General features: G+C 40.0%; 5 protein-coding genes across 7 annotated transcripts; 2 read left to right on the top strand and 3 right to left on the bottom strand.

Annotated features, from left to right (window-relative positions):
* Positions 1 to 11675: 11675 nt before the first annotated feature.
* Positions 11676 to 31422, bottom strand: LOC124138800 (WD repeat domain-containing protein 83-like). Of its 2 annotated transcripts, none has more exons than XM_046505672.2 (7): positions 31316 to 31422; positions 22420 to 22644; positions 20223 to 20335; positions 19911 to 20043; positions 14421 to 14529; positions 13292 to 13406; positions 11676 to 12603 (listed from the first exon to the last, which is right to left on the bottom strand). In XM_046505672.2, exons 1-7 carry the CDS (start codon positions 31380 to 31382, stop codon positions 12460 to 12462), a joined length of 906 nt encoding a protein of 301 aa, XP_046361628.1. In that variant the 5' UTR covers positions 31383 to 31422; the 3' UTR covers positions 11676 to 12459. The 2 variants fall into 2 exon arrangements, with proteins under 2 accessions (XP_046361628.1, XP_046361626.1); XM_046505670.2 differs by lacking the exon at positions 31316 to 31422 and adding an exon at positions 24491 to 24640.
* LOC124138801 (protein mago nashi homolog) lies at positions 24833 to 29948 on the top strand. The gene is made up of 5 exons (XM_046505673.1): positions 24833 to 24957; positions 26525 to 26583; positions 27970 to 28080; positions 28941 to 29023; positions 29759 to 29948. The coding sequence occupies exons 1-5, from the start codon at positions 24861 to 24863 to the stop codon at positions 29856 to 29858; spliced, it is 450 nt and encodes a 149-aa protein (XP_046361629.1). The 5' UTR covers positions 24833 to 24860; the 3' UTR covers positions 29859 to 29948.
* A 24848-nt stretch (positions 31423 to 56270) lies between the features above and the next one.
* Positions 56271 to 76732, top strand: LOC124138798. The gene is made up of 5 exons (XM_048399214.1): positions 56271 to 56774; positions 68282 to 68378; positions 69083 to 69213; positions 69629 to 70112; positions 76151 to 76732. Exons 1-5 carry the CDS (start codon positions 56271 to 56273, stop codon positions 76555 to 76557), a joined length of 1623 nt encoding a protein of 540 aa, XP_048255171.1. The 3' UTR covers positions 76558 to 76732.
* A 2483-nt stretch (positions 76733 to 79215) lies between these two features.
* On the bottom strand, positions 79216 to 120139 carry LOC124138797 (choline transporter-like protein 1). Of its 2 annotated transcripts, none has more exons than XM_048399729.1 (21): positions 120007 to 120139; positions 105044 to 105142; positions 99706 to 99807; positions 97949 to 98091; positions 97451 to 97690; positions 97191 to 97299; positions 96158 to 96221; positions 95342 to 95450; positions 94659 to 94725; positions 90225 to 90272; positions 89609 to 89680; positions 88589 to 88655; positions 88014 to 88072; positions 87349 to 87455; positions 85499 to 85552; positions 84347 to 84433; positions 83657 to 83772; positions 82555 to 82721; positions 82310 to 82402; positions 81756 to 81848; positions 79216 to 80840 (listed from the first exon to the last, which is right to left on the bottom strand). In XM_048399729.1, exons 2-21 carry the CDS (start codon positions 105089 to 105091, stop codon positions 80778 to 80780), a joined length of 1908 nt encoding a protein of 635 aa, XP_048255686.1. In that variant the 5' UTR covers positions 105092 to 105142; positions 120007 to 120139; the 3' UTR covers positions 79216 to 80777. The 2 variants fall into 2 exon arrangements, with proteins under 2 accessions (XP_048255686.1, XP_046361623.1); XM_046505667.2 differs by lacking the exon at positions 120007 to 120139 and adding an exon at positions 111660 to 111811.
* A 5332-nt stretch (positions 120140 to 125471) lies between these two features.
* On the bottom strand, positions 125472 to 132690 carry LOC124138796. Its single transcript, XM_046505666.2, has 2 exons — positions 131389 to 132690; positions 125472 to 126945 (listed from the first exon to the last, which is right to left on the bottom strand). The coding sequence occupies exons 1-2, from the start codon at positions 132456 to 132458 to the stop codon at positions 126063 to 126065; spliced, it is 1953 nt and encodes a 650-aa protein (XP_046361622.2). The 5' UTR covers positions 132459 to 132690; the 3' UTR covers positions 125472 to 126062.
* Between the last annotated feature and the right edge of the window lie 11489 nt (positions 132691 to 144179).

The following is a 144179-nucleotide window of genomic DNA, read 5'->3' as shown; positions in this document are numbered from 1 at the left end:
AGATTGGGGGAAATGTTGACTTCCTTAAACAACACTTAAACACACGGGTGATTTCACACTCTGCACACCGAATTGCGGCGCCTTACACGACTGGGACACCCGTGTCCCCTTCACAAACCTGAAAAGTTCATTTTGACTATTGGGAAACATGCATGTCGAACGTTTGAACTACTCCCTCGGTGATAATCGCTGTTACAATTACCACCCTAGACTGGAACCATTCCCTGCTACTGACCCCTGTATGGTCCAAGGTACTTTTTGACAATTGTGTTTTGACAATTGTGTTCTGAAATAATAATGTTGATAGTGTGTACACATTACAACCCATGGGTGGTTAAGTGGTTATGACGAAACCTGAGTTCGATTCCCCTCATGAGTTGGTAAAATGCATATTATGTGTGTAAAGTTAAAATTATTAAAAGGATCTGTACATATAATAACTATGTTAATGAGCTTGAGCTTCATGTACAAATTATTAACAAACATCAGAAAATGAACCATGTAATGAAAGAGCGAAAATGACAAGATCTGCCCAAGTAATGTCTATTAAAGCCTGCACATACTACGACCCGTTTGACCAGCCACGTGGTTCTGTGAAAAACAAAATATATCATCAAAATTAAAATAAAACAAAATAGTAAAAAAACAGTTCCGCACGGTGGGACGAAAGCCCGATGTGACGAAGATCTTGGACGTTCATAACGTTGGCGACAACCTTGGTGCTAAGACTCTGAAACATTCTTGGATTCCAAACCACGATCAGATATAGGATTCTGGCACGCCTAAGGGACGCAACTTTGCACCGCGAATTGGGGCACCTTTGACGACAGGGCAACCCGTCCCATCTCGCTTGTTATGAATCGCTCATATTCAGAGCGAACCTTACAACGTCACCAGGCTTGATGTCTCGGGTTTGACACCTTGCCTGTACCTTTGATGTGGAGATCAAAGGGGGCGCCGTCATTAACGCAGCAGGAACAGGGGACTCGTGTTACTGGGGATAAGACATGAGATTGATACACATACTGATATCTTTATCAGTTAAGTTTCTCGTGGACATTGTCATATTATGTTATGTTTTATAATATGAAACATAATCTCACGCTGTTTAAATGCGAGTATTTCTTTTTGAAGTTTTGACTATATTATCGGGTGAGAAATTACATATGTATATGCACGCGGACGCACCTAAGTTTACGATAAAGTATGCGCAAATGGAGTATTACTCCGTGGCGGTGATGCCTCTTCCTCCAGAACACAGCGGGCTGGCTCGCGGGGTCGAACCTCAAGCTGGCACATCGTTGGTGGGTGGTATGTGGTGGGATTGACGTCAAGCGATCTCATAGCGAACGATGATTTCCACAGACTGGACCTCGTTTTAAAGCGATCACGACACGATTGTCGTCACTCCCATTCTAAGAAACAGACTTCTTTTATCACAGACTTACAACAGTGGTCGTAGCTCCCCTACTTCATTAACATAGGACCGAGTCCGTGGTCTAGTGGTAGAGCGTCCGCCCGGAGTGCGGAAGGTCCGGGGTTCGATTCCCAGCCGCGTCATACCAAAAGATGTTAAAAGATGGTACTAGTTGTTACCCTGTCTGGCGCTCGGCATTAAGGGGCTAAATGTCGGTATACAGTGGCTGAGTAGGGTATTTGTGTGAAACTGCGGCATGGTATCTCAGTCAGCTAGCACTATAAATCGGCATCAGTCCGGACTAGTACAAGCAGCCACACAGACGCACACGTACATGCACGTCGCTATATAAGTGCAATAATCTTGGACGCGACGTTAAACCCCATTTCACCTCACCTCATTTAAGATAGACTCACAACAGTTGTAGCTGCCGTACCCTTTGTAACAAGAACTTGTAGTCGTGGGTCCCGCACTTTAATACGTTTGTTTAAATGATCGAATCGCAAACCTGTGGTTGATCCAATGAACATCACCCACACCAGCAAGGTACGATGACACGCAATCGAACAAGTCACCGGGCTGGACTCCTAATCCATTTAATAAGGCCCATTGTACGACCAGCCTTTGTTACTGGTGTACTCTTCTAACCCGGATCTTCACGAATGCGTGAGGACGTTAGGTTTAACGCAGAGTTGGGCAATGTTCCGGCAGTATTGCGGAGACCAGGAATGGACTTCACACATGTGGAGAGTCGAACCCCGATCAAACCACCAAGAAGCCTTTGATCATTGGGACGGTGGTTATTGAGGGAACAAAGGTGACCGATCTCAACTCATCCCTGCCATATATAGTCACCTCAAACGATACACAGAGAACTGAGGTGCCATTCTGTTAAGGACTGCCCCTTTCTTTCTTAAATTATTACGATACTCTCGTGAGTGATACGGGGCATAATGTGCACGCAATTCCCTATACTTATATAATTAGGATCGAATGATGACCTGGCTGGTTGTGTGTCCTCGTACCCCGGTGGTATGTGTGTTTGTTCATGGTGTAAAAGTGCCTATATGAACACAAGGAAGACCAGTCAGAACAGACAGTTCATCAATGCCAAATCTTCATGTTATTTCTCATCTTGACAGTGTAATTCTCTCCTTCTCGGCCTTCTAAGACACCTGATTGTCCACTCCAAAAAATGCAAAATTCTGCTGCCAGGCTCATGAGAACTATAGGAAATCAGATCATACACTCCACTGGCTTAAAGTTGAGGACAGAATCAAGCAGTCCTGCACCCAAGCACCTGCATATCTCACGGAGTTAAAATTGTCTAGGAATACTAAACTACGACTGCCTTGCGGTCCGTGATCCCTCATCACTCGCATCACTTGGTTATAGATGCTTGGAAAAGCAGACCCAGTGCCATTGAACTTACTCCCAATTGAAATCCGAAGTTACAGAGCTAAGAAACCTTTCAGATCTCTTCTGAAAACTCGCCTATTCAAGTCTGTTTGTACTGACGTGCAGACAAACATGTCCAAGTTCTTGCAAAACTGAAGACCCACCTCTTCATTGTGTCTTACATTACATTTCTTCTTAGTCCTACTCAGGACAGGCCATTGCTCCAAAGTGCTTCTGAGCAGTTGTGATTAACTAGAAATAAGCGCTTTATAAATATATATTTATTATTAATTATTAATAATGACTGGTTTGTCTTGTCCAGACTCGATTATTCACCGGCCGCTGTTATATACCTGGAAATTTCTGACTGTCTTACGTCCCAATTCACTCATTCGCCCTCGTGACTGTTCTACAGATAGATGTGTATATCCAATGTGTAAAACAGTATTATGGGTGAAAAACTGTAGTTCGTTTTGACCCCAGCGCAGAAAATATTCCGAAACAAGAGACGAGCGTTGATGGTAAAATATATTTGTCTATACTTTCCGTTTTTCCACGGCCATACGAAGTAACCGAGGAAAGGCCAAAGGCATCTGTCTCGTATGAATAATGTATTGGTGATATACAGATTTGTCAGTATGTTGAAACAATTACGCCTTTCCCCCGAATTCCTTGTTGGTCGGGTCACTTGACCGTGTGATCCACTCTCTGTTTATCTTCCACTGAAACGCTGCCCAATCTGCGACTTGTCATTCGCAGTTTCACAAATCAGGTTTGTTTTACGCCAACGAAAATGTAATTTGGCTCTTTTTAGGCTTTAAAAGCATGAAAGATCGCCACGATAAAACCCGGGTGTAAACCTCGCTGTCACATTTGACACGACCTCCGTGGTAATCTGGCTCTTGGAATCGTCAAATACAGTAACAAATAGTTGTAAGTGTTAGGAAAATGTTATTGGTGAAAACACTTTGTGTTAAGTCATTGTCACTTCATTCGCGATAATGGATGCTAAAGCGAATAATGTTCTTGCCGTCTTTACCATTTTCTTTATTTTCCTCTGTCTAGCCTTCATGCTAAACGAGATGCCATTTCCACAAAGCAATCTTAGCGCCAAGACAAGAGCCTCCCTTTGTTTGACATACTCTTTCGTTTGTCCTGGCGCTGCAATGAGTTTGTGTAAGTAGGTCTTGGTTGCGATTAACCATGAGTTTGCTAAAACAGAACCTACCATGTGCCAAGACCTATGAAAACTTTTACTTTGTTGGGTAGGTTCATCTTTACTTTAATGTCGATTTGTGTGTTTGTCAACAAGTTAAAATTAAACAGGTTGCGCAAACTTGATTAAATTTGTATTTTTCCACTGTCACTCAGTCTGCAAGTTTGTTTCCATGAAAATAATGAACAATGTAATGTCTTAAAAAACAACAATGGAAATCTGATTAATATTTATTCAGTATATCGAAAGCAGTAAAGTAAACAAAAAGATAAAACTGTCTTTGAAAACATGCAATTTATCATGACATAAGTATTGTGGAACTAAAGACACATAGTCAAAAGTAACCTAACAACTAACCGATTATATAATCGATGATTAATCAGTTGGAATCTGGGATTCTGTCACTCCTAAGGGACGCAACTGTGCAAGGCAAATTGCGGCGCCTCAGACGACTGGGTCATCCGTACCCTCCAATTATCCATGAAAAAATAACTCACTGGAGAGAGATATGTCTGTTGTACCTGAACAGGACTACAATGAAATTCTTATTTTTGTAAGAGTGGTGCCTTTTGCTGTTGTAGGGGCCGGGGGATTTGTCATCTTCTGATGACTCTTGTTTGTACTTTAATATATAATATGTCAGATGGAAAGGGTGTATCGGAACCATGATTTGGAGAATACAATTTAATTAGAGAGCTGGAATGATTTGGATGGATTGTCAGGATAACACCCATTGATGTCGACGCACACACAAACACACACACACACACACACACGCTCACATACGCACGCACACACGCACGCACACGCGCACGCATACGCACACACACACACACACACACATACAAACACTTACTCTTACAATAACCATAGGAATACATAGCTGTATGGAAGCCTCGTCGGATGCATGGGTCAATAAAAAAAAAATCGCGCAGCTACGTATTCCTGTGCCGAAACCAGGGCATAAAGGTATATTATCTAAGTGTACAATTGAGTTGAAGGCCAAGTATGCAGCCAGCTGTTGCATCAAGGACCTGCATAACTGCACCTGACTTACACGCACGCTACAGGAAACAACACACGAGCCAACAGTGTACCTTTCTCCAAAGAATGTCAGAAGGAAATATGGACCCAACCACTAATGCCTTCTGATGTACGTATTCAATTCTCGTCTTCACATTCAAGGAAGTTCTCGCGAGTCACCGAATGTGTGAATGGGAGAGACGAAGCTCCGCGCTTCCATTCGTCCACAGCACCCAGTCCATTGGGAGTGGGTGGGTCGGAGCATTGTAAATATTAATCAAAGTTCAAAGATACTCGCTATCTTCAGCCATCGGTTGTAGACGATGCGTTAGGAAGTATCCCCTCCACAGCTGTTTCCGTGATAGGGACGGGGGCATGATATGTGAAAGGCGCCTGGAGGTCATCATATAAATTCTAATAACTTGTCACATCAGAGCAAAGTATTTCTGCCTTGGCTGCCAGAAGGTTATAGCATACATATATATGAATGGCTTCCGTCAGTTTTCAACAAAGTTAGAAACTCATTATGTCAATGGTCCTCATGTATATAGGAATTTTGTGATTGCCATAGCACAAAAGACGATGGAAATGGTTTTGGTGCTATTATTTCCAGAAGCGCCAACATCTCAGGCACCCGTAGGGATTCGGGGTTAGATTACCCCAGCAACCTTTGCTGGTCGTAAGAGGCGACCAAATGGATCCGGTGGTCAGTCTCAGTGTAATCGCGTGTAACCGTACCCTAGCGACATGGAATACTTATCACAATATCAGTCACTAGTTTGTCTCGGGGCTATTTTTCTGTCTGTCAGTTATTATTGGTTGTAATATCTGAGGTCAATCCTTTTGTTTCTACCATTTTCGGGAACAAATTATTTAACAACAACAGGAAGAATATCAAATGGCCGGCACCTAAGTTAAATCGTAAGACAAATAAATCATTCATTCGAAAATCATAGAATCGTTCAGTTGTAAGAAAACAAAACGTTCACTGGTAAGGCAAACAGATCGTTAAGTCTTGCTGTACCATCCTTGAACGCGCGAAAATGTCAGGTAAATTCACAGACAAAGCTAAAGTGCATCGTGAAAGGGTTATCTCGTCATACCGAAGACGATGGTTATGGGTGAAGCCCATTTCTGGTGTACCCGCCGTGATATGGCTGGAATATTGCTGAACGCGGCGTACAATCCTACTCACTGTGCAGTGGGTCTTGCGAGTATACGTTGAGCGTTGGTTCCATTCCTATGTTTTATCCTTATTTTATCATCGTCATAACGTCAGTGATAAACGTCTTCAGCATGCGTCATATAACTGAAATAAGATTGTTTGTTTGTTGTTTAACGCCGCACTCAGCAATATTCCAGCTATATGACAGCGGTCCGTAAATAATCGAGTCTGGACCAGGAACTCCGGTGATTGACATCATGAGCATCGATCCACGCAACTTGGATCGATGACATACATCAGCCACGTCAGCGAACCTGACCACCCTATCCCGTTAGTCGCCTTTGACGGCAAGTATGGGTTGCTGAAAACCGGATCTTCAAGTGTCCTGAAATAATAATAAGTCGGTGTTTCACATGTCTGAACGTTACGGTTTTTAGAATCATTTTCAAGTAATTTAGGAGGGCACGGGTGGCCCAGTCGTCTAAGGCGCCGCGATTCGCTGTGCAGAGTTGCGTCCCCTGGACACGCCAGAAACCTATGATTGTGGGTTCGAATCCCGGCTCACCCTGATTATGTTTCTACATTTGTCAGCACCATACCCGTGCTCGTGGGTTTCACCGAAGTGGTAAACGTCCGAGACCTGCATCACTTCGGGCTTTCCTCCCACATTAAGCTGAAACGCCGTGATATAACTGGAATAATGTGAAAAGCGGCGTTAAACCCAACTCACTCACTCAAGTAATTTAAACACAAGTCTCCTCAGCTTTCTGCCATGGACAGCACGGGACTAAAGATTTGTTCCCTTTCATCACAAACATATATAACCTGTCGGGGGCCATCACGGAAACTGAAAACACAAGCTATAACAGTAAATCTGTCATCACCACAAGTGTATGCTCCCATATGTTGCCTCAAGGATGATAACTGAAGGGGCGGTCTCAACACTTCTTTCCTTCATTCTTTCCATTTAGGGTGATGGAGTAGTCCGGTGATTAAACCGTTCGGACGTTGCGTCGATGGCCCGGGTTCGATTCCTCAAAAGGGTATTGTGTGTGACGTCATTTCCTGGTATCCCCCGCCTGGAATATTCCTAAGTGGGGCGCAAAACCATACTCACTCACTCCTTTCATTTTCAGTTCTAAACATTGCAATGAAACGTCTTAGTTGCCCAATGGTCTACTGGTCACAACGTTGACCAACGTTGATGAAAATGGTTCAACATACGGAATTCCTAACAGTCCTCGTCTGGTTTTGGACACTCACAGCCAGTTTTAGATATAAAGAAAGAATAAAAACGTCCATGTTTACAATATGGTTTCTTTGCATTTACATTTTATAAAATATTTATTTTTAAACGTCAACTATTTTTCTTCAACCCGACGACGTCATTCCTGAACAAGCCATTATGCTGGACACAGCGGAAAGCGGAGATGAATGGAAAATATATTTTACATCCGAGGCTGGCTTACGACGAGTTAGGATAAAGCCCCAAATTATAAAGTTAGGAGAACTGAAAAATTGTAATGACAATTATCAGACATATTCAAATGGCTGACAACAAGCAGTTTTTCTTTCTCACACCTTCGTGGGCGTTTTGGACTTCAGACATGATCTAATACGTAAACATGGCTAAAATGAAAGAAAAGGACTGTGTTTTTTTCGAATTACAAAAGAAGATCTGATTAGCATTTTACCCATGTTTTTAACTGATGTTACCTATATCTGAAAATTCAGCTTGGGTGCAAAGACTTGCTCATGTTCCAATATTAGAAGTAGGCTTCCCGAAATCCTCTGAAATCAGTCTTGTTGACACATTGTAGCTTTACCTACACATCTAGTGTAGTGATAAGTCTTGAAATGAATCATATCTAATTTTCACTTATTTGAACACATCTCATATAACTTTCTTAACAAAATCTAAAGGTTTGGTCATTTCTTAAATTCTGCAGGCAAGGGCTCTCATCATACCGTGTCCGTTAGTTCATTGTGATCTTGTATGGCTACATCCTTATATACAGGGGGCGCGGTAGCTCAGTCGTCCAAGGCTACGCCATACGCCGTGCAGAGTTGCTTCCCTTAGGGATGCGAGGATCCTGTGATCCCGAGTTCGAATCCCAGATTCGCCCTGATTATGATCCGTGATTTGTCTGCATCACACTTGCTCTTGGGTGGTCGAAAACCTGCATCACATCGGTCTTTCCTCCCACAATAAATTGACACGCCTAGTGACAGAAACCGGGGAGTCAGTATATGAGGTGAGGTGAAATGGGGTTTACGTCGCGTTCAAGATAGTTGCACTAACGTAAGTTTTGTTTGTTTGTTGTTTAACGCCGCGCTCAGCAATATTTCAGCTATATGACGGCGGTTTGTAAAATAATCGAGTATGGACCAGACAATCCAGTGATTGACATCATGAGCATCGATCCACGCAATTGGGATCGATGACATGTATCAACCAAGTCACCAAGCCTGACCACCCGATCCCGTTAGTCGCCTTTTACGACAAGCATAGTCGCCTTTTACTTACATAGATACATGCATGCACGTATGAGTGTGTGCGTATGCGTGTCTGCTTGTACTAGCCCGGACAAAAGTCGGTTTTACAGTGCTAGACCACTGAGATACCATGCAGCATACCTCACTCAGACACAGTATACTGACTCCGAACCGACCAGTCCTTGTTCTATCGCACAATGCCGAACGCTAGGCATGGTAACAAGAAGTACCATCTTTTAACGGCTTAAGAATGACGCAGCCGTTTATCGAACCACCGACCATCCGCTCTCCGGATAGACGCCCTATCCACTAGACCATAGAGGCGGTTCATGCGATACAAAATCTTACAAATCAAAGACTGTTCAATGCGGCGTTAGTAACCCAAACCACACAAACCTTAACTTAATTTTGTTTTGCCTGTTTCATAACACTATGACATGCAGTCTGAACGCGGGCGGTTCACAATCCACCAAATCCAATCCACACCACAAGTCACAGAGAGGGAGTATATAAATGAGATGAGAGATTCTGTGTCTCGCGTTATACTCACATCAATAAAATAAAAATGTTGTACAGACAGACAAGAGTGTTATAGCGCCTGGCTTGTGGGACACATATATACAAACTACGTATCTAACATGGAATATGTATGTATGTATGTAATTACTATGTATGTATGTGAGTGAGTTGGGTTTAACGCCGCTTTTAACAGTATTCTAGTTATATCGCGGCGTGTCAGCTTAATGTGGGAGGAAAGCCCGAAGTGATGCAGGTCTCAGACGTTTACCACTTCGGTGAAACCCACGAGCACGGGGCGAACCGGGATTCGAACCCACAATCATAGGTTTCTGGCGTGCCCAAGGGACGCAACTCTGCACAGCGAATCGCGGCGCCTTAGACGACTGGGCCACCCGTGCCCCCCGTATGTATGTGTGTGTGTGTGTGTGTGTGTGTGTGTGTGTGTGTGTGTGTGTGTGTGTCGTAATTTATTTACACATTATATAAAACGTCTGTTATGAGAATGATCGTTTGCCAAATAAATGCCTCACCACTGTTTCTTTTACTTCTTCAGTAAATACTCTCTCAATGTTACATGCATGTTTATGTCAATTGATTATGTGTATGTCTACAAAATTGCCTCTGTTCCGTAATGGAATGTTTCTTGCAATAAATATATAAAACACGTTTGAACTTAAGGTAGATAAAGTTGGATGGAGACTTAATACTATTTACAAGCCTCCTTAAATACATTTTAAGTCAAGTAAAAGATAAGTGTGGTAATAAAGCATTAAAAGATAAAATTGATACCAGCTTTGCAGGACTGACCAATGAATACAAAATGTGGTTTTCTAGGGGTGCAGTTAAAAAGTTTGAAACGAAGATCTGAACAGAAGCAGTCAATTAAGCAGTAGGCTTCGTTTTCAATCACAGTTACATAGACCCTGAAGCACATCATTGTAAAGTGCAGCATCCCTCCTGCAAGACTTCAACGACTACACTCCATTTATTATTTACACTAGTCAAACGCTTCATCAAACACGTACTCATGTACCTTTGATTCAGTGCTAAATCCGAATATAATCCGATTAAAGTTTATCAGATAAACTATTCACCGCACGCCTCGTCGCGCATCTCGTAATTTATTTACATCACATTATATAAAACGCCTGTTACGAGAACTGTCGCTCGCCAAATGAATGCCTTAGCACTCATTGCCGTGAAAGTTTACGCTCAGTGGAGCGTAATTTGAGACGGGAGGGTGGTATTTATTGATGATATTGTGCAAGATGTATGAATTATTAACACACGAGACGAATGCATTAGTTTCGAATAACCCAGGGTAATAGGAAATGGTGACTTCAGAACAATGCATGTTGACATTCCGAGATAACAAAGAAAGCGTGGCAGCTGTCTTGCAAATGACGAAAGACATTTGAAGCATGGAGAAAAAGAAGGAAACTTGAGAAAAGTTTTAGTTTTTAGTCTGGTTTAAATTTCTGGGCAAACAGATGATAGATCAAGTACACACTTTTGTAAATGTCATGCTTTTGGGGTGATCCGTATTTCCCAACCAGAAGAAAGGTTATATATGCGTTCTGACTGCCAGGTATGGCTATGGTCTAAGTGATGTATTACATACGCTAAGGTTCATCAGATAACACATCACACGGCCATGTTTGTTGTAACGTTAGTGGAGTAGGGGAGGTAACTCTATATACTATAATTATTGTCGCACATACTACCCTTTCAGTTTCAAGACCAATCTGCCTGGAAGTGGATATAAAATGACCATACACGATACGATAAACTAATATTTCTGCTGTTTTTGAAAGCAACTCACGCAGGGTCTCCTGAACACAACAGTTTCTCAAGGCCATGCTTGTTGGGAGAGCCTACTCTTTGAGGAGACGGGTAGTAACAATGTCCTGATCTGCCTGGATGTCTTGGCAAGGCAACCAGTGCCTGGATAGTTGCTCAGGCCCAATGCTGTGGGTAAGACTTCTGCCATTATCCCCCCTCCAAAACATATAAAAATTACAGTTTGATACTACTTACAGTTTGTAAGAAAAAGTCTATTGTGACACACAGCACAAATCAGTGACAAAGAAATACAAGAATAGAGTCATTTATTCACTTTCAAAGTTGGTAGGACTTACATACATTTCATCCCCTACTCATGTGCCTTTCTCAGTGATCAGCTCTAAAAGGTATCATTCACTGTGAGATGGTGAGTTTGGTTTAACCCTACTTTGAACAGTATTTCAGTCATATCATCCAGTGTCAGCTTGATGTGGGGAGAAAACCTATAGCCATGCAGTTTACCACTTCAGTGAAACCCATGAGGATGGTAATGTTTGTTGTTTAACACTACACTCAGCAATATTCCAGCTATAAGACTGTGGTTTGTAAATAATTGAGTCTGGGCCAGACAATCCAGTGATTGACATCATGCGCATCATTCTACACAATTGGGATACAATGACATGCATCAACCAAGTCAGCAAGCCTGACCATCCAATCCTGTTAGTCACCTCTTACGACAAGCATGGGTTGCTGAGGACCAATTCTATCCAGATCTTCACAGGAAAAGGAAGGTTATGGTGCAGGCAAACCTAGAAACATAATCAGGGCAATTCTGGGATTCAAACCCATGATCATATAATTCTGGCACTCCTAGGAGACAAAACTCTGCGTAGAGTTTAACGGCACATTAGAAAGGACTACCCATGCACCCAACTCTGTGAACTGCCCTATGGAGTGTCATGTTTGGTCTTCAATACATACAGTGTGAACATCCCTAGGTGGATACATGTTTGGTCTTCCATACATAGTGCATCAGTCTCTGTGAACAGCCCTAGGAAGATACATGTTTGATCTTCCACACATAGTGTATCAGTCTCTGTGAACAGCCCTAGGAAGATACATGTTTGGTCTTCCATACATAGTGCATCAGTCTCTGTGAACATCCCTAGGAAGATACATGTTTGGTCTTCCATACATAGTGCATCAGTCTCTGTGAACATCCCTAGGTGGATACATGTTTGGTCTTCCATACATAGTGCATCAGTCTCTGTGAACAGCCCGAGGAAGATACATGTTTGATATTCCATACATTCAGTGTATCAGTCTCTGGGAGAAGGCATAAGTGGCCTTCCACAAGTCATCTCTTGACAGTCATGTTTCAATGTACAACTGGTCTTCCATATAAGTCATCACTTGAAGGAGCTGCATTTGTTTGTGAGATCAGCTTTGAGAGGCGGCATATCTGTTCTTCCATACAAATAGTTTATCCCCAGATGCTGAGATAAGACAAGCCTCTGTGGGGTGGAAGGAGAGAGAATGGACGGCACGGGTTGTGCTGTGGTCCAACTTATGCAATAACTTGGCCTGTAAGAGAAGGGAGAATTCAAAGTCAGAAATAATGTCATTGTCATTTCAGAAAGTGATTGTTACAAATACTGTTTTTGTCTCAACCTCTATACCACCTTTAAAAACAATCTACTCTTGAAATAAATATGAACCTTGAATAAGCCTTGCGTGTTAATGGATAACTTGCAAGTGGAACAAAGGGCAGACAGTAAACATCTATCAACCAAATCTACCCTGCATCCATAATTTGGTACCACTCAAAATTAATTTATGTACATAATCATTTACAATACATGGGTAAAAGCTTCACAATCCTCTAGCACTAGCACATGTAGATTTGTTTCAGTTGTATCGATTTGTAACAAACTGCTTCTGTGCACGCACAGTCTTACAGCACTGTATTCAACTTTCAACATTTCTCTGGAACCTCAGCTTGCAGCTTGGGACCCCCATTTTTAACCTGCTACCAGAGAACTAGAGTAAACATAGTTAAACTGGTCGTCAGTTTGTAGCTAGTCCTGCTTGAACAAGACAAAAATATTCACCATGTTTAATCTTCTGTCTGCTTATGTCTGCGTTATAGCCCTCAAATGCTACTTGTCAATGAGGACCACCATCATTGGGTTTTTACATGTCCTCAGCATAATTTAGTAGTCTCGGCCAGCAGAACAGAGTGAAGTTTAAAGACCATATGTTGTCGTCTTACATCAATGAGATCCCAGACGTAGATGAAGCTGTCCTCTGAGCCGCTGACGATGTGGGTATCCTTCCAGTTGAGACAGCTGTCTATCTTGTACTCCTTGTTCTTGTGGCCTTCATATCTGTAAGGTGCAACACAGACACATCATTATATCACATCTTCTTGTGTCTAACATGCCCTTGACAAAAATCTGCACTAGGCTTACCTAGTGATAAGCCTACCCATCTATCGATTCATGTCATAATTCTGCATGTATTTGAAAAAAAAGTACACTGGTAATTCATATTCACTACATTTTGCAAAAACTTAAACCTGGAAGTCCAGAGTTACATTTTGGCTGGACTACCGAATCTGTGCAGTCCAATCGAAATAGCGTAACATAAACAAGATGGACTTCAACATGCAGAGTTCAGTCGACTGTAGGATTTGTAAAACATGTGTACTATCAACTGGACATGAACAGGCATTTTCCAATGTTTTCATGTTTTTAATGAAGGTGATTTGCTGCACTTCGTAAAGTAAGACCTGTTTTATTACAATATCAATATCGATCAAATTGTCTTGACTGGGTGTCACCATTTTGTATGCAGCACATGCAAGTGACGTGAGGGGTGGAATCTGATTGGTCAATAGGAAGGACTAGCCACTGGTGGCACTATGATCGAGCCACAAAATTCCAGCCAAGTTCTGCAAGGGTGGAAACTGGGCTTTTTAAGTCAGTTAGTGCCATTGCCTTGGGAAGGTGTCATGGGGAGGTTCTCATAATCAACTACCAAAGAAGGCCAACTCAGCTGATTCGCTTTATGGCCGAGATATTGCCTTTGCAATGTTAACTCACTGACTCTTATCTCAGTTCACATTTTCCAGGCATACACTGAACATTTTATGAATGCTTCATACAGTTATATGACCATCTTTTCTCCCTCCTACGAGGTGTTTTCTCAAAGAAAAGACTTAAAATGCTGGGTAACTACCGTTGTCAATAATGCACTAATAGCAAGAGATTTTGAAAGAGTTTTGCACATAATTCCTGAATAATAATTAACACACTTTGGTATTATAACTTATTGAAGGCGAAAACTATCCCATTTATAAAACCACACTTAACACCCCCGACAAATCATGGGACACCTACTCATTTAGGAGCTCCCCTGTATCCTTGTCCAGTAGACGGAGCTTGTTGTCCAGGGTGCTGGTCAGTGTGCATTGACTGTCTCGGGTGAACGTCACACTCGTAACAGAGGCTGAAGTGTACACAATACATCAACATATGACATTCATTAGTTTTGTTTGTTTGTTGATTGTTGTGATATTCAAGTTATATCAGGACATTTTTGGGCCAGAAAAACAAGTGGCTGATATTATGAGCTACATCCCTTGTTTTGCTGGTGATTCAACTCTGCACTCAGCAATATCCCAGCTATGTGACGACAACCTGTAAATATTCAAGTCTGGACCACACAATCAAGTGATTGATATTACAAGCCATATTGTTGGTTGGTTTGTTGTTTAACGCCGTACTCAGCAATATTCCAGCTATATGACGGCGGTCTGTAAATAATCAAGTCTAGACCAGACAATCCAGTGATTAATATCATGAGCATCGATCCACGCAATTGGGACCGATGACATGTATCAACCAAGTCAGCGAGCCTGACCACCCGATCCCGTTAGTCGCCTTTTACGACAAGCATAGTCGCCTTTTACGGCAAGCATGGGTTGCTGAAGACCTATTCAACCCCGGATTATTCACGGGTCACAAGCCATATTGACACCGTCAGGATACAAAGACATGCTATCAACCAGGTCACCAAGTCTGACCACCTGATCCATGAAGTCGCCTCTTTCAACCAGCATAAGTTCCTTAGGAACAATTCTCTCTAGCTGGCAGAACCCCTGATGGGCTGCACATTTGAGTAAAATAGTATACCGTATTTGACATAATAAGCACCCAGGGTACTCTCAAAATTAGACATAGGGGGCTCTTATTAGAATACATGTATAATTTTGCTGAGAAAAAAAAGATTGTAAATTTCGTGGTTTATGTTGACAGCCTGAAATAATACAATAGAAAAGTTGGTGCGTATTATACACGACAGATATATTTTCCAGCATTTAATTGCCCATAAATAAGTGTGCATTTAACACACAAGTGCATATCATACACCAATAAATAAGTCTTGTGTACATTGATTAATCGGAAGGGGTGATAATTGGGATTGTTCACTTGCCAATATTTTAGCAAATATCGTCGTGGGCGCTTATTAAAGATGGGTTCTTATTACGTTGAATACGGTAATAATAAATCACCCCAATCCTACTAATTATGATTTCCTTGCAGAAAAATATGCATGAAAACATTTTAAAATGAAAAAATAAATAGCACAAAGCGCTGTGTGCAATTACTCAATGTAGCTGTTTCAGATCTTCATTAACTGATCAAATACGAATGATCACACACATGAACTCTTCTACCGTGAATAAGGAAAAAAATAAAATAAAACAAATAGTTCTCAGGCAATGACTTTTGAAAATATAGTGCGGGTGGGCGGTGGGTTTTTTTGGTTGCTTGTTCAAACTAGTATGAAACCAAATATGCAGTTATGTACCATCAAATTGGGAAAGGGCCTCCCTACATAAAAAAACTCCTATTGCCGCCATGACCATAACACCAGATGGGTAGTCAAGCAGTGCGCATGTAAAGGGAAGTAACTGCGTGCTATATTGGATCACATTTTGATAAAGCATTTAATAGCATTTCAATTATTTTTTTGGTAAATGGAAATAAAAACAAAATGTGCGGCAGACTTTATGATGAGGCGGGCGGTGCCTGAGAACCAAGACTATTATTTTTGTTAGCCTAGGCAAAAACGTGCTCCTTCTTAAAACTAAGACATGTATCTCTGTTGTGACCTTATGCAAGATGTGACCAACTCAGGGCATCCATCGCAAGGACAGATGCAGTTAGAAGTAAACAGAATGGTTTTAGCAGAATTGAAAATTTAATAATAAATTGTATATTTATATATTTATCCAATCTCACACTATGCATTTCTTCTTTCTTCTTTGATCCTATGTAGAAATGTGCTTGACAGCCTCTAAAATATTCACCTGAATATGTCCTAGCATCACCATGGTCAACATCTAAACAAATGGGTTACACACTGTAATCCCTGCATAGCAACCACCACAACCTGATCATGTGACTACCCCTGTCACATCATCCTCTTTCCTCAGAACCTACAGGCTAGAGGAGTTGTGATGCAGAGATTGTCGGAGGACATATTACATGTGAGATAGGATAAGTATTAAAATATACAAGTTATTGTAAACATTTCAAATTCTTAAGCTTATCCTATCTAACCATGCATTTATCTGCTGGTTGGATGGTTGGGTGCAGAGCCCTTAGAGACTATGACTGTGCAACTTACACGAGATAGTTGGTGCTAAACAGTGAAATAAATGAAGAATCTAAATCACTGCCTAGTGTAGCAAAAAACAATAACTCGTGAGCAGGAAAACACACAACTGTAACTGGTGTTACTTTCATGATACGTTTATCGGATGTAACCGCATGAAATCAGGTATAACATGCAGAAGGTGTTTTCACATATGACATAGTTACATGAACGACCTTGTATCTGTAAAGAACAAGCGATACAGCATATGACTTATAATCGATCTGGAAGGAGTCTCCAGTCAATCGATTCTACAAGACAGAACACAACACTATCTCCCATGGACAATTGAGTAGGGCTGCTCGGCATCTCTTTTAACGCTTCGTCAAAACTATCACTCACACTCACACCTGAGGGGTTGAAACATGCCAAGACAACGAGAGTACAATAACAACAATATCAAAAAGAGGATTTTTGAGCCAGTACCCAACAACACATGCTCAAGGCAGAGGTGAGCAGGATGAATGGTGGAGACACGTCGAAGACCTAAGTCTCTACAGACCAGCGAAACCACCCTCCAATTAGGTACTCAATTTGGGAGCCCGAATAACAAAAAAACCCAATAAACACAGAATCTAAAGTTACAAGATTTATCTTGTATATACACGAAGTGTAGTATGAAGAGCAAGACTGGGTACATGCATCGGTAGACGCAGGAGATCGACTGACACCTGAAGATGGGTATCCTGCTGATATCCTGCATGTAGTCCTCAAAGAAACTCTGAGAAGGGGAGCTGGTACAAACGGGCTTTGAAAGGATCATCCCAATGGCAATGTTGAGGAACGTCCCTGCATCGCAAGGCTGTGACAGAATCTGCGTGATGTGAGATGAGGGCCAGATAGCCGTGATCTTATCCTGAATCAAAAGAACCAATCCACAAATAAAGGCCTCATGTGATTTAGCAGGAGAAATCAAAGTCGTAATAGCCTCCATTGCCGAAAAGGTGATGGATGCCAGTAGAGTCGAGATGAGCCAGGTCACGATCCTCTCCAGTTGATGGTCAACAAATGCTTCGGGCAAAGGGTCGAGGTGTCGACATCAAGTTCTGGAGCTGAAATCTGCCCTGTCAAGATTATTGGTCAAAACAGGCCTGGGAGGGAGCCTGATGTTCGTAGAGCTGGCAGAGGGAACAACGAAGCACGACAACCGATCATTCGACGATGTACTGCTTTGAAGTCGAAGCTAGTCCGTGTTCCAATGAAGGACCAGCGCAGGGTCTGCAGGTTCAAAACTCTTTGAAGACGATGCAGGGGAGGGTTGATGATCCATATCTTTGTCAGCCTGTGCATGATCCACAATCGGAGGAACAGCTGTGCCAGGAGGAGAGGACTATGTGGGAGTCGGAGCAGGAAGTTCGCGCTATCCAGACCAACGATACTGGGGGGCAGTGGTCCTCACTCGCAGAAACGATTCGGTTCAGTGACAGATTGTGAGCCTGGTCTTTATGGTCCTATGAGGCAGGGAGCGACTGCGTGATCGGAGGGAGTGTCACAAAAGCCGATACCAATGAGGTAGAAAGAACACGAACTGAAAGCAGAGAAGCAGATAGGGAGCAACTCGGAGAACGGTGATCCTTATGAGTGGTTGATGGTGATGAACATCTATGAGAAGGCGAGGAATGACGAGGTTCTTCATGTTGAATGCAATCGAAAGGTGGATCCCGATGAGGAGAGCCGTAATATCCAGTGCAGGAGCATAGGTCAAGATAGGACGAGGTAATAGGATGAGGGTACGCGTGATTGTGGTTACGAGTCTAAGTGTGGGGGTAGCTCTCCCATCCATGTGGAATGGATAGCATCGGTGCCATCTCAAGAGGAATCCCAAGCTTGAAATTCCTGTCACTGATGCCGATAATCATAGGAGTGGGAACGATGATGGTGATCCTCATAACTGGAGGACAAGCAGCAACCAAAAGTTGAAGAGCATTCAACCGAGCCAGACGATCCTGACGAGTGCTGATCCTGAGAACGTCAAGCTTTATACCGCCGATCCTAAGAGTGACCAGTCGAACCCTATCATGAGAATGTCGATCCTAAGAGTGCCTATCTCTTGAGTGCTGATGCCGAGAGCAGGTATTCGTACCCGTCATCGATCCTGAGAATGAGTGGTTCCCTAGGCGAGTGGTTCTTCAAGCATCGATCATACAATTGACTATCCTTAAAAATTAAATAATTGGGAGAGGCACGGGACCCATCTTTACTCCCCTGACGACCAGTAGCAACAATCTTTGTTCGACACCGTCAATGGAGGAGCACAATCGTCTGTAGGCGAAGAGGAGTGACCGTCAACAACTGGAACAACACAGGAAGGAGCGGAGACGCAAGGAGGCTGGTATCAAGCATTCTAAGAGTGGTAGAAGGATCGACCAAAATTGAAGACGATGCAGATTGTTGATGAGGTAAAGTAACAACGTCTTCTGTCAAGAAGCTGACAGGGAAGATTCCAGAGGCGCTGCAACTGTAACCTCTTCGACTTCTTTGTAGACAACTTCTCCTTCGATTTCTTGACCGAGTCCGTGGACTTTGAACGGCAATCCACCTCACGTTGATGACACTTGTGAAGATATACGCTGAATGTTTCGTCTGTAAGAGGATTACATATTACACTCATTACACTGAGTGGCGACGAGAAAGAGAATGATGTGGCAGGGGTAATCACGTGATCAGGCCGTGAAGGTTGCTATGCATAGGATTACAGTGTGTGACCAATTTGTCTGGGTGGTGACCATGGTGATGCTGAGATGTGTTCTGGTGAATCTTTTTTTAAAGGCTGGAAACTCTGTTCTGATCGGAAACATAGGATCGAAGAAGAAAGAAGAAATGCATACTGTGAGATAGGATAAGTTCAATAATTTATGTGTTATGATGAAACCAATGGAATAAACAGTATGTAATGAATACCCCCAAAAAAATATGCACACCCAAAGTGAATGCTAATATGTGTGTAAATACAGGGATGGGGAATGGATATTTTCCTTTTCAGCTGAAACTTCTTTGCAATGGAGCATGGTCCATTATTTGGGGGTGTTTAGGGGGAAGCCATGAGATTATAACAAATTTGTGGTCACTAAAATTCACGGCAATTCGCCGATCCGCAGAAGATTCTCACCCCTGTAAATACTCAAGGGCTCAAAACATTATCTGGAGCCCTGAACTAAGACACTTACTCCCAATGTAATCAGAGAAGAGTTTTCCGTTCCTGAGATCGTATCTTCTAATACGTCCATCAGCTGAGCCAGTGAGTATCTCGTGGTCCGAGACCTGGATGGACGTCACACTGTCCTTTGCCTCATCCATCACCTAGGACAAGACAAGCAACTACTATTCACATGCCAACATAGTTTACTATTGTAGGGAACTGCAGCAGCATAGATGACTGGATGTGGTCGAGGATGCAAATGATGCAGCAGAGGAGGAACCCTGCTGCTGTTAGTGATAAGCACATGCACAAACAGGGTTTCTAGTCTGGGCTGACGTACCTGAATTGGTGTGTTTTTCCTTGTACGACAATCCCAGGCTTTTACAGTGCTGTCCAAAGATCCAGACAATACAACTGTTGATTCCTCATTGAACTTCACACAGTTGACTGTTCCTGGAAACAGAATCAATAACAAATGATATATTTTTAATTGACAGTGTGTTAAATGTCTTTCCTCAGTGTTAATATATTAATTCTGCCACAATAAAGTAATTATTTGATGTTCATCCAAATCTATTAAATTTGACTGGCAGGCATTTTATTATATATATATATATATATATATATATATATATATATATATATATATATATATATATATATATTGCAATATATATTATATATTCATTACTCCACTATATCATATATACTACTCAAAAGAAGTTAAAGAACACCCGATTCTTTCATATTACTATATTTAATCTGTCTTGGCATGTGAGATTAACTATAGTAATATGAAAGAATTGGGTGTTCTTTAACTTCTTTTGAGTAGTACAGTATATTCATCACTCCACAGGTTTCTAAGTGCGGTGACAAACGTTGCCTTATTTGCAGCAATATAATTGAAGGCTGTTCAGTCCAAATTACAAAGGACACTTAATTTACTGTAAAACAAAAATATGACTTGTGATACTAGAAATGTTATTTACTTGATTGTTTGTAGTGGATGCAATGAAAAGTATATCGGAAAGACAGAACTTAAATTAAATAGAAGAATGAATCTTCACCGTTCACAAATAAAGTAGCCACACAACCGCATGATTCCACTCAGTGAACATTTAGATACATGTGGAAGCGGCAACCTTTTAGTTTTCCCGCTATATAAGCTAAATTTTTATCATGAACCTACACTGTTTCAAAAAGAGCAACATTTCATTCATAAATACGCGCCTAAGTTAAATGTAAAGGCGTAAGTTATTTGTCCATTGTCACCTTGGTATTGTGACGTCATAGTTCTCCTAAATGTTATGACCTGTTACTCCACTTATTTAATCATAACTATATTGTGCCTGAGATTTAGAACTTTACCGTGCTTTTTATTTATATATACCTATATAGGTAGGTCTCGGTATACAGTCACTCAAATCCACACGTAGCCACTAGCCAGAGACTACAAAATTCTCCTGAGGACAAAGAAACATCATAGATGGTAGTTCTCTCATTGACTTGAGCATTTGAGGACCATAATTCTGAACCATGTATATCATGTATACATCCTCTACTGCAGTGAATAATGCACAGGTGTGCAACATCTAGCAAATTGCGACTTAAACATGTATCGCTCTTGTTATGCAAGATGTGGCAAAATTGGGACAGCACACTAACATATGCTGATAGACAGGATCCAAGAGAGTACATATATACCGAATACCCCAGGAACACTATCAATATCCATGTGAATGGTAGCATGTGAGTAAATACTCCATGTCTAAAATAGTTTATCTGCAAAATAGCTGCAGTGATGATGATAAGTGTAAACAAACAATTCGTTTCCAAACGTGAACTATGGATTTCTTTTATGTATGTTTCCAGCTGTGATAAAACCATTTGGGTCACAAAGGATTGGTCGGGTTACCTGAAACACAATTGTTTTCTTTTTTTTTGCCTTACCATATGACCGAAATGTTTCTTCACTCCCTGCTTCAGTATGCATGTATGTAAATGTTAATATCATTCAAGGGATAGTACGACTACACAACCTCACAGCCGGTTGAAAAGCGACCAAACAACTCATGAAATCTGGTGAATATTAATTATGGATCAGTAAACAGGGTCAAGTAAACTCTTTGAGAAGTTTTAACCCCCTAAGACTATAATGCTCTTATTTGTGAATCACAGATTTTTCTGCCAAAGTTGCATGGGAGGGGGGATTTTATTTGGAAAAAGCGAAACAAACTAGGGATGTTGCAAGTTACGAGACATGTGGGGCTGCTCAATTACATGAGGCTCAACCTAGGCTCCTTTGATTTCCAAACTCCATAAGTGTGTGAAATGTCAGCCTTTCTTGGAAGAAAGATTTCGGCAAACTCAGCGAATTAAGAACAAAGACACAGAACAGGTGTATTAAGCACAGAATGTATCAATAATTGATTTGGCGAAATATGAACATCAGGTTGAGCATCTACTTGTGGAATTATTGCTTTCCTTCCCGATGAAGTACCTCTGTGATCAAACAACTAAAGACTGACAAGGTGTACCTGCATGACCTCGGTACTTCCTCACTGCATGGCCAGTGGAAACATCAAAGACCACTACAGTCTTGTCCATTCCACCAGAGCAGATTTGGCTGTTGTCTGAAGAACTTTGAGCATCTAACACCTCATAGCCGTGTCCAATGTAGGTTTTCAAGACAACCCCTGTGTGAGGGTTCCACAACTTGACTGTCTTGTTGCTGCCACACGTTAGGCAATAATTGCCATCAGCTGTCAACACAAACAAATAGAGACACTACAAGGATATTATTGATGTCAAGGCAAAGAATTTGTGTTCTTGAAAGACCCTCAAGGGGGGGGGGCTATTCTACTAATGCACCAAAACATGAACATGACCAAAATACACATAGCCAAATTTATGAAGCTTCTGAACCCAGACCAGCTTCTAGACCAGTTTGTAGTTAATCTCTATAAGTGCCCCGTACTAAACCTAAAGTTAACTTGAGAATTTAATAGAGAAAACACAGCTGTTTAGAAGGAGGTGCATATTAAACACACTCAGACTCTTCCCCCCCCCCCCCCCCCCCCCCCAAGGCAAATACATTTTAACTGAAATTTCATGCATAAACTCTTTGGTCGATTTCGAACGAGGACTCCTGAAGGTGTTCCATACATGCAAACCCTACCCAGTGATATATCAGACTGTGTATTTGTTTGTTGTTTTTCATATATTTCGCCAAGCTACTGCCTTGTAAAAGTATTGCAGTTATATCATGGTGTGTCAGTTTGATGTGAGGTAAAATGTCATGTGAGGCAGTGTGGTATAAACAGATACCAAATGCAAACGTTAATCAACAGATCGTTTAGAGCTTGGATAAATACCGAAATAATATCTAAATAATTGATTCAGGTTTCTTGGGTTGATTCTAATTTGCCATTTATCATGTGAATCAGCTCAGTGTTAAATTCTCTTAAGATAATCTCCTTTTTAATAATTACAAACTATGTGCACAATGTTTCACTGAGAGAACAATCAGTCCTTGACCACATGTATCAGTTTTGCAGCCTTCTGAACACCTACCCTGATCTACAAGTGCTGCACTTTGTCACACCCATTTCAGTACTTCAGATTATTTTTTCCTCATAAAAGTCAAAACTCAATATCTGTGTGAATACCATAATATGAACCCCCTTCTATATAACTTTTCTTGTGTTACATAAATGCAAGGTAATGTGGGCTCAAGAACCCACACATCCTTCATTTAGACCAGGTGGTCAAGCTTTGTTCAGGGTTCAGGTGACGCAATCTCCTACACAATTACGAGCTATATTTACTTTCAGAGTCAAGCCTATATATTTAGAACAATTATCATGGTTATGTACATCTAAAACATTATTTCATTTCATTATTTCACTCTTTGGGGGAAATACCCAATAAAGTGATGAAGAGATGAGTGAAAAAATATTGGTTACCCAATGAAAAATGTAATGACCCAATTAAAATAGAAACCCCAGAGTAAAAACTCAATTGCTCAAAAAGTTATCTGGAGCTCTGGAAGTAGATCATATAATGATGAGAGTGATCACAACTCACAGCTAAACCCTAAGATCATGAAGGGGTCTTTGATCGGAAAGGCCTGCTTTAACATGATAAAACTTGTGAAGGGTGCTTGATAAGAAAGGGGATCCAAGGGCTTGTGTGTGATGTGTGTGTATGTGTGCTTGCTTGTACTAGCCTGTGGCTCTCGTTTCATGGGTTGCGGTTATTTCGTAACCCAAACAAATTTGTACCAACAGAAATTTTGTACGCCAAGAAATTTTGTAACCCTAAACAATAAGAAACCTTGTAACCCTATTTCGTATTTCTAAATATTCGTTTATAAGATAATATGCATTTACATCATATACTGTTTAGATCTAAATCTCAGTTAATATTTTATATAGTGTATTCATTGCTTAAGGTTACGAAATTACTTACGACCTGGGGTACATTTCTCATTCTTGTACGAATTCGTTTGGGTTACGTTACTAGTTACATGATCCTGTGCTTCGAGTAAGCTATCATGAATATGTTTCCTTTTACTTTATTAATAGAAAGGAGTGATGTGTGTTGTACCGTTAAAACGAACGGCTCTCACTGCGCCTTGTTTACAGTCAACAGAAGTTATAAGTTTTTCTGGTATATCTTCGGACATAGTGTCAGAGTTGCAGTCATTCAGACATGCACAACGTTTTCTAGGCGTTTGGCTCCAAAGTAATATGGGGAGTTACTTGCCCCTGAATACTTTAAGCAAAGCAGTCCGAAATTAATATGTTTTCGTAATATAACATTCCATCTGATATACATTTTACATCGCAAAAAAATGAAAAAGATATCCCCTTTACGTTATCAATAAATAATTCTATAAAAAGAATTGTTTTTATTTAATCTCTTGGAACCTCTTAAAAATACGGATACGAAAGGGCGGTTTGATACTATTTCAAAAATGGCGACGGGAAGCACCGACTTTTACCTCCGATATTATGTTGGACACAAAGGAAAATTTGGACATGAATTCCTTGAATTTGAGTTTAGACCAGACGGTATGCAATATTTAAGTTATGTTGGTTTATTATAAAGAATGTAGATGTTGTTTACAGCCTTCGTTGCAAGAAAATATCGGGATACGTGAAGCCACACGTGCGACTCATACGAAAAGTGTATCCGCGATTTGCCTTTTTTTCAATTGAATATTGATTTAGGATTATCGTGAATTGTACGCCTCCATTTAAACGCGGACAACAAACTAGAATATCATCCGTTACAGATGGAAGCTTTCACTTTCATTTTTCACCTTATCCCATTAACATGATAAACATATCAGTAAACACTACGATTTCTATCTGTGACGCCTGACTGTGAACATTTCTGTCAGAAGGCCTGAAAGGGTACTAATATTACAGAAATAAGTACTGCACTTTACCAGGTTTCAGTTGGCGCTGCCTGGAGGAGTGAATCTAATGTGGGGAAATGTCTTGACCCACACTTTACCACGGGCTCCACAAATGATTAGTGCTTAATTTACCAGGTGATCAGCAATCATTTGTTTACCTTTATTGCGAATGGGCAAAAGCCATTTCCCCCTCGAAACGTGATTTAAAAAATCAAGGATTTTCCTCAAATTACATTGAATTAATTGTTCAGCATGTTAAAAGTGATAGCTTACCTATATAATTCACAACTATCAGAAGGGGGAATCTAACTAACTCTCATAAAGGGGTGCTCGGTCGGACATCCAAGGGCTAAGGATAGTTAGAAGTACCTTGCAACAACAAGATCTGTGATGTGAGAGCCAGCAGCCTGAGCCAATGAACATGATTAACACTATACATGCTATAAGGTTCAGGGTTCTTAATGCAGTATATTCCAAATCAGAAATCTTTTAGGAAAGCTCAATCTACTATGGAACAGCTCATAGCTCTGTGTAGCGAAAGATCAAACTCATTTATAAGGAGCAGCACAGAGATGTATGGTGACCACAGCTGGTATTTTTATGTATACAGAAACCTATCTGGTTCTAATTCTATGTCAGTGTACCTGGTGTACCTGGTGTACATGAATCTGAACCCTATCCAATGGTGCCAACAATGAGCTATTGCAATCCAACCCACTTCAGCATAACCAAACATTTAAGATGTATCTTAATAATAATAGTGACGCTGACAGTACAAATACCAGTAGACGCACAGTGTACATTCTGATGAACAAAAGTTTCATTGTTTGGCACCTTTTTTATATATGCCTGAACATGCTGAAGAAAGAAATGGTATTGGTAAACAGTTTTGCTATAACCATGATAACAAAACTGACTTGCCGAAAGTAATAACTGTAAGGTAGTGAAGATTACTGTACACTGACCTGGAACATGTGGAACCAAGTAGGTTTCTGTGGACAGAAAAGACAGTGGTCAAGCACCTCAGCCACATTTCTGTGATAGTCAATGCTCAACATGCTCAGTATGACAAGCCATTCACTGATTCAGCCTCAATAAAGGGCCAAACATTGTTTGAGTGTTGTTGCAAGCTCTGATGTCCAGTGACCTTACACAAAGTGAAAGTCAATTCTTAATTGAAGTGAATTCTCCTTAAAGTGTGAAATGTTGTGTTGCAGGTAAACTACGATATGCCAACAACTCAAACTACAAAAATGACACAATGATCAGAAAAGAGGTAGGTAAATATTTAACTCTTTCAGCAGTGCTCAATGAACTATTTAAGCATTGTATAAATTAACAATGAATAGATGTGTTTCTGATCATGCTTTTTGCAGTTGCTTGTTTTATGTTGTCATTCTATCTGTACATCATGTACATGATAAATATATATGTTGATTGAAAATATCATTGTGATTCAGCATTTTATTTCATGATTTGAGAGGGGCGGTCCGGTTGCCTAGTGGTTAAAGCGTTCTCTCGTCACGCTGAAGACCCGGGTTCGATTCCCGACATGGGTACAATGTGTGAAGCCCATTTCTGGTGTCCACTGCCATGACATTGCTGGAATATTGCTAAAAGTGGCATAAACCTTACTCACTTCATCATGTTCATGATTTGAGAAGAAGCCTAAATGAAAAAAAGCAATTAATGGTCAAATCTGTAATCTGAATCCATTTCCTTGACTTATCATCCTTGTTCTTAGCAAATAAGATGATAACGGATTAAATTAAAGCAGTGGTCAATGGCCAGTACTGAACCTACTTTTCATACTGGTTGCCATGGTAACAGGCATATGATTTTGATTCATGGTTCATCATTAGTTTCCACTAGCAGGCCTCAAATTTGTGACTAAAATGGTCGCCAATGCGACCTAAATTTCAATTTGTCTACTGTCTAAAATTCAGGGGTAACCAAATGACTACCTTGAAAAATATCTTGTGGTGACTAAATTCTATTGCTACACATATTTAGACACCAAAATAAACATGTCTGCTACTAATTGTACTCACAAATAATTCATCCTAAAGTCAACAATGAACCGAAATATATAAATATTAATGTAATTAGTTATTTATTTTAGTTGATAGTTTATTGGATAAGCAAGGATATACCTATATGATCTACTAACATAATTTTTTTTGCATCATTGTTCGAGTCACAAATATTAACAAAACTCAAGTAAAGTTTCTACTAATATGCAATAATAGTTATTTGATCAAAGATAATTTAAAATGCTTTTGGCTACCTGCACTATTGGCTTGACTTCTTAATTTTACCACTGGCTAGCTGGAAAAAAATACTTGTAGCCATATGGCTACTTAGTAAAACTTTAAACTTTGAGGCCTGACTAGAGGGGATTCCAGGTAGGCATGGTAAGGATAGACATGATATAGGTCCCCAGCAACCTATGCTGTCGTAAGAGGTGACTAAATGGCCACACTCAGTGACTTAGTGGCCACACTCAGTTACATCCCCAAATCAATTGTGTGGCTCGATGGACATGTCAATCTCTGGATTGTCAGCTCCAGTCTCAATTTTGTACACACTGCCATCATATAGCAGGAATAGTACTGTGATGTTAAACAACATACAAACAAAAGTCATTTTTATGTGGTTGCAGGCTTATGTCCACAAGTCAGTCATGGAGGAGCTGAAACGAATCATCGAGGACTCCGAGATTATGCAAGAAGACGACAACTTGTGGCCAGCACCAGACAGAGTGGGCAGACAAGTGAGTACCGGTATTGTTGAACACTGTGTTCACACGACATTAAACCCTATTTCACCTCACTAGGAATTTGCACTAGTTCTTTAGTCCTTGCCAAACTGCCCAAAAGTTAAGGTATCTGCACTATCATAAGGACTAGTAGCTATTAATTCTTTTTGAGGGTTTCACTATATGTTATCCTTATAAGGACTAGAGGACTACAACTGCTTACATGTAGTCCAGTGTTCACAGAAGAACTGGGTATCATGTTATTCACAGTCTATTTCAGTTATGATGCAAGAAATATGTCATGTGTGCCAGTTGAGTACATGGTTCCCAACATTTGTCTATTCAAAAGATTCTCATATCGTAAGCATCACAGGGGCGGTCGGGTAGCCTAGTGGTTAAAGCGTTCGCTCATCACGCCGAAGACCCAGGTTTGATTCCCGACATGGGTACAATGTGTAAAGCCCAATTTATGGGCTCACTCACGTAAGCATCACATGCCCTATGTCATCAACATTGTCCATTCTTATATGATAAATACCCTGGACCCATTTGCTACCATAGAGCTTCATTTGGAGCCCAATTCAAAGGAAGCAAGGCTGAAAACAACCGACATATCAATTTATGCTCATGGGCACGATGAGAAATTCTGTGAAAAAGAGATGAAAAATAATGACATCAGTTCGAAGATATGGTGGCAAATAGGTCCAGGGTGGTTAGCACAATAGAGTTGAGATATGATACACTGGACCGTCATGGATGCTCATGATGGCCACACCCTTACTTTAAATACAGAATTACGGCCAAAATGTTTCTCGTACAACATGCCTTTTCCACCATTTGAACTCAGATCCCTTAATAGTTTGTTTTTGTTTCAGGAGCTGGAGATTGTGATTGGAGATGAACATATTTCTTTCACGACATCAAAGATTGGCTCCCTTGTTGATGTCAACCAGAGCAAGTGAGTCATCTCCTGAGGCAGGGATTTGAAAAAACAAACTATATGCAATTACAGGTCATATGCAGTCAATACCTGTTTTTGTGGAAGGAAGTTCAAAGACAAAAGTCATAGATGAGATGTCTACCTCTTTGGTTGAACACACCTTCACTAGTGTAGTCCTGACAGGCCATTATTAGAGCCAATATTCTGACCATGATAAGCGAATCCTGACATGACTTTGGGATGCATTACTGACTGCAGTGTGAAACAACAAGCAAATATATCTTAAATATGGACATCATTCAATAATTGTACATTGTTGTAAGCAGCAAAAGAACAACACCTATGGAATTCTTTTTCTGGTAATAAGTAAACATCAAGTGTTTCATTCAAAGCGATTGGAGATCATTCTGATCTTAATGCAGGGGAGGTAACTCTTTCATGCTTGTTAAGTGCCGTAGCTAATGCTGATTTTTGCACCTTAGTGTAAGAGATACTATTTACTGTGCAGTGTTGCATTCCTTAGCCATGCCAGGACCCTTTGATCTTGGGTTTGAATCCAGATACGCCATGTTTTATTTTTGGTTTGTTAGCATTGTTGGTGTTAAGTCAGCGGAAGGCAACAAAAAAGCTCAGAATTTAGGTTTTTTTTACCACTTTGCATTTTTACAGGGTCCGTGGATCAATCATGTTATTTTTTATATAGCCTTGCTCACTGTTGTTATTTTTTGTTAATGATCCTGTTTCTTCTTCCAGAGATCCCGAGGGATTGAGAACCTTCTACTACTTGGTACAAGATCTGAAGTGTCTTGTCTTCTCTCTCATCGGTCTACACTTCAAAATTAAGCCCATCTAAGCCCATCCGGACACCTTTCATTCACATTACTGTCGTTTTATGTCATTTTAGTCTCATCATTTTACATGTAAATAAACAGATTGAACAAAAGTTAAAGTGCTTTGTTTTTGTATTCTTTCTTGTCTTCAGTTGAATCTTAGAGGGGCACTGGTCTAAAGCAATTCCCCGGGACTGGTTGTTGCCTTTGGTATTGTTTTTCTCTGTGAGTACCCGGATGATATATGCAGAAATCTGGACTTGTTCGCGACCTGTGCTGCGCCATGCCATTCTTAGGGCATTTGTCACTTTTATTGATAGTATAAGGGCGTAAGGTCACATTGATAATCAAAATGAAATACAGTTTTGGAAATAATAAGGAAATGCAGGTATCTTTGTAGGTAGCATCGGTAATGGTGACAAAGTTTTGATAAGTCACTTGCTTGGTAATTGTTCGATTTGTTAACACTATTTTGACTTGCAACACAAAGTATTTCACCTGAGCATTGCTTATTTTTTCGTGTTTATATTTTCAGTTAATATTGGCAAAATTTTCACTAAGGAAATTTATTAAACGCCTAAATATTCAGTTTTACAAATTGACTGGAAAATATGTCCAACTGTATTGTTATGACAACGAATTCCAAACATTTTTATGTTTAATATCATCACTAAGGGACTGAAAATGTTACGATGAAAAGTACATTCCTATATTGTTTGGCTTCTAATCCTACATAATAATCTATTGTGATGTTTATAGGCCCTTTTGGTCGTCTTAATCAGTTTTAGTCAATCTGTTAAAGAAATGGACAGATTTTTCAGTCAAAATGACTGAAATATTTACACATTTTATAAATTGCCTGAGAGAATCACATTTTACAAATTGACAGTAATATATACACGCTTACAAAGGAAAAGAATCGTGAAAACAACGTCTATCGCGCATCGAAGAATTTCCCAACCAAGACGTAGAGGAACAGGAATGAATCTGTCCAATGCTACAGCAAATGAAGGAAAACAAAATGAAATATCATAATTACAACCTATCAAATTTATTTGTATAATTTTAGGCAGCTTCCTTGTTCGAGGAATGTATCCGTGAATATCAACACAAAGGAACAATATCCCACACGTCTGCAGCTGTACAAAGAAACTTATTCGATGTCACGTGTCTCTGTAACAATCAAATATATTTAAGAATATATATTGTTTCGGGATATTATAACCCGTGTTCGTGGGTCCTACTATTAAACGTCCGAGGACGTCAGGAAACGTCCGGGACGTTTCATCAGACGTCCGGGAGTTAAAAAATACAGTGCAGTCAATAAAACATGTCTTGCTCAGTTTGGTAAGCTAGTGAGAATATCAACTGGCGTACGTGTTTGCCATGTGCAGCTGCCAGAAACTTCTGGTTACTGGTACTTCCTTTTAAAAAAATCTATTGCATAACTCTCTTAAAATTGTATTCAACAAATACTTACTTTTTGTGTTTCCTTTCTTTATTGTAATGGGTATCCAACGGTATGAAAACAGCCGACAGAGTCGCATTGAGGTCGCTTGCGTAAAGCGTGCAGCAGCTTATGTTATGTAACTTAATCGAGTCTCCCGTATTACCCCAGTGTGCTGCGCTTAAGGCATACAAATATAGTTATCGTAAATTATTGGCCACCTGTTTCTCTTAAACTGTACATGTACTGGTACCTCAACCAAATGACCTAGTAAAATAAACCATGCGGTGATTGAATCAAGTCGCAGCTAATCACATATTAAATAACTCAAAAAGTAAATACTCTATAATTATGGTTCAAATTACCCTCCCAATCCAGTAAGTTTTAGAATTCAATGTCAAAACACTGATGTGGTCCACTTTGCTTGCATATGATATGATTGCTGACTTATTAAAACCCCGGCTGACCACTCATTCCGATACAGCGCCATATATTTCCCTCAATCAAACATTTTTAAAATATCTATTGCATCACTCTCTTAAAATTGTATTCAACAAATACTTACTTTTTGGGTTTTCTTTCTTTATTGTAATAGGTATCCAACGGCATTAAAACCACTTGCGTAAAGCGTGCAGCCAACTTATGTTATGTAACCTAATCGTGTTTCTCGCCCTACCCCAGTATACAGCGCTAACCTGCAACTATAATTACCGTATGACATTGGCCATCATTCTCCTTGAGTATGACACTTGCATTATGTCCAATAGCTGTAATTCTCTGTTGTATTGATATTAAGACATGCATTATCCCTGATTGTTTTTATCGGATATTTTGTTTCTCGAACCGAGAAAACTATGTTTGTGTTGTTCATTCACTTTTTCATCTCTGTTTTTGATAAATTTTTCGTACTTGTTTGTTGTCCAAGAAAAGAAAACCAAAATAGTGCTTATTTTTGTATCTTGTACCGAGCCATATCTGTAGCTTGTGTGTGTCTGTGCGTTTGTCCATTTCTTTTGCGACCCACTGTGCCTTTGTTTATCATACTAACATTCGATGTCGGTTGACATATCACAATATAGACAAGCAGTGGGTACATTTGCAGTTACACTTCATGTTAAATACTCATTTAAGTTTCTGATTTTTGTACACATTTCTAAATTTCTATGTTTGTATAATCTGCGACTATCAATTTTCTTCATTTTTCTACTCCTCTGCTGTGGAGATGTTCACCCTCATCCTGGACCTAAATACTTAAAAGACTTAAATATTATACACCTAAATGTTCGTGGTCTCAGGGATAAATTGAATATTTTAAGCGCAGAATTTTGCTCATACGATGTAATATGTTTGACTGAAACATGGTTAAGTGAAGATATTCGAAACAATGACATACAGATTCCCGGTTTTCAATCTCCATTTAGAAAAGACAGATCCAAACGTGGTGGTGGGGTTGCGGCTTATGTTAAAAATAATCTAAACGCTAAAATAATGAGAAATTTAGAACTTGCCGAGCTTGAGGCGATATGGATACAGGTTAAATGTAAAACTCGAAATTACTTAATTGGTACATTTTATCGTGCCGATAAATGTGTTCATTATTGGAATTTAATTGATGGATGAATAGGCAATGCTGTTAATCTTGATATGTTTACTATTGTTACTGGCGACTTCAATCTAGATATTCTATGCGAAACCACTAAGAACATTGAACATTTACAATCTATGTACGGTTTAAAACAAATAATTACAGATCCTACAAGAATAACCTCTAATTCTAAAACTTTGATCGATTTAATATTCGTATCCTGTGTAAACAATGTGAGGTCTTCTGGTGTACTTGATCCAATCTGTAGCCATCACTGCCCTATCTTTGTTCATATAAAAGAAACTATACCCATAAACTATGCGTTTAAGAGAAAAATATATTACTATCCCTTCGCAGATGCAGATGGTATAAATCAAGGTATTAATGAGATTGACCTGGATAGCCTATTCTCGTCTGATAATATTAACATTATCACTGAAGATCTTAGACTGTAGACTTAAAGACATATTTGATAAATACATTCCAACTAAAACTGTCACAATACGAACAAAGGATCCTCTATGGATAAATAACGAGATACGCTCTCTTATTAGGAAACGTAATCGTATTCACAAAATTGCTAAAAACAGAAATCGACCGTCAGATTGGGTAAAATTTAGGCTTTGCAGGAATAAAGTAATATCATCAGTCAGAATAGCCAAAAGAGCTCATGAACTAAAAATAGATAACATCATAAATACTTCATATGGTACTAAGATCTGGTGGAGACTAGTTAAAAAATATGTCAAAACGCACACCGAAAATTCGTCGTTTCCGTCAATAGTATCAAATAATGTTTTATATGATGATATTGAAGATATTACAAATGTCCTAAATGAATTATTCACTGACCAAGCAAGAGTAAGAAACCCCGATTCTGACCTTGCATCTATTGGACCATAATTATACAATCGACGATCCATTACTATCTGTGAATTTAAATCAAGAAGAAGTTCAAGATATTCTTCTTTCTGTAGATACAACTTCTGTAGATACAACTAAGGCAACAGGGCCAGATGGTATAGGTAACAAGTTACTTAAATTAACAGCGACTCGTCTAGTTCCGATCCTGATAAAATTATTTAACTTCACTTGTCGCTCAAAAACAAAACCTTCCCGTTAGTTTGGAAACAAGCATCGGTAACACCAATTCACAAAAAAGGCGATGTACATGAATGCTCAAACTATAGACCTGTAGCGCTTACATGTTGCTTAGCCAAAACATTTGAAAAGGGTATACTCTAATATGTGTTTAACTTTTTCAGAGAAAACGAATTGTTGATAAATTTACAGTCGGGATTCGTGCCTGGCGATTCCACATCTTATCAACTCACTTACCTATATAATTTTATTGCTAGGGCATTAGACGAAGGTAAAGAAATCAGAGCTGTTTTTTGTGATGTCAGCAAAGCCTTTGATAGAGTATGGCACGAAGGAATTATTCATAAACTCAATGCTTACGGTATCCAAGGTGATCTTTTGAAATGGTCTGAAAGCTACTTAGAACATAGAGTCCAAAAAGTAGTCATTAATGGTTATACCTCAGAATCAAAATTTGTACAAGCTGGGGTCCCCCAAGGTCAGTCCTTGGACCACTGCTTTTTATTGTTTATATAAATGACATTGTCGAAGGTATCGAGAGTAATATACGCCTGTTCGCAGACGATACATCTATATATGTCATCATTGATGATCAAATCTCTGCAGCAAATTGTATCAACACTGATTTGGCAAAAATCTCAAACTGGGCCCAAAAATGGCAAGTAGGTTTCCATCCCAATAAGACCAAAACTATAACATTCAGTCGCAAAGTCAATTCTGGTTTTAGACTAAACTTATACATGGAGAGTACTGTTATTGAAGAAGTACAAAGTCATAAACATTTAGGAATTACACTTCAATCTGATTGTTCATGGAAAATACACATTAACGAAATTATTAGAAAAATCAGTCCAATGATCAACTGCCTAAGGAGCTTTAAATACAGACTAACAAGAAATACGCTTGAAACTATGTACACATCTTTTATCCTACCAAACTTCGACTACTGCTGTCATATTTGGGACAACTGTACAAACGAACGATCATTGTTACTCGAGAATTTACATTTGGACGCATTGAGAACTATTTGAGGGGCGGTTTCTATACCTGTCAAAAATACCATAATATCAGAAACACTATGTACTTCTACACACATGGGTATGATTTAAAAACGGTATTACTTGGCAATAGTTCAGTTAGCAGTTCTACAAACATGATTATTCACGTGTTTGCAATGTTCAGCAGTCACGAACTTCCGGTTACTGGTACTTCCTTTTTCTGGCAGCTGCACATGGCAAACACGTACGCCAGTTGATATTCTCACGATCTTACCAAACTGAGAAAGACATGTTTTATTGACTGCACTGTATTTTTAAACTCCCGGACGTCTGATGAAACCTCCCGGACGTTTCCGGACGTCTGATGAAACGCTCCCACCAGATGCTCCCCGACGTTGCCCGAACGCTATAGTACCGGACGTTTTACACTCAGTGAACCATTCTGGGGCCACGCATGAACTTTTGAAAACGTCTGTGTTTCAGTATTAGTTATGGAATAGTATACAGAATATGACACTATAAAAGAACATTATTTTTGTTCAATAAGCAATTTTACATTGTATCCTTCAAAACCTACGGTACGAATACCTCGTCAGTTCGAATAAAATAAAATCGTATTTGCTTCGCAGATTCACCATTTAAAAAGAATAGGGGTGTATGTAATTTTTTTCCAGCTATATGTTATTTTGTATAATTAATACAAGAACTTAATTATATACAATACACTTTATTATTTAGTATCATTCTCCCGGATGTTCCCTGGCATTGCCCGGACGCTCACGGAATTTCCGGACGCCCCCGGGCGTTATTTAGTAGGACCGGTGTTCGTTTCTCAACTGATCACTTAGATTGTTTCAGGTGTTTCACATAGGTGTCATGTCTCAAAGGTCGGCTGAGAAAGCCCACGTGACAACTATTTTCATAACGTCAACGGTTCCAAAAAAATCCATTGAGTTAGATAACAATGAGCAATCAATCAATATATTATCGGTTAACCCTTTGAACAAAGTATGTTGTTTTTACATCGGCACTTCACGCCATGAAATGATTGTATTCCCTTTGTTTTAGGAAACCTAGACATGTAAACAATCACTTTTGACATATCCACTGTGCAAGATAACAGTGATTAATCAATCAATGTATTTTCTGTTAATCCTTTGATGACTAGGAACGATCCGTTGATTTACAATAAAGTAAATCAACTGATCATTCATCTCTTGCTGGGCTGCCACGTGCATATTACATAACACACATTTCACCTCACTTGAAACCTGGATTTAGATTGAATAATTACCCCAGACACAATAAATGCCCAATTGGAACCTTTGTCAGGTATTCTGAGCGGTGCTCCCACTAATTATACCTGTAATAAATTCATTAACTGAGCATCAAGCGAATGACGACAAATACACACAAGTGTAGGGTTAGGTAACCCTCAGTCTGCCTACATCTCAATCTGCCTACACTTTTTTTGTAGGCAGACTGAGTATAAATTAGTAATTAGTGTAGGCAGACTGAGAGTAGTGAAATGCTTTCTTACCTGGGGAAAAATGGAATGGTCCACAATGTAACAGCGAGAGAAAAGGAAGATGTTGCTTTACATACATGTGGTATCAACAGTAGATTAAAAAACAACATCAGACACAAAATAATTTAAAGGTTAATGTGAGACATGCCAATGTTTCTTTGTTTGTTTTGGTTAGTTACCAAAATACTTTATTGAGTTTCAATGCCTTCTCATTTAGAAGGATTAACCAATTAACTCAGAGATCAAACACTTACTTATCTACTTTGTTTGTTTTTATTAGTTAATCCTATTCACTTTTACTCCCATTGTTAACCTATCACTTTATTTCAAAGAGTATTTTATTCAAAAATCCCTGAAATAGTATAAAAAGAGTGTGTAAAACTTTGGTGACACTGTTAAGATGGCGGCGTTACAGGGAGTTGAGTTCATCATTTCTCAGGCTGGAGGTCAGCAAGTCTTGTTTGGAGGCTTCAGGTATCGCCTGAACAACCGCCGACAGACTGCAACTCACTGGAAGTGTGTCTTGGCTAACTGTCTTGGCAAATTTAGCACAGTTGGTGAATTTCTTCGAAATTCATCCCCTCACAACCACGAAGTTTTTGAAGACGACTCAACCTTACGCCCCATGAGTAATCTACGGTGCCGAGTCAAAGAAGATATCAATATTGTTACACAGAAACAAACTTGAAATAGTTTTATTTACAAACAAAGCTAAAATACAATTATTTACACCTGCTACATATCATAATTACAACCTACCAAATTTATATGCTTAATTTTAGGCAGCTTCCTTGTTCGAAGAATGTATCCGTGAATATATCCATATAAAGGAACAATATCCCACGCGTCTGCAACTGTAAAAAGTAACTTATTCGATGTCACGTGTCTCTGTAACAATCAAATATTTTAAAATATAAAATGACGTCCAAAAGAAACTTTACCAACTGAAAATATAAATTTCAGACAAAGTATATTTTTTTTTTCGATGAAGTCTATCTAAAACACATAACCTAAATACAACAATAGTGTATGCAGAAAATGTTAATCCTCTGTAACATGTTTGCGAGATAACACGCGAAAAAGTGAAAAACACGTGCACCACGGACAACTGCAAATGCACGTGCGGGTTAGGGAAAAAACGATTGCTACGGCAAGTCAGACATCCACAGTGATAACAAAAACCACAAAAGAAATGCCACGACTCACAGTCGAACAACGTGAACGAGCCTTGGGTATGGTACAGATGGGAGCCACCCACGCCCATATTGCACGAACCTTCGGTTGCTCCCGTGTTGCCGTTACCAACTTGATGCAACGTTACAGACAGGGCGGACCGCTGACAGGCAGACCCAGGGTGACCACGCCCCATGATGACCGGTACATGAGTACCTTGCACCTCCGAAATCGCTTCCTGACAGTGACGTCATCGGCGACAAATGCCTTAGGTCACAGGGTTAGTCGACAGACAGTGGCCAGGAGACTCAGGGCTCATTGAATCAGGGCTTTTAGACCATACAGAGGACAGCTATTGACAGCGCAACATCGTCGTCTGCGATTGAGATAGGCCCGGACTGTACGACGTTGGCAACGACGTGACTGGCAGAGGGTTGTCTTCACTGACGAAAGTCGATTCTGTATGTTTAGAGCTGATGGAAGACAACGTGTTTACCGCCGAAGGGGTGAACGAACGGCGGCGTGTTGCGTGCAGGAGGTCGTACCATATGGTGGAGGGAGTGTCATGGTGTGGGGAGGGATCTGTGGGCAGGAGAGGACACCGCTGGTCATCGTTGACGAAAACCTGACAGCTCAGCGTTACATGGATAACATTCTTCGTCCAGTTTTCCTACCATTTCTCCAACAGCAGCCACGTGGTGTCATTTATCAGCATGACAAAGCTAGAGCCCATACAGCCAGAATTGTCACTAACTTCCTCGCAGCCAACAACGTCAACGTCCTGCCTGGCCTGCACGCTCACCCGACATGTCCCCCATAGAACACCTCTCGGACTTGATGGATCGTCGTGTTCGACAACGACCACACTCTCCAGCCAACCGGCAAGAACTGATCTTGGCCCTCCAAGAAGAATGGCGTCGAATCCCACGTGACCTCATCAGACGACTGACTTTTTCTGTGCGTCGAAGAGTTTTTGCGTGTATTGAGGCATTTGGTGGTCACACACGCTGCTAATGACTTGTTATTGAACGTGAGCAATTGTTTATGTACTCTGCCTATTGTCCATGATTCTGAAAGCTCGAGTTTTGTACCACACCCAACTTTGGGGGGCTCTGACATCATTCTCGGTCGCGGTATGATTGTCATTTTCAGTGTTTATTATGTTGATATAATTATCTTCTCAATACACATTACTTCATGCATGTATGTTTTGTTGTTTTTGAGCAAGAGTGATTTCAAACTCTGGTAAAGTTTCTTTTGGACGTCAGTTTATATATCGTTTTGGGATATTATAACCCGTGTTCGTTTCTCAACTGATCACATAGTTCGTTTCAGGTGTTTCAAAGAGGTGTCAAGTCTCAAAGGTCAGCTGAGAAAGCCCACGTGACAACTATTTTCTTTAAAAAATCCATTGAGTTAGATAACAATGATCAATCAACGTATATATCTGTAAACCTTTGAACAAAGTATGTTGTTTGTACATCGGCACTTCACGCCATGGTATGAGTGTATTCCCTTTGCTTTAGTAAACCTAAACATGTAAACACTCACTTTTGACATATCCACTGTGCCAGATAACAGTGATTAATCCTTTGATGGCTAGACACGGTCCGTTGATTTACCAAAAAGTAAATCCGTTGATTTACCAAAAAGTAAATCCGTTGATTTACCAAAAAGTAAATCAACTGATCATTCATCCCTTGCTGGGCTGCCAAGTGCATATTGCATAACACACATTTCATCTCACTTGAAACCTGGATTTAGATTGAATAATTACCCCCAGACACAATAAATGCCAAATGCGAACCTTTATCAGATAATCTGAGTGGTGCTACCACTAATTATACCTGTAATGAATTAATTAACTGAGCATCAAGTGATTGACGACAAATACACAAGTGTAGGGTTATACCAGGGAACGTGGATGACAACAAGGGAGTAGTAATCGTATTATCAACGCAATCCGAAATCCGAAAATGCTTAAATATCGATCTGGATTTTCACACATTTACCAAATTAACAGTAACTCATTTATTGTTTTTTTTCCTCATTTGCTAAGCTGGTCACAGATCAATAGAATTAAACAATGGCCCTGCATCCATCATTCATCTAGAATTAAACAATGGCCCTGCATCCATCATTCATCTAGAATTAAACAATGGCCCTGCATCCATCATTCATCTGGAATTAAACAATGGCCCTGCATCCATCATTCATCTAGAATTAAATAATGGCCCTGCATCCATTATTCATCTAGAATTAAATAATGGCCCTGCGTCCATCTTTCATCTAGAATTAAATAATGGCCCTGCATCCATTATTCATCTAGAATTAAACAATGGCCCTGCATCCATCATTCGTCTGGAATTAAATAATGGCCCTGCATTCATCTTTCATCTAGAATTAAATAATGGCCCTGCATCCATCATTCATCTAGAATTAAACAATGGCCCTGCATCCATCATTCATCTTCCGACCTGTTGGCCTATTTACCATCTATGAGGCGACCATGGCCATATCTATATTAGCTTCTTAGAAACTATTAATCATTGAAACATATAGAAAGATAAGGCCATTTATATTGTGTTATATTTCCAAACCACACAGGGTATGCTGAAAGTATTGCACCATTACTACCCCGGTAATGAGTCACTCTGCGCTCAATTTCATTCTCAAATCCTTGGTCAAACCCTTTAGTTTTTCACAGGGCAGTTTATTGTCATGATTATGTTGTTAGTTTGTTTGTTGTTGAACGCCGCACTCAGGAATATGTCAGCTAAATGACGGTGGTCTGTAAATAATCAAGTCTGGACAAGACAATCCAGTGATTGACATCATGAGCATCGATCCACGCAACTGGGATAGAATGGTATGCGTCAACCATGTCAGCGGGCCTGACCAGCCGATCCTGTAAATCTTCTCTTATGACAAGCATAGTCGCGTAGGTTTCTGAAAGATTTTCTACCCTGGATCTTCAGGGGTCGCATGATTATGTAATGAGCCTTCAACTGTGTTTCGATTCTGGGTCAGGTTTGGTCCAAGTACCTTTTGTTTGGAGAATGTAGTCGAAGCTCATTGAGTATAATCCTGCCCGATGGCCATCAGCAAGAAATGTTGACCATATTATTGACCACAGGTTTGTGTGACCGGCTTCGATTATGTAACAACGTTATTTCTTACCAACGGGGGCAGTCGGGTAGCACAGTGGTTAAAGCGTTCGCTCGTCACGCTGAAGATTCCTGACATGGGTACAATGTGTGAAGCTCATTTCTGGTGTCCCCCACCGTAATATTGGTGGAATATTGCTAAAAGTGGCGCAAAACCATACTCACTCATTCTTACCAAGCTATACTGATGCACCAATTCAAACAAACTAACAAACCAACTAAACACGTTCATAACTCCATAAACGCAACAAAAAAACATTGAAGTCAATTCTTATGAATAAATATGTCAACAATAACTTAACAGACTACTTATGTAAAAACTAACATTCAAGAAAAACCTGTAGACATCAATACGAAATCGGTCACATGTCGTTCAGCGCAATAATGCAACACAAACCCCACCCACTCTGTTAAATGGTCCGTTAGGTGGCGTGGCCTTGTATTTTGGTTAGACAATCAAATGCCACAGAGTACCTTGCCATATCACCAAGGGTCATTTATATACCAAGCATAAAAAATGGGACACTGTCTCTTTCGCAAATACATATGTTGGCTGAAATTGGCCACATTTAATGTTGATACACAGGCCAAAGTATAAATTAACAAAATTTTCAACCAGTTGATATATAGTGAGGCAATACATGAATAACTGAAAATGATGTTCGTTGGTAGTGACCTCCTTATCGTTCCTAAATCATGGTAAATATTGTACAGTCCGTCATTGTAAAATCATTACTGAAATACTGTTTATAGCGACATTAAAATCACAACTGACTGACCCACTTTAACATATTGACTATGATATTGTCAAATAAGATGCGTGTTACTGCACAGCTAGATAAGAACACGCGGACTCTCTTTGTTGCATGAATTCTTCTTTCGGATCTTCTGGACTGAACAGAAAAGATATTGACAGTCATGGGAGCGAGTGAATTTTATTGGTTTAACGCCGCTTTCAACAGTATGACGTTCACTTACGCGGTCATAAATCCATAAGTTGGAATAAAGAGAAGTCGAACGAAGGAATGAGTGTGGTATTATGCCGCTTTTAGCAATATTCTAGCAATGTCACAGCGGGGCACACCAGAAATGAATGGGCTTCATCCATTGAAACCAGGAAACGTATTCACACGCCGTAAATAGTCCACGAGATTTCCGGGATTCGAATTCCATTTAACAACATGTTTCAGCCAATCAGATTTCAGCATACACCCCCCCATTCGTTGACATTATTTTAGGAGATAAACACAGTAAGTTTTCAATTTTGAGGTTTCGAACGCAAACTCGATACCTGTAAAATTCATTCGAATTGGAAACATTTACAGGTGTCAAATCTAAGTACGTGATAGCCACACATGTAAAGCTGTGTTGATGTTACTGAATTTTACAAGACACACTCTAAGTGTCTGTTCGTTAATTTTTCCGCCTCACACATATTTCCACACATACAGAACATTCTTTACATTCGATAATTAATGGGGTAGTGGGGGGGGGGGGGGGGGGGGGGGGGGGTGTAAAAGCACTGATAGGTGTAAGAATGGGCATAGCAAGGGGCAAATTGAAGCCAGCTAGGCAATAAGCCCCGACAAAGATCAAAGCAATAAGTCCCAAGCACAAGGCAGATAGGTTGGTTCCCCGGTCACGGTTCATGGCTGGGTGGTGTCTCCTGATGTCAATGGCTTCTTGTAGTTTCCTTTGTCGCCAGTTGTTGTTGTTGGTAGACAGGACTTTGGTGGCTTCCCACATGATGTTATGGTTTACGTTCTTCAGGATGTGTTCGGAAATAGCGGAAATCTGGTCGAGTTTACTGACAGTTTACTATTTTATGCTAAGAATTCTATTAAAATAAATTGTAATGTTTGTATTGTTTAGATTTAGGCCTATTCTCCTATTCATAGCTTACGACTTGAACGCTGCATTTAACGGAACTAAGTGTACACAATGCCCTGGACAATTCAGAATGTGCAAAACTTAACCACATGTAAACATAATATATTGAAACGACTGTTAGCGTTAACGTAGTTTATAAACTGAACTTAAAGATTTGTAAGTTATAATAGGGCAGTAATAATTAGCCTTGTCGCTCAACAAGTAATTTCTTGTTTTCATTCAGGAAGTACCACTGTTGTCAGTTTATCAAGATGTGTGACTATCACCTTGGCAACGAGCTAAATCAACATCTAACGCTGATAAAAATATACATAAAATGGCGTTGTTCACAAGTCCAATACCAAACAAAGTCATGGCCAGAGATCAGAGCCAGTGTTAAAGTATGGGAGTTACGATCACCTTAGCGGTAAGATGGCTTTGTGGAACGGCGCCCGGGTCCGGGATTGACCTCTCCATGGTGATGACATAAGATCACATTATGACGGACTACTTTCCTGATTGCAATTTATTGATAAGTTACTAGTGCTTCGGTCGAATTCACCAACGTTTGGATTTTAGAGTGTTAATAAATGTTCTTGTTCTTGTCTAGTTTGCATTATCATGATTGCCTTCATAATCCATACTTTTATACGATTCTTAGTTGACATTAAATTTACATTAACAGAATGACAGTGTACATATTTGTTTCTGTAGGCAGATTTCTACACATATGGCTGTCGTTATTCACGACCAAATTTCTGCCAAAATCATGGTGACAGAGCAGGATGAAAAGCATAGACTGGAGTATTGTTTTATTCGGAAACAATTCGTCGTAAGCATTTATTTTCGCAAAAACACAGTATACACAGTATTGCTTCCAAATGAACGAGCGAGTAATGTGTGGATATGTGAGATGAACATGCGTAGATTCAAGTAGCCCGCTAACCTAAGGGCTTGGGAGTTTCTCAACGTGCTTCTTCAGAGCGCCTCAGTTTAACACGTGAGAAGATTCCGTTCTAACACTGACGAGCACGGGTATTGACAGGCCAGTGATCATACTATGGCTGTTTTTGGCGTTCCAACGACCAGCATCATTTCACGTTGCTGCGTTAAAGATAACCTGTCACCTATGCCCCCAGTGTGCTGATTGTGCCGAATTGTTTCTTTTGCTGGTGTGATCAAAGGAACAATGTTGTTGTTTACATGGAGTTTATTTCTTTAAGCTATCAAGCATATATGATAGACGTCTTGACTTCCAGCATTTCAATTTTATATAAGTCGTTAACGCCAGAGAAAAACTAGTCTAGACCATCCGCCGAAAGTCATTCCATTTGGCGAAAAGGCAAAACAGCGATGAAAGCCGATACCTGCCTTTTACGGCAAGTGTTGGTTGCTGAAGACCTATTCTACCCCGAAATCTTCACGGGTCAAAATTCATTCGAATTTGAAATATTTACAGGTGTCAAATCTGAGTACGTGATAACCACTCATGTCAAGCTGTGTGGATCTTACTGAGTTTTACAATACATACTCTTAAGTGTTCGTTCATCAAGATTTCCGCCTGAAACGTATTTCCAAACATATTTACAGAACGTTCTCTACGTCGCCAACACATCACACACACACTTACAAAACCTATCACTTGAGGATTCCGAGTTAGGGCGTAAGTTTGGATTAGGGTTGCAGGGTATTGCAGTGTGGGTTGGGATCAAGCTGCAGGGTCAAGCTGCGTTGGTGGGGATCAACTTAGGGTTAGGTGGAGTGGTTAGAATAGGTTCATGGCAACCTACATATATGATTGTCGGAAGAGGCAAATAAATGGATGTGGTGGTCAGGGTTTGTGTCTTGGCTGATTTGCGTGCCATCGTGCCCCGAAGTTGGGACGTTGCTAATAACATCACTCACTGGTTTGCATGATCAAGATTCGATATGAAACATGAATGTACATATGATGTGTGACTAGGGCTGAAACGGGCACATGGACATACGAGTACGATTCGGGTAGAGCCACTACTCGAGTAGTAAACTGGTACTCGAGAACTCGGGATAGTTATCTCCCTTGGTGTACAATGAGTTACAACCACCCACCCCCCGAACCACCCAGACAATCAAATGATGGACCAGAAACTTTAGTGACAATGTGGACAATTTGCTACAATTATTAGAGGGAAACATTCGTAATGAATTAGGTTTTGTGGACTACTACCGACGACCAAAACTTTCCGCGAAGACTACTAAGGCTCTTCAGACTATGAGGAAAGAACTCGTTAATACAGATGATTTGGAAGCAGCCTCGATGGTGGCCTCGGACGGACTCGGAGAAATCTTGGATACCTATTACGATAATTCCACGTTACAGGTACCATCCTCGGAGTTGAGTATTAGGGAATTACGAGGTCTTGACAAGGCAATGCGAACAATGCGGGGAGAACTCATCAATAATACAGCCAAGCTATCCGATATCGACGAGCATATAGCTTACGAGAAAACAAAACTCGAACAGGCGGGTGATGAGTTCAGTAGACGCCGCGTAGCGAAAAGAATACGTGACTTAGAAGACGAAAGATCGGCCCGCCTCGAAGCAGCTTCCACTAATAGAAAGGCACTTCGTTCGCAAATCAGTCGTATTCGAGAAACTATCGATCAAGTCCTCAACGATGACACTACACTGGCCGATAAAATTAAAACATTGTTCAGAGAACAGGGAATAACAATTGCCAGTATTTTAACCGTGTTGGGATTTATTATATCGACTTTGACTCTCGCGTTAACCGGTGGTACAGGTAGTACAGGTGGATCACCTCATAGTGATAAAAACGGGATAAAAGAGTGGATAAACAAGCATTTAAAAGCATTAGGTTCAGCACTGGGAAAGCTCGCTGAGAAAGCCGCGGCCGCACTTCCCGGTATAATAGGGAGTATTGTTTCCTGGCTATTGAATTTATTAACTAAGACCACCACTTGGCTTAGTCAAAACTTGTGGGGGCTGATCGTAGCAATTGCAGGGCTGTTGTACGTATTCACTGAGAACTATTTAACCAAATCAGTTCACTAAGAACTATTTAACCACCAAATCATGAGTAAACCAACCGAGACTCCACCCACTACAAGCGCTGTTTTTTCATCGATATGTTGTTGATTTTTAGCCGCAATATGCGGTGACACTTGTGCGTTAGTAGATGTTTGTGCATTAAAAGATGTTTTTGCGATAGTTGGTGTTTGCGGCTTGACTATTCCCTTTTCGCCCGTGATCGTTTGCGTTATTAATTCGACGTTCATATCTGAATTTATACCTGTTTTTTGTTGATTGGTAGCGATAACAATTTTATTATTATAACCTGTCACTTGACCGATCTTAAGTTCCATATTACTCGGAGACATGTATAGTCCCGGTGCATAAACAAAGTCCACTTTGGATTGAGCGTACTGTAATGCATCTTGAAAACGCTTTATAGACGATGGTATGTCATGGTGAATTAATGGCGTCCTCCACGTTTGAGACAAACTGTTTTTGCGCATCGAGCGCCGTCCCAGAACCGATAATGGACGTTCGTGTTTGCGATTGCGCTCCGAGAATTGCCCATACATAAGTTCTTATCGATTCATTAACTCTTACAAATCCTGGGTTAGTAAAATTATTTTCCGTTTTATCATTAAGAAATTCACTCCAAGCGTCATCGTTCAGTTGTACAAATTTTTTAACAATATAAATAGACCCACTCTTAAAACTCATAATATCCCCTCTCCAATCGTTACTATAAAGTTCCCAGCCTTTATACCAATCACCGGTTTTATGCCAATGATCATATATTCTTGCGTAAAGTTTGCTGGTACTATACAACTTACCAAAATTAACTGGAAGTTTATTAAGTGTTTTATATACATAATCGCTTTCTTCTTTGACGGATATATTTTCCTCTGTGTAAGGAACACCTAGACCATGGTTTGCTTCTTTAATACGCCAATCTTTACTCGTAGAAACATTAAATTCCTGACAAATACGCTCATACGCAGGCCTATCATAATTATTATTTGTGGAATTCCACGCTCGATCCTGCGGTAATGAAGCATTAATTTCTTTAAGTATACGTCTAATCTGATAATACACGTGAAATAATAAAACAGACTTATTTAGCATAAATCCTTGGGGCATTAACAGATACGCCACATCCCCTTGTGGCACACCATACGGCAAAGTTTAACTGATTCTGCCAAAATTGCATCGGATTGTGAAACCAATCGTGCACCATTTTGTCGCTAGTTGCCGTGACCCTGTACTTTTCAAAGATATCAGGGAATTTAACGAAAAATTCAGCACCGGAGGCAGTTACTATAATCGATTGATTAGTAATGTATCTCGATTTCATATTTAAGTTATGATATAGCATCATTGTATATTTAATATGTATGTTACACTCCCTGGAATAACAAATGGTCAGTCTATTGAACTGCTTCATACTATCGATAACTCGGATGGACAACTCGAAGTAGCTCTATGCGATGTAACGTATTACCCACTGTGGACCAACATAAGTGCTGCGAGATTAAATAATGAGATGTTTTTTATGATAAACGAATATACAATTGACAAATCCATTATTATACCTGATGGGTATTACAGCGTATGCTCACTCAATGATGAAGCCTAATGGAATGAGTCTCACACAAAATGAGTCGAATGGGATGCTGAAATTAGTCACTGGAGAAAAAAGTGTAATTATTCCCGACAACTTAGCACCTAAATTTGGATTTACACTCTACAAACCTATACAACCCAACATAACAACACAGGGAGATACATTACCCGATTTAGTTCCCTATAAGGAGTTGTGCATCCATCTTGATCAAATAAGCACGACAAATAATATTCAACAAGAAAGTCCTTCAACTCTATTCAGATGTGTTCCAGTGAAAAATGAAAAATACAATAGCGGTAGAACGGAATCTTTCTCAACATTACAATATAAAAAATTGAAGCGGGGTATTATTTCAGACCTCAAAACTTCTGTATTAGATGTAAAACACCAACCAGTACATATAGGATACACTCCATATTATAAATAATGGTTGATTCCATATTTAAGTTATGATATAGTATCATTGTATATTTGATATGTATGTTACACTCCTGGGAATAACAAATGGTCAGTCTATTCAACTGCTTCATACTATCGATAACTCGGATGGACAACTCGAAGTCGCTCTATGCGATGTAACGTATTACCCACGGTGGACCAATATAAATGCTGCAAGAGATAATAATAGGATACATATAACTGGTCAACATAGTATTCCCAAATTCATTACTATACCTGATGGGTATTACAGCGTATGCTCACTCAATGATGAAATTTTTAAGCCTAATGGAGCTAGTCTAACACAAAATGAGTCGAATGGGACAGTGAAAATCGACACTGGAGAAAAAGCTGTAATTCTTATCCCATACTTAGAAGTTACACTTGGATTTAATCTTAGAATGGGAATTATAAATTCTAACAAAACACGACAGGGAGATACATTACCCGATTTAGTTCCCTATAAAGAGTTGTTCATCCATCTTGATCAAATCAGCACGACGGATAATATTCAACTGGAAGTCCTTCAACTCTGCTCAGGAGTGTTCCAGTGAAAAATGAAAAATACAATAGCGGCAGAACGGAATCTTTCTCATCATTACAATATAAAAAATTAAAGCGTGGTATTATTTCAGACCTCAAAATTTCTGTATTAGATGTAAAACACCAACCTGTACATATAGGATACTTAAGTGTAACACTCCATATTAAAAATAATGGTTGATGCATCAGGCCCTGGAACGCTCAGACAATGTAATACAAATGCGCTTTCCGATCTCGGAGACACAGAAGGATTTGATAAACCCGGTTACAATGGTAAGATATACGCTTCACACTTACACGATAATGTATACAAGCGGAAAGAAGTCACATTCACGGGTAATCTAGAAGATTTAAGCGATGTCGACGTTAGTAGACTCATTAAAAACACTTCGTACAATATTATTCTCAACGGCGAGAATAAATGGACTATGGTCGAAGCAAACATCGAATGGCTACTGAATATCGTCATTACCCCACCTTATGTGATGATGGGTAAGGGACATAATTTAACTAAGATAATAAATAGTGGCATCGTACTCGCGGCTTATATCCCGTCAAAACGAAAAAGTGTGTTAGTCACTCCCCTGCCAGAAAACCCAGGTCATATGTTATATAGTCGTCCGGCAATCCAAAACGTTAGTTTAAATTTGGTTACTGAATTCGATGATATTAAAGATAACTTGAGTGCAATACCTAATATTTCTACGCTTATTATTGAAGTCTTGTTCGGAGATGCACCGGAAAATGCCTTCGAAATATTACCAGGTCTATCGATTAAATGGCAAAAGAAACACCAACGTCAACGTTGCAGTATTATTCATATCGGAGCATCACCCGTTGCAACCCTCGAGGGGGTCCAAATTTATAAAAGTGACAGTATTTCTCTTACTAAGATATTCTTGCCGTATAATATACATTTGATAAGATTGATGTATAGTCTCAAAACATTTAAGCAAGACCAATTAAAGACTATTATATGATCGTAATATACACTATGAGTTTATATCCAGCGCTCGATGAAGCATTTGAAAAGATGGAAACTGTTGATGGATTTCGATTACATCAAATAAGCGACATAAAACATCGAATAGAGAAGGATAGGGAGTTGAGACTTGGATTGTATAAAAAGTATCGCAGAGCCGTGAATGCGCTGGATGGAGTTGACACCACGCTTGTAGTATCTGGCATGGGACTCGGTGTAGCGGGTATCGGTTTACTATCAACTATAATCGCAGCGCCTATTGTGCTCGGCATGGAAATAACCGCTGGAGTCTCGGGACTGGCAGGAATAGCGATAAAATTCATTTCTTGTAGGTTGCAAAAGAAAGCATTAAAACACGATAGTATTCGGATACTCGCCGAAGCAAAGTTGAACAGCATTGAGGATCATATTTCGACAGCAATGGCCGATTGTAAGATATCCGAGGATGAGTTTCGTTTAGTGCTGTCGGAACTCACCAAATACAATGAAATGAAGCAGGAGATTCGATCAAAATCTCATAAGACCAGTGGTATTAGCGAGGACGAGAAAAAAAAGTTCATAGAACAGGGGAGGCAACAAGAACGCCAATTATTCCGTGCCAAAACCAAAGAACTGGTTGGAGATTAAAAATAGATTGTTTACTATCGTGTCATTTGATTTAGACAAATGCTTACATAAATATATAATAATGGAGAAAGCTATTCAATGGAAAGAATTACCACAAGGTTTTTATTATATCAGTGATGTCAAACCAACCAAATACGGTTATAAATTGTTTCTTATCAATTTACAAGAAGAGTGTAGTTATATAGTCTGGTCTCCTAGTAAAATGAACGAAGAACTTAATAAAAATGTTGAATATCGCTTTATCGATAAAAATAATAAAGAATATTTTTATTACCATTTAGACTCATCTAAAGCAATGATTGGCCCCAGGTATTGGTGAGCTAGAGCCAATTTAACTTAATCTCATGACTATCGTTGAATCACATCATCATTTACGCATAAAAAATTCCCTCTGTAGTAGCAGTATAGGTATATGAATCTGGCTCCAGTGGAAGTGAGCCAGAACCATCATTACATATACTACTAGGCATGCAGGCCCCCCTGCGGAATGGGTATAAAAATCCACATCAACGGCTGTTCATACAGTCCTTACAACGGCAGTAGAGGCGGTGACTTTGGCGTATCCAGACAGACAATCTCCGCACTGTGGACCCCATACAACAACACCAACAGAGTTGACGACAGACAAAGGTCAGGAAGACCAAGGTTTACAACCCAAGCACACGATCGATACATCCGGCTGCGACACCTCCGAGACCGCACTGCCACAGCCACGTCTACAACCACACAGATCCCTGGGGTACGCAGAATATCAGATCAAACGGTACGCAACAGACTGAGGGAGGCTGGACTTCTTGCGCGAAGACCTGTTCGACGTCATGTATTGACGTCATGTTCTTCCTCACGTCAACGTTCATGGCGGACAGTTCCAGCAGGACAACGCTCGATCGCATATTGCACGTGTTTGTCAGGACTTCTTACAGAACAACATCCAGACATTACCTTGTCCTGCCCGGCCACCAGATTTGTCCCCGATTGAGCATCTGTGGGACGAGTTGGATCGACGCGTTCGCAGAAGGAAACCACCGCCCCAAACACTTCCGGCACTTCTTGATGCACTTCAGCATGAATGGCAGCACATCCAACAGCGTTGACAACTTGATTGTATCTATGGGTCGTCGGTGTCAAGCGATGATTGATGCACGTGGTGGGCACAACCGATACTGACATTTTCTGTACCCCTGTGTCGTGTATCGTGTACGTGTGTCTGTCTAGGTGACACGATTAATGTTTTGAACATTGTGTACATTGATCTTCAAACAGTGTATCAATTATGGTTTCTGTGTCCTTTTTTGAAACAATCGCATTATATTACATTTTGAAAGTCAGTGTCAAGTTTCTTTTTTTTTTAAGAGTATATATATGTTCTTTTCAATGTTCTTGACTTCTTGTATTGAAATACATGATAGTTGTCACCTTGTAGTAGACCGCCTCCGTGGTCTAGTGGTAGAGCGTCCGCCCGGAGAGCGGAAGGTCCGGGGTTCGATCCCCGGCCGCGTCATACCAAGAGACGTTAAATGATGGTACTTGTGGTTGCCCTGTCTGGCGCTCGGCATTAAAGGGCTAAAACAAGGACTGGTCGGCTTGAGTCGGTATACTGTGTCTCAGTGGGGTATTCTTTTCGTTTGTAATGTGTGCTGTATATCCTTAGTTCAGACACGGATTCAAAGTTCTGTGAGGAGCTACATTGTAAATTCACAGTACAATGACAAAAGCCATACGTCTATACACAAGTACCGTTTGCTTTTGTTTGATGAAAAAGTGGAAACATTAAGTCTTATCAGATTTACCCTCGCCAGTACGTTTAACATCTGACACCCGAACAAGTTGCACTTCACACTTTTCAATATTTCTTTTGTTATTTGAATTTCTGTGAAGTTGTTTTTTCTTCATATATGGTTGCCAAATTTTGAACTGAACTTTTTGTCAAGATCTAGTCACAGATTGCAATACATTGCGATCATATATCATTTTTCATCACCCAGAATCCCCGTAGATGTCCCGATCGCTTCACGGCCAAGGAATTGGCCCCTCGCGACCTCCTACGTGTACGTGGGAGCGATGACTCACTGGTACTCGGTTATCTGTTTTCCTTTATTTCAGGTCTAAATGTGACTATCACCTTGGCAACGAGCAAAGTCAATATCTAACACCCACATTACAAAACAATTTAACAGGAGGAAACGAAATCTGATAAAAATATACAGAAAAGTAAATCCGCAAAAAACATTCAAGAATAAAATGGCGTTGTTCACAAGTCCAATACCAAACGATGTCATGGGTCATGTTTGGTGGAGTTGTCATCCGATTTTATTCCCAAAAGAACCTTCAGAGGATATTAGTGCTTCGGTCGAATTCACCAACGTTTTGATTTTAGAGTGTTAATAAATGTTCTTTGTTGTCTAATTTGCATTTTCATGACTGTCTTCATAATCCATACTTTTATACGATTCTTAATTGACATTAAATTTACATTAACAGAATGACAGTGTACATATTTGTTTCTGTGGGCAGATTTCTACACATATGGCTGTCGTTATTCACGACCAAATTTCTGCCAAAATCATGGTGACAGAGCAGGATAAAAAGCATAGACTGGAGTATTGTTTTATTCAGAAACAATTCGTCGTAAGCATTTATTTTCGCAAAAACACAGTATACACAGTATTGCTTCCAAATGAACGAGCGAGCACATGTGTGGATATGTGAGATGAACATGCGTAGATTCAAGTAGCCCGCTAACCTAAGGGCTTGAGAGTTTCTCAACGTGCTTCTTCCGAGCGCCTCAGTTTAACACATGAGAAGATTCCGTTCTAACACTGACGAGCACGGGTATTGACAGGCCAGTGATCATACTATGGCTGTTTTTGGCGTTCCAACGACCAGCATCATTTCACGTTGCTGCGTTAAAGATAACCTGTCACCTATGTCCCCAGTGTGCTGATTGTGCCGAATTGTTTCTTTTGCTGGTGTGTTCAAAGGAACAATGTTGTTGTATGCATGGATTTTTAGAAGCTATCAAGCATATATGATAGTCGTCTTGAATTCCAGCATTTTAATTATATAAATCACTTGAGGATTCCGAGTTAGGGCGTAAGTTTGGATTAGGGTTGCAGGGTATTGCAGTGTGGGTTGGGATCAAGCTGCAGGGTCAAGCTGCGTTGGTGGGGATCAGCTTAGGGTTAGGTGGAGTGGTTAGAATAGGTTCATGGCAACCTACATATATGATTGTCGGAAGAGGCAAATAAATGGATGTGGTGGTCAGGGTTTGTGTCTTGGCTGATTTGCGTGCCATCGTGCCCCGAAGTTGGGACGTTGCTAATAACATCACTCACTGGTTTGCATGATCAAGATTCGATAATTTACAGGCCCTGTAATAAAGCCGGACTATTTTCCGAGTGCGGTGTGTTTCAACATAATATTTGTAATTTCAAGAGGTCCTTACTCTTTGTGGCATGAAGAATTCCAGAAACATGAATGTACATATGATGTGTGACTAGGGCTGAAACGGGCACATGGACATACGAGTACGATTCGGGTAGAGCCACTACTCGAGTAGTAAACTGGTACTCGAGAACTCGGGATAGTTATCTCCCTTGGTGTACAATGAGTTACAACCACCCACCCCCCCCGAACCACCCAGACAATCAAATGAAGGACCAGAAACTTTAGTGACACTGTGGACAATTTGCTACAATTATTAGAGGGAAACATTTTTTCCTTAAATATCTTACATATGCTTCAAGGACTTTGGTCGATTTTGTAATTTCTCTCTTAATGTTAACATCAACTTTAACAGTGTGAAAATATAATGTTGTCGTCATGTAAATATAGAACACTGACGCCAGAGAATAAGCGGTCTCGTTTATCCGCCAAGACAGATTCAATTTGGCACTTATCCTGCACTAAATATCAAACAGGGACAGGCTTATTCGGATTTGCGGATCAGTTTGTTACTTCAACTGATGTGAAAAGTGTTACAGCGCCATTTTCTAAATCTCATTAAAGAAATTGGAATTTCTAATGCCCAAGAAAATGAAATATGAGGCGCACGATTTCAGAAAGATTTTCATCGCACTTTACGAGCAGGTCTTACTAATGCTAACATTTCCAAGAGGTATTTGTGAAATTTTGTTGAACATATAGATTTAGGTATCAAGGATACCTTATTGAATATTATAGGCATGTATTTTTGGTAAATGATAATAATGTTGTTGAGGAGGTGAAATAGAATGGAGAGCTCTGAGCGTGATTTATAAACACATGCTTTTGATATAGCCGGAATCGTACAAAGGCCTCTGCATTTAGCAGAGATTTCACGGGCTAAATGAAAGGTTTTTGTCACTTTTATTTATTTGAGGTCCCATTGTCCTTTTCAGATTCTCAATTGCCAAAGAGCTCAGTATCTTGATGGCTATTTTGTCAGTGTTGACATATTAAAAGCAAAAAACATGTATGGATGTTATGTTAAGATGCATAAAGAAAATGTGTTTGAGAGGTAAAGGGTATTGAGGGGAGGTGAAATGGGGTGTTACGTCACACCGACGAATATTTCACTTATATAGCGACGTGCATGTACGTGTGTGTGTGGCTGCTTGTACTAGTCCGGACTAATGTCAATTTTATAGTGCTCGCCCACTGAGATACCATGTCGCAGTTTAACATGAATACTCGACTCAGATACAGTTTATTGACTCCGAGCAGACCAGTCTTTGTTTTAACCCCTAAATGCCGAGCACCAGGCAAGGTAACAAGTACCATCTTTTAACGTCTTTTGGTATAACGCGGCCTCTCCGGGCGGACGCCCTGCCATTAAATCACGGAGGCGGTCCTCCGTAGGTATTAGGAATAACAAGGTTTAATATCTCGTTTTAATGACAATCAATGATATGTAAAGTGAATTCTAAAAAAGTAGCAATATCGCTTCAGCTCACGCCCTTATATGTATTCGTTTCTTTTATATGCCACGTGACGGGATACTCTAGTCTTTGACTTTGAGTGAGTTTTATTTAACTCTTACTCATTGTAACGCGAATATTTCCGTGAAAATATTCTGATTTGTGACAACCAGCAATGTATACTCAATGGACATGTTGGAGGAAAGAGATCTCAATTGGCTAGCACTATGAGACCGATATTAGTCTGGATTAGGACAAACACACAAACACGCACGCACGCACGCACGCACGCACGCACGCACGCACGCACGCACGCATCATGTTATCAGTCACTGGACTGTCTAGTCCAGACCAGACACGACTATTTTCAGACCACCTGCATTTGATCATCACATTCTGAATACCTACTTGATCTATGCATATGTATCTTAACGTGTTGATTTTGGGACATAATGATTTTGTATAAAGAACCTTCAAATATCAAGAATCATTATCTGTCAACTGATGGTATCAAGACAAAACAGTGTTGTTTATTTCTTATAACCATAGACATGTCAACCATTTTTTTCAATAATAAATATTGCAAATATTATTTAACATCCAGAGAGGAACTCAGTTACATTTGGCTCTGGAAGATCAGTTCAAGATGACGCTATATTTGACAATTGTATTCCTGTTTAGATATGTCAGTCAGTTAGACTCGTACATTTCGAAATTCTCATCCAACAACTTGTGATTATTCTAATTTCACGCAATATTTATATATGATGACTAAAACAGTGGTTAAAATGAATGAAGAATAATAAAAACAACAAGTTGACCCATTATGTTTACCAAAATGACAATACTCTTTTCATGACAAAACCAAGTCCCACATGCCTTCTCCTTTCAAACTTCAACGTAAGGCGTAGTGATTCTCTTTGGTGCTGTATATTATATATCTATTACTACACTCAAAAATATTCAGCTTACATTGTGGTATGAGTATGTTTGTGGCTGTTACATCTATTTACACTGTATTCATAAATGTAGTTTTGAAATTTTTATTATCAAAGGAAGCTTTGTTGTTGAAGGTCTTTAGCTATTGTTCATACATCTTGTATCGCCAACCCACGCCACGCCCAATGGCCGTTTCATAAGCATATGTTGCAATGTTAGATAAACATAATGACTAATAGGTCGACGGTAAAATCATCTCAAGATATTGTTAATACATCTTGTATCGCCCTGCCAACACCACGTCAATCCCACGTCTTAAGGCCGTGCCATAACTATACCTAGCAACGTGAGATAGGCATATATGTTATTGGATATCTCAGTAGTCTTCGCATTTGGTGACACAGCTTCAGTACTGCATTACCTGGAACATTTCCCTGATTCTTCGTAGAACACTGCGATTTGACAAAAGTCTTTATCCATCCCTACCAAAAATCGTACTGACTATGGCATCTAACCCGACTAACACGACACAGATGAATGATACGTTCACAGTGACGGTCATTAACCTGCTCTCTTGCAAACTCTCCTCAAGGATAACGGATGACATGAGGACACAGTTCCAGGTGTTGTACCAGGCCAGAATACAGGAGACACTGCAGGGTCGAGGCATCTACAGCACGGGGACTATAGGCGTCTCAGTGGACTACAAGATGGTCACATATAATCCTTGGGACAAAGATGGAACAACCCGACGGAAGATCATCGAAGACGGCGATGCCTTTATCATACTTTTTGACTTGGCAGCGCTTGATGCAGCAACACAACTACACCAGGAGATAAGGAGTGAAGACCGCCGCAAATTCATACCCGTCGTCCTGAAAACTGTCTATCCAGAACACATTGGGATGTGTACGCTTCCTGAATGTTCTCAGGAATCTCATCCGGGTCCCACTTCTTCCTCTCTGGCGGATGCCTTCGAGAACCTGTCCATCGTTGTGGAAACTGAGGTAGGCAGTATTGTTCCCCCAAACAGAGCAAGAAGTTACACAAGGCCCTCCAAGTATAAGAGACTTCGACAAAACATAATTCGAAGACTATCATTATGGTGAAAAATGATAATTTGGTCATTTATTACTACATCATGTAAAACAATGAAACTTCTCTATGTATTTTTTGAGTGATCATATACATACTGTACAGAAAGTTTTAAAGTTTATTAGATCCCGAAAAATATGTACTCGTGATGTCAAACACTAACCAACGTGACATGATTATTAGACTAAGAGTGAGTGAGTGAGTTTGGTCTTACGCCGCTTTTAGCAATAGTCCAGCGATATCATGGCGGGGGACACCAGAAATGGGCTTCACACATTGTACCAATGTCGGGATTCGAACCCGGGTCTTCGCCGTGACGAGCGAACGCTTTAACGACTAGGCTACCCGACCGCCCCTATTAGACTAAGAGAGAAATTTAAGGTATCCCCGTGAAAAACCGGGTTAGATTAGGTCTTTAGCAACCGATGCTTGCCCTAAAAGGCAACTATGCTTGTCGTACGGTATCAGGTGGTCAGGCTCGCAGACTTGGTTGATTCATATCATCAAATCCCAATTGAGTACATCAATGCTCAGGATGTCAATCACTGGATTGTCTCGTCCTGACTAGATTATTGACAGACCGCCGTCAAGTAGCTGGAATATTGCGGTGCGGCGGCGTAAACAACAAACAAACAAACAAAATTCAGGTAAATGAAGGTCGATGGTTGGGAATAGTTATCACTACGCATATGTCTTGTATTTAAACTTAGAATTTAAACAGAATATTTCTTACCGAACATGTATATCAATACTCAGCCCTGAATAAGTTGTTTAATGATGAAAATGATGCTTTCTGGAAATTGTGAAATATTGCAAAAGAAACTAAGTAAATTTGTGCTATGCTAAGAGACAGATAGTTACGCAGGTTTACCATGATGTGTTCAAGATTTGTATAAATTATACATTTATGTAAATATTATGTATCTGGGCCAGTGGCCTCATACGAAAGAAAGACATGACTTGACTATAGATAGGATCTTATAGCCGTGTGAAGTGGCTGGAATTGTGAGCGGTGATACGTTTGGACTATGTGTCATATTGATACTTGAACTGGAAATAAATGCAGTCATATTTTGTTCAAAGTGTTGTTTTTATTTTTTGCTTTAACGTGAAATGTGTTGTATACATGGTTGGTTGGGTGGTTGGTTTGTTGTAAACGCCGTAGTCAGCAATATTCCAGCTATATGACGACGGTCTGTAAATAATCGAGTCTGGACCAGACAAACCAGTGTTTACTATCTTGAGCATCGATCCACGTAATTGGGATCGATGACATGCATCAACCAAGTCAGCGAGCCTGACCACCCGATCCCGTTAGTCGCCTTTTACGACAAGCATAGTCGCCTTTTACGGCAAGCATGTATACATGGAGTTTATTTGAGAGAGATATCAAGTTTTTTTAGACGCTTCCTTCAATTCCAGCATTTCTACAAGACAGTTTGCTGAATTATAATGGGGAGTTCATTTCAAATTGTGCCGTAGCCTCGGGGCCTTAACAGTGTGAACATATGATGCATTCTTTGATGCCTCGCATCATGGTTTTCCTTGTTTGCATTTCAAGGCAGCCTGCGGAACTTCCCGGGGACCTATGTTCTTACCCCATCGTGTATTATAAAGGATACGAGATGGAATATATCATTGGGAGTGTTGACCTATCGTCATAGTAATTTCATATTGAACCAAAAAAATATAGTTACATAACCGATCCCTCATGACAAGTGTAAGGGGCGTTATATCATCATCCTGAATCCTCACAGGTATTATACAAAGTTCCAGCTGTATGATGACCTTCTGTAAATAACCGACTCTGGACCAGATGAACTAATGATTGATATTATGAGCAACGATCAGAGATAACTCTTCGCAAACATTTGTTTCAGCAGCATACATCTGACACCAACATTTCAATTCTGAAAATCACACCATCCGTCCCCTGAAAGATAGGATATTAGAGAAATTATGCCATCCATGTAATAGCCTTAAATGCCGAACCAGGTTTAATTCTGTGAAAACATTTGATTTTACAATTGTGTTCACCACCATCTCATGCGACAAGCGACACCATCCCGAAGGGAAAGCTTTATTCCTTGATCTAAGGGGATTTTGTTACAAAACGTGGTGACCACAGATATATCTTCAGAGATCCCGGTCAATTTATCAAAAATGAAAGCCAATGCCATCTGAAGTTTACTGAGAAAACAATATGTGAAATGCTTGACTTCGTCATAGATTACATCTATGTAATATTTTGGGCAAAGACATTGAGGCAAGAAGGAGGCATCAATTGTGTCCCCTTCTTGTTGACCTGTTTCTTTATCAGAATTTCTGCTCGGATTGGAAAAGTCAGAAGGAGGTAATTAGGCCAAGAAGTTTAACTCAGGCTCCAGATATAATGATGATCTCATATATTTCAATTCCATCAAATAGTCAATTCCCTTGATTTCATCTGAACTAGAGACAGAGGAGACCCGTGGGACCGCCTGATCTGTTTCATTTAGATCTATGCATAAAGATTCATGGTGACAAAACACTCTACATAAGACTGTATGGTAAGAGGGATGACTTCAACCTTCCAACAGTCAGCTGTCCCTATTCTGTTCTTTGATTTCCTTTTTTGCTTCCATGGCTCTCCGGCGTTACTTCCATTGAAAACACGTGGTCAAAGTTTAAACCTTTATTTTGAGGTGTTTATGCAATACAGAAGCATATGAGAATATCGTAACTTTTAAGTTTCATTGCCTGAATTAAAATTCTCTTCATAGATTCACAGACTCATAGCTTCGTAAAAACACCATATGGCTTCATTGTAGCACAAGACATTTCGTTAATTACGTTAATTTCGTTTTCTTGCCAAGTTTGGTTCTGCCCAACATGGCGTTCGTTCGTTCGTTACACTCAAGGAAGCTTATTTTCAGAAGAGTTCCAAAAGGGAGTTAACTCTAGGGTTATCGAAACACTCGTAAAAACTTCTGCTACACTCCCCTCAGAAATTAGGCATTCAGACTAATTTATATCAAAACCAATTTTACAACACAACAATACTAGAAGGCATAAAGGAAATACTTTCAAACATTTAGAGGGCTCAAACCAGTTCTTACATCAATTTCTTATCTTGAAATATGATAGACCATACGAACCATGTTCAAACAATGTCAATGCATAATAATAAGTGATTGAGTGAGCCTGGTTTCACGCCGCCCCCAGCAACATTCCAGCAACATCACGACGGGGAACCAGAAACGGGCCTCACACACCGCACCCAAGCGAACCTGGGTTTCTTCGGCGCGACGAGCGAACGCTGGCTCCCTGGCTAATAAGTGAACATCATTAAGATGATTAACACATCACAAGGTCAATATATCAATCACATCAGGATTGGATTGTTCCCAAATTATGACGCACAATCTTAAACAGTCCATATTTAGGTCGAGCAATATTCCTGCAGTTCCAGCTATTGGTCTCTACATTTCACAACTTTTGAGATACAATCGAGCATGCTTTCTAAAAGGAGAGCGTCATAAGACTCTTGCTCAGAAGTTTTTTGACCAAGGTGACAACATTCAAGGCCTCAGTAAAGCGTTAATTTTTTTATGGTGGACATGTGGAGGACATTTCCAAATGTGACGCATCAGTGACTAGAATGATGTCCTATGCCGCTCCCTATATTGACTTGTACCGTATGTTCCCGTGTTGTATCATGTGAACAATTGACTTGCCTTTGCGTGTGTTTTTTATGAGTGCCATCGGTGATGCAGGATACACTCACTGGTTTGTAGATCGAGTTGATTTTTTTGGGTATTTTTTATCAATGTTATGTGTTGTTGAAGGGTAACATGTTGGCTGACTTGTGATGCTTAGCAGCGAAACGGATACGCCAGGAAGCGGTCAATTTAAACGTGTTTCTATTTCTTTGATTCCTACAAAAATAGCAATGCATACAGAGCTGAGTGTGTGAAACGCCCTTTGATCTTGTCATTGTGAATAATTCAAATAACAATTTATGTCTGTAACTAGCTTTTTACGACTAACACCCTGTTTGGGTACCATAAACGTCGACTACCTACTTGTTCAGGAGCTGGGCAAGGGATAAGTCCCATATGTTTGTTCAAGCAATATTCACCCGTACATCCAGCATTCGTTTACTTAAAAATGTAAAATAAACAATTGATAAATAGAATATTGTCTAATTTGTCCAATTTCACATTTAACATTGCCATGTATATATTGCACAGTCCAACTAACGTGAAACAGCATTGTGATGATAGTTCACTGGTTTCTGGTTGGCAATAAGTTGTCTAGGTTTTGATTTGCAGTATTTGAATGAATTTGTACATATTTGGAATCCACCCTCGAGGTGATTTGGTTTTTTCCCCGTTTTGCGGTATTTTCCTATTTAGATTTATTTTTGTGATAAGGTATCGACTAAAGTATTAAAGTTGCTTTGTTGACTTTACTTTCCCTTAAAGTATTTTTTCAACTACCAGTTATATATATCAAGTGATGTGGCCAGATTTGAACAGCAGTCTATAACAGCGCATGGAGATTTCCAGGTTTTGTACTAAAACTAGAGTTATCAGCCCTTGTTGTGTACACGGACATGGCAGGTTTAATCATTCTAGAAGTTTCGAAAAGGCTGTCTGTACCTCCAATAGAGCGACTAGAGGGCGACCTGCCTTGGTTCTGATTTCCTTGTCAAGAGTTGCATCTTTGGAAACATATAAAGAGGATATTATATGAGTGTTCATGTTATACTGTGTTTACGAAACGAGTGTCTAAATTCCGGTATTTCCCGCGCGAGAGCTATAATATTCTATATATTACCAAATTTGAGTGTTTACCTATAAGGACGGCAAGCCGCAACAGCAGCGGAACCACAAATTGTCGAATGACGCAACAATCTTCAGTTATGACGTCGTTTCTAGTGTGACGTCATTTCGACCAACGTCAATAATGCCGTCGGGATGACGGAAACAATATACTGTTGTCTCGTGACGTGATATGACCCTAGGGCACAAATAATTTTTATGAACTCCGATGTTTGCCCTCGATGGTATAATGAGTGAGTGAGTGAGTTGGGTTTAACGCCGCTTTTAACATTATTCCAGTTATATCACGGCGTGTCAGCGGAGGAAAGCCCGAAGTGATGCATGTCTGAGACGTTTACCACTTCGGTGAAACCCACGAGCACGGGTATGGTGCTGACAAACCTAGAAACATAATTGGGGCGAACCGGGATTCGAACCCACAATCATAGGTTTCTGGCGTGCCCAAGGGACGCAACTCTGCACAGCGAATCGCAGCGCCTTAGACGACTGGGCCACCCGTGCCCCCGATGGTATAATGAAACTTATTTGGAAACATTGAATTCTTGCAAGCTTCAAACACTATTCTGGATTCATAACCTGAGACAGGCTTCTTTCAAGACATTCAACATTCGTGAGTGCACTAACATTAATTCTAGAAATTTGCACTAGTCCTATAGTCCTTGCCAAACTGCCCAATAGTTAACATACGGACGAGTAGAAATTTGCCGTTTCTAAGGATTTTGCTATATGTTATCATTGTAAGGACTTGTGGATTGAAACTGTTCCTTATTGCTGCTGCCACTTATCTGATCCATGTATTACCTCTTTAAGTTGTAAACCTAGAACTGTGCGTTTAAATATGATTACTGACTATTCCTTGATCTTGTGTGGCCATGAACTAATTTTACAATTTAGTTCTGTTCGTTTCAACTCGGAAATCCTCTAGTAACATCAGGCTGCGGGTAAAATATTTACAAGGCATTGATACGGACTATTTAAGAGACTTCGGCAGATGTGGACAATGTTGCAATGACAATAAGTGCTGACGATTAAGTAAATTTTGTAATCATTTCTATTAATGAGGCAGTATTACCTGTGACAAGCATTATCGATTAAGCACATAAAACCATGCATGTGACGTAGGTATTTTATTATTCCATTGTCCTTTGGCTTTGGTTCACATCTAAATTGTGGGAAGCCTGAAGACCTTGAACATCTGTCATACCAATGGTCATACCTGTGACATATTTCTAGATATCGATACCGAAAGTGCGTCGCTATGGTATGCAGCTGTGCAGCGTCAGGACATAAACAAACACTTACGTTTTTTATACCAATTGTGTGATTAGCGAGTGATACCTATATACTCTTTTGGCGAACACCTGGTGTCATCACTGATTTTAATCCATTGATCCATTCATTTATTTTTCGCCGCTATTTTGCCTTTTACGTCAAAATCGGTTTCGTCGGATAATCGAGATTGGTTATTCTCTAGCATTGACTTTCTATATTTATTAGAACCACTTTACCCTGTTAATGTTCAGTGAATACGCCAGACTGATCACCCAGTATATTCCTAACGTGGTAATAACATATACTGCACCCCTGCAGCCGTCTGCACGTGCACCATGCGCTGATGTCAATTCCGCGCAGCCGGACACCCCCACCCCACCCCAACCCCCATGGACATAATTTAGAATTTAAAATAGTGTTGAAATTGTTATTTTAGATTTAGGTTTTATAACATGTTTGATAGTCTAAATTGTTAAATTGACAACTTACCCCCAACCCCTGTTATGTTTGATTGTACATAAGTCATACATTTGTACACAAACGTGTTACTTATGAAACGTCACGTGACGGCAGACATAATAATGATGATTGAGAAGTTTTGTTTCAAAGTGGATACAGCCATACAATTAAGGGATTGACTGCAAGAATCGTAAGGAGCCTTGCACGACGATAGACACTTTTTCGCAGCAAATTGATTGATTTTTCCTTCTCAAAACGCCACTACTCTCTTCTTTCCCTTAGCCCTTGCTTCTCTGATGTTCTTCACACAATCCTGAAAACGTAATACTGATTTTATTGAAATAATGAGATGAAACTCAACAGCTTTACAACTACTGACTGACAATCCCAAGTCCTAGTTATTCCTCGTGTTTCACCCTTGAGTGTAGATCAATGCCGAAGTCGTGAAGCTGATGAAAAGTCAGATAATAGTTAACATACTTTGAATGATAAGGGTAATGCTGTTTATATATAAACAAAGTATCGAATACACCACACACAAGACATGCACTAACTAAAACTCTCACTTTAAACCAAACAATGTAACGCCGCTTTTAACAGTATTCCAGTTATATCACGGAGTGTCAGCTTAATGTGGGAGGAAAGGCCTCAAACGTTTACCACTTCGGTGAAACCCACGAGCACGGTATGGTGCTGACAAACTTAGGAACATTATCGGGGCGAACAGGGATTCGAACAAATGGATATAAATGTTCAATAACCAATATATATAATACATATAACCAATACATCAACACACACATACACATGTTGATTGTAGTTGCAAACCATGCTACTGATTAAGTTACCGACAATCAGTTTCGTGCGCTTATAAACACACTACCTACTGAGAAATCAAACTATCATCGAACATCAGGGCCCCGTTCCACAAAGCGATCTTAGGGCTAAGTTGATTGTAACTCACTAAGTACGCGATCTTAAATTTTGGTTACGATCGGCCGCCCGTTCCACAAAGCAATCTTAACTAAGAGAGTTGTAAGTTAAGATCAAAATGCTAAGTTGCTCCGGACCAACTTAGGATCGCTAAAATCGATCTTAAATATTGTACCATAACAACAAAGATGGCGTATGTTGACTTATTATTATATCAGATAACATTCTGACAGTCCACAGCTCACTTACTTGTTAGCGATGTCCTCCCATATGCTGCCTTTCAGCTTATTGGTGACGGTAGAGCTGAATGAGGAATTCAGTGTCGTGTGGTGAACAGCCACCTCATCAACAAGGACAGCGATCTCGCTTGCTGAAAAATTGCTGCGACGAACGTGTTTGACGCCGACAGAGGTCTGCGATTCGGCCATATTTCGACAATGCGTCGTCTGCTAAACATGACCAAGGGAGGCCACTCTTAGGGAAACTTTCGTATCTTCATGGCTGAAGATTCCGATCTTTGTTAAGATCGGCTACTTAAGAACTTGTAAAGTTACAATCGCCCTAAGATAGCTTTGTGGAACGGGCGTAAACTTTAGCTAAGACGATTTTATAATCGACGTAAGTCTCTAAGATTGATTGTAGATACGATCGCTTTGTGGAACGGGACCGGCCAAAACTTCCCCACAGTCCCAATCTATCTACACTAGGTGTTCATATCATCGGTGTATCTGTACCCTCAAAAGTGTCGTCTTTAATATCCCAAGTGTCATCCAGTCTAAATATTCTTCGGATAAAGATGGTAAGAATACTTTTCACTCACAGGGACTCTGAAGAACATAGATCAATTCTGAATCATCCGTTACCTATTTCCATTGAGAATCACGTGTAATATTCTTCTATTCTCCTTAATGTATTTAACATTCATTCCTTCACTCATTTCTTTCTTAGAAGATGAGTGCCATTCAATATTGATATGTTTTAGGCATTTATTGCTCCGGTTTTGGCATTTCCAAATATATATATTTCAAATGTTATTGATGATTGATGACAAACGTTGTCAAAATATATTCATAATTCAAATGTTTTCAGAAATGCTTTCCTGATATTTATGCCCACTGAACAAAGTATGTGATCTGGACTACCAATTGTGGGACTTCCATTTTTTTATTTGAAATGCATCGGTGGCTAGGTGGGTAAGGTCGCTGATAAGATGCCTTCGTCCGAGAAGTGTGGGTTTGAATCCCGGATGGGACACAACCCCCACAAAATACTAGGATTTGTACTTTACTAAGAAAGTCTGATCACAAACATAACATATGCCACATTTTACCACTTTCTGAAAGGCATTGTATATATATAAACGTAACATACTGCTTAAATCACACAAGTGTGTTATCTCTCTGTGCGTCGTAGATGTGGCCTTTGCCCAGACATATGTGATAGTCCTGAGTTGTTTTAACAAAAAAATCAAAACCATAGAATGAGTCTCGATTATCTGCCGAAACAGATTCCATTGGGCGTGAAAGACAAACTAGCGGTGACTATTTATATGACTGGATCATTGAAAAAACGAGATGTCCTGCCCTACCTATAGCACTCGCCATCCACACGATTTGCATGAAACAGAAAGTGTTTGTTTGTGGCCTTATGTTGCATGTACAGCAGTGCACAGTATCGACGCACTTTTGGTATTGTTATCTATAAATATGTCACAGGTATGACCTTTGTTATGACAGATGTTCCAGGTCTTCAGGCTTTCCTCAAAATTGATATGAACCAAAGCCGAAGGACAATGGAATAAGAAAATAGTTATGTCACATGCATGGTTTTAAACACTTAAATTCGATGTGATTGTCACAAACAATATTTTCTCATTAGTAGATATGATGAAAAAAAATTACTTTGACCGCGAGCACATATTATTATAGCAACATTGTCTGCAGCTGCCAAAGTCTCCTACACAGCACCATACCCATGCTCTTATCTTTCACCAAAGTGGCAGACAGCTATAATCTCTATAACATTTAATTTTTTTAAACAATATTTAACTCGTTACTACTAAAGCCCCGGGTTTGTTCCGCTCATTTATAATGAAGTTGTAAAAGTAGTAGATTGATTCACTGACGCTTTAGGTGTTATCGAAAACTAGGGGTGTATCTACAATGAATGCGAATGTTAAAACTCTGAAGCGTTATCTAAAACGCGCCATACGGCTATCTTTTCCCTGTCAGATGTTAAGGGATGGTCATGATTTTATCCTAGAAAGGGCACAAGGGCACAAGTATTCAACACATGTAAAAGTGAGTTTCTTATCGGGCATAAATATATAAGAAATATAATTACATAAACGTAAAGTATACACCAACACGGCCATGTGTACGGTGTTGACAAGGCAAATGATCAAGAACTTTCATTCACATAACTGAAATATAGCTTTGCAAATAAGAAATCAGATAAATGCAGTTACTTACAGTGTTCATGGATATTTTGACAAACATTGAATGAGTGGGTTTGGTTTACGTCACTTTGAAAAGTATTTCAGTTACAGCAAGGACGTCAGCATGATGTGGGAGGAAAGACCGAAGTGATGCAGGTCTTAGACGTTTACCACTTTGGTGAAACCCACGATCACAGGTTTGGTGCTGACAAACCTATAAACACAATTAGGGCGAATTATTGAATCGAACCCACGACCGTAGGTTACTGGCACGAATTGGGACGACTTTGACGACTGGGCCTACATTGTCCGTTGACAAACAATCACAGTGTTACTGGAGAGGCGATTACTTGGCATCCATACTACTATTGTAGAAAGTCAGAGAAATTACGGGGAATACTGGTGTAATAAATCTCTGCGAAGCCTTTAGCAAGTGTATTCTTTCTGTATAGAAATGGTTGTCCCCCAATTCCTCTAGCACAAACGTGTATGTACGATCCTGCAACTCCACGTTCGGCATATAACATATGAAGGAATTTGACGTCAATATGCTGTTGTAACCATTCCAGCAGCCTTGATCTTAGATCGACTAATTATCTATATAATTCATTATGTAGTTGCAATAATTTGAAATACTGTCAAACAAAACGTATACTATCAAAGCCTATATAGTCATAACAATGGTATATACATAAATGAATTTACTTACATGTGGCTGAAACGTACCATCATTTATAAACATGCCTGTAACGATCCAACTGTTTTAGGCACAGTTAATCACTGTTTACTTTCCACTTCAGTTCCCTTGTAACATATTAATTAATCATAATGAACCACAAATATTTTTATGAAAGCTCGACATTTTCACCTCTCGAATACCGTCACAATAACAAAAATGTTCTTAGAACTGATTTATCCAGTGACTATTGATGACAATTTGTACAACCTAAACTACTCGCTTAACTTCAGCTAACTACCTTACAAGTACCATTGAATTGAGTTGGATTACGAAAAATAAACAACGACAGACAGTGATGATGAAGTTGCTTCTGTTCCTCGTCCCTCCTGTAAGGGCAGGTGAAGAAGTGAGGGTACAGGTCAGTCGAGGGGTTAACTTTTAAGTCAATGTTAATGATTCAACCTCACTCTTTGGTGGTACTATTGCGTTTGCGGACAGATTTAACCAATAACCAGGGAGGAATAAACACATTTGCATAATAACATTAACGAGGTAATTATCTGGTTTATTCTCATTGGGAAGACAACAGTCAGGGCATTAAAAGTCACTAATTTCCACAAGCAAAACATTGGGAACGTCAAAATAACGAACTGAATCCGACATAATTTTTGTCACTGATGCGTCAAATATGGAAATATCCTCCACATGTCTGCAATAAAAGTTTCCGAAAGCCCATCTAAGAGCTTGAATTTTGTAACCCTGGTCAAACAACTTTTGAGCAAGAGTCGCATGCCGCCTTTGAAATCATTGTAGAAAAAGCATTCTCGATTTACCTCAAAAGTTGTGAAATGTAGACGCCAAAGGCTTGAGCTGCTGGAACCGCTAGACACGAATGAAAAGTTGTCCATTGGTAAGCTAAAGCCATCCCTCCTAAAGTATTGGGCACAAAAGTCTGACTACTGCAAGTTTGGCAGTCGAATATTGGTGATATTGTCGTTTGAAAAGAACATTGTTAATTGGTTGGACGTTTTCTTTTAGCAATGTATAATTCCTACGATCCACACTCAAATCGACTGAATTTGATAAGCTGTAGTTTAACCTCAGCAACACATATGGCCATCATGAGTCAAACAAGTGAAACTACCGTTATGATATAAAAATTACCCAAGAGAAGTTTGAAAACGCCATTGGAGTCTGTTATCTATTTATACGTCATAGACCTGCCCTTTGCCCAGACATAAGTTAAGTGGTAGTCCTCTATATTTGGAAGATATGGTTCATTCCAAACAATTGTGTTATACATAAGATACCCTAAAGTCTTTTATTCCCAAGTCATTTTATGCAGGAGTTGTATGATAGTGAGAACGCGTCTACATGGATAGCATATGTTAATTCATTTTTAAAGACTAACATTACTCCACAATCTGCATGAACCTACGCTGACATCGCGGACTGGGCCATCACGTGATCCGAGATAAGTGTTAAATTACGAGAGAATTGCAGACAGTTAGCAGTGCTGGTATACCGTTGTATATCCAACACATGACATAGAGAGGATAACGATGCACGGACAACCATTACTGTTGTTTTTCCTTCTGCCATCCTATGTTTCAGGACTGATCCTTCCATTGACAAAACCAGACGGCAGTGCTGACCTTACCAGCGTTCTGAGTCACGTCACACTTCTCGAACAGACTGTTGACAACCTTCAGAAAAACACTGTTCAGTTACAGACAGATCTGCAGGTAACAAATGACAAGCTACAAACTACACAGACTGATCTACAGACAACGAAGAAAGACCTGCAGAATACACAGACTGAACTAGCCGCAAGTGAGGCAAAGCAACAATCTGCAGATGCGGACATTTTGTCTCTCAGAAATGACGTGTCCACATTAAAGACGGAACTCGTTCTCGTAAAATCAAAACTGCAAAATGTCAGTCCGGTAGTTTCCAGCCCGAATGTGGCTTTGAATGTTTCCATCCTCGATTCTTTGAGTCATGATGTCAAAGCCAATACGGCTGATGTAAAGGCCTTAGGTCTGGAACTGAAATCGGTACACAATGACTTAAACGCCACGGCTTCAACTCTGTTAGGGTTCCAGTCAGATCTTCACAGTTTTAAGTTTAATGTGTCCTCTGTACTGACAACTATTAAAGGGTGATTACGACGACCTAAAGTCTCATGTGGACTTAAATGTGCATAATAAAGTAACCTCGAATTCAGCAAACGTAACGACCCTACAGTCGGACGTGAATGTGTTAGCCAAGTTAGACATCCTGAACACAACAGTGTATGCAGTGCAATCAGAAGCCCGTCGGTTGACGGAAAATATTTCCTCTATGGTACAACTCCTTGAACACAAGCAGCTGGTGGAAAACATGGACACGCAGTCGGTGAAGACTCTGGCACAAGACACGTCCATTCAACTGAAACTGTTGGAGAAAGATGTTAATGCAACTTCCTTTGATGTTGGCCATATCAAACAGAATCTCCACTCAATGGATGCAGATCTCCACGTGGTACAGAATGATGTCACGATGACGCGCTCTGAGATACAGACGATGAAGCAAACCATGTCTGATATCGACAAAAATTCTACTGCTGTGAAACAGGCCCTGGCACAGGTGGCTCAAACTATGGGTAAGATTCTCACTAATTTGGACTTTTTTATTGAAATGCCCACATTTCTTGTTTTTTTATGACAAAGAAACATAGTTTACAGTTGCAATTCATCCCTCAGTCATGCCTGGATCCGCTTATAGCGGTTTAAATCTCAGATACACCCAAACTACAATCATTGGTTGATTGGTATGCATCACATAGGTGTTCGTTGGTTCCACCAAAATGGTAAATGACTATAAATGTTCAGTAGCCAAAATATATATACATGTTAATTTGTTTCTTTGATTTTGTAAGGAATGAAGTGGTGGTACTTGTTTATTTGGATCTAAGTTGTGTCACACAAATCCAGGAGGTAGTGTGTTTCTATCGACTAATTATCAATTCATTAATTTCATTATGAAACTATTATCTGAAAATTAATTTGATAAATATACTTTTCAAAAAAGTAACACAATACTGATATTTTTGTCAATAAAAACAAAATTAGCTGACCAAGAGGTGCAAAATGAAGAGGTTTAATGTGTTATTGTGTCAGTGACAAATTTCCCGGATCAAAATAATCACAAAAAGGAAATACAAACCACAAGTCGGTAAAAACGCGCCCAGTGCATTAACAAAAGAGCCATGGAGCTGCACGCACTACACGTGCATCAGCACTATGAACGGTATTAAAGTACAGGGTTTTTGATTGCCTGGCATCTGCTTCAATCGAACAGTGACAACATGCCAATAATAACAGAAGTGCAAAGAAATAACGTCATCAGCCGCTTGCAGGCCGGGGAATCCCGATCAGCTGTAGCCAGGGTTTTCAATGTAGCGCCCAGCACCATCACAAGGATGTCGGATCAGTTTCAACAGCATGGGTCAACACGTGATCGGCAAAGGTCGGGACGACCAAGAGTCACCCCCGCCCAAAATCCCTACATCCGACTGTGCCACCTACGCGAAAGGACGACCATAGCAACCTCAGTCGCATCCCAAATACCCGGACTGCGCAGAATCTCCGACTAGACCGTACGAAACCGTTTAAGAGCAGCAGGTCTACAAGCAATACGTCCTGTTTGACGCGTCATATTGAGTCGACAACATCGTCAACAACGACTGCATTGGTGTCGTCAACACCGGGTATGACGTCAACTGCGATGACCTCAACTGACGAATCAAGATTTCTCCTCCGTCGAGGGGGTGGAAGAGCACGGGTCTACAGACGTCGGGGAAAACGTTACGCCAGAAACTGCGTTAAGGAAGTGGACAGGTTTTGTGTGTGTAGCGTTATGATGTGGGCGGCTATCTCTCATCATGGCAAGACAGGTTTGGTCCATATCCAGGGCAGTCTTACGGCTCAACGATACATGAACGAAATTCTCCTACCACGCGTCCTCCCAATTGAAGCCAACGGCAACGGTGTATTCCTGAAGGACAACGCTCGGCCGCATACAGAACGGATCACACGAGCCTGTCAACACAACAACAACGTTGATGTTCTCCCCTGCCCCTCCAGATCCCCGGATTTGAACCCGATAGAGCACCTGTGGGATGAACTGGATAGACGGCTACGCCCACGTTAACCACAACCCCAGACGTTGCAGCAGTTGGCTTTTGCGTTGCAGTCCGAGTGGGCTACCATTCCCCAGGATGTGATTTGCATACTCGTCTATTCCATGGGCAGGAGATGTCGGCCGCTATCGATTCCAACGGGGGACATACGCGTTATTGATAATAGCTGACCTTCACCTTGGACTTTTTCTATATACCGATAGCTGAGATGACTAAAATCACCCAGTGTTCTCTCCACAACATTTTGGCTCAATACCTTGTCCGGTTCCTCGTATAAATACGTATATATATATATATGGAAATATATGGAAAGGAAGAACGTGTTGTTCAGTTTACTTATCTGGTCAGTGGTTATATATCATAATATTACATATATACCGTTAACCTATTGTAATGAACGCGCTGGAATGTATGACGTTTTGACAGTGAAAAATTAGAGTCATGGAAGTGTTCAGTGGTGGCCGCCATATATTCGTTTAAATGTATTTGTGAATCATTTCCCTTCCTTAGTTCTCCAGTAATCAACCGTTTAAGTTAATATATAATCTGTTATTTGTTTAGAAGTAAAGGGATGTAAGTAATGAAAAGAAGCTATGATACGTTTATCAGTATTCCAGTTCTGTTAGGTACAGTGTAACTGATAATGGGAAATCAGTCATACAGCACCCGTCTCTGGAACTAACATGTTCTGGGCACAGTGGGGTGATGACGAGGATAACGTTGCTGAGTACGTCAGTATTTATAAGCCGACAATATAAAAGGATGGAAACGCGCCCAGTGCATTAACAAAAGAGCCATGGAGCTGCACGCACTACACGTGCAGCAGCACTATGAACGGTATTAAAGTACAGGGTTTTTGATTGCCTGACATCTGCGTCAATCGAACAGTGACAACATGCCAAGAATAACAGAAGTGCAAAGAAACAATTGCAGGCCGGGGAATCCCGATCAGCTGTAGCCAGGGTTTTCAATGTAGCGCCCAGCACCATCACAAGGATGTCGGATCAGTTTCAACTGCATGGGTCAACACGTGATTGGCAAAGGTCGGGACAAACCCGATGAAAACAATGAGAAAACCATTTCCATACTTATAAGACATCTCAATTGTGTTTATGAATCACTATCAAATAGTGATGATGCCAGGTGTTTGCGAGAAGGCGGGCGTATCCTGCCCAACCGCCGGCACCCGTCAAAAACACATGCAAAGGCAAGTCAATTGTTCATCTGAAAAAACACGGGAACATATAGTTTAAGTCAAACTAGGGAACCGTCCATCCTGTAACGGCGGAAGAAGTAAGGGCCGAGGTCAGAGGAGCAGATGACATATTTGGTACTGGTGGTGTCCAATTGTCGCACATCGGCACTATTTAACCAATCAGCTTTGAGAGAATAATAACCACTGATAGCATTGTTGGTTTTGAACATGCGGTTTATCCTCATTGTTAACATAGGATTAACGGTAACTGCGTTTTCACAAAATAAGGGAGCACTGACGCGACCTGGTGTAAATTGTTCTCTAGTGAATCATATTTTAGCGGTGGGTATTGTAGCATTTGAACTTCGTTTCGAAGTCGTCGGCTACGTCACTTACGTGAAAGAACCAACACGGCCGCCTCAACAACTACGGTAATACCAGGATTGCGTGGGATATCAGCCCAGACAGTGAGGAACCGTTTACGCGCGGAAGGTATTCGCACTAGACGACAAGTTTGAGGTGTCATATTTAACGGACCTGCATCGTCGGCTGCGACGTCAATGGTGTCAAGGTCACAGAGAATGGTCACAACTGCGATGGAGACTACTTTGGTTTAGTGACGAGTCACGTTTTATGCTTTGCCGTGCGGATGGAAGACGTCGTGTTGCACGAAACTGCATACATGAAGTGGACTGATTTGGTGGTGGTAGTGTGATGATGTCGGCAGCCATCTCCTGCACAAGTAGATTTTGCTACAAGTTCTTGAGAATTTAACGGCACAACGTTACACGGATGAGATTCTTCGGCCCCCACCTCCTTCCTATTATGCAACAAACACGTCATTTTCCAACGGACAACAGCCTTTTTTCAAGAATCCCAACATCCAGGTCCTGCCATGGCCCTTCAGGGGATTTATGGGATGCACTGGATCAACGACTGCGTGTACGTCAGTAACAACCACAAAATGTCCGACAGTTGGCACAAGCCCTGCAGGGTGTGGGTGAACATTCCTCCCCAGACCAAAATTCGGGATCTGATTGCTTCCATGGGACGACGATGCCAGTCAGTTTTGGACAGTTTGGTGGCCATACAAGATATTGAGAAAAGATTACCTTGGCCTTGTAATTCTACTGTTCCATGTGTACCATGTGGTACCTGGGTCAATGACAAAGATGTGACAGTTTTCAACAATCGATAACCATCTGTTGATTATTTATATGATATATAAAATATACATCTAAAATCACTTTTGCGGGGGGGGGGGGGGGGGGGTTGCAGGGTAATGTGGCATCAGGTATATATATCCGCCGTCTTGCAATGCTTAATAATTCCCTGTGAAGAAGGCAAGATTTTAGAGACGCAAAGAGGGGAAATAATCAGAATGCATCCCACAGGGTTGTCTTGATGAAATCAATGCTGTGAAGGGAATTCCACGGTCAGGACGACCTCCTGTGACGGTGCAGCGTAAAGACTGGGCACACTGCTTCGGTTGGTACGAAGACAGCAATTTGCAAAGATTCCTCCGACAATGGCTACCCGATCGATGTCTGTGCACCAGAACCTTGAGGTACCACTTCAGAGCAGCAGGAATGGTGTCCGGGAGAGTCATCAAACGCCCCCAAACGCAAATTACCATCAGAGGGTTTAGCACGATGGGCTTGAAATCTAAGAACCTGGCGGAAGAGCCATTGTTTGGATGCCACAGACTGACGAATGAGGATTTGGGGGGCACATGAATAGGGCCTATAAACATCCGGGCAACTGTGTCTTATTTTGGAGGCACGGTAATGATTTGGGGAATATCTCACACGATTGCAAGCTGTACCTGGTCACCATGCAAGACAATCTCACAGGTAATCAGTACCTCCGAGATGTCCTGGATACAGTTGCTACTCTCATTTTGACAACCACCCACTCGCCCTAGGACCTCAGTTCATGGATGATAACGCCAGACCCCATCGCTGCCGGGCAGTGACAACCTACCCAAAAAACAACGCTGGCCCGAAATATGCACCAGTGGATTCAGATCTTGAACATCTTTGCGGTCGTATACAGGCACTAGAATTTACTGTACAGAATCTGCATGGAATGAAAGCAATTTTTCATTGGCAGTGACTTCATTTTCCCCTCAGTAGATCCGACGTCTGACTGGGGTGTCGAGACGCAGGGATGTGACCGTCATCCAGGCACGTGGAGTGTTTACTCGCCACTGAACCTTTGAACTACGGGTGTCATCTGGGGACTCAGTGACGTATTTATCCTGAATTCTACCATGACACTGATTTCAATCTGATTGGTCAAAATCAGTGATCTAATTCCGTTTGATACCGCAAAACTAACATGACCCCCTAAGTGGTCTGTTGGTAGAGCGTTTGACATTTTAAGTTATTTCCGAATATCCCATACGTTTTTGAAGTGTTTAATGATTTGTCATCATGAAATAATATTCTCATTATCTGTTAATTGTATCATTGCTATCATTGTATAACTCTAAGCATCGAAACTGTACCCTAATACATTGGAATTGATGGCAATAAATCTATGCAGTAGATAAACGTGTTGGTATCACTATTCGTTATCCTTTACATTCCTAAAATAATTAGTAAAACTAATATATTACGAGACGTAAATTTCCTGACATGACAAAAATGTATGGAAGGGCAAAACGCACTGGTCAGTGGAATTCAGTTAAATATCATAACTTACATATAGGGAGTAAGATAGAACTATAAAACACCCAAGTAACCTGACCGCCTCTAAGGTCCAGTGGAAGGTCGGTGGTTCGATCCCCTGACTGCGTCATACCAAAATGCGTTAAACAATGGCACCTGTTACCCTGTCTGGCGTTCAACATTAAAGGGATGAAACAAGAACGTGTAATAAATGTTCAAGATATAACCTGTTTATAGTAGTTACACAAGTACGTCCTAAAAAGCATAGATGTGATGAAAATAACTGTATATACTTATATCAGTCATGTCACATTATGTTTCTTTGTTTGTTGTTTAACGCCGCACTCAGCATTCTTCCAGCTATATGACGACGGCATGTAAATAATCTAGCCTGGACGAGACAATCCATGGCCAGTGATTCACATCATGACCATCGATCTACGCAAATGGGATACGATAACATGCATCAACCAAATCAGCGAGCATCAACCAAATCAGCGAACTTAGTCGCCTCTTACAAGCATGGGTTGCTGAAAACCAATTCTGACCCGGATCTTCACGGGTCTCTTACATAATGCAAAGCATAAATGATTAGTTACATTGTGTTATTATATTATATTCTTTTACTTCAGCTTCAAAGACCAGAGACGTGGCATTCCAGGCATATTTAAGCGATACACAAACTGTCCAGTCAGACACTTCTCTGATATTTCACCGTGTCTTCCTCAATTCTGGGTCTGGATACAGCAGCACAACAGGAACGTTTACAGCACCTGTCTCTGGAACCTTCATGTTCTGGACACAATTGGATGTTGACCAGGCAGATGTTTCTTTAACCGTCTCTATCCAAAAGTCGGGAACTTCAATAGCAACAGGATGGGTGAAAACAACAACAGATAGTGATGATGAAGTTGTTTCTGTTATAACCGCCAGTCATGTAACGGCTGGTGAAGAAGTGTGGGTCCAGGTCAATTTAACAGCTTTGATATATGGTGCCTCATATTCTCACTTCGGTGGTACTATCTTGTCTGTAGACTGACTTTATCAGCTTGGGGAGAAACATCAACACACTGCCAGACAGCACTGTATGGTATGAACGGCTTATCCTCATTGTGAACGCAACCGACCAGGGATGAATATTGTAGCTGAGTGATCCTCGATATTCAAGTATATCACATCTCCATTGTATTTTGATAAATACCACTGGACACATTCTCAACTTTAATCATTTAAGTCCAAACTCGAATATGTAGCTCTCCAATCAACTATAATGTTCAATAGTTCTTGCATTCAATCATCTTCCCGAGGCAAGAGAGTTTACTGACTTTAAAAGTCCAGTTTCCACCCTTGCCGAACTAGGCTGGAATTACTGGGCTCGATCGTAGCGCCACCAGTGGCTATTACCAGCTATGTCCCTTTTAAGTCTCTCCTATGGACCAATCAGATTCCACCTCTCGTATCACTTGCGTTTGCTTCACACAAAATGGTGGCGCCCGGTCAGGACGATCTGATCGATAATCAATATCTATATTGTGATAAAACGTGTCTTACATCGCGAAATGCATCAAATCACGTGAGCACCTTTTTAAAAACATGAAAAAAATTAGAAATATTTGCTGGCAACGTGTGGGCGGTGCACATGCTTTGCAAATCCTGCAATCGACCGAAATCTGAACAACAGTTAACGAACCGGATTTCGATTTCGGTGCGCGATTTTGATTGGACTATGCATAGACTCGTTAGCCCAGCCAAAATGTAACTCCATAATACCAGCCTAGTTCGGCAAGGGTGGAAACTGGACTTTTATAGTCAGTTAACTCTCTTGCCTCGGGAAGATGGCCTTCAATACGCTCCAAACATCTTTTCCATCTAAACGTTTATAAGACTCTTTCCTTCGCTACCAAATATTCTAATATGCTTTTAGTATAGAACGCTTGAATGTAGATCAATGCCGAGGGTTCGTGCAGAAGTATCATTTTGATAATAAAGAGAAATGTAGATGGTGATCAAAAGAAACGATGGTGGCGAATGGATCACGGGTTTTTATATAATTGAATGTAAATTGAATGTAAAACGCTGGATACTAGAGGAAGGGGATAAGTTGAATTATAGTTAACATAATTTCCAATAGTCAACTTCCATTTTCAGCAATATTTCAGCAGCTCCAGCCTTTGGTGTCTACATTTCAAAACTTTTGGGGTACAGTCAAGCATGCTCCTTCTACGAAGATTTCAAGAGCGTCATACGACTCTTGTTCAGAAGTTGTTTCATCACGGCTGCAACATGCAAAGCCTTAGTGGGGCTTTCAAAAGTATTTATGATAGACATGTGGGGAACATTTCCAAATTTGACACATCAGTGACAAGAAATATGAACGATGCAATTCCCTATTTTGACTTCTACGATATCTTCTCGTGTATTTTCAGGCGAACAATTGCCTTGCCTTGTCATGTTTTTGTGACGGGTGTTACCTTCGGGTAAGGATATGCTCACCTTTTCGCGAACACCTGGTATCATCACTATTTGATAGCAATTCAAACACACACGCTCGTGATAGTCTGAATTCGGGCTTTCAGCAGAGATTTCTTATCATTATGGAAAGAGTTTGGGCGCTTTTATTTACAGAATTAAGGTCCCCTGCATAATGCTGAGCATCAGAAAATCATGCTGAGTAACAATGGTTGTGAAGCACATTTGCAAGAAAAATATGTAATGTTTCAATACCTATTTTTCCCAACAATGCAATTTCGCGAACGCCGGGTACCATTACTATCTGATAGTGATTCCTGAATAGATGCTCATGATATAGTCGGAATCGTACAATGGACATTTCTCATGATTATGGAAAGGGTTTTGTCGCTTACATTGATTTCAATTATTAGTGTCATGCTGCCTTTATTTAAGGATTATCAAATGCACACACCACGCACAATTATTATAAACACACACACACACACCACATTCTTAACATACAATACTTCATGCCCCCCATACCACACATTCAGCCACACGAGTATGTAAAATAGCAGTCACGGAGTGAGTGAGCCGGGTTATATTACGGATGGCTAGCTTAATATCGGAGGACAGATCAAAGAAATCAGTTCAAAGGAAAATGTGTTTATTTCCAGATCAACATCCAATACATAAAAACATATGAAACAGCCTCAGATAGAATGAGTGCATAAAATTAACTTCCCATGTCAGAAACATTTTACTTCTTTTACAGATCTAGACTGGTGGTAATGGTGGTAATGCGATATAAATGTCATGTTGCTTTGGCACACTAAGTGGTTCATTATCAACCTTAGTAAACAGAAGCAGATATGTACATGTATATAATTTTTATCAGATTCTTAGTACATTTTAATATATTTGCGTAATAGGTTGTATGATATATATATATATATATATATATATATATATATATATATATATATATATATTTCACCTGAACAAAAAACAGGTATAAAGTGTGTTTGTACAGTGAACGAATCAGCACACTACAACACATTCGTCTGGATAATGGTAAATAATCCTTCCATGGCAAAAAAAGGTAAATACAAACTTGATATTCCCTTGTGGCGATTCGGAATCACAATAGATCCCCACTGCCTCCCAAAGTTGATCGAGTGGTCATAAATCAGACCCCGGCGGGTTTTGTTTCTTCGTTACCCAAAGTCGTGCATCTTTTTGTTCGTCTTATCAACCATTGTTATTTTCGGCCACTGACTCGACAAGGTACATGTTGCCGTGACATAGTTGGACATCATAAAACAAGTTATTTAAAACCATAATATCCAACACAAGTAAATGTTAGTTTCGTATCGGGCATATTTATATTGAGAAAGAAACAATACTGTAAAAAAATCGTAATGCCCACAACAGTATAATCGTGGCTGTTGCTGTCCAACCAAATGACCAAAAGACTTTTATTCGCATAAATTAAAAAACAACTTTTTTAGGAATGAGATAAATGCAGTTACTTAAGTGTTTATTGATATTTTGACAAACATTGAGTGAGTTTGGTTTAACAGCATTCCAGTTATATCACGGCGTGTCAGCTTTATGTGGGGGAAAGCTCCAAGTGATGCAGGTCTCTCTTTCGTGAAAACCCACGAGCACGGGTATGGTGCTGACAAACCTAGAAACATTATTGGGGCAAACCGGGATTGGAGCCCACAATCAAAGGTTTCTGGCGTGCCCAAGGGACGCAACTTTGCACAGCGAATCGCAGCGCCTTAGACAAAATAAAATAATCGTGAGTTAGTGGCACGAATTGCAGAACCTTCCCGTGACAAACAATCACAGTGTAACGGATGCGCCTATTTTGTGATATTCATCTCACTATCGTTGTCCATGACGATGATGTTACATGGAAAACATAAGAAAGTCGTAGAGAATACTGCTGTAAAATATCTCTGGGCAGCCTTTACCACTCGTTATCTTTCAAAATAGGATGACCATTTCATAAAGCGTGGAACGATTAATCTTAAATAGAAATATGAATGTTAAATTAAAAGATTGTATTCCCAAAAGTAGGGCGTGCACTTTCGTTTTATAAATCAATTCAGATTTAAATAAAGAGTTGACCTTTTAATGAACAATATATACATACATCTCAAACAAAAACAAATACCGATGATCAATTAATTCGATTAACAATATACCTGAAAACACAGCATACAGTTATACATCCGTAACAAATCAATAAAGGTCAGTCAAACATTTGTCACAGTGACGTCATAGCAGTTAGTGTCAGTACTTACAAGCAGTAGTAAGTCAAAACAACCACACATAGTACAGTGATAGCTTCGTCATCTCATTCATTAATTTGATAATCTCTGGACAGGATGTCCCTCTATGCCCCCACCACGAAAGTTAATGTACGATGCGAATACAGAAACAGCAATGGTATAAATATACATGTGTATATAAATTTAGTTATTGGGCATGTGGTTAATCATTTCTGTGTAGGCAGAGTTAGTCACTGTTTACTGACGCTTCAAGTGTGAACTGAATCCAAATCTGACATTTCCACATGCATGAGACCGTGTATGTACAATGTACATGTATATTCATACATACAGCATATATGTTATCGTTATGAAAGGCAGCGAGTGAACGCTGTATAATACTGTGTAGACATAAACATCCTTTTAAAAATACTCTTTGATTGTGAAATTTGATTGATGGCTCGCCAATTTGTAGGTATAGCTGCAATAACATAAACAGTATGTACATCGGCCGCAGAACCGACTCTCAAAACACCTCTTCTCTCTTCTTTGCCATGGCCTTTGCTTCTCCGCTGTTCTTCACGAAATCCTGAAAAAAGTTAATACTCATTTCATTGGAAGAATGGGTTGGAACTGTACAGCTACGCCCAGATTGTCGGATTAGTTGAAACATGTCGATGTTATGAGCTAGTATGACTGCTAACAGACTGAGGACTGTTTATAACAGAGTCTGGACCAGACAAACCAGTGATTGGTATTACGAGCAATGTCCCATGTCGTTTGGGTACTCATCGTACCACACCCATAGATTGCTGGGGGACCAAGTCCAGCACGGAATCCTCACGGGAATGTGTTATATTTTGTGTTGTTCTGCCCTGATTCTCCCAGCTATCAATACGGAACCTATTGAGAATGGAAGCTACCAGTTTAACTCCTAAATTAAACGAACAATGATTGTAGATTACAAAATGTTGAATCTTCAATGAGAAATTGTCCATTGTGTACTTTAGGAACGGAAAAAGAGTACCATTCCAGTTTGCTATGTTTTTAATGTCTTGCGAATGAGTGAGGAAGTTTGGTTTTACGCCACTTTTAGCAGTATTCCAGCAATATCACGATGGGGGACACCAGAAATTGGCTTCAATCATTGTACCCATGTGGAGAATCGAACCCGGATCTTCGGCGTGATGAGCGAACGCTTTAACCACTAGGCTACCCAACCGCAGGTAGTGCCTTACGAAATATATTTTCCTATATATGTATATTCGTAAAAAGTAGGCATTTCCAATTGTGTATACAATTCAAATGATAAGGATGATTGATGACCAGGGATTAATTGAAAACATTGTCAAATATATTCATAAGGCAAACGTTTTTAGAAATGCTCTGCTTGATACTTGATGTCCACTACCGAAATATTTCATGAATTTCCCACTGAATATAGAGTTGGTGGAATAAAAGGTCTTTATTGTTGGCAGAGATGGATGGATCAGTATTTAGTTACCATCAGACCCTTGCTCATGTAGTAAGGCCGCTGAACACCGTCGTTCCTGTCGCAGTCTTCCACAAAACACACAAATATGGCGTCAATGGTCATCTGGATAGAAAAGTTGAACATATGCATCAGTGAATACTTCAGAAACAGTTGATCTTCCAAGCAAGAAGACAACATCCGAAATATTGTTATTAGTGTTAGTGTTAGTGTGTTAGTGTGTTAGTGTGTTTGTGTGTGTGTGTATGTGTGCGTGCGTGCGTGCGTGCGTGCGTGTGTGTGTGTGTGTGTGTGTGTGTGGCTGCTTGTACTGGTACGGCTTAGCTCGAGGCAGGGTAACAACAAGTGCTAGTCCATATACGTCTTTTGGTATGACACACCACTGAATTAAAAAGAATTACGGAACTAGTAAATATGTTGTATTGATATAAAATATATTTTTCTGATAAATATATCTTGGAAACCACATATATGCGGGGGAAAAGCCATGAAGCAGCCCTTTCGGCATCGTGTTCATAAAGGTCGTGTGCACAAACAATTTCTGAAACAATAGGTATCTCCCTTACCTCATACACCGCCAGGAAACAGCTGGAGATGAAGTAGGCGAAGATGCACGCGACAGTGATGGGGACCCAGGTGTAGTGGACGTCCGTTCTGTCCTGAAACAAGAAATCAATATCACAATCTCGTAAAGTGTTCTTCAAGAAACGAACCCTATATATATTTAGATAATACTGATGAACAATTGACATGTGCGCTTGCGCCATGGGGGACAGATCGTGCTGTATTTGCTTTGTATATTTCCACTCACCCTAAACAGTTCGATGCCTACAACGGCAACGACAGCGACTGTACCCACTTTCCCCAGAAAGAGGAGGAAATCTCCCACACAGTTTATCGCTGCCACGCGGAGAGCGTTATTGACGATCAGCAGGAACGCTTGCTTGGCTGCCTTACAGAAGCCATAGCCATTTATTGCTGAAACATAAACCAGTGTACATACATGAAAATACCTAAAGTATGGTCCGTTTGTTTATTGTTTAACGCCGCACTTTTATATAGCCATATTCCAGCTATATGACGGCGGTCTGTAATTAAATAATCGAGTCTGGCGCATCATGAGCATCGATCCACGCAAATGAGATCGATGACATGCATCAACCAAGTCAGCGAGCCTGACCACCTGATCCCGTTAGTCTCCTCTCAGGACAAGCATAGTCGCCTTTTACGGCAAGCATAGTTGCTGAAGACCTATTCCACCCCGGATCTTCACGGGTCCCCACGGTCCATGTTTACACCAGAGCAAATACGGAGATGCTTGGATGTCCAGCGAATATATTTAAAAACTTGAGAACAAAATATTTGTTCCAGTCTTATCGGGGACAACTATTTGCTGGAAAATATGCAGTTCATTGCAACGCCAAACCACATTCACTTACACAGACGTGTATACTTCAAAGTGTAGATCGTCGTATTAACACGTATTCAATTTGATAGCTACAATACATCTCGGCAGTCTGTAAACAATCTGATGAAAACAGACTAACAAATGAATAAAAGCACAGGCCAGGAATATTTAACTAATTGCCGGGCAAAAGAAAATATACACTAGAAAATTGGATTTGACCAAAAAATTGCAAACGTTATCGAATCGTGACTAGGCTGAAAACCAGTCACCGATACACTGCAAAAACGACCCAAAACACAACTATTATACCCATATCAAATACATGACCATCGAATAATGTTTTTATTTATTCAATTTTTAGCCACAGTCCAACATGGGTGTATTCTTTCTTTTGACCGATAGTTAATGTTGATATTTCGCTATACAGTTACATATATATACATCTACTGTTTTGAGTGCATTTATTACTTTCGTTGGCATCAAACTCTTAACAGCAATGAGTTACCTATTTGTATATACGCATTGTCGTTCAGAAACTTGAGAAACTTCTCAAAACACCATAAGCAGCATCCAAGGCACTTGAGGAAAAACTTGGCCACAAAGTTCTCAGCTCCTTTCAATCTGAGAAAACAGTAAAAAGAAAAGTTGTATAAATAAATCAATGAACGCCACGATGTTTATGTTAATCCTATCAGTTGGTGTGCTCAATAGAGACACATCATACGCAGAATTGTCAACTCATTTTTCATCCATCATTCTTATTTAGCACCATTAAACACTTTTTAGCCCTGTTACAACTCCTATACCAGAACGATTTCCTCCCGCATCAAGCTAACACGCCGTGATATAACTGTACTACTGTTCACAGTGGCGTTAAACACAACTCACTCTCTCATTCACTCAATCGTATTAGCCGTATATTGAAAACATATTGAGTGAGTTTGATTTGTCTCTGCTTTTAGCATTATTCCTGCAATATCACGGCAAATATACACACAGTATACGGCCCTTGTTGGGAATCGAACCCGAGCGTTTGGCGTGACGAGCGAACGCTTCAACCAGTACGCTACCCGAACACCCTCATTGTAATGATAACTTAAGTAAAATACACCTGGGTATTTATGTATAACTATTACACACATCAAACATGACCATATTATACAGACAGTGGCGAAAACAGACTGAAATCACTCACCGTCCTTCAATAAAGGACAACCCAAGTCGGATGAACTTCACAATGGCGATGATGAGCGAGCCAATCGCCACTGAGCCCAAATGGTATCTGAAGGGGAAACGTCATAATGTGATAAAGATCGATTTCCATTACATGGGCAAACAAGTGACTGAACAACTATTATGAACAACATCCCACACCATCGGGGTAAAGATTCAGTTCGAAAATTGGTCCTGTCATATATTTTTTTTAAGAGAGTTATGGCCCTTGCTCCGTGCTTTTTAAGTGAGTGCATACTGTGTGAAATGGGGACATGTTTTCTCAGAAACTACTGAAGTTACTTGAATGAAAGTTTGCATGGTTATATAAGAGATACTTGTCAAGACTGAGTTCGAAAATTGGTCACGTCAATTATGTTTACAGAGTTATGGCCCTTGATCTATGTTATTTTACTTGTATAGCGTGTGCAATGGGGACAAGTTTTCTCAGACACTATTGAAGTTAGCTTATCTAAGAGATACTTATCCAGACCGATTTATTTTTTTCCAGGGAAGAGTCCTTTTCTGTGTATTAATTTCACATTTAATCATTTGTTTCTGAAGACATAAGACCGCCTCTGTGGTCTAGTGGTAGAGCGTCCGCCCGGGGAATGGAAGATCCGGGTTTCGATCCCCAGCCTCGTCATACCAAAAGACGTTAAAAGATGGTACTTGTTGTTACTCTGTCTGGCGCCCGGCATTAAGGGCCTAAAACAAGGACTGGTCGGCTCGGAGTCAGTATACTGTGTCTGAGTGGGGTATTCATGTTAAACTGTGACATGGTATCTCAGTGGGGTAGCACTATAAAATCGGCATCATTCCGGACTAATCTTGGACGCGACGTTAAACCCCATTTCACCTCACCTAACCTCACCCCATTTCACCTAACCTCACCCCTGATGACGTAAGCGGCCCAAGTGCATATCTCGTCTTATTGCTTTAGATGACTCTTTTTATAATGTAGTTCATATTCACTACTATATGAACAAACATAATTCTAATGTGCCCCATGGCGGGACAAAGTGTTAGTGTCGTTGTTACTTTTGCTTCAACAACCAGATCAACATGTTATCCTAATATGCTATGCGCATACAAAATGTCATCAGATGACAGAGAGGTATTAAGCAGAACGTACCTGACCAGTCGTGAGATAGAGAGTGCTATTGGCCATCCAAGATTGGACTTGTCTCTGAAAATAACGATTGCATCCAATTAATACAGGTTAGTAGAAGACAAATCAATGTGTTTTAGGCTTGATCTGTTGGTTTGTTGTTTAACGCCTCACTCAGCAATATACCAGCTACATGGCGGTCTGTATAATCGAGTCTCAGTCACAGTGAGCATCGATCTACGATACGATGACATGCATCAGACAAGTCAGCGAGCTTGGCCAACCCGGTTCGTTAGTCGCCTCCAACGATATTCATGGGTTGTTGAAAGCCAATTCTAACCAGGATATTCACGGGCCTTACGGGTTATGTCATAAAGAACTCTTTATTCCGTTTGAGTGAGAGAGTATGGTTTTACGCCGCTATAAGCAATAATCCAGCAATATCACGGCGGGGACACCAGAAATAGGTTTAACACATTGTACCCATGTGGGGAATAGAACCCGGGCCTTCGGCGTGACGAGCGAACACTTTAACCACAAGGCTACCCCGCCGCTGAAAGGCAATAGCTGCAATCGTACACATAACGTGTTGATAGATGCATGGTGACTGAAGAATCGATGTACAAATGATCTCAGCATCATTCATCCTCCTAATCACGACACACATTCTAGCCTAGCCCTTCCGCAACCATAATTGCCGTCATAATTTATGGAAATTTTGATTGTGATATACATGTGTCACAAGCCATGGGTGCGGCAACGTATCAGGATTGAGTGAAAATATCCTATGCTTTAACGTGTAGAAGAGTTGCCCAATTACATCAACACATGTATACTAAGACCTAATGCTTGTCGTAAGAGGCGACTAACGGGATCGGTTAGTCAGGCTCGCTGACTTGGTTGGTGCATGTCATCGTATCCCAATTGCGTGGATCAATCACTGGATTGTCTGGTCCAGACTCGATTATGTACAGACCGCCGTCATATAGCTGGAATATTGCTGAGTGCGGCGTTAAAAGACAAACAAACAAAAACATATTAAACATCAATGGATGTAACGATCTTTACGAAAACTGATGATAGAGTTAAGTAAGGATAAGAATTCATGGATGAACAACTTCTTTATTACAATTAAGAGCGACGTTTCGGTGTAGGTTCTAACACCGTTATCAAGCAAGTGATTTACAGAGTGTAGTAGGCAAGTATATATACAAGTAGGAGGCAATGTTTATACAGTTGAGTAGATATTGTTATACTCTACTGTATAAACATTGCCTCCTACTTGTATACATACTTGCCTACTACACTCTGTGAATCACTTGCTTGATAACGGTGTTAGAACCTTCACCGAAACGTCGCTCTTAATTGTAATAAAGAAGTTGTTCATCCATGAATTCTTATCCTTACTTAGTACTCCAACTTCTAAATGCCTATCAAAGAAGATGATAGAGTTCTCTGTCTTTACCGTCATATATAAAATCTTATAAATCTACAAAATAACACCAGTAAGTGGGTTTGGTTTAACACTTCTTGGAGTGATTGAGTAGGGTTTTATGCCGCGTTTAGCAATATTTCAGTAATATAACGGCGGGGGACATCAGAAATTGGAGATTGAGAATCGAACCTGGGTCTTTGGCGTGACGAACGAACGCTTAGACCACTCGGATACATCACTGCCCCAACACTGCTCTGAACAGTAATCAAGTTATACCACATCGTTTAATGATCGTAGAAGTTTACCGCCTTGTGAAACCAATAGACACATGAAGGACGGTCATTCTTTAAATTCGAACCCACAATTGCCGCAACCTAGGAGACACAACTGTGGACAGTGAATACACAAAGAAAGTAGTCTTCGTGTCTGGAAAACGTACCTGGTGAAATACCAGACTGCCACAGCTCCAGACACGGCGAGTCTCTGACAAGCGAAGATGAACTGGGTGATCCAGAGAAAGCCCAGGATGTAGTAGGCTATCAGGTACTGGATAGAGAACAGACAAGCGTCAGTTAGTATTACATCGCTGTCAACAACATTGCCATCGGTCGGTTAATAACCGAGCACGATCGAGGAACACGCTTGATGTCCACTGGCTCTTAACCTAACCATGAAGTACATAGACCTGAGTCAATGGAGGACCGAATTGCTTGCTCACATACATGAACTGTTAAGAACTATAGCCATTGAAATTCATCTTCCCGAGGCAAGGGAATTAACCGACTATAGACGTCCAGTTTCCTGTTGAATAACTTATTGTAATTTCAATAGTTCAAGTGTGAGGGAGTTCGGTTTAACGCCGTTTTGAACGGTATTTCAGTCATACCGCGGTGTGCCAGCTTAATGTGGGAGGATATCCACATGTGATTCAGCTCTTAGATGTTTGGCACCTTGATGAAACCCACGAGCATGGTTGGTGCTGCCTAACCAAGAACACAATCAGGGCGAATCCGGGAGTCGAACGCACCAAGTTTCTGTTCTGTAAGAAATGATGAACCTTATTATACTGGACGCTGTTATCATAAATAAATGAAACTTATATACCTTTAATGTTTCGTCTTCTTTGTAGCTGACAACGCCTGCTGAGTTGGCGACGGGGTGCTCTGTGGTGGTAATAATATAGAATCAGGGTATGCATTGATGTATGTAATGCATTATATACATCCTCTATCATCCTTTCATCGTGATGTCAAGTAACCCAAGTACAAAGGAAAAGGAAATTATCAACCGTGAAGTATTATTCAATTGAAAACAATGCAGGTTATTGTCCTAAAAGCGTCTATCGTTATCGCAATGCGGTTTGTTTTGTTTTCTATTTCATGGACATTCCATTAGCAAAATTTGTCCAATGGAGACTCGAGAAGAAGAAATAGTGAATGAGTGATTGAGGTTTTACGCCGTTTTTAGCACTGTTCCTGCAATATCATTATGGAGATATTGGCTTCACATATAGTATGGTAATTGAGCCTGGGCCTTCGGCGTGACGACTGGACGCTTTAACCATTAGGCTACCCCAAACGACGTCATTGATTACATGTCCATGAGAGCGTGTATATGTTTTTGAGCCATGACCTATGGTTATATTTCGGAATGTCGACATGAACAAATCTCCCACTCACTTGCTGTCACAATGTAGAGGAATGCATACACCATGCCCGCCGTCACACCCCCGGCGATGATCAGTGTCTGCGAAAAGGCAGTAGTAAATATTCGAAAATTGTCACTTGATGAATTACATTTAAATATTTCTACGAAGAGCAACCAGCTGAGTATGTAAACACGTGCTTATGAGTGTATGGGTGAGTTGGGTTTTACGCCGCGTTTAAAGGTATTCCAGTTACATCACTGCTTATCAGCTTAATGTGGGAGGAAAGCCCGAAGTGATGTAGGTCTCAGACTATTACCACTTTAGTAAAACCCACAAGCACGGATATGGTGGTGACACACCTAAAAACATAATCGGAGCTGACCGGGATTCGAACTCACAATCATAGGTTTCTGGCTTACCCAAGGAACGCTCAGCGAACCGTGCGCTCACATGATTATGATCGTCGGAATCGTACAATGGATTATGATTTTAGCAAATATTTCTTATGGTTAAAGAAATGGTTTTGCCATTTTCATTTACATCCGCAGATTATGTGTATCAGAAAAAAGGTATTGAATAAGAAATGTATTGATGCCGTGTTTGAAATTTGTTTCACATTTTCTTGCGATAATACTTTGGATTTATAGCCTTGGATGGGCTATTGTCTAAATTTCTTGAAAACCATCTAGCCCTAGAGTCGAGTTTAATTGTTATCGATACATGATATCAACCTTCAACAGAGTCAAACCCCATTATGTGACAGTATTAACAGGGAATGTTCTGGTAGGATATGCTTGTGTGTGTGTCTGGCGTTTTCTACACAGATAATAGTTATTGCGTTTAGTCATATCTAACCTTTTCTTTTGGAAAAACAAAAATGCAACACAGTATTCTACATTTAGAGAAGACTGGAATTTAACATAAAAAAATGTCTTAAGAATTATGCCCATTTTTAATGAGGTAGTTGAATAATCGTTGACTAGATTTGACAGGATATCATTGCTTGGATCTATTTATTCTATGACTGGAGGTGTATTTACGTTACACTTACCATAAAAGGCATCAGCAGGGCGAAGGGGACTTTGGCTATGGCTTTTCCAGCTTCTCGAAACAGTTGGACAACCTTACAAAACATTGTATAGTAGACATGTATGGTCAGAGTAAATGCATACAACTCTGTATACTTGGACTCAGATTAATGGAGTCGGTTTGTCGGGTTTAACGCCACTTTAAACACTATTCCAGTTATATGGGAAAGCCCGAAATGATGCAGGTCTCTTTTACCACTTTGGTGCAACCAACGAGCATGAAACATAATCTGGGAGAATCGGGATTCGAACCCACAATCATACAACTCTGCACAGCGAATTGCGGCGCCCAAGACGACTGGGCCACCCGTGCCCCTAGATTAATGGAATGAATCCGGGATCGGCGGCATGTTCTCTTTCAAGGCAGATCTTATAGACATCAAACATCGCAAACTGATGTCACAGCAGTAATGACGTCATGTGATATTACGTCATATTGGGCATTGCGTAATACGAAATTGGTCAGAGACGCGGCAGAGATGTCACAAACAGTTGAAATGTATTTATTTGCATTTGTACAGCAGTGACAGTGTTTGAAGATTGTTTTGTAGTTCTGAAAAGATATATCAGGGTACTTACCAGCTTGATTCGTTTTCTCAGTACCAGTAAGATCAACAGAATTATGACCTGAAATAAATTTGAAAGAAAATGGTGTAAGAAGACAAAAAGATGCAAGAATAAGCATAATCATATTTCTCCATACCACATGATAGCTATGCTAGGGTCGTGTTCGGCAGTTGTATAAAGAGCAATACCACTATAGATTGCAGGTCGTGATATATTTATCATACCCTTAGAAATATCCGAGCTCATAAAATGTGTACGTGCCAGTGTATTGTTTATGTCATCCGGACGCCATTGTTGACGTCATTCAGTTTTTATTGTGACGTAAGTCGGAACGAGGTCACACTAGAAATGACGTCATAGCTGAACATGGTTAACGTCATTCGACAATTGTGTGTTTTTAAGACGGCGATCGTGATCATAGCCTTTTTCTAAAGAGGAGCTCAAAGGGATTAAAAAATAATGGGCAATAGAGAAATTATAACACTCGCACGTGTCTTGTTCGTGAATACAAGAATTCTGACACCCATCCTCGTATAATAATATCTATAGTTGTGCAGATTGTGAATTATTGGAAAGTTGGAAAGTCCTGTGCCCCGTTCCACAAAGCGATTGTTGTGCTAAGCCGATCGTAACTTCCATACTTTAACATAGACTTACGACTGCCGTAGCGCTACGATCGCTTTGTCGAACGGTGAGGTGAGGTGAAATGGGGGTTAACCCCCTGGATGCCACAGGGACATATATGTCCTTCCTCTACAACCCTCACTTTGAAGTCGAATAAAATCCAAAATACATCACCCCCACAAATACACTTCACAGTTTTGAATAAGGTGGGAAATTCCCTATTCTGTGATATCATCCAGTGGCATTTTAGGCCATGCAAGAGTACTGAAAATGACCTCTGAAAATTAGGTACATCGAAAATGTCGCCATTTTTTACACATTACTAAATCACCACTCACGGCGTTATTTACAGCATGTTTTGAAATCTAAATTTCGGATATTTTTTCGGATATATGAATTTCAAAAATAGCATGTTAGTGATCACGGGTATCTGTCCTTTATGAAATCACCAATGATCATTCCAAAACGTCTCCGATAACCCTAGAATCGTTTCGAATGTTTTGGAAAATACGCGAACACGAACGCCGAAGTAACATCACGTATATTTCAAACTTAGCTGCGATACACACATCCTTGAATTCCTCATACATTTTAGAATCAAATGACCAATGATCTTTGTCACCAATACAAAGTGGCTGGATGAAATCAAGCAAAATAAGTAAGGTGTGAAAACGAACGCTGTGCTCGAAAAACAGCACTGGTTTGAAATGTAAACAAAGCAAAATACAGATTTTACACAGTGTAGCATTTTCTCCTATTTTGAGTTATCCATTCGTCTATTCGTTCAAGATATTGGCTCAACATGTTCAGAATATGCAAGGGAAGAGAATCGTAGGAAGAATTAGGGAATTTAAAATAGATACATTTTCATGATTTGATCTTTTCAACAGAAATTGTCAAAGTTGCCGTCCTGTGTGACGCCATGACTGACGCAAAATCACGCACAATGACAACGGTATTTATCGCAATTTCTGACTATTTTCGTTGGTTTCAATGAAAATTATTACAACAAATAACAGTACATAGATTGTCAGAATGTTTCTGACTACTTACATGTCACATTTATGTATATACGACCCCTGAATCAACGAAAGTCCCCTCGTAAAATCCCGCGTACTGATGACAGTGAACACGCCATTTTGTAAAAGTCGGTCACCGGTAGTGATGTCATACGTCAACATTGTTGTACATATTTGGTAATTTCTTTGAGGTGAAGGTCCTTGAATGAGAGTGCACACGATCATTGTATCATGCTGTTTACAGTTTCAGTTATGATGTAGATTTTGCACATCTTTTATACATTTTTTCACACAATTATTTTCACTTTGGATATTTGTCAATGTTCAAAATGGTATCATACGTAAATATAGGCCACAACATGTATGAACGAACCTTTGATAATCTCCTGTTTGTTTGAACATTGTTTACATAAAACTTGATAGGTTTATAGTGTCGAGTACGATATTTCTTTCCTTTGGACAAGTGTTACAAGATGAAGTGTAACTGCAGCATTACGTATTTCTTGTGATGTGTAATAGTCAATATTATAAGTTCATATAACCAATGTCCATGAATAGCCGTTTCATTTTATTTTATAACTAAAACTGAATATATTAACAATATGGATAATATTATTCGTTAAAATATATGCACACATTGCTGAAAGAATTGTCTTGGTCTTGGAATTGTTTTTTTTTATGTCGTTTGATACACAGAACAGTGATATCCAACAATTCGCCAGGTGCGCGTTAGTCACAAACAATTTACGAATTATTCCTCTCGTTTTGCATTGAATAATCAGTGGGTTCATTCTTTTTTCAATAGTGTGATCACAGGATATTAAACTGTTTACTTTATTTCTCCAGGAATTGTAAAAAGTATAAAAACAAAACCCATGCCATGTACCCTGTTGGTTCAACCTTATACGATTATCCTGATAATTCTATACCAATAGAGCTTTCTTCGCATCTTTTATTGTGTAATTCTGAGACGAGATGAAGAGAAATAATAACATAATAATGAACAAATATATGTCCAATATTGAATATAATTTTGGTTGTTTTGAAATATTCTTTTGTGTATTTCATTGCGTAAATTGATGCCAAACAGGTGCGTGTCTTGTCCAATTAAGACACACGATAAACAAGCTAATTGTTAACATATTCAATACATTATTTACTTGGTGAAAGCAGTCATTTTATGTTGTGTCGAAAAAGCGTCAAATTCCGTTTTACACATCGAGATTTTCCATATCATGAACGAAAATAAGGGGAGATATATATTAATCAAAATACCAGTATCGTCTTTCTCCGACGTTATGAAAGACATAAAACCAGCCATGACGTCAAATAGAATGGTGTTATTATTTGGGTATTTCATTACATTTGATGATAAGGCTCGTGCTCCATTAATAATGATGCAACATTAGTCAAGTTACACTTACACATTCAGGAGAATGTTTGAATCTAAGGACTAAGTTATAGGTTGGATAGGGCCATCCATTTCTCTATTACCTCTTTTTTATGAAGTACGATTTCATCATTTCTTATGGGGTTTTTTTAACAACTAAACGTATACAGTTTCTTTATCGATATTTGTGTTGGAATAGTTTGGTTCCTCGTGAACAAAACACCACAAAAATATATTATCCTTACCCACAGCTAATTCTCACCAAGTGACCTGAGTTACAATAAACTAGTGCTACGCTTAGCGGAGTTATGCCCCCTTTCTTTGTACGTGTGTAACCTCTCTGTCGCCTTTTGACGTCATAGAGAAAAATCAGTTTTCGTCATTTACGGCAAGCTATTTTTGAAACTCCATTTGATATATAGCTATGTCGTTCAGATATTAGGCAGTATTTTGTTCGCTCACAGATTCCGTAAAGCTTCTAAATTAAAAAAATCGTCGCACAGTACTTTTATCGGTGTACGATAAAAAGCGGAGAAATTTACTGTTTTTCAAGGGAGAAAAAAATCTCGGACAACACTTAGAAGTGTATTTTTGTAAAACCGGTTTAATATTTGCAGTTAACTTTACACCGTCAAATAGGAAATTTAATATTCTCCACCTTTATAGCCAGAGGAAGATCCAGTGCCGCGTGAGCGCAATTCTCGCACAACCTTCACTTTTCCGATCTTAGGAAAATGTGCGTCAGAAAAAAAACTCGGCATCCAGAGGGTTAACGTCGCGTCCAAGATTATTGCACTTATACAGCGACGTGCATGTACCTGTGTGTATTTGTACGGCTGCTTGTACTAGTCCGGACTGGTGTCGATTTATAGTGCTAGCTCACTGAGATACCATGCCGCAGTTTAACACGAATACCCCACTCAGACACAGTATACTGACTCCGAGCCGACCAGTCCTTGTTTTAGCCCCTTAATGCCGAGCACCAGACAGGGTTACAACAAATACCATCTTTTAACGTCTTTTGGTATGACGCGGCCGGGGATCAAACCCCGGACCTTCCGCTCTCCAGGCGGACGCTCTACCACTAGACCACGGAGGCGGCTTTTGTGGAACAGGGCCCAGGTACTAGTTGGTGACTCTGCCTCACAACCACCTGATTCTTTTATACATGTTATTTAGTGGTTACTCCAAGAAGACAAAACAGTGATGGACGAATTGGCCACTCACTTTACTGCCAGCATTACCGCACAAACAGACCTCCTACACGGAATACACCAGATTGACCAGACACAGAGCTTGAACAAGTGCTCGAAAAACCGAAAAGATTAAGAGATTCGTTTGTGTTAAATACATTTGCCTCTCAACAGTCAGGTTTCTGCGTCCAAGCGATTTCATAAAAAATCTGGTACTTACAGCAACAACGGTCGCCCCTATGGATCCCCACAACCATTCCTTTGTCATCTCCTTCGTGTAACTGTACCTGCAGAAAACATTACAACATGTACACTATTGCTTTCATTGACATAAACACGTTTAGAAATATCCGTGCTCATGCGTTGGTAATTTTGTTACATCTGCTTTACTTTAGGCTTTCCAGTACAGCTTTCCACGTCGGTATGCAACTGAGACACTCGTCAACTGACTTAACTTAACATACAGCTGGATAAGGAATTATATTAACCAAAATTGAACCAATTTTTATACTCCAAATGTTACCATTTCGGATACTGCAAATTTGGGACATTGCAATAATCAAGGTCCCTTATAAATCATTGTCCAACCCTCGTCGCCTTCATCTGATTGGTTACAGCATCAGGTATCACATTTAGAATCAAGGTCCCTTGGACATCATTGTCCAACACTCGTCGCCTTCATCTGATTGGTTACAGCATCAATTATCACATTTAGAATACGACGAGTTACTAGGTCCCTTGAACATCGTTATATGTCACTCGTGAACATCAAATGATTGGTTACAGCATCAAGCATCACATTAAGAAAACAACGAGCGCAAGTCCCCTTGGACATAGCTATATATCACACGTGGCCTTCAGCTGATTGGTTACAGCACCAAGACGTCGTGTACGCCTACTGACCAGCAGAAGGCGACGCCGCCAACACACCCAGCAGCAATAAGAATCACGGTCATCCAGACAATTGGGCCGGCAAAGAAGCGGAGGAAGATCAGCATCACGATGGCGACAGCTGCAGAAGGGAAAAAAGGATGTAATTATGGGTGTCATTGTTTACCCTTGTTGTCTCAATACGTTTCCTAATAACTGTGAAAATGAATGGGTATTTCTTCGGTTTGCCGCCATCATTTTTCACATAACAGTACTCAATCATACACAAATCGTGCGTTTTTTAATTCTTCTCGAAACGTTCGTATAATGTTAATTTGAACTGGTTACATGGTGCATTTGGTCAGCGCTATTCATAATATGGAAGGTAGGTTGGGTGATTTTATTCATTCGTCCCTACTCGCCCCTTTCCGATATTCAAGCTCCTATTGCCGGATACTTTTTACGTATGGAACAGTTTGACCAGTCTCCGTCCCGCGGGTGTGCTAGTTCGATCGCGAAAATATTATGTTAACATATAACTGTCAAACTGCAACAAATATGACTTTTAACGAGTCAATGTATGACATTTATGAATTGATATATGTATCCATTCTCTGACAACTGAGGTTAGTTTCAAGGAAATGGCGGTAATCTGATCTTGATTGATATAAATAAGGGTAAATTGTGCAATCTGCCACAGGACCATGTAGCTAATATCTTAAAGATCTATCACTAAACTCGTATTGGACGAGACAATTTCATTCAAAATCAATGATTGTCATCAATGAATTAAAACGGTTATTTTGTTTCTGGCAGTTTTCAAGAAGCAAATATACCGTCGTAACTTACCGAGAGCAAAGCCGCAGAGATAGGCAATCTGCTGCCACGTCCTCTGGAGGTCCTCGACGCACTTCTGTAGGTGGAACAAATAAAGGTGTAACAATTGTACGAATTGTCAACGCTTCGAAACTGTCCATTTCCCGATTTTAACAATAATAAATAACATAAACCTTCCCTTTTAAATCAAAATATACCTGACCTCAAAAGATGTGAGGGTATCCATTCAGAAAACGTTCATGCAGTTACATTTATTAATTATCTGACAATAGTCAGCGACACATGCCTGAACCCCAGAACACCTTACCCAGCAATTTTGGAATTGGCGGATGTGTTTGGTTTTGCCATCGTGTCATGTAATGTAAGGGAAGCAACATTGTGGGGTCAGTAGAGATACTCATCACGCTGTCGCAGCATCGCTATATTACACCATAGAGTAAAACCAGTAAACCCACAACACACAGGCGACCACTGTCTACATTTCACCATGGCAACATGTGCGAACACCGATAACTCCTAAAACGTCAATAAGATATGTTTCTGTTTCATTTTTAATGAGTTAGACTCGCTTTAAGTCGAGTTAAGACCTAAACGAATTGAATTATCCGGAATTCGATATGTCCGTGTTACGCAATAGAGAATGTTGGTTTGTTTGTTTGTTTGTTGTTAAACGCCGACCTCAGCAATATTCCAGCTATATGACGGCGGTCTGTAAATAATCGAGTCTGGACCACACAATCCAGTGATTGACATCATGAGCATCGATCCATGCAATTGGGATCGATGACATGCTTCAACCAAGTCAGCCTGACCAACCGCTCCGGTTAGTCGCCTCTTCAACAAACATAGTCGCCTTTTTGCAGCAAGCATGGGTTGCTGAAGACATATTCTACCCTGGATCTTCACGGGTCTGATATTCATGTAAACAATTTAGCTGAGTATATCTCATAATTGACACGAATGTACCGAGTGATGACTTATCATGACAGTTGGAAAACTGTTCAAACTGACAAAGGAAGGAAGTTTAGAATTCATTAAAGTTTACCTCGGCAAAGTTTTCGTCAATGAGATCCATTAATTTATTTAAAACGTCTCCAAAACGATTTAGGATGTTGGTAAGATCCGAAGGAATACAGCGGTTGAATATCGACGAACTGAAACAAGAACATGAGACAGTACGTACTGCTGAAGTGTAAGGAATGACCTCAACAAATTTCAAGATTTTGTTTACAAGATGTTAATTTTACAAATAAGTCTAACTTTTAAGTATTATATTGACCAATCAAACTATGTGCGTTAGCTTACTGCTGTTTAACCGGAAGCGGTGGACAAGTTCCGGATCCGTTTGCAGGTCCTGCCTGGTAGTCGGTCACTTCGACATTGTAAGCACACAGTTTAGGCCCTGACTGAGCCAAATCCTTCAAGTCCTGTACAGTGTTGATGACTACCGCCGGACACTGGCTCACACAGATCATGACAGTGGACACTGTGAGATCTTGTTTAGAGACGGCTTCAATGTAGTTTGGGTTGTAGTAGAACACCTGCCTGAGATAGAAATGAGCGTTTTGTTAAGCGTAAGGGAGGTTACTCTGATACTTTGCTATTCAAGGAAGTGACTGTAGCCAAGATGGCGCGTGTTTCGAATCGTTGGAATTAGAGTTGGTGTGTTTTAGAATGTTATGAATAAAAAGGGTCTCGTGTAAGGGTTGTCATGGTGAGGGCAGTTAGTTGCTGGGGTGTTTGACTGCTTATGTCAGTTATATGTTTTTGTTATAATTATACAAAACGTTGTACAATACTTACGTCAGACCGGTTGTATCCTGGCCAGAGAGGGGCGCTCCATCGACGGGGTCGTTCATGGTGTGACATGTGTTACCCCAGCTGTCCATGCCGTAGATGAGGCGGTTGGGGTGACCAAGGTCCACTGCTCGGTAGATGACGTAACCCTGGTCAGATACAATCAAATATATTTTTCAGCACATGTAAGTGAAATCACATTTAAAATCGTTTGGTATTAGCCCCGTACAGTCGAATCTATCTAAACCGGGAAAATAGTGGTCCGGATTAATAAGGCATTTATTGTCACGATATGAACACGCAAGATCGAAGACACATATACATCAATGGGACAGTGAGTGAGTGTGATTTTACGCCGCTTTTAGCAATATTCCAGCCAAATCTTAACGAAGGACACCAGATATATGCTTCACATTTGGTTGTTGTTTGACGCCGCACTCAGCCATATTCTAGCTATATGACGACGGTCTGTAAACAATTGATTCTCGACCAGACAATCCAGTGATTGACATCATGAGCATCGATCCACGCATTTTGGATACGGTGACATGCATCACCCAAGTCAGCGAGTCTGACCACCCGATCCCTTAAGTCGCCTCTTGCGACAAGCATGAGTTGTTGAAGGCCAATTCTAACCCGGAATCTTCACGGGACTCACACATTGTACCTATGTGTGGAACAGAACCGGGTCTTCGGCGTGATGGAAGAACACTTTAACCACTAGGCTAGCTCACCGCCCTAACAATATTACATAAGTCCATTCAATGTATCTATGTACCATGTTTTGATATAATCGAACGAAGTATCCCTAACAAACGTTAAGAAAATTCTTTATAAATAGTTTTAATTGTTTTGAATTCTTATGAGCAAACATCCACCCCGTCGAGAAACGATGACACGTAATCATCCAAGTCGACTCATTATATCGCCTCTCACATGTATCATGGCAAGCACAGATCAATCCTTTCCTAACATCGCCACGGTATTCGTCGATGACTAAAGGTTCCGACTGAGTTAGCACAATGATGTGATAGTTCATTCAATTTTGACATCACTAACGATTGACCTCACGTGAAGATAACTGAACGCATATCTTCTACGGGTTGACCTACCTATCTATTGATCTATCCACTGAACAACCTACTGATAACTTGAATCCGTCGTAAATTTCCGTAATCATAAGAGTGGGTGAGTATGGTTTTACGCCGCTTTTAGCAATATTCCAGCAATATCACGGCGGGGGACACCAGAAATGGGCTTCACACATTGTACCCATGTCGGGAATCGAACCCGGGTCTTCGGCGTGACGAGCGAACGCTTTAACCACTGGGCTACCCGACCGCCCCTGTAATCATAAGAAATTTCTGCAGGTAAAGATAAGGTAATGATAAAGTCATTGTTAATTCAAGTGAGTGTAAGTATAGTCATGACGACTATTCGTTGCCGTACAATACAATATGAGTGAGTGAGTGAGTGAGTTGGGTTGAACGCCGCTTTTAACGGTATTCCAGTTTATCGCGGCGTGTCAGCTTATTGTGGGAAGAAAGCCTGAAGTGATGCAGGTCTCAGACGTTTACCATTTCGGTGACAAACCTAGAAACATAATTAGGGCGAACCGGGATTCGAACCCTCAATCATAGGTTTCTGGCGTGCCCAAGGGACGCAACTCCACTCAGCGGCACCTTAGACAACTGGGCCACCCGTGCTCCCTATTACAATATGAAACAAACAGTAAAACCAAACTAAACAGAACAAATACTCACGAGCCCCCCTATGAAGGCGATGAAGAGGATGAGGAAGACCACATCTCGACATGAGCGGGTTTTAGTCGGACCGGTGAAATGATCCTCAACCTGTCGGGGCTCCTGAAGAAAAAGGGGGACTTACTGTATTACGTTCCCTCTCAAATCAAACTCCATGTCAGTCACTGACAAAACCCCAATAAACAAATAAGAAAACACACTGAGACATTATTGACTGTCTGTATCTCAATCTGAGCAATGTCAATGTTATTAAAATTAAGTGTGTGAGTTGGGTTTAATGGCTCTTTTTACAGTACACAGTTATATCACAGCGTGTCAGGTTAATGTGGGAGGAAAGCCCGAAGTTATGCAGGCCTCAGACGTTTACCACTCGGTGAAACCCACGAGCATGGGTATGGTGCTGACAAACCTAGAAACATAATCGGAGCGAACCGGGATTCGAACCCACAATCATATGTTTCTGGCTTACCCAAGGGACGCAAATCTGCACAACCAGTTGCGGTGCCTTGCAGCACTGACCCTTGTCCCCTCATGATTTTGACGACCAGTTATATTCAACAGATACTAAACTGAACCAGTTCTTCTGAAATTTTCATCACAGCATCATTACGCTAATGACCCTTGATTCTTTAAAGTGTTTGTTCACATTTACAAAACATACAAATAATCGTTTTATATTTCTATTTTTTATTGTTTAATTCAATCAACGTTATTCACAATGGATCCATTTGTAAATGCACATATCACATGTCACTTTTTCATGACATTTACTATAAGGTGACATACAAGCAGATATTTTAGAAATGAAAACATATGATCATGTTGAATACAATGGATAATTTACATTGCAACGAGATTGTCATTCTTAATATCAAGTCTTGGTTCCCATAAAAAAATGTGTATTAGTATTCTTAATTGAGCGTGGTAATACAAAACGTTTTTATGACCCGGAATGACCATGGGCAAAGGCTCAGCATATTCTTTCTGTACTCCATATTAAACTGTTCCAGAATGCAACCTTGTGGGGCAGAAATGTTCAACGGCGTGAATCGTTGTTAAATTCAAATTCAGACTCAAATTACTGCAGCTCCAGCCCTTTGTGTTTACACTCCACAACTTTTGAGGTGCAACCGAAGCTTGCTTTTTCTACCAGGATTTCAAAGAACGTCATACAACTCTTGCTCTAAAGTTGTTTGATCAAGGTTACAACATTCAAGGTTTCAGTAAAGCTTCCAAAATGTTTTATGGTAGACATGTGGAGGACATTTCCAAATTTGACGCATAGGTAAGTAAATTGATGCCCGATGCAATTCCCTATTTTGACTAATACCATGTGTTACCATGTTTTTTCAGATGAACAATTGACCTGGTTTGCATGTTTTTGTGACTCACCTTTTCGCGAACACCTGATATAATCACTATTTGATAGGGATTCATAAACACATCCTCGTGAGTCAGAATCGTACAATCGACTCTGTTCTTGGCAGAGATTTCTTATGAATATGGGAAGGGTTTTGTCGCTTTCATTTCTCAAGAAACCGACCAACGGTGGTATATGGGCAATGTATGATCTGTGAGGGTCGAGTTAGAAATTGCAGTATTACTTAAGACAGTTGATTAATGGATTCGTTCTGTACAGATGCTAGTACTTTTGTCAAGCAAGTGCACTTCATGAATAATATAAACAATGACAAAATAGATTTTATAAATATACACTTAAGATAAAGGTTATAAAAGGTTCATGAGCTTTAATTTGGTTTTGCAAATTTAGAGAGTTTTTTCAGATCATTCAGATTTTTTGGTGTTAAACATTTCTGTAGTTCGGTTATATTACATTTATTTGTTTGTTTGTTGTTTAACGCCGACCTCAGCAACATTCCAGCTATATGACGGCGGTCTGTAAATAATCAAGTCTGGACCAGACAATCCAGTGATTGATATCATGAGCATCGATCTATGCAATTGGGATACGATGACATACATCAACCAAGTCAGCGAGCCTGACCACCCGATCCTGTTATTCGCCTCTTACGACAAGCATAGTCACATTTTACGGCAAGCATGGGTTATTCTACCCCGGATCTTCACGGGTCGGGTATATAGTTGGAACATTGGTGATATTCTTGTGGTTTATATAATGCTCCTTTTGGAGAAGAGTTCACATCTTAAGATATTGCGGAACTCGTTTTCAACAGGGGATGTGATTGCATAATTGTCATCGGCCGGTCTCGTGTTATCAACCACCGGATTATCTGGTTTAGTGAGTGAGTGAGTGAGTGAGTATGGTTTTACGCCGCTTTTAGCAATATTCCAGCAATATCACGGCGGGGGACACCAGAAATGGGCTTCACACATTGTACCCATGTCGGGAATCGAACCCGGGTCTTCGGCGTGACGAGCGAACGCTTTAACCACTAGGCTACCCGACCGCCCCATCTGGTTTAGTGAACTAATTCGGCTGTACTGTTGCTGGTACAGACACAGACATCATCCAATTACTGTAGTCTGCAGATGTGCGTCCCAGCATCGTATCCTCAGTTTCAAAATTTTAAAATAATGGTTAGGATAAGTGGAATCGTTCTCGGCAATATACGGGCCCCGTCTTACCACCCAGCAAACAATAATTTAAAGAACACATCAAATCCTACCTGTTTCTCCTCTTGCATCCCCGCCTCAACATCAGCAACCTCATCTTTCGGAGACATTGTCAGTATGTATACCCGACTTTGACATACGACACGTGCCTGCCATGTTATACCATGTCGCACATGTTGAGCTGCGTGTACCACTAATCCCCCGTTATACCACGCTTATGTATGTTCGGACGTACACGATACAGCACTGCTGATGCTATAAGCTACATTGACTTATTTGTGTATGAGGTTAGGTCTTGTCTTGCTGAAAATTGATAATGCTCATATTGCCTGTCTTAATTGCAATTCATACGAGAGAGACTATATTTAAGGAAACCTGTCATTTCAGCTATTAGAATGAAATGACCATTGTTTTGCACGAGACAGTTAGTGAATCACGAAGTAAATTCACTCAAACTTTGCACATTTCACATGTAAAACATTCCGTCCACAGTCTCACATCCTGGTTACTTGCGTGTAATAAACGTCACAACCACATGGTTCATTGATCGGGTACAATGAATGAAAATGACAGAAAATGAAAAATTGCGCGCAATGTCAGAGTGCCAGCATTGCAGTAGCATACCAAGGGGGACAATCAGGCCTAATACAATGCCCAGAAGATCTCAAGCCTGCATCGAATCTCACGGGACATGGGGCAGATATTGACTTTACTAAGATTGAATTCCACAACGCCATTTCGTTACATATCATTTCTGAATAAATCCCTTAAATATTGATCCTAGTTATGATATCAATGATCGTGTATTTAGAATATTAATATAATTAATATAATTTAAAGGCACCATACGGCCTATATCCGAAAGGGATTATTGTCAGATAGTGAATACCGTGAAATTTTTTTTGTGTGTTTATGATTCAAAACATACGATTTGTTTCTCAGCAAACCAGGTGAACGCAAACAAATGTTTTTGAACCACAGCGCATTATGTTTTTTTAATATATCCAGCATGCTTCTGAGCGAATGAGGACAAATCATTGACCGATCCACATCTTAACCCAAACCCAAAGAAATTAAATGGTTGGTACATTATGTGTATGTGTATTTTGTGTATATATTATTTTAGGTCAGTGAACTATATAGTGTATAAGGATTAATTAAACATATTAATAGTAAGTTGTACATTTATTTTCAATAGACTAGCCTCATATCCTCCATGATTATACAGGAACACAAGGTTATCCCGGTTGTTGTTTTTAAAAACACGACAGCAATTTTTTTACGATAATCAACTGAGGCTTTGTTTTGAGTTGGGATGTGGCTGTCCTGTGGTTGGCAACCACACAGAAGAACCAGAGGTTCTTGTTCTCTGGACCAGGTCATTCTAGACATTTTAGACCACTTTTTACCACTTTTACATATTTACATGTCCTATCAGATCTTTCGATTCTATAATTTCCATATCTATCCGTTTATATCAGTAGAATGTGTGCGGGTAGTTCGTCTCAATTCCGACAATGCAATTCAGGACTTAGAATAATGTACCTCTTACTTTAGTTCGTTATAACCGTAGTTCGTTACAAGCATATTTTCAACAAATGGACGGGAACAAAAAAACACTTCGTTATATCCGTCTGTTCGTTATACGCGTGTACGTTATGAACGTATTTTACTGTACATGAAAAAGATAAGTAGCTCAAGGCTTGGTCAAGACCGAATAATGTAGAATGAATCATGGCTACCAAGGACTAGATTTGTTGTCCTTCCAAGATTCCTGGAAGCAGAAATGAACTAAACATGGTATCCAGTTTCGTACATCTCTGCCCTAAAGATCTCTTTGTTGATAACGGGGAACGGTGGCCCGGTCGCCTAAAGCGCCGCAATTCGCTATGCAGAGTTGCGTTCCTTGGGCACGCAAGAAACCTGGAATTGTTGGTTCGATTCCCGGTTCGCCCCATTGATGTTTCTAGTTTTGTCAGCACCATACTCGTGTTCGACTGTTTCACCAAGGTGTTAAACGTCTGAGACCTGTATCACTCCAGGCTTTCCTCCCACGTTAAGCTAACATGCCGTCATTTAACAGGAATACTGTTCACAGCAGCGTAAAACTGAACTCACTCACTCTTTGCAGATTTTAGCCGACCCAAGGGTCATGTTGAATTTTGATTTGAAACATTGATTTAACTTGAGGACACGATAATTTAGAGACTTACGATTCCAACGCTTCTTATCTCGCTGTTTTAATTATTTTGGAAAAGTGACGTGATGACAGAGTCGGTGATATAAATGCACCAGTGTTCTTCGACCATGGCGTGCTCCTTTATGCATTATAACCAAATCTGTTTTTCAGGAACATCACACAGTTTTAAAGGAATCTGTTTGTCTTCTATCCAGACACATCAGACACAGTGTTGTCTGTGACGTTGGTGGAAATATGACCATATATAAATATGATTAACCACCATTGAAAAATCAACATATCTCATAACAAATATGTTGTCTACATGTCGATACCTGTTGACCTTTGGCACACATTGTTTCTTGTCTATTGAAGGGAAGCAAATACAGTGAAACTCGAATTTAAACTCGAACTTTAAATTCGAATGATCCACAGTTCGAAACAACCGGAATGACGAAAAAACCTGGTAAGAATCATAAAGATACATCTGTTTCACAATAAATCGAGTTAAAGGAGTTCGAGTTCGAGAGTTTCACTGTATCTACCTCTGTGGTCTTCACGTACCCCTTTCGCAGGTTGCACCACCGTGTCATAAGCCCCACAGCACCCCATGGCGAGGTGCTACCAGTATGTCTGGTCGCTGACTGCCTTGGAATCACTCATCTGAAATAGACAAGTCTTGTTGGAAAATACGTTCAATATTGTTTTCTTCAAATGTCAATATATCGATAGAAATCATCCTGTTTTATTGATTTTAAGTAAATGTGTTACAGACGTGCCCTCACGTTTCACATGTATGCGTTTAATGATTCTATCCACTGAGGTTGGTGAAATCGATAACACATGATCAATAATATTTAGATAGATATAAAATGAAATGGAGTAAACTGAACAGTTAGTTTATAAACCCAAATATCCGTGCCGTTTCACAGACATTGTATGGAATCCTAGAATGGACATTGTCCCATTGTAGCCTCTTGGTAAATATAAATTTTCAAAATATCGCGTTGTCGCGATTTTATTTTTGACATTGTTTGCTTGATTTTTGTAAGGGCGACAACGCGATAATGTCCTTTGAAGGATTCCATAGCACTTGGTAGAACAGGGCATGTCTCATATTATTAATGTAATTCACACCCATTTTGCTTTTGTATCGTATAGTTCATTTAGAGTTCAAACTTAAAAAATTACATTTCATTTTTTATTATTATTATTATTGTTGTTGTTGTTGTTGTTGTTGTTGTTCATATGTTCATTTTATCACAGTTATCATATCATGCAACTTTTCATGCATCTCGTAAGTCCAACTGAAGTAGTTACACTTTCTAAGCATATATATTTAATTCCAAATCGATCACTTTCGTTCAAGCTTCCAGTCAAACGGAAACGAGGCTGCTTTCAGCTCTGAATAATATATACGTTGTCATGACAACAGGTACACTATTGCCCGTCATATGCGATGAGAGGTTATGCCGCCTATTGGCTGTTAAAATATAGGACCGCTCTTTTGTTACCAGTGTCGTATAAGTATATCATGTAGATCTCTATGTCTAAGAACCTATTATTAATGGTCAATGTTGAATTATTTTTATCATACAGATAAGGCCATAAATAGTGTTTCCTTGTTCCTCGGTTTGTTTTTACAAATTTGTGAACGGGGAGATAATTTGGAATAAAAAACATGAAATTTTTTCATGCTTGATTTTTAGTGCGTTTATTAAAGGATAACGGGCACAAATTGTGTACACAATACGTTTCGTTATTAAATATAAATACTAGTGTTTTGGGAATGGGTGAAAAGGTCCTTTTTCTATGTGTTGTATTTCAAAGAAACATTTCTTTTCTTAAAAGGCGGTGCAGTAGCCTAGTGGTTCAAGCGCTAGCTCGACGCGCCGAACACACTGGTTCTATTCCAGACATGGGTACAACGTGTGAATGATAGCTGGAAATTTGATGTCGTAAAACCAATCAGCCTTTCTTCTTTCAATGAATATTCAAGATCGTTTACTTATTGTTTTTTTAGCTTTGCACGGACAAGTTCGGGTAGCTCATAGTTACCGCAACACGAGACTGTAGGCGTCTCCGGGAAACGCAATGACATGTTATGTTTAACGTTATCAAATCTTAAAATAATCCACTGTTCTCCTTTGAACATTGGTACTTCATGACTGAGATAATACCGATGTGACGTTACACTATAAACCCACTCCTTAGTTTAATTTATTGGCTACTTGAAGTGGGCTCTCTATTTTATGGCAGCCCGATACATCGCGTCCCTAATACTACTTCAGACGTTGTTTTAAATGTTGCACGTGCACTGACGCGAGTTCACGGAAATCTCATTTAACACTTTTTTTAGAACCGGGTCGAAATCGTTTCAATCTTCGAAAACTAATGCACTTTGACAGTACACGTGTTATATCCTTGAAAGAACGTCAGTAATACTCATTGGTTACCTGGAAAATCTTGCCACAAGATTTGTCTTTCACAAACTGTTATATACCTTGATTAACATGTCTAGACAAGAATAATTCGGTACGAACGGTTAAGTATAGTAAATGTATAGTACGGCGACTATCCAAAATTTAGGAAAAGGAAAAGTTTTGAACTACGTTTTCTCATGGCCTTAAAAAGATAGCATATTGTTTTGCCTTAGGGAGGCCTTGTGTTCTTCACTGTATACATTATAAGTGAGTGTGTTAATGCGTTAACGTTTGGCTTGACGCCTTCGTGTAACATGATTGGTTATATACATTGTCCCAACTTAGGGAATTGAACCAGAGATAAAATATCCAGAGTAAGCTGAAGATGTCATATTAGTGATTGGGCCTTCTAAAATGAACAAAAAAAGTAGGGGATCATGAATAGATTTGGGGATATTTTTAGGAAATTGTGTGTTCAGTCTTCACTACAAAAAAGATTTCCCAAAATATTCATGATTTTTTGTTCAGTATATATATATATATATATATATATATATATATATATATATATATATATGTACGTGTATATATCTATGACTAATATAAAACGGGGCGGTGTGGTAGCCTGGTGGTTAAGGGTTCGCTCGTCGCACCGAAGTCCCGGGTTCGATTGCCCACATGGGCACAATGTGTGAAGCCCATTTCTGGTGTCCTCCGACCTGATATTGCTGGAATATTGAAAAAAAATAGGACATACTCACTCACTCACTAATATACATAAAACGTCAATGACATCATTTCCATTCAGATGTTCTCACGCAAATACTATCTATATGTTACGGCTACTTTGCCTTAAGCATCACCATAACTGTATGACAAAGGTTCAGGCCGTCGTTCTGGGACAATCGTGCATTCATGACAAAGAAGATTTACGTCACGTGTGTGTGGCTAGCCACGGCAAAGCTTCTTCGATTGGTTGTATGTGACCAATGGCTGCAACTCGTATTATCCGATTATTCTTTCTCACGTTTCACGTTTCACGTTTAACACACACACGTGGGTATCCAGTTTCATAACCTGCAAACACGACAGTTTAGGTAATACCGCGATGATTGGGCAAAACTATTCACCTGTTCACCTGCGTGAGTTATCATGCTATATTAATCTTCTATAGGCCGGTGGCCAGTTACTGAAATACATTGTCTGTCTGTCTGTCTGTGCGTCTGTCTCTCTGATAGAACATGAAAAACAACCCTTATTTATTTTAATATTTCCCGAACTTCCATCTTTGTTTTGAAACTATTCACATATGACATCGTTCTTGGGCTTGTTTTAATACATTTCTAAAAATGTCACAACACCTGTTAAAATGTTGGTACCAGAGCACTACGGTCAAGTCGCGGTTGGTTGCATGTGATTATGTCGGATTAACGAATTTGTCGGAAAAACGAACTTAAGTGGTATCAACGTTCATGAACGAAAATTGGACAACTACACGATTGATAACAATCCAAACACGTTGTTCTGAAAATATGAAGAAGGAAATATTCTCAAGAGGATTATAAGTACCGAGTCATATGATGTACATAAACAGTAGAATCAGCTGAAAGGGTTGTCAAATAACTAGTAAACTATTACATTGTCATTGGATAATCGATTTTAGTTGTGGTATTTCAATATAAGTATATCACTCTGTGAAAAACAAAAGAAAATTTTTAAAAGAATACGCTAACATGAGTGAGTGAGTATTGTTTTACGCCGCTTTTAGCAATATTCCAGCAATATCACTGCGGGGGACACCAGAAATAGGCTTCACACATTACACCTATGTAGGGAGTCGAACCCGGGTACTCGGCGTGACGAATAAACGCTTTAACAACTCGGCTTCCCCACCGCCCCGATTTCGCTAAATTTATACAGTAAGCGAATATATAGTAAGCGGTGCTTAACAGTTTCCAAACGTTTGTATTCAGTGAATCCACGTATCGCCTTCCGAACGGATACTGCCTTTACATGTCGTACCTTACTTAATACCCATGATTCGTTTATAGGGACATTTGTAACTTAGGACGATTTTACTGGAAATGAATATTCGGATTGGCGGGTTTTCAGTGTTTAGGTCAATGTCATTTCAGCAGTAAACATTTATTCTTAATAAAGTCGCATATTACATTATTAAATACTCATTTCTAGTAGTGAAGATGTCGAAGGTGTCGACTTTTAACTGGAATGGTTCAGCATCCATCAAACTGTTATATCATGGGAATGACGCATCTTTGAAGAAAGGAAGACCCAAACAATTCTTTTTATATGTAATATAAAAATGAAATAGCTACATGTCTATAAATACAATCCCTCAAAACGAAGATAAAGTTTGCGATGTCTTTGACACAATAAATAATTTTGTATCCACTGTTACCGTCAACATTCACCCGTCGTTCCTTGAACTTCAGTGTTACAGGATATCATTTATCAATCCTGCATGCAGATTCGCCTACCAAACAAATTTCAAGTCACCCACGTAGTACCAACGTTCGTCGGTCATAGTTCGCGAAAGGTATATTGATTTTATTAAATTATTGATTAAGATAATCCGTTATCCGATAAACAAATTGTAATATATATATATATATATATATATATATATATATATATATATATATATATATTCGTAGTAATAACAGGTGTAATCTATTATTATAAAACCCGCTAGTGCTGTGACCTCTGGCCGATTCGCTACCTTAATTATTGCCTTGTCTGTCATTGACAAATCTATATTCCTAATCAATTCTAGTCACGCGTGGTCAATTACCATTATGTTAGCTTTATGGCATCATAAATTTCGCTGATATATCGATTGGTCTCGATATGTGTTTGAACACAAGTTGATTCAAGGCTCAGCGTTCTTGGGACGGTCTGACATGTAGTGCTATCTCGTTCAAACAAGGTTATTTTATTGCTTCGCTGTGACAAACAAACATACACAATAGAAGTAGTGTGGTGTGAGTGCGTTATTGTTGGTAAGGTAAGGTAATCTGTTTGAACGAATAGATGACAGGATGTCCTCATCCACTTTAAGTCATCATGAAAAAGATGCACATGTCAATCTTTCGTCATTTGTCGTTTCCATTTTTATCAATTTGCACTGCTATTCCAGCAATATCACGGTGGGGGACACCAGAATGTTTATGACGTATAGTACTAAACAAACAAACAAACAAACAAACAAACAATAATAATAATAATAATTATGACGACGGCGACCACGACGACGACGATGATGATGATGATGATGATATCTTGACACTGCATGCATGCATGCATGACTGGCTGATGTTCACTATTTAACGTGTGTATACGGCGGGGCCTATTGCGCACTGGATACGTACATGTTAAACCGAGCGATATATACACAAAGCTATGTTCGATTTGGCTTGTAGAAGAGCAACATTGGCATCATTCCAATAAACACTTCGCGGAACACTTGATGCGTATATACTACACTCCTCTGGTGTCACTACAGTGACATCTACCCCGCGGGGATCTATATTGATTCTTATGTAATACACTCCGTGTGTGTCGATCTATATTGATTCTCATGTAATACACTCCGTGTGTGTCGATCTATATTGATTCTTATGTAATACACTCCGTGTGTGTCGATCTATATTGATTCATATGTAATACACTCCGTGTGTGTCGATCTATATTGATTCTCATGTAATACACTCCGTGTGTGTCTATCTATATAAATTCTTGTGTAATACACTCCGCGTGTGTCGATTTATATTTTTTCTTATATAATAAACTCCGTTTATGGCGAGATATTAAACTTTAGTATTGTAGAAGAAGAATAAGTTTGGGTGTTATTTCACAGGTTCGCTTTATACGTGTCTTTGTTACATCCAACCAGTAGTGTTTTCAAAAACTCTACTGAACAACAAATGTTACAATATCATTAAATCAGATCTTTTACTATGGTCAAGGTTCGCTTAGGGTTCCCGAGACGTGATCGATTTGTCAGATCAGGTATTGAATCAGATTTGATTTTAATGAGCTAACAAATGTTCACCTGGCTGGAGGAGATATATAGTCACCGCCAAAAGAAACGCGAACCACAGGAACATATAGAAGAGTATGTACGTTAAGATGAGATGTTTCCAATATGTACCATTTAATGACAAAACTTACAATCAGTCAAGTGTTACCACAGAGAGTCTTTATTCTTATCACGATATGCTGCACGTGATTTCAAAAGTTTACACCCTAATCCTGCACAAGATAAAAGGTGCATCTCGAGTCATGGATCTATGACGTCACATGTGATGCGTTCATGAGCTTCGATTCACACAACATGCCAGTATGTTCGTTTGTGCGTCGAACCTCTAATATCTCTTGAAGTCTTCATGTATTAACCAACATGTATGGTACTGACGTGTCTTTCATATCTGTATAGCATGACCGGACAGGCCAGAGGCTTTGCTGGTCTTATAGGATGTATTTTTGAACGTACATGTGTATAACAGTGAACAAGAGGCATTTACAAGATTGCATGATTATACATGTAGCTGAAGAATGAGAATAGAAATTGCTCAATACAAGAATTGATACTGCTTGCGACCAAAAGGTTTACTAAAAAATGACAATTGTCAGGCGGGATATGTCTGTTCATCAACTATCAGACAGAAATTGTGACTGCAAAATATCTACATATGTGATACAAAATTATAAGCATCAGAAACAACAAGTCAACTTACCGACAGTCGCTTCTTGACGCCTTGCGGTATATCACACTACACACGTTCAAACAGGACGGACCACCACTAGGGCAATTCTGCATGGCTTATAGTTTTAAGCTGGGTATGTACCCGGCAGACAATGTGGAATATGTAGAGTCATGTCACAATGACTCACAATGCTCAATGAGTGATACCAGCGGAGGGCAATGATAATAACGGGCGACGTGTCAGTGGCTACGATCCAAGGCATTGATAGAATAGGTCTGAAGTGTAATTAACACCTCTAGCTATACGAAACAGTAGGGGGTGTAATTAACTACACTCGTTATGGTTAGTGTGTATGGCGTCCTTGTGGGTAGTTTGAGATGTAGCATTTGATATTGATGTTTCAGAGCAACAGTCTCATGATATGTGGGTTTATTTGTGCGATTCTTTGAATACAGTTGCATGGCTGATTTTATCCTTCCAGTAAAGTTGCTTGTTGATAATATTTTATCATTCCAAAGTAAAGTTGCTTATAGACAATACCTTATCATTCGAAAGTCAAGTTGCTTGTTGATAATATTTTATCATTCCAAAGTAAAGTTGCTTGTAGATAATATTTTAACATTCCAAAGTAAAGTTGTTTATAGACAATACCTTATCATTCGAAAGTAAAGTTTCTTGTTGATAATATTTTATCATACCAAAGTAAAGTTGCTTGTAGATAATTTTTTATCATTCCAAAGTGAAGTTTCTTGTAAATTATATTTTATCATTCCAAAGTAACGTTTCCTGTAGATAATATTTCACCCTCCCAGAGTAAAGTTTCCTGTAGATAATATTTCATCCTCCCAGAGTGGAGTTGCTTATAGATGAATTAATTTTCTTCCTGAGTAAAGTTGATTTTATTTTATTTAGTTGTATATTTGAATTACACTTACCATAAAAGGCATCAGCAGGGCGAAACGGACTTAAGCTATGGCTTTTCCAGCTTCTCGAAACAGTTGGACACCTACTTGGACTCAGTTTACTTGAGTGAGTTAGTGAGAGAGTTGGGTTTAACGCCGCTTCGAACAATATTCCAGTTATATCACGTGTCAAAGCCAAATGTGATGCAGATCTTAGACGTTTACAACATTGCAGAAAACCGAGAGCATGGGCATGATACTGCCGAACCTGGAAACATACTGTAACTGGGGCGAACCGGGATTCGAACCCACAATTATCGGTTCCTGGAGTGTCCAAGGGACGCAACTCCGCACAGCGGAACGCGGCGCCTTAGACGACAGGGATTATATAGATAATATAAACAACTTTACTTTGGAAGGTTTAAATCAGTTGTGATGACATCTTCACTATCATCAGTAATTGTAAGTCCCGTCATATCTACATAAGCGAGCGAGATGTATACGTGGAATAGGTAACTGAGACGTGCGTGTCCACTCAGCTACTCTAAAATGATCGTAAATATACTTTAATCCCTTCAGTCGTAAGAGATTAGTACTGGTATCATTTGTGACTACTTATCTTAAACCACTATGGTATTGCCTAGAAATAAGCTTCAAATGAATTATATATTAGCTACATAACTGTCATCCCCGATTACCACGTGTATTAAGTATTCATTCTGTGATGATAAATATCCTGCGGCTCAAACTCTGTCATAGCTTCCTAAAGGAGTGAATTGGGTTTAACGCCGCCCTGAACAATATACCAGTTATATGACGGAGTGTTAGCTTAATGTGGGAGAATAGCCAGAAGTGATGCATGCGTCCTAGAGCTCACATTGTGAAGTTTAAGAAGACAGCAGCCATGTTTGTTGTTGATGGGGAAGAAAGTTCGAAAAGGAATGTGTTGATGGTACTCGTAATCACGTGACAGAACGCACATCGAGACCGAGTGGCTAATGTTCCCGGTGCGGAGACCCGTGGGTGTGGTGCTGACAACAAAGAAACATAATCGAGCAGTGACGGGATTCGAACCCACAACCATAGGTTTCAGACGCAAACGCAACGCAACGCAACGCAACGCAACGCAACACTGCAGAGCGAATTGCGCCGACTTAGACGACTTAGCCACTCGTACCCATCTTCGTTTAGGAAGTGACGTCACCATTCTCAACTGTCCATTAGAAGCTTCACACAGATTTCCTCGTGGGTGTAATTTGATTGGACCGCTATTATTAGAGTCACTTGTTTCAAATCAGGCCCAAAACACAGCTTTGTGGTGAATGGGTCCAGGGTAGTTATAGAATGCAGTATTATACATTGCATAAACGAGGATGCATAACTTTGCATCGCTTATTCCTAATATTCCAGGATACACAGACATGTTTATTTATAATATGTATGTAAATTCAAGACGTCAACGCCAGAGAATAATCTCGATTACATGTTGAAACCGATTCAATTGGGCGTAAATTATATGAATGGATCACTGAAAATCAGTGATGACACCAGGTGTTCGCGAAAAGGTATGACATAATCAAATGTCCCTATCAAAAATATATATTTTAGTAGTAAAAATCACATGTTCATGTTGAGTGAGGGAGTTGGGTTTAACACCGCTTTTAACAGTATTCCAGTTATATCGCGGCGTGTCAGCTTAATGTGGGAGGAAAGCCCGAAGTGATGCAGGTCTCAGACGTTTACCACTTCGGTGAAATCCACGAGCACGGATATGGTGCTGACAAACCTAGAACCGGGATTCGAACCCAAAATCATAGGTTTCTGGCGTGCCCAAGGGACGCAACTCTGCACAGCGAATCGCTGTTCATGTGGAAAACATGTGGCTAATGTGGCTTTGATTATTGTTTTAATAGTGACATTAAGCCGTCATGGGTTAAGGATCCTGCCAGGGGATGTATATATCTTTGTGTAGTCTCCTGATCCTACTGAGTGTGTAGAGGGGATGAGGCCTTCATTTACCAAACACCAATTGTTCTGATACAGAAAATCACTGAAGTGTGATAATCCCCAGGGGTCATCTCGTCCACCTTGACATCAAGTATCGTGTGTGCATTGATCTGTGTAACACGTATCTTAATGGAAGCCCAGTGTCTACCGCCAAGGTCGGTATTCTGTATGTGATTACAGATCCAATTACACAACAGCTATTTATTAAATAGGGACTGTACACCATTGTCTGGAAGCCGTTTCAGTCTAGGTTAAGATGTTTCGTCATTGTGTTTAGACCCCTGCGGGATCTCGAGTTATATGTGATTATCGACAGCCTATGCGTGTCGTAAGAGGCTACCGAAGTGATCGATTTGTTAGGTTCGGGGATTTAGTTGATCGCGTGTCATCGTACCCCGACGACGTGGATCGTTGCTCATAATATCAATCGCTTCATTGTCTGGTCTAGAAGTGATTATTTAGAGGCCGCCGTCGCATAGCTGGACTATTGCTGAGTGTGGCGTTAAACAACAAACAAAACTTGTGTTTGTGCCGAGGCTCCTATTGGCCGTTTTTAAAATCATAATAGAGAGTTCTCTCCCTTACCTACTGAGTTCCCTCGCATTAATGTTTGTGTCCCATCACAGTTCGATTAGTGACCGGTGTTTAAAAGATATTTTCTTCCGTCTAATCGTGGTTATCAATAACGGCTAGACTGAAATTGATCACATAATGAGTTTGCAGATAACCAAAGTAGTGTTTCCACGACTTATAACGACTCAGTTTATAATAATTGCTGGGGGTGCCAAATTGCCCGATCCCAGTGTCCCTTTACAAGAAATACACTAAAGATTATACATTAATATCACAGTTTACTCGACCATACACCGTTTGCCATTGTTCCATATAGTGCTGACACTCCTTTTGAAGGAACAGTGTTATCCCCAAAATTTATTATCAGATATACATGTATATGTTCGTATAGAAGCCCATGTAAGTCGATGTTGTTGTTGCTATGTTTTGTTTGGTTCATTTTTGGATGGTTGGGTTCTGGTTTGTTTGTTTGTTTTTTATTGTTTGGTAAATTTTGGTTTCGAGTTTTGGCTCCGGGCTCCCAAATGCCACAAGCATTTTTATATATTTTATGCACTTCATGTGCAGGTGTTTCATTGTGTGACCAGGCCTAGGCATGTTGAAACAGCAGACTTAAATAATGCACCATGTTACAATGTGTGAACTAGACCTAGGCATGACTGACTGATTGACTGATATAGGAGATTTAACGTGCGCTTTCCGACTTTGCGTATTTCGCACACGGATGTGGCATGTTGAAAAAGCAGACTTAAATAATGTACCGGTGTTACAATGCGTGACCAAGCCTAGGCATTGTTTATTGATATGGGACGAGAAACGGGATATATTGTTTACGCTGCCTAACCGTGTGAGCAGTGAGTTGCAAGAAAAACAAACAAGAATTAGAGATAAGACCAAAAACTATATGACTTACTTAGGTACCTTTATTGATTACCATAGTCCCCCTGAGGTACTTTTTGCCAGGAGATAGCAGACGCTTATTTAACCCTTGATCGCGACGTGAGGTAACAAATTATATGACGGTATATTTTCGACAGTTTGAAGGAGCATATATAAAGACCCTACAAAGCACATGCTTAAGAGACCACAATCCCTACAGCAGCTATATAAAACATACAAATCGATTCTCCAGTCTACCTGCAAAGCATGATATACATTGTGTGACTGAATGTTTCCACGTATAGTCCAGCTTTTATAACACGATATATGTGGCAATGCATACGTTCTGAACATGTTTTAAGCATGACCGCTTATCTCATGCATATCATGTTGCGTGCACCAGACTAGTGTTTATTACAAATCCCAGAGCATATATCTAACAATCATCCCAATTCCACGCTTATATCCTCTTCAGCTCTAGGTCAGAAACTAAGAGACTTGAGGATTCTCTAATAAGGATTGACCTATAACAGTCCAGCACAGACTCGTTATTGTGTGGTTTCACGTTGAATTCCAAGAGTAATTATGAAGAAATACAGACTGTTAGTTGTTTATCGCCGCACTCAGCAATAAATCAGGGCGGGCTCAAATCCAACCAACTGGTGGCTGATATTATGAGCAACGCCTACATCACGGCGACCTTTATACAATCAAGTCTGGACTAGACAATACAATGAATGATATTATCAGCAACGATCCATGTCGTTGGGGAACGATGACCTACAAGCAACCAAGACACCGAGCCTAACCACCTGAACGATTTCCATCGCCCCTTACAACCGGCATTGGTTGTTAGGAACCTATTCAGACCCGAAATCCCCACGACCTGAAACCTCTTAAAATCTCCCAAGTCAGCAAAACCTACCGTCCAGTACGGTGTAAAGAGTGGTCCGGATTAGAATGATTATAGCAGGAGATACAGGTATGATTATAGCAGGATATATATACAAATGATTATAGAAGAAGATATAGAAATGATTATAGGAGATTTTAGCAGGATAAATAGAACTGATTAAAACAGGAAATATAGAAATGATTATATCAGGAGATGTAGAAATGATTATTGAAGGAGATATAGAATGATTAAAGCAGGAGAAAAAGAAATGATTATAGAAGGAGATACAGGTATGATTATAGCAGGATATATACAAATGATTACAGGAGGAGATATAGCAATGATTTTAGCAGGAGATATAGAAATGATTATAGCGGGATATATAGAAATGATTAAAGCAGGAGAAAATGAAATGATTATAGGAGATACAGAAATGATTCTAGCGGCGGGAGATATAGAAATGATTATAGCAGAAGATAAGAAATGATTATACCGGGGGAAATAGGAATGATTATAGCGAGATATATAGAAATGACTATAGCAGGAGAAATGAAATGATTATAGGAGATATAGAAATGATTATAACGGGAGATATAGAAATGATTAAAGCAGGAGATACAGGATTGATTATAGCAGGAGATATAGAAATGACTATAGCAGGAGATAAAGAAATGATCATAGCAGGAGATACAGGTATGTTTATAGCAGTAGATACAGGAATGTTTATAGCAGGAGATACAGGAATGATTATAGCAGAAGATAAGAAATGATTATACCGGGGGAAATAGGAATGATTATAGCGAGATATATAGAAATGACTATAGCAGGAGAAATGAAATGATTATAGGAGATATAGAAATGATTATAACGGGAGATATAGAAATGATTAAAGCAGGAGATACAGGATTGATTATAGCAGGAGATATAGAAATGACTATAGCAGGAGATAAAGAAATGATTATAGCAGGAGATACAGGTATGTTTATAGCAGGAGATACAGGAATGTTTATAGCAGGAGATACAGGAATGGTTATAGCAGGAGATATAGAAATGATTATATCAGGAGATACAGGAATGATTATGGCAGGAGATATAGAAATGATTATAGCAGGAGATACAGGAATGATTATAGCAGGGGATACAGAAATGATTATAGCAGGAGATATATATATATATATGATTATAGCAGGAGATAAAGGAATGATTATAGCAGGAGATATAGAAATGATTATAGCAGGAGATACAGGAATGATTATAGTAGGAGATACAGGAATGTTTACAGCAGGTGATACAGGAATGATTATAGCAGGAGACACGGGAATGGTTATAGCAGGAGATAAAGAAATGGATTTAGCAGGAGATACAGGAATGATTAAAGCAGGAGATACGGGAATGATTATAGCAGGAGTTAACGAAATCATTATAGCAGGAGATACAGGAATGATTATAGCAGGAGTTAACGAAATCATTATAGCAGGAGATACAGGAATAATTATAGCAGGAGATACAGGAATGATTATAGCAGGTGATACAGGAATGATTATAGCAGGAGGTTCAGGAATGATTATAGCAGGAGATACAGAAATGATTATAGCAGAAGATACAGGAATGATTATAGCAGGAAATACAGGAATGGTTATAGCAGGAGATACAGGAATGATTATAGCAGGAGATACAGGAATGGTTATAGCAGGAGATACAGGTATGATTATAGCAGGAGATACAGGAATGGTTATAGCAGGAGATACAGGAATGGTTATAGCAGGAGATACAGGAATGATAATAGCAAGAGCAAATGAAATGATTATAGCAGGAGATAAAGGAATGATTATAGCAGGAGATAAAGGAATGATTATAGCAAGAGAAAATGAAATGATTATAGCAGGAGATACAGGAATGATTATAGCAGGAGATATAGATATGATTATGGCAGGAGATATAGAAATGATTATAGCAGGAGATACAGGAATGATTATAGCAGGAGATACGGGAATGGTTATAGCAGGAGATACAGGAAGGATAATAGCAGGAGATACAGGAATGATTATAACAAAAGATACAGAAATGACTATAGCAGGAGTTAACGAAATTATTATAACAGGAGATATAGAAATGATTATAAGCAGGCGATACAGAAACATGAAATAAACATTAGGTTGAAAGAACTACGTGTATTATTATTTATCAAAGTATATTCGGGACCGTAAGTGTTGCCAAAAATCAGTTGTTAGTCGAGTCCGCCTTCAACGGGTTCCACTGTCTATATCTAGTTAAGGGGTATGTCACTTAAAGGATGTCCAGAATGACGAGGTTTTTAGTAATAACAGAGTAAAATCGTTGTTTTAGATGTTATTTTTCGAAAGGTGAAGTTGCCATAGTTACAGGGTCTGAACTGTCCATGATCAACGGCAAATGATATAGTAACTCCACGACATTTCATGTGAGTATTCATTGCTTGAATATTAATGATAGTTCTGCAGTCCAAGCACGTTTGGTATTTCTATGGTAATGTACACCTGAATTATTAAATGCAACAGATATTTTGAACTCTACAGCCTATTGCCAGTCTTACCCGCCCTTCTTCCCTGTATTATTAAACAACTTCATTTCATTCAATTTCAAAATTTTAATGTCGATACGAGCCACATAACAGAAAAGGTCAAATATTTCGGAATGCATAGTTATATTTCTAATTATAGAACTAATTATCTCTTTTCTATATGAACAATTACAAAATCAGTTTATTTTAACGAATATTTGCCAAGTATACCATCCTGAGGTATTTTTTTTATAATTATAACTAAATGTTTTTGTTTCTTTGTATTTTATTAATTCTCGTAAATTAAACATTCTCATAAATATTACAAACACATTCTGACAAACTGTAAAAGAAGATTTGAAATATTCTATCTATCTATCTATCTATCTATCTATCTATCTATCTATCTATCTATCTAACACAGAATGTTTCTACCCTTACAGCAACAAGATGTCATTCTACGTTGATTTAAGGATAAACAAAACAGCAGCTGCTTTCGCCACAGCTAATATTATATCAATCGCATCGTGAAGGTTGTTCCTATTTGCAGCTTTTGTCACATATATAATACTGAAAACCTACCTGTGATATTGAGCTGTGTCTTAGTCCAGTAAGTAAATCCTTATTTATCCGCTGGTAATGCACATTGAGGAGCGTGCGAGTCGTGTTGGATCCGCTTCAGCACAACCCGGCGTGGTTCACCTGTCCGTGACGTCACAACAACATGGACGTCGATAATGAACCAAGCCAGCTCGACTGATATATATTCACCTGAACTTCTTTGTGATTATTTATTCATGAATCTTAAAGACGGTATTGATGCAAATGTTTTTTGTCTATTGTATGCGTAATTGCTTTGTTTGAATATACAGATGTATATTCTTTCAGTTTTTGTTGCATGCATGTTCGCAGGGGAATGTGTGGTTGTTTGATAGTACAAAGGTGTGGGAATACACCTTAATTAAATTTATTCATTTGCGTTTTACTCTTGCAGACTGTATTCAGGGTAGCGTTTTATATAAAAAGGAAAACTTTGAAATGTTTTCTGTTTTAGTTTCATCCGTTATATCATAATCATTCAGTGTGCATTGTAAAGATAAATGCTAGAAGTGCTGTGAGAAGTAAGGGTCGCATACATTGTGTATAATAATAAACTGATTTGTATAATATCTGGCACATTTTTGTTTGTGCCCTTCAACATTTCATGTCATAAGTATATAGCCTTTCATGTTTCAGCGACCGCCATGTTCGATTCCCCGCGAATGGTTTATCAACATTGAGTGAATGCTGCATAACGCCGCAGTCAACAATATTACAAATATATCTATGTTGGCTGTAAAAATCGAGTCTGGATCAGGCACACCAGTGACTAAGCGTAAGTAACTACCCACGCCATCGGGCATGATGATACACGGAGCCTGACCACCCCATCCTCATTTTGGTAGGCTCGTACGACAAACGTGGGTCACTGGGGACCTATTGTAACCCCCAAAGGTACATCATCGTCATTCTTGTGATGATTCCCATCTAAATAAGACCCGTGAATTCGGGGTAGAATAGGTCTTTAGCAACCCATGCTTGCTGTAAAAGGCGACTTTGCTTGGGGTAAGAGGCGACTAACTGGATCGGGTGGTCAGGCTCGTTGACTTGGTTGATGCATGTCATCTTATCCCAATTTCATGGATCGATGCTCATGATGTCAATCACTGGATTGTCTGGTCCAGACTCGATTATTTACAGACCGCCGTCATATACCTGGAATATTGCTCAGTGCGGCGTAAAACAACAAACAAACAAACAAAATGTTTATAATGGATCATACCATTCCTGGTTCTTTTTAACCAATGAACCCCATCCCTTATCTCATCAATAACCATTCGGGTCAACTCGACACATTTCATTATTTACAAAACACCTCGGATAGCGATGGCGTAGTGATATTGCACTGTAAACCGCACACCGACCGATCGATCCGCATATAGTTCTCATACATGTATGTTGTACAACATAATGACCGATGTTAATTTGACAAATGTATGCTTAATAGAAATATGGTATACAATCTGATATCGAGCAATATTTATATAAGGATCGCGACTCTCGCCAGATTGTGTTGTGTAATAATCACGTAAACTAGTGAAACTAGTAACGTCATTTCCAATATATATTCCTCCCTGGGTTGGCCGAGATTACCTGAAGATTGAGGTGAGCCGAGTCATCAGTCGGAGGTCTAAAGATAACAGGGATGAGTAGATGAATCTTTCGATCATGGACATTACAAATACCCGCGTAATTTAAGACAACGAAACCTAAGACAATTCCTATTTACACAGTACATAATTATTCAATTAAAATATATAAAACTTCACATTTATATAAATAAATAATTGTTAACTTATTCTGTAAATATCATTTTTCTTGATGAATAAACAGAAAGCACCCGTCATCGCAAGCCATTTCTGTAGCTTGTGAGAGAGCGAGTTGGGTTTAACGCCGCAATTAATACAGTACCATTTGTATCTTGGCGTGTCAGTTTGATGTGTTTAAAGAGAAGCCCGTACTTTTTATAGCAACAGGTATAAATACTAGATCTACCCTCCAAGGACAGAAAACAGCACACACGCATGTAGGTGAAAGGTGACACGCGAATACATTATAAATGATCTCTTTGTTAAACAAATATAACCCAATCTCCTTGCTCAAGTACAACCTGCAAAATTCATCGATTTTTATCGATTTGATACCATCCACGATCTGATCATTTTCTCTTTGGTCTGCTAGTTCTGCCTGAGAGGTTGTTGCGAAATATGTCCACCCAAGCGGCCACGGCACGCGAAGTTCTTGAACAGGTTTTTTGTTATCAGTAGAAAAATCAATCATAGCATGGTACTACCTGTTTCTGCCTGGAACACTGGGCCATATAGTCGAGTGTGAGAAGATCATTATATCCAACAGTTCCCACGAAGTGTGAACACAAGCTTCGTAGATTCCACTGTTCTATTTTCATGTCTAGAGTTATAAAAGAAATAATACATTACCTTAGATTTTTAATGCAAAAATTTCATATCGATGTTATGTTCATATGTGATATGGTTTATGCGAGCTATGGGCAATAAGATGTATGCATTTATTTCAGCATAATCGAATATTGTTTCGCACTTTGGCTTCATTATATCCGTTTTGGAGTTTGTAACTGTAAATTATGAATGTAATTGTTAATTAAGTGATTATATAGATTATTGGACCCAACTTCATCCAATACATGCGAAGCCTCCATTCATGTTTCGACAGTGATGGAGTTTTGACTTAAAGGGGAAGTGTACACGCAAAAAACCCTTTCTAAACAAAACGCAATTTTAGAATAAGTTAGTATCTGTGTTTGAAAATATAAACTCATTTTTTTCACAGTGAAAGTAGGAAGCTCCCAATAGTGTGAAAATGATATGCCGTTATGAGGCCTTCGTTTTTCGAGCTAAACAGGCCTGAGTTATCCCCCTTAGATTATGACGTAATTGGTGCCAATTCAACTTGGTCCCTGTCTATTCTCAACGCAAAAGATATCAAGTACCAGTTTGCGGTAAAACAACATGGCCTACGACACATTCCGGCGCAGTGGTGACTCAGCATAACACTATGCCCGCTGGCTTCTGAGACGCTAGAATCACACACCACGCGAAGCGGCTCTAACAAAGCATGATGACGTCATAGTGTTTATCAATTGGCACCAATGACGTCATATTGCAAGGGGCATAAGCCATGGAGTTTTTGTTATGGAAATAGAACACTTGGTAAATGTGAAAAATATAAATCGTTTTAATGCAAAAATTATGTTAATTAATTGTGATATTTTTAAATTTTTGTCTATGACACTACTAGGTTTACACTTTTAATGTGGAAAAAGTACAAGAAAAATAGGTTCATTTCCATGTGAACTTGCCCTTTAAAGCTCAAATTACAAAAGTCTCACAAAATAGTACGTACACGTTACTCCTTGGCGTTTTAACATTTCTTTCCCATAGATTGTATCATTAGAACGTTTGAAGCGTAATTCATAGTGCAAACACGCAGTCAACAAGTAGAGAAAATACACGCTCTTTCTTCTTTATTGCTCAACACAAACCTTAAGTGGCCCATTTGAACAAGGAAAGCTACCTATAGCCCCTATAATGACAATAAGATATGGAGTAGACATTACTACCTATTGGTGATCGACACTGTTATAATGCACAAGATGGCCGATTTTACTTTGACAAAATTATGCTTTTATAGATTCTATAAAGCATAATTTTGTCAAAGTAATCTGAATGTTTTGGTAATTATACAGACTGACATCGAGGAACATCACCGCTATGGCCAGATTGTGTTGTGTAACGCACCCAACACCTATAAAAAAACAGCTGTATCAGCCTTGGTCAATAATACCTTCGTGTCATGCCCAATAATGACACCTTATCTGCTGGAATAGCAAAAATATCAACAATATTTTCTGAAATTCTAGAACCTTATGTATCGGCATTGTCTATGGCTCAATGCGCGGACCTGTGTTGAAAACCCAACGGCGTTAAAACGTGAAAACTATTCATAAGATCAAATTGATAGCCCTTACGACGTAAATGCCAATCAAATAGGCTCTTTGTTTGATATCCATTGCATACATACTATTGTTATTTTCATTGTCCGACGATGAATGGAGTGTAATTACTTCATGTATGAAGCACGATAACATTTTGTTGTTTGTACGTCATTTAGGAGACCTGGTTCACAAATTGATCTTAGAGTTGCGACTGTCGTTAATTCCTATACACAGACTTACGGCTGTCGTAAAACTACAATAGCTTTGAGAACGTAGTCCTGTAAGAGCGCAGTGGGTCGTCACGGTCTTGCGCAGTGTGACGTTCTGAATCTGACAACAGGTGAAGGTCATACTTGTTCTATCTTCCGATATGGCTGCCCAATTACTTAAACCAGTTCACCAACTTCATCACGCAAGTAGCTTGATTTTGAAAGCAGCTCCTATAAATAATGAATTCCACAATACAGTCAATCATCGGTATCCGACCACTTCCTTGTCGAGACTAGACGAACATCTAGACTAACATCTAGACTAACATCTAGACTAACATCTAGACTTACATCTAGTCTCTGAAATGAGCATAATTTACAGAAAAAAACCACTTCACTTGTTAAATTTGCATCAAACAGAATGAAGAGGGACCAAGAGACTTCCTACATCTTCCTGAAACTACAGTCATCCAGTCTTGACAAACATTATAGACTTGCACAGGCTGTATTGGATATATTTGTTTGAGGGTCTGTAAGATAGACTATTGTCGAGACGTGAGAGGTTGTGTGACATGATCAAACGCCAGTCGACATTGTCTTAATGCGACTCGTATCCCGCCTTTTAGCTGTTAAATCATTTCTAAATGACACAAACATATGATTATATCACAAGTAACTTTCGGATGATGGGAAAACGCTCCATCTATGTTGGAGTAGCAAGCCGAGTCATCAATATTGTATATATATTCATGACACCCTGTAAATAATCCTAAAACAACACGCATCTGGGTCAAATTATCCACTCCGTCCCGGAATGTTGTTTGTTTGTTGTTTAACGCATCACTCAGCAATGCCCAAGCTATATATCTGTAAATAATCGTGTCAGGGCAAGACAATCCAGTGATTAACACCATGAGCATCGATCTACGCAATTTGGATACGGTGACATACATCAACGATGACATGCGGCCACGGACCCTGGCCACCCGATCCCGTTAGTCGCCTCTTACGACATGCATGGGTGTTTGTAGACCAATTCTGACCCGGATCGTCACGGGTGCCCTGGGGTGATGAAGTAAGCCAGAATCTGAAGTGATATCAAGAACAACCAGCTGGCATAATAAGCAAGGGGTTATACACGATACTGAGAAACAATGGCCGACGGCGTTGTTCATTAAGCTGGCGTTGATAGACAAGGACAATCAGTCAGATCACATGTCCCTTGTTCGCATTTCCTACGGGTATTGATTATCTGCGCTTTATCAAAATGGAACTAATGAGGCTTTATTTCCATGGAAACTGACGCTGCAGCGTCGCTATGGTAACATGATATAAACACTGTTGTAATGACAGGTAGCGTACTCCCAAAAGCCGTATTTTCTCTACTAAATATGCCACTTTTACTAAATGTTTGGATCATATGAGAGTTTACATCATTACATGCTAGACTTTTATGATACAAAATCTATTTCGTGAGCACCGACAATGACTAGCACTATATCGATATCTAATATCTCAATATACAAGGATGAGGCACTTGCACACAAAGCAACACGTCACCGCACCGCACAACATGTTTAAGCTTGACGCATCCACGAATACAAGTCACGGATGAAAATGTATTTCGAACACGAAACTGTGAACCTTGATAATCCGAACAGCAGCTTTCCAAATGAAGTCGTCCATATTAAGCAATGTCTGAATTAACGAACCATGGTGACGGAGTAATGTCGCTTATGCGTTCCCAGCAGTAATCGTCCGGGAGATGAAGTTTCCGGATTAACGAGGTTACACGGTATCATTATAATTATTTTCTCTTTATGATCGGCAAGTTGTGTTGTTGTTATTTCATTTTTTTAACCGTTCCATGATTCAGCAACTCTTTCGATTAAATCCGCCGAAAAACGTCTTGCAGAGGTATCCATAACAAGGGGTTTACTTTCGTCTTTCTGGCCTTGATACTGATAAAGTAAACCCTCCTGTGCATCCATGGTGATGGACGTATAGCCGTCCTTGAACTTATTGACGTTATTAACTATCCCAAGGGAAACAACTCTGTTTGGAATAACAATGAATTTAGATCTCATCTTCACGTTCCACACTTTGGATTCTCGCCAAGGATTAGACAAGACATAGAGTTTATACTTTTTAACTAAAGGAATATCATATTCTTCGAGTCCTTCTAAATCTTTAGCATCAGCCAAAGGAAAGAAACTCTTTCGAAAGATAATGGCAGCCACTTTATGTTGGTTTTTTAATTTAGCTTCGATAAGGTCTTTCCAGGATTTATGTTTTAGAGGCATAAATACTTCATTGATGTCTTGAAAAAGTATGTAATCGGATGTGGCTTTGTTCCGAAAAAGGCAGTCCTGTATGGCGGCTATTTGGGCATAGCCGTGAACATCATCAATAGGAGGGGACCAAGGTAACACCTCTGCCAACCTCCTCTCCTGATATCGGTCCAGGTAGGTTGGGACGGGTCCAGATGCAGATTGGACGTAAAATGTAAAATGTTCTGCTCCCAGTATAATGCCCAGCTCGGTGTTTTGAACAAGTTCGTAAGCATCCCCATAAGTTGGACTGAAAGGCGTCACACAGACACTGAAGGCGTGGTGCTCTTTCTTCGGGTAATTCACTTTCATGTATTTTGTTGGAGTTTGGATTTTGTCTTGTAGGACGGCTAATCTCGCTGGATGACCTCCCTTGTTGACTTTGCACAGAATGACGGCGGCTGTGTAACTGAAAAGTAAATGAATCACGATAATACGTCGCACAAGTATAAATATACAGAACATAAAATGTGTGTGTTTTCCTTAATACCCATTCATTAATACACTAATGATAGGGGGGGGGGGGGGGGTTCACGGGTGGCCAAGTCGTCTAAGGCGCCGCAATTCGCTGTGCAGAGTTGTTTCCCCTGGGCACGCCTGAAACCTATGATTTTCGGTCACACCCGTGCTCGTAGATTTCACCAAAGTGGTAAAAGACCTGCATCACCTCGGGCCTACCTCCTACACCAAGCTGTCACGCCGTGATATAACTGGAATACTGTTCAAAGCGGCGTTTAAAATCTAACTCAGCTCAACTAATGATAAGAATATTCATACGAAATAAGCAAGGAAGGAAAACTTAATGTTAGGGGTCTAACAACAGGCTTTTCGACATCGGAAACACGCCGCTGTGCTGTCCGACCGCCCTCAACGACCCTGTAGCAGTTAAAGTGATGATGATGTATAGATAGATCGTTGGATGTTTTATAATATAGGTCTGTCTGTGTTATGATTCGGGAGAGGGGAATCTGAGTGCATGCTGTAGTTAGATCACAGTTACGTATACTGGTATGTTACAACAGCCTGCATGTTGTGTGAAGCCAGCCAGATAACATCAGATACATGTTGTGTGAAGCCAGCCAGATAACATCAGATACATGTTGTGTGAAGCCAGCCAGATAACATCAGATACATGTTGTGTGAAGCCAGCCAGATAACATTAGATACATGTTGTGTGAAGCCAGCCAGATAACATTAGTTACATGTTGTGTGAAGCCAGCCAGATAACATTAGATACATGGTGTGTGAAGCCAGCCAGATAACATCAGATACATGTTGTGTGAAGCCAGCCAGATAACATCAGATACATGTTGTGTGAAGCCAGCCAGATAACATCAGATACATGTTGTGTGAAGCCAGCCAGATAACATTAGATACATGTTGTGTGAAGCCAGCCAGATAACATTAGTTACATGTTGTGTGAAGCCAGCAAGATAACATCAGATACATGGTGTGTAAAGCCAGCCAGATAACATTAGATACATGTTGTGTGAAGCCAGCCAGATAACATTAGATACATGTTTTGTGAAGCCAGCCAGATAACATTAGATACATGTTGTGTGAAGCCAGCCAGATAACATCAGATACATGTTGTGTGAAGCCACCTAGATAACAACAGATACATGGTGTGTAAAGCCAGCCAGATAACATTAGATACATGTTGTGTAAAGCCAGCCAGATAACAACAGATACATGGTGTGTAAAGCCAGCCAGATAACATCAGATACATGTTGTGTGAAGCCAGCCAGATAACATCAGATACATGTTGTGTGAAGCCAGCCAGATAACATCAGATACATGTTGTGTGAAGCCAGCCAGATAACATCAGATACATGTTGTGTGAAGCCAGCCAGATAACAACAGATACATGGTGTGTGAAGCCAGCCAGATAACAACAGATACATGTTGTGTGAAGCCAGCCAGATAACATCAGATACATGTTGTGTGAAGCCAGCCAGATAACATCAGATACATGTTGTGTGAAGCCAGCCAGATAACATCAGATACATGTTGTGTGAAGCCAGCCAGATAACATTAGATACATGTTGTGTGAAGCCAGCCAGATAACATTAGTTACATGTTGTGTGAAGCCAGCAAGATAACATCAGATACATGGTGTGTAAAGCCAGCCAGATAACATTAGATACATGTTGTGTGAAGCCAGCCAGATAACATTAGATACATGTTTTGTGAAGCCAGCCAGATAACATTAGATACATGTTGTGTGAAGCCAGCCAGATAACATCAGATACATGTTGTGTGAAGCCACCTAGATAACAACAGATACATGGTGTGTAAAGCCAGCCAGATAACATTAGATACATGTTGTGTAAAGCCAGCCAGATAACAACAGATACATGGTGTGTAAAGCCAGCCAGATAACATCAGATACATGTTGTGTGAAGCCAGCCAGATAACATCAGATACATGTTGTGTGAAGCCAGCCAGATAACATCAGATACATGTTGTGTGAAGCCAGCCAGATAACATCAGATACATGTTGTGTGAAGCCAGCCAGATAACAACAGATACATGGTGTGTGAAGCCAGCCAGATAACAACAGATACATGTTGTGTGAAGCCAGCCAGATAACATCAGATACATGTTGTGTGAAGCCAGCCAGATAACATCAGATACATGGTGTGTAAAGCCAGCCAGATAACATCAGATACATGTTGTGTGAAGCCAGCCAGATAACATTAGATACATGTTGTGTGAAGCCAGCCAGATAACATCAGATACATGTTGTGTGAAGCCAGCCAGATAACATTAGATACATGTTTTGTGAAGCCAGCCAGATAACATTAGATACATGTTGTGTGAAGCCAGCCAGATAACATCAGATACATGTTGTGTGAAGCCACCTAGATAACATTAGATACATGGTGTGTAAAGCCAGCCAGATAACATTAGATACATGTTGTGTAAAGCCAGCCAGATAACAACAGATACAAGGTGTGTAAAGCCAGCCAGATAACATCAGATACATGTTGTGTGAAGCCAGCCAGATAACATCAGATACATGTTGTGTGAAGCCACCTAGATAACATTAGATACATGTTGTGTGAAGCCAGCCAGATAACATCAGATACATGTTGTGTGAAGCCAGCCAGATAACATTAGTTACATGTTGTGTGAAGCCAGCCAGATAACATCAGATACATGTTGTGTGAAGCCAGCCAGATAACAACAGATACATGTTGTGTGAAGCCAGCCAGATAACATTAGATACATGTTGTGTGAAGCCAGCCAGATAACATCAGATACATGGTGTGTAAAGCCAGCCAGATAACATTAGATACATGTTGTGTAAAGCCAGCCAGATAACATCAGATACATGGTGTGTGAAGCCAGCCAGATAACATCAGATACATGTTGTGTGAAGCCAGCCAGATAACATTAGATACATGTTGTGTGAAGCCAGCCAGATAACATTAGATACATGTTGTGTGAAGCCAGCCAGATAACATCAGATACATGTTGTGTGAAGCCAGCCAGATAACATTAGATACATGTTGTGTAAAGCCAGCCAGATAACATCAGATACATGGTGTGTGAAGCCAGCCAGATAACAACAGATACATGTTGTGTAAAGCCAGCCAGATAACATCAGATACATGTTGTGTGAAGCCACCTAGATAACATTAGATACATGTTGTGTGAAGCCAGCCAGATAACATTAGATACATGTTGTGTAAAGCCAGCCAGATAACATTAGATACATGTTGTGTGAAGCCAGCCAGATAACATCAGATACATGTTGTGTGAAGCCAGCCAGATAACATCAGATACATGTTGTGTGAAGCCAGCCAGATAACATCAGATACATGTTGTGTAAAGCCAGCCAGATAACATTAGATACATGTTGTGTGAAGCCAGCCAGATAACATCAGATACATGTTGTGTGAAGCCAGCCAGATAACATCAGATACATGTTGTGTGAAGCCACCTAGATAACATTAGATACATGTTGTGTGAAGCCAGCCAGATAACATCAGATACATGTTGTGTGAAGCCAGCCAGATAACATTAGATACATGTTGTGTGAAGCCAGCCAGATAACATCAGATACATGTTGTGTGAAGCCAGCCAGATAACATCAGATACATGTTGTGTGAAGCCAGCCAGATAACAACAGATACATGTTGTGTAAAGCCAGCCAGATAACATCAGATACATGTTGTGTGAAGCCAGCCAGATAACATCAGATACATGTTGTGTGAAGCCAGCCAGATAACATTAGATACATGTTGTGCTCCATTAATACGAGCAGAAGAGAACTACTGTAAATGCTGAAATTAATGCGCCGCTGAAAAATGCGGACGGTCCATGCTCGTAATAATTAAACTTCGCATGTACGTCTCACAATTGACTGTTGACAAGAGTCCTCAGTGTGTTGATGACCCGCCGAAATACATAGTTGTTTGTTTAATTGTTGTTTAACGTCGAACTCGGTTACAGGATCCGGAATCAGGCGACGGTAAGAATCCCTTTCTCTTTGTTTTTTTTAGTTGTTTAACGCAGCACCCAGCAATATGCCAGCTTTTTGACGCGGTCTATAACTAATACGATACTTACTATACTAATACTAATATTATAATTGGGATACGATGACATACATCAACCAAGTAAGCGAGCCTGACCACCCGGTCCCCTTAATCGCCTCTTGCGACACGTACAGGTTGCCGAAGAGGAATTCTAAGCCGGGTCTTCACAGGTAGTAGAACGTTGGTCAGGTTATCAATCACTGGTTTGCCTGGCACGTAATCGATTATTTACAGGTCGCCGTCATGTATTGCGCTATTCCTGTGACATGAAACAACAATCACACATCCACACAGTTCAAAAATACCTTTTTCCATGGTGATCTTTCATTTTGACTTCAATTCCTTCCTCAATAGACAAGAGTGTCTGTCCTTTGCTCTCGAATCTACAAAATAGCGACACAGAATGGAATGTTGGTGTCAGGGCGACGACCCTGACAACAGAGTCGCTGGCGTCGTAGTGGGCGGAGAATGCATACACGTCGTTGTTGTCGTCGTCGTCGTCCAAGTTAACGTCGGCTTGGAACCAGTCGCTGTCATACTCAAATGTTCCTGACAATGCGTAATCGTCACCGTGTATGTCATTCCGGGGATAAACTTCTACATCTTCCCGCTTGTCTTCTTCTGCCTCTTCATTCTTCACATCTGTTTCTACATCAGCCTCAGTTTCGGGGATATTCTCCTCTATCCTTTCCTTCAGCGCAACTATTACAGGAGCGTTATCCTCAGGAAGTCCTTCTAGTGCTTCATCGTCAAACTCGATTGGTTCTACTTGTGGAACTCTAAGTTTCTGTCGGAAAGATTTTACGTCTGCTCCCTTCCCAACAGCTTGTTTATGTTTCACTTCGAGTTCGTGTCCTTTCTCTATCGCTATTCTTGGATTATGTCCCCTGTCACTTTTAGGAGGTCCCTGAACTTCGGATTTTACGTCTGCTCTCTTCCCAGCAGCTTGTTTATGTTTCACTTCGAGTTCGTGTCCTTTCTCTATCGCTATTCTTGGATTATGTCCCCTGTCACTTTCAGGAGGTCCCCGAACTTCGGATTTTACGTCTGCTCTCTTCCCAGCAGCTGATTTAGGGCTCACCTTCCTGTCACGTGCTCCTTGTCGTTTATCTGGATCGTCTTCTCTCGTCTTCTTTTGCGCTCTCTTAACTTCTGATTTCACGTCTAGTGCCCTGTTCTCGATGGCCTCAAACGAGAACGAGGCTGAGTTCAATTTATCAGACAGGATTGTACCCTGGATGGCGTCATAGTCTATACTGCCCCGTGCTCTAGTCTGGAAGTACAAAAGAGCTGGGCCTGTGAGATTCAGAACCACGACCAGAAACAGAAATCCCCCGAACATCCACTGTTTTCTTTCTCGTCTACTCATCAACATATTTATACGAAACGCCGACCGTGTTTTCACATATCTAAATACGCACTCTGTGTTGCATCCTTGCTCTTACTGGTTACAGCATCCAAGCTGACATTGCACAGTGATGTTTTAATCCAGAGCAGGAAATAAGACGAGTCCCGCCTGTACCTGTTGACGCGTTACAGTTTATGTGCTTGAGCTCCTAGAGTTGACTGTCAGCCCCCACCCCAAATACACAAAGATTATATTATCCGCCTTTATGTCTGTTATTGAATACAATGAGCTATATCAAACGTCTTAACCGTCACAATTGGCCTTCTCATGCCCAGGTTTATACATTGACGTTAACAACAAATACCCCATGCACAGTCCCGTTCGACCTTTGTATTGTACATAGAATAACGTACCCGGTCCCGGTACGATGAGTGTGTGAATAGATGTTGAGTATAAATAGAAACGTATATAAACACGGTATCGTATGCTTCTTCACATGCAGTCACCACACCTGCCTTTAAACTTCCGGCCTACCCGCGGCCAGGGGTATGTTACCCGGGCTTGTAAACGTTTATGTCACCAATCAAGTATTTTTGTAATTTATGCCCTGCTGTATATATATAACGCAAGAGAATAACCAGACTTGATTATCCACCGTAACAGATTCTATTGGGCGTAAAGAGCAAAATAGCAGTGAAATTATATGAATGGGACACTGAAAATCAGCTACGACACCTGGAGTTCGCGGAAAGTGAGTGAGTGAGTTTGGTTTAACGCCGCTTTTAATAGTATTCCAGTTATATCGCGCGTGTCAGCTTAATGCGGGAGGAAAGCCCGAAGTGATGCAGGTCTTAGACGTTTACCACTTCGTTGAAACCCACGAGCACGGATATGGTGCTGTCAAACCTAGAAACATAATCGCGTCGAACCGGGATTCGAACCCACAATCATAGGTTTCTGGGGTGCCCACGGGACGCAACTCTGCACAGTGAATCACGGCGCCTTAGACGACTGGGCTGACCGTGCCCCCCGTTCGCGGATAGGGTGGGGCATACCGGTTGCACGTAGACTAACGTTACGTCTATGAAAATAGAGAGAGAGAGAGAGAGAGAGAAAATATTTGATTAATAAGGAAATGCTGTCTGTAGATATGTATGTTAAAGCTGAATACAAGATTATAGTGGAGTTCATCTATGTTATGCATATAGTCTGTGTTTTCTTTCAGTTCCTATATAATTGCAAATTCGTATGACCTCCATTGAAATAGCACCCATGAAGATCCGGGTAGAGAATAGGTCTTCAGCAACCCATGCAAACCATGCTTGTTGGGTGGTGGTGTAGCCTAGTGGTTAACACGATCGCTAGTCACGCAGAAGACCCTGATTCGATCCCCCACATGGGTACAATGTGTGAAGCCCATTTCTACTGTCCCCCGCCGTGATATTACAGGGTGTTATTAAATGCGGAATGGTGACTTGCTTGGTAATTTTGCGATTTTCGTTTACACTATTTTGACTTGCAACACAAAGCAAATATTTCACCTGAGCATTGCTTTTTTTATTATAGTATGTATATATTTTTTACTGTCAAAATGTGTAACATTTTCAAATTTATTAAACGCCTAAATATTCAGTTATTTTACAAAGTGACTGAAAATCATTTCCATCTGTATCATAATGATAACGAATTCAAAACATTTTGACGTTTCATGTCATCACCAAGAGACTGAATATGTTACGTTGAAATGTTGTTTGGCTTCTAATCCTACATAGTAATCTGTTGTGAGGTTTTAGGCCCTTTTGATCGTCTTAATCAATTTTAGTCAATCTGGACAGATTTTTCAGCCAAAATGACTGAAATATTTACACATTTTATATACTGCCTGAGAGAATCACGTTTTACAAATTGACAGTAATATATACACGTTTACAAAGGAAAAGACGTGTGAAAACAACGTTTATCACGCATTGAAGAATTTCCCAACCAAGACGTAGAGGAACAAGAATGAATCGGTTCAATGCTACGGCAAATGAAGGAAAACAAAAATTAATGCAAATACCAAAATTACAATCTACCAAATTTATGTGTATAAATTTTAGGCAGCTTCCTTGTTCGAGGAATGTTTCCGTGAATATCTACACAAAGGAACAATATCCCACTCGTCTGCAGCTGTACAAAGAAACTTATTCGATGTCACGTGTCTCTGTAACAATCAAATATTTTAAAAGATATATACTGAGTCAAATTAAAAACATTCTTAAAAGTAATCCCATATATAATATACAATGGACAACTGTATCAGAGAAGGTAATTTTTAATCATTAATGTCCAAAGAAGGATTTTAATTAACTGTGGTAACCATGATTTGTTCCAAGCAGCTACGGTATTCGGTAATAACATCAACAGTTTAAATCATAAGTCCCAAGCACGATAATCTGATGGCACACAAGGTCAGTAGCGTGTATGGCCACCATGTGCGTTGACAACTGCCACACAACGCCTCCGCATGGACCTTGTGATGCTGGAGAACACATGATTGGGAAGACGACGCCATTGTTGCTGCAAAATGGTGCCAAGATCTTGCAAATTCTGTGGTTGGTTCCGGAGAGTGCGCAGACTTCTGCCAAGAGCATCCCCGACGTGTTCGAATGGATTGAGGTCAGGAGACCTTGACCGCCAGTCCATGACATTGACTCCCGCATTCTGAAGGAAATTCCTTGTCATAATTGCTGGGTGGGGTCTGGCATTGTCGTGTTGGAAGATCAAACCGGGTCCATGTGCTGCCATAAAAGGCAGAAGTTCTGGTGCCAGTACCTGGTCGCGGTAAGCAGCAGCGTTGAAGTTGCCACGGATGACAAGAAGCCTGGAACGTGCATTGCCACAGAAAGCACCCCACACCATGACACTTCCGCCTCGAAATCTGTCAACTTCCTGTACACAACACTGGGCGTAACGTTCATGACGGCGACTCCACACCCGCGCCCTACCATCAACAAATTAAATCGGGATTCATCACTGAAGACGACTTGATTCCAATTCCTCTGAATCCATCGTAAGTGTCGCTGTGCCCACAATTGACGTTGACGTCTGTGAAATTGGGTCAGAATCGGCCCGCAGTATGGCCGTCGTGCTTGAAGGTGAGCAGTTCTCAGACGGTTTCGAACAGTTTGCGCACTCAGTCTACCCCTAAACAGTTCATTTTTGGTTGATGTAGCCGTCAAAAATCGGTTACGGAGGTGACGTAAAACAATCTGACGATCCTCTACATGTGACGTCACACGTGGTCGCCCTGGCCGAGGGCGATCAGCGGTGGTACCCGTTTGCTGTAGACGCGTCTGTAAATCATAAACAGTCCGTCGACTACAACCCATCGTCCTTGCGACTTCAGCTACGGACGTTCCCGTCTGCAACAAGCCGATGGCACGTTCACGTTGCACATTTGAAAGGCGTGGCATGTTTTCTTGTGTTTTTCTGTTTTTGTAAATGACTGCTAACAAGTATGGCTGAAAACACGTGCGGTATTATGGCCACGTGACCAGTTGCACGTGAAAAAACACCTTTGCCACTATGGTGCTGTGCACATGATTCTGATCGATTTACCTGCACAAAAACGGGTGTTATCTGAAGACAATACGTGGCCATTACTGTTTAAATACACAATAAGGGCCCACAATGATAACTGGTCAAAATGTTAAAATTTTAGGATTGCGAAGTTGTTAATTTCGTTCAGTATATATCGTTTCGGGATATTATAACCCGTGTTCGTTTCTCAACTGATCACTTAGATTGTTTCAGGTGTTTCCCATAGGTGTCAAGTATCAAGGGTCGGCTGAGAAAGCCAACGTGACAACTATTTTCATAACGTTCACGGTTCCTAAAAAGTCCATTGAGTGATAGATAACAATGAGCAATCAATCAACGTATTATCATTTAACCTTTTGAACAAAGTATGTTGTTTTTACATCGGCACTTCACGCCATGGTATGAGTGTATTCCCTTTGTTTTAGTAAACCTAGACATGTAAACACTCACTTTTGACATATCCACTGTGCAATATAACAGTGATTATTCAATCAACGTATTTTCTGTTAATCCTTTGATGACTAGGAACGATCTGTTGATTTACAACAAAAAAGTAAATCAACTGATCATTCACCTCTTGCTGGGCTGCCACGTGCATATTACATAACACACATTTCACCTCACTTCAAACCTGGATTTAGATTGAGTGAGTGAGTTGGGTTTAACGCCGCTTTTAACTGTATTCCAGTTATATCGCGGCGTGTCAGCTTCATGTGGGAGGAAAGCCCGAAGTGATGCATGTCTCAGACGTTTACCACTTCGGTGAAACCCACGAGCACGGGTATGGTGCTGACAAACCTAGAAACATAATTGGGGCGAACCGGGATTCGAACCCACAATCATAGGTTTCTGGCGTGCCCAAGGGACGCAACTCTGCACAGCGAATCGCGGCGCCTTAGACGAATGGGCCGACCGTGCCCCCGGATTTAGATTTAATAATAACCCCAGACACAATAAATGCCAAATGGGAACCTTTGTCAGGTAATGTAAGTGGTGCTACCACTAATTGTACCTGTAATAAATTAATTTACTGAGCATCAAGTGAATGACGACAAATACCCAAGTGTAGGGTTATACCAGAAAACGTGGATGGCAACAAGGGAGTAGTAATCGTATTATCGACGCAATCCGAAATCCGAAAATGCTTTCACTGCATGGATACGTTTTTTTTAGTATTAATTTATAACCATCTGGGTTTTTTTTTCCAAATGACGACATCCGATGAGCTCCGCAGTTCTTTTTCTCTGTTTGTTTAGGCTGAAGAAATTAATTTACATGCGCCCTTTGTCGAAATCTTTATAGATCACAGTTAACCAATCAGTGTTCAAAAATGCGTAAAACAGGCTCCAAGTTTATTTAGCTGTCCTTGCAGACGGTAGCCAAGTCTCTGGTCACGCTCAGTTGCGTTGCATATCATCCGGGTACTCACGGGGGGGGGGGGGGGGCAATAACAAAGTCAACAACCAGTCCGGGGAATTGCGTTAGATCAGTGCCCCTTTAAGTAAATGGTTTTTGATCTTTTCATTTTCAAATACCGTTTTTGAATAATTGTTTTTTCTATAATAAAAAATCAACGGTTACTCAATTTTGCGTCTGTTTTGTTTTTGACCAGAAAAAAAGTTAGGTGGCGTTTCTCTTGCCCGTTAATTTATCTCACGGTCAACATCGCGAAAGTAGGCGGGTAGAAAGGATTCACCAACATAATATGCAAATGCTCCCAAGTCATGAATAAGAATGCTGCTAAATCCGGTAAGTGGACGAAGGATAGTCGTAAAGTAAAGAACCGTTAACTTCAACAAACATCGATTTCCGAATGTGGGCGTTTAAATTGGTTATGGAGTGTGATAGTGGAAGGGAGGTAACTACGTCAACCTTGTTTCAATCAACTCATTTTGGCCAGTGTTGGCGCGCGTCAGATCGTCGTGAACCAGGGCGGAACATTTCCGGTGTCAAAGGTAAGGGAACAAGAGGATTATATATGGTGTTACTTAGACTACGGAAAAGTATTTAGTCTACTTATCGAAATTGTTTCGTTCGTAAAGTTTGCTTTTTCACGAATCTAATAATTATTAATCGCGAATGCTTGTTTTGTTTGTTTGTTTGTTTGTTTGTTTGTTTGTTAGTAGTTTAACGCCGCACTCCGCAATATTCCAGCTATATGACGGCGGAATGTTGAATGGTTTAATAATGTCAGCTTATGACCAGAAACGGTCAGATGCATCAATTAACTACATACAGACGATTTTGAATTATACATAATAGCTGGAAAGGATAGCATCAACATTTCACGCATATGATTTGTATGTTTCGTTTCGGTAACTGCGTGGCTTGAAATTTCAAATAAACCAACATGTCGACATACATGCTATAAAACTAACCTTTCCCGTATACTTCCCCGCCTACAGGGCGGGGAAGAATGACAATTTCCCACTGCCGGGTCGAAAACGGAGTGGTCACGGTAACCCGGCAAACCTGCATCTTCAATTTCTTGAAACAGTGTGTTTTGAACATTAGCTCTTTAGATGGTAAAGATTGTTGTAAAGTGTCATACTTAACGAGAGCGTTACAACCCGCACCCTCACTCACCATATGTTACGAAGGAATTCTGGAGAACCAAAGCCAGAACAACGGTCAAGACGCTAGAACAGACAAATGTTATAAATGAGAAAACCTTTTGAAGACTATCATATATTTTTTCAACACATATATCTTCTATACTTAATAATAATGATAATGTTGATGATGATAACATCCTAAAAAGAAAACAAAGGGTTATAAGTAAATTAGATATTTACACCAAACCTGTGGGTATGTTCCGGAAAAGAATATAGGTCTCCATCAACCTACAATGTACATGCTTTTCGCAGAGCTCCAGATAAGCTGCGTATCTGCGTAAAATACGCATCAGAAATGCAGAAATATGCAGTAAAATACAATCCAAGCGTATCAAATACGCAACGAACATTACAGATACGCTACAAAAATAAAACTTGTGCGTATCATCAAAATATTGTGAAGTAACCCTGCGTATTCGATTAGCAAATCAGCAACTTATTTTGAAATTATAGACGGGCATTCCGTCAAACTTGCCAAACTCCACGATGACAGTTACATCATGATCATTTGCCATCACACTTTCTTGTGGAAGTATCCCAGTTTGCAGGGACTAGATGAATAGTGTTTTTAAATATTTAACTTAACTACCCACATGTGTAAAAACTAGTGGGTAACAGAAATTTGAATACGCAGATAGAATTACTGATGATTACAATGATTTTAAAATGCATGGGTAAAATACCTACAACACCAAAAGCTTATCTGGAGCTCTGTTGTCGTAAGAGGCGACTGAATGGACTGAGTGGTAAGGTTCGGTGACTTGGTTGATTGCATGTCATCGTATCCCGATAACGTGGATCCAGATCATGATGCCAATTTCTGGATTTGTCTGGTCCAGACTTGAAAATTTTCAATCCGCCGTCATATATCTGGAATATTGCTGAGTGCGGCGTTAAACAACAAACAATATGAAAACACCAAATGTAGAGAACAAATTATAATGTGTCAAAAACGGTTTTATCTTGTTATAATTTAACATGAGCAAGTCTTTAACCCACACTTGTTTTTTGGGGGAGTCAAAGGTAAATTTACAAACATGGCGGAACAATTGTCATGTGTCACAGACTTGCTTCTTCTTAGTATATCTCTGTTCAAAAAAACCCCTGGTATCATCCATTAAATAATTATATATGATCGAGAGCATTAAATACAGAACTTTAGTCTGTGCAATATTAGTTGCAGCAGGATCAGTCGAGGTTGTATGCGTCCCGTTTTAGGTCTTGTACCACGAGCGGGAGGCTGTTTTAATATGACATTGTAAAAGAATTAACACAAATTCAGAATTGATTGAAAACAGCTGTTCGATTGAGCGAAGGTTAGCTTGTGCTATGTCACGTTACTTTCACTGACTCGGAAAACGCCTGAGGTTTTCTGCTTAAAAGCGGGGTAAAGGGTTTTATTCACCCGTAGAAAAATGTATTGCCCTCCATGCGGGATTCAGAGTGTTTTATCAAAATCACGTGGACCAATCAGATCTCATCATGGGGGTATGATAAGGATTCAACAGCTACAACTGTTTGAAGGTGAGGTGAGGTGAAATGGGGTTTAACGTCGCGTCCAAGATTATTGCACTTATATAGCGACGTGCATGCACGTGTGTGTGTGTCTGCTTGTACTAGCCTTGACTGATGCCGATTTTAGTGCTAACTCACTGAGATACCATGCCGCAGTTTATCATGAATACCCCACTCAGAGACAGTATTCTGACTCCGAGCCGACCAGTCCTTGTTTTAGCCCCTTAATGCCAAGCGCCAGACAGGGTAACAACAAGTACCATCTTTTAACGTCTTTTGGTATGACGCCGCCGGGGATCGAACCCCGGACCTTCCGCTCTCCGGGCGGACGCTCTTCCACTAGACCACGGAGGCGGTCACAACTGTTTGAAATTACAATGAGCAATGACGTAACAGGAGACTATGACTCCTTTTCTGATTCTGTTTTTGTGAAATCTGTAATACGCGCGGAGCCTTAATGGGTTTTATTGCCTAGCTTTGCCGATATTTTTGTTATTAATAGCCTCATTTCCATATCAATATAGCAGCTGCTCAATTTATCAATGCCACTCACGTCTGTTACTGAGCACAATCTTTATCACGTAATAATAAAACACTACCTTAATGTTATGTATACCTGATGACTGGCTAAGTGATCTATTGTGCACGTCAAGTTGTGCTATTAGTTCGACGTGTGCAGCCACAGAAGCATTTGTATCATATGCTCATTAATTAACCCCCCTTGTTAGGCGTCCTTCGTCGTCGTCGACATCTGTATCTCTGGACCGATGATGCTGAAACTTTTCCTGCTTGTTTCTCAAGGGGCTCGAACATGATTTCCCCCATGGTCGTTAAAAGGAATCAACATTTATGGCTGCTGTTCATCATTTCACCGTAAACTGTACTGTAATGCTCTTATTTCTTCTCAAAATGCGTTTTCTCCTCCTCTTCTTTAACTGACAGACTAGGGAAGCGGAATTCTGGCATTATGTTTTACTATGATGACATCATTGTTTGTTCATTCATTAAGATTTGTGTGTGTGTGTCAAACAGATGCGAAAGTGGTATGGCTCAGAGTTTGTGTAATCAAAAACCATGTTGGTTATTGCAACAATCTTCCATAATTTCATATCTTGAAATTTCAATTTATGTATCTTGACATTTCAGGATACCAAGTTGAAATTTCAAGATACATACTAACTTGAAATTTCAAGATACATACTAACTTAAAATTTCAAGATAATCATCTTGAAATTTCAGGATACTAAGTTGAAATTTCAAGTTATTATCTGATACTTAGTTGAAATTTCAAGTTATTATCTTCAAGATACATAAGTTGAAATTTCAAGATACTAAGTTGAAATTTCAAGATAGTATCGAATAAAATAAAAAAACAAATGGCCCTCAAAGGCTTCCGTAGGTTTAGGAAGCCTAATGGTTAAAGCGTTCGGTCGCCAGGCCTTAGACCAGGTTTCGATTCCCCACATGAGTAAAATGTGTGAAACCCATTTCTGGTGCTCCCCGCCGAGATATTCCTGGGAAATTGCTAAAAGCGGCGTAAAACCACACTCACTCACACTCACATTCATTCTTGCAGATGCAGGTAGTTCTTATTTCACATTGGTTAATACTTTGGTCCTCAAAATATATTTGAATATCAATGCGGACGCCAACCTTTTTACTGTGACTGTTGACTACATATTCAAGTGAGCTACAGTGTCATGGTACTATTTTTAATAAGTGTTTTAGAATGACAATGTCGAAGACAGATTATGTTTGTGACGTGCCATAGGTACAGTGATGGGAAGTTATATGGCTGCAATGGTGACATACAGCAGTGGTGTGTATAAGCGTCTGTGTGCTCTCGGGCGAGTGTCTCTGTGTGTGTGTGCTCGCGCGTGAGTGACTGTGTATGTGTGTGCTCACGCGTGAGTGACTCTGTATGTGTGTGCCCGCGCGTGAGTGACTGTGTGTTCGCTCTCTCTCGCGCGCGTGTGTATATGTTCGCTCGTTAATGTGTATGCGTGCGCTTATACTGAATAGGGAATAAACGCTAATACTTTCTGAAGTGTTGTAATCCACTGATGAATCAGCATGTTGGGTATTTGATTTTGTTTAGGCAGGATCTCCATGACAATACAACCACTCAGATTTACACAAAGTGTGCACACTGTTTTTACGTTTAGAAGGCAAAACATATAAAGGTCAATGGTTATAGATAAATACCTAGTGGACTGCCAGCCCTCCAAAACAAAAATACCAAAAACCGACCTAAATTAATAAATCAAATACTTAAAAGCTCCAACGACCTAACTAAGGCAGGCAAACAAATAACCTTCTTGTGGATACCCGCCCACGTAGGAATATACGGTAATGAAAACGCCGATAAAGCAGCTAAACTATCCCTCAAAATCCCAGAAATAAGCTTAAACTTACCCATCTCAAAATCAGAAATTAAAAGTGTAAACAAGTAAAAAATCACAAAAATGGCATAACCTATATCTAAACTCAAATAGCCAAATCAAAAAAGTGCTCAGCAAACCACTAACCAAACCAATAATTCTCCATCCATCAAAAAAAATCGACAGAGTAATCACTAAACTCCAAACAGGACACACCAACATAAATAACCACCTAAAAAATTTAAAAAAACACACTACAGGTATCTGCCCACACTGCAAACAACTAGAAACCCCAGAACACGCACTCATCACACACACTACCTAACACATCGAACCGCATTACAAACCACCCTCAATCTAAACAAGGCTCTCACTCTAGAAGCAATACTAAACCCACAAAATAAACTAGAAAACTTCAAGGCCTTAGGCGTATTCTTAATCAAAACGGAACTAATAAAACGCATCTAAAAACACAATAACCTACCAAATCAAAATCACATAAACAAACAAACATCCACCATACCCAGCTCCCTTAGTTCTCCTCCCCAACCCCATCGGCATCTATTCCAAATCTCAAAATTCCCAGATTCTATATAAGCAACCCCTAAAGCCCCCTCTTGGGTTGCACAGACCACTTTCGCCCCTTTCGGAAACACATTAAATGGCCTGGCCGGGCCCGTGTGCGAAATACGCATCAGTCGGAAAGCGCACGTTAAATCTCCAAAGTAAGTAAGTAAGTAAGATAAATAGCTCGTTAAGAAATAAACGACGAGTGGGAGCATTCGACACCACTCGCCCCTTTCCGTAACCTGCAAGAGAAGACTCGTCCCCCTATCGATTAATGTTATGTGCGAAAATACAACAAGCCAATCAGAATGCGCGTATGATTTCGAGTTCTTTGTCAAATAATCCCTTAATTAAGTAATTTTTTATTTTACATATGTCTTGCACCTAAAAATATACCCAAGACACAGTTAAATGTGTTCAATCATACTGTATAATTCCGCACGTCCCGATGTGCTTTAAATTGCATCTGAAATACATATGATATATGGGTAAATATATGTGAACCATTACGCAACGAGTTGACAATTGTTTTAGGTATGCCCGTTTGCGCGAAGACGGAACCCAGTCGCAAAAATGGCCATGAGAGAGGGGCACGAGTCGCTATTCGGCTTGTCCCGGAATAACAAGAGTTGGTCACGAATGGAGTGGGAGTTGTCTATCGCACAATAAAACCATGAAGGACTGGTTTATTCTCCCTGCAGTGTTTTATTGTACGATACACAACGACCACGAGTCGTTTATTTCTTATATGAGATATCAACATTAGGGATGATGATAAAAAATATTTACCCGTATTTAAATAATGATGACTCCTTCAATAGAATCCGACCTCGACAATGTCGGACAAGTCCATTTTATGACCAGGTGGGTATTTCCCGAATATTCTCACAATCCAATACGACATCATCAGGTTACGAGCGCATGTTCGAATCTTGCTATTTATATAGCAATAAGCGTTTTCAACTATCTATGGACTTTGTACAGGATTCATTCATAACAGAAAAATATTCAATTTCACCTATACTGTCGTGGTGTAGAATCGCTAAACTAGACCAACAGTTAACAAGAATACTTGGGTTGGGCCCTGT

The sequence above is a fragment of the Haliotis rufescens genome, unplaced genomic scaffold (genome assembly GCF_023055435.1).
Source record: "Haliotis rufescens isolate VD_foot unplaced genomic scaffold, xgHalRufe1.0.p SCAF_2, whole genome shotgun sequence".
Lineage (NCBI taxonomy): Eukaryota > Metazoa > Mollusca > Gastropoda > Lepetellida > Haliotidae > Haliotis > Haliotis rufescens.
The sequence above is the reverse complement of the archived record's forward strand: the minus strand, read 5'-3'. Positions and strand labels throughout refer to the sequence as shown.

Excerpts from the sequence above, each read along its gene's own strand:
- LOC124138796 (XM_046505666.2), bottom strand. The coding sequence starts at position 132,458 with ATGTTGATGAGTAGACGAGAAAGAAAACAGTGGATGTTCGGGGGATTT. Across the intron at positions 126,946-131,388 it reads AAAGATCACCATGGAAAAAG|TTACACAGCCGCCGTCATTC; the intron begins GTATTTTTGAAC and ends TTTACTTTTCAG.
- LOC124138800 (XM_046505670.2), bottom strand. The coding sequence starts at position 24,569 with ATGTCCGAAGATATACCAGAAAAACTTATAACTTCTGTTGACTGTAAA. Across the intron at positions 22,645-24,490 it reads GAGAGCCGTTCGTTTTAACG|CTGATGGCAATTATTGCCTA; the intron begins GTACAACACACA and ends TTGTGTTGACAG. Across the intron at positions 12,604-13,291 it reads ACGTCTGGGATCTCATTGAT|GCCAAGTTATTGCATAAGTT; the intron begins GTAAGACGACAA and ends CTTCTCTTACAG.
- LOC124138798 (XM_048399214.1), top strand. The coding sequence starts at position 56,271 with ATGGCATCTAACCCGACTAACACGACACAGATGAATGATACGTTCACA. Across the intron at positions 68,379-69,082 it reads GAATGAAAAGTTGTCCATTG|GACTGATCCTTCCATTGACA; the intron begins GTAAGCTAAAGC and ends CCTATGTTTCAG. Across the intron at positions 69,214-69,628 it reads AGTTACAGACAGATCTGCAG|GGTGATTACGACGACCTAAA; the intron begins GTAACAAATGAC and ends CAACTATTAAAG.
- LOC124138801 (XM_046505673.1), top strand. The coding sequence starts at position 24,861 with ATGGCGACGGGAAGCACCGACTTTTACCTCCGATATTATGTTGGACAC. Across the intron at positions 24,958-26,524 it reads ATTTGAGTTTAGACCAGACG|GTAAACTACGATATGCCAAC; the intron begins GTATGCAATATT and ends GTTGTGTTGCAG. Across the intron at positions 26,584-27,969 it reads ACACAATGATCAGAAAAGAG|GCTTATGTCCACAAGTCAGT; the intron begins GTAGGTAAATAT and ends ATGTGGTTGCAG.
- LOC124138797 (XM_048399729.1), bottom strand. The coding sequence starts at position 105,091 with ATGGGGTGCTGTGGGGCTTATGACACGGTGGTGCAACCTGCGAAAGGG. Across the intron at positions 82,722-83,656 it reads CAATGCGTATATACAAATAG|CAATAAATGGCTATGGCTTC; the intron begins GTAACTCATTGC and ends TTTATGTTTCAG. Across the intron at positions 81,849-82,309 it reads GTTTCCTGGCGGTGTATGAG|ATGACCATTGACGCCATATT; the intron begins GTAAGGGAGATA and ends TTTTCTATCCAG.